Source organism: Natrix helvetica (genome assembly GCF_964273705.1).
Source record: "Natrix helvetica genome assembly, chromosome: 1".
Classification (NCBI taxonomy): Eukaryota; Metazoa; Chordata; class Lepidosauria; order Squamata; family Natricidae; genus Natrix; species Natrix helvetica.
The window spans coordinates 159,999,795-160,143,973 of NC_138548.1; the positions used below are offsets into that span (position 1 = coordinate 159,999,795).

The 144,179-nt window shown below is 39.9% G+C and overlaps 1 protein-coding gene across 2 annotated transcripts; it reads right to left on the bottom strand.

Moving 5' to 3' along the window:
• Positions 1 to 207: 207 nt before the first annotated feature.
• Positions 208 to 96,232, bottom strand: LOC309382981 (sodium channel protein type 2 subunit alpha-like). Of its 2 annotated transcripts, XM_081934987.1 has the most exons (28): positions 95,997 to 96,232; positions 78,981 to 79,115; positions 77,393 to 77,710; positions 74,878 to 74,998; positions 73,773 to 73,860; positions 71,492 to 71,620; positions 70,816 to 70,907; positions 69,019 to 69,291; positions 66,918 to 66,981; positions 65,085 to 65,226; positions 64,611 to 64,817; positions 61,013 to 61,285; positions 55,194 to 55,544; positions 54,152 to 54,284; positions 52,241 to 52,479; positions 43,068 to 43,241; positions 40,407 to 40,763; positions 37,262 to 37,747; positions 22,025 to 22,145; positions 19,713 to 19,867; positions 19,212 to 19,385; positions 16,038 to 16,160; positions 11,106 to 11,387; positions 8,237 to 8,290; positions 7,087 to 7,224; positions 4,721 to 4,825; positions 4,012 to 4,282; positions 208 to 3,182 (listed from the first exon to the last, which is right to left on the bottom strand). In XM_081934987.1, exons 3-28 carry the CDS (start codon positions 77,657 to 77,659, stop codon positions 1,990 to 1,992), a joined length of 6,012 nt encoding a protein of 2,003 aa, XP_081791113.1. In that variant the 5' UTR covers positions 77,660 to 77,710; positions 78,981 to 79,115; positions 95,997 to 96,232; the 3' UTR covers positions 208 to 1,989. The 2 variants fall into 2 exon arrangements, with proteins under 2 accessions (XP_081791113.1, XP_081791114.1); XM_081934988.1 differs by lacking the exons at positions 70,816 to 70,907; positions 71,492 to 71,620; positions 73,773 to 73,860; ... (2 more) ...; positions 78,981 to 79,115; positions 95,997 to 96,232 and adding an exon at positions 71,094 to 71,160.
• Between the last annotated feature and the right edge of the window lie 47,947 nt (positions 96,233 to 144,179).

The window sequence follows — 144,179 nt, forward strand, 5'->3', positions numbered from 1 at the left end:
AGTGGCAGTTAGCTTTACTACCACTTTCAAATCAGTGGTTTTGCTGTCATCCATGCAACACTGACAAGAACGCTGTAATTTATCATCACTGATACAGCAGTGTTATAAATCACTAGCATATAAACTCTCTTAGCTTGAGCACGATTTCTTCACACCGAGGCATCAATGTGAAATGTGTCATTAAACAAAGAAATGAACAAATGGTCATTAATTATTTTATTTTTTTTAGTACTGTGGAGAGCTCAGTTGAAAGATACAATGAAAATAAAACAAAACATGGAAACAAAAAGAGCACCGATGCAGTTTATGTACATCAGTACTGCTTTTTTTTTTTACATTATTTATATATGCTAATAGCACTGTCAACAGGTGAAACAGCTTGCATTATTCCATATATAGCCTTGGTCTACACCATGGAGTAGCCACTTCAAATTTCAAAAAGCTAAAAAGAAAAGAAAAGTGATCAATAACTGCAAACTATATAATTCAGAGATAGGAGGAACCGTTTTCATTCAGCACTTCCTACAGAAAGCAAAGGTAAATGGTAGAAGGATCACAGCACACTGCTAGCAATGGCAGTATTCACAAGCTTCAGCATCATCCATCCAAATTATCTATAATGGCACAGAATACAAGGATTTGTCAATAGTTTGCAAGCTAGGCCTGCTAGGGCACATGTTTGCAGAAATAATGTTGTGTCCAGAACAACTGTAGGCTCAAATATGTACAAACAGGTCTTTGCAACTTATACCTGTAGCAGTATTATTTTTAAAAAGAATGTAGGCATATACTATACAGAGAGCAGCTGATCACGCAGTATTTTAAGACAAAATAGAATCCTAATTTTTTGTCCATTCTTTCAGGGGATTTTCTTTCCCTATTTTTTTTTTCCTTCTGAACCTTTTAACTGTGACCTTCAATCAACAGGCGCCTCTGACACAGGACATTTGTGTATTCCTTGTTCCTAACTGCTGCAATGTATTAGGAATTAACCTGTGACCTAAGTGATTGTTCAGTGCAAAGATAATCCTATCTTAGGCAAAGGGACTGGGTTGAGACAAATCCCTAGGACTAAGATACTCCGTGTGTGTGTGTGTGTGCACGCGCACGGACGCGCGATGCATGCTAGCACACACAGACACAAACCTAAGTAGGTGCATGTGCACCCTTTCTGATTTGGTAACCAGCGTAAAAAATAATGTAACTTGGAATTGGTATAAATAGTAGGGCTAAGAGGTTTCCACGTAACAGAAAGTATAAAATTGCTCCAAGCTGAAACAGCAAAAACAGTGGAAACCAGTACTGGATGATGCCACAAGGGTTCCAACACACAACCTAGGAGCGTGCAGCATCTCTTCGAGCAAATTGCTTCCCCCGTCTGAAGGTTATAGAGAATTAAGAGAGTGGAACACCTCGTCCTACTTCCCCCATCCCTTCCCTCCCACAACAGAAACCCCATTTACAAAAATAGTCACATATATAAACACCCTGCGGATTTTTTGTTTGTTTGTTAAAAAATGATAAATTCACCTACACTGTGTATTTGTGTGTGCGCGTGTGCACAGGCAAAAATATGGCGAATGTGGCTGCTGAAGAACACACAGTGAGAACACTTACTGAATTAAGTGTCTTGTACCTTGCTGAACGCGATAGCTTTGCCCACTTTATACTGAGCAGCAATATCGTTCCTTTTCTCTTTTTCAGCTAGAGCAACAGGAGGCTGCCACTCCATTTCCAGAGTTAAGGTCCGGTGACTGGGGGGGGGGGGGGTGTTCCCTGTCTTGTTATAGGCACTAACCTTGAAAGAGAGCGTACATATCTATATAGAGACATATCTTTGTATGTCTATATCTATACATAGATATACAGGTTTTATATTTATAAATGCTGACAGTTTAGCATAACTCTCCAGTGGAGCTTTGCTGACAAATACATCCCCTTCAAAGGCTGTAAACAGGTTGAAGAACAAATAATACAAATGATCGTTTTTCACTTTTTGCTAATTTTTATATCTTTCCCTTTAAAGTCTCTCTCTGTTTTGCCCTTTTCATATTTCTCTTTGTTTGGCTTAGTAACACTATCATAGGAAGGGGGAGAAGTGGTCGAGGAACTCTCATCGGTTTTCTCTGGACTGGAATTCCCATTAAACCTGTCAGAGGTCACGTCTTTGATGGGTAGGACGTCGCCATCTCTGCATTTTTCTTTATTATACATAGAAGTTACTTTTTTAACTTTCTGTTTTAGGAGGAAACGTCTGAAAGCCCGCTGGACGATGGTGGCGGAAACCTCCTCCTGCTTTCGCTTTAATGTGGTGGTGATTGGTTCGTATGAAACTTTGGATGGATTGGCTGCCATGAAGCGGTCTTCCATTTGCACTCTGAGTAAATCCATTTCTTCGCTTTCTCCCAAGACACGCTTTGTAAAAGCAAACAAGATGTCAAGGCAGTGAATTCTGTCGCCACTCACCATGGGCAGGTCCATTGAAATTAGCTGAACATTGTTTGGTTTGGCAATCAGAAGAGGAGGATCCAATGAAGCAGCAAAATCAGAAAGTTTACTATATTCTATAAATTGGGTTGCATCTGGATCAAACTTTTCCCAGACCTCATAAAACATCTCAAAATCATCCTCGCTCAGAGGTTCAGCACTTTCTTCGGTAGCCACACTGAAGTTCTCCAAAATGACAGCAATGTACATGTTGACTACAACTAAAAATGAGATGATAATGTAGCTGACAAAGAAGAAAATTCCAACCGAAGGATTGCCACAGTCTCCCTTGACTGAGCTACCCGGATGGTCTATCTCAGGGTCACAATCTGGAGGCCCGCTGTTTAGGATGGGCGCTAGCAGGCCATCCCAGCCAGCAGAGGTGGTAATTTGGAAAAGGCAGAGCATGCTGTTGCCAAAAGTTTCAAAATTGAATAAGTCATCAATGCCAACTTCTCTCTTCACGTAGGCAAAGTTGGACATTCCAAATATGGCGTAGATGAACATGACCAGGAAAAGGAGGAGACCGATGTTGAACAAGGCAGGGAGAGACATCATCAAGGCAAAAAGCAGAGTGCGGATCCCCTTTGCCCCTTTGATTAGGCGCAGGATTCGACCTATCCTGGCAAGTCGAATTACTCGGAACAAGGTGGGGGACACAAAATATTTCTCAATGATCTCTGCGAGGAACATTCCTGCAAAAGGAAAAAAATAAATAAAAGTGACATTTCTATCGCACCCATTATTTCTCATCACTTTAAAAAGCAGAACCTGTGTATTAAGCACACATGCAAATTAAAATAGTTTTAAATGATTCCTAAATGTAAACTGCTATATTAGTCCAAAGGAAACATATTGATTAGATGCTGGTATGTTGAAAAAAATTAACAAGCAATAAACTTAATGGTTAAAAAAAATTAAGACTGCTAATCTTCATTATCTTAGGTAAATTCTAAACCAATCAATTTGCAAACAGAAGAAAATGTGTAAAAATTATCTGGTTCTGTCAGGGAATTACACAGCCAGTGTCCAAATGGAGTCAGAGATGCTAACATGAATTTGTAGTTTTATATACAATTTTACATTATATTTACAGTAAACAAGATAGCCAGGCACCCCACTACATCATGAGGTAAATCATGAGGTAAACCACAGTAAAGCATATAAAGCACACAGAAGAAAAAGGCGGAGAAAAGGGAAACTCCTCCAGCAACCAATCATAATGTAGATTGCCTCATGCAGGACCAACCCTCCCCCCGCCGCGTATTTGAAGTCTAGCATTTTTCTATGTGTTTCAATATATCATTTTTGTCATGCTTATATTTAATTCTATTTGCCAATTACTATGAACTATTATTTGAATTATATATATATAAAACAATCCTATTACTGAACTAGGAATCTAAAAAAATGGTACATGACTTTATTGAATCAGATTACAAACCTATTACTGAATTAGAAATCTAATGCAATTTAGTAAATGAGGTTAGCCATTATGTATTTTTGGAAACAAATGGTTCTTACCTACAATGGAGAGAATGACAACGACAAAATCAAAAATATTCCAGCCAATGGTAAAATAATAATGACGAAGTGAAATCAGTTTGAGTACACATTCTCCGGTGAAAAGAATTATGAATACCAAGTTAATCCTGGATAAAATAATTTCCATTTCTTTACTTTGGTCATCTGTTTCAACCATCATGGTGACCATATTAAGGCAAATAAGAATCATGATAGTGATGTCAAAGGCTTGTTTGGTTACAAAGTCAAAGACTAATCCTTGAAATTTATTCTGTAAAAACAAATACAAAAAATATTAATATTGCAAAAAGAGTTTTCTTTAGTATTGGATTATTTTTCTTTCATTGTTTGTTTTACTAATATTCGTGTCCTCTCCTTTTGGGAACTGACAATTATACTAAGTGGTATAAATCAAAAGAAAAAATCAAATCTTGAAACAAAATCCTCTATTTCAGGGGTGTCCAAACTTGGGAACTTTAAGACTTGTGGCATGGCTGGCTGGGGAATTCTGGGAGTTGAAGTCCACAAGTCTTAAAGTTCCCAAGTTCCCAAGTTTGGACACCCCTGCTCTATTTGATAAGCTGCAATTTCAGATATTTTATTGTCACATATCATTACAAGAAATGCAGTCTATATTATTTTAAACAAGATGTTAAGAGTTAGAAAGTGTGATCTGAGAGTAGAAAATATGTAACATAGAAATCCTTACCCCTGGTCTTGGTATTGGCTTTTGTGGTTTTTTGGAACCCAGCTTTTTCATTGCATTGTAATATTTTTTCTGTTCCTCTGTCATAAAAATGTCTTGTCCTCCAAAGTAAAGAAATAAATCAAATCTAGTTACACTACATGTTGATGTATGTAATGATGTAGAAACACATATTAATCCAGTGATAATAATATTACATTATTACAATTTCATATCATTCCAGTATCATATCATATCATATCCACTGGCCTGAGTCTATTTCTAGGCAAAATAAAAAGAATTGCGTTTGAAATTTAAGGCCTGGAAGAGTCTTAAGAATTTATTTCTGTATAATACCATATACAGTGAATAACTTTTTAAATCTGACCTTTCCCTTCAAAATATGGACAGTAGGTTCACAAGGTAAGATTTCTTTTCTGGCTATGAGATCAAAGAATATATAACCATTCTTGTTTGTCTATATTTTGTATTAGCAATAGCACTTAGATTTATATATCGCTTCACAACCCTCTCTAAGTGGTTTACAGAGCCAGCATATTGCTCCCAACAACCTGGGTCCTCATTTTACCAATCTCAGAAGCAGTGGTGGGTTTCCATTTTTAAAAATAGTTTCACTCATGCACGTGCGCACTGCTTCTGCACATGCGCAGAAGCATCCGGGCGGGTGGGGCCCCCACCGGCCACTACTGGTTCGCCCGATCCGGGCCGAACAGGAACAACCCACCTCTGCTTGGAGGGATGTAAGGCTTCCAACCTTGAACCAGTGAGATTCGAGCTGCTGAACTGCTGGCAGTCAGCAGAAGTAGCCTGCAGTACTGCATTCTAACCACTGGGCCACCACCGCTCTTAGTAGAAAGAGGAAGAACAATTAAAGGTTTCTCTTTTCTCTAGTTTTGCTGCTAGATCATTTTAATAGAATGGGTGCAATGCTTTCATTGTTTTTGTTTCTGAAGAATCGTTTTGTTAGCTGTCCAGGGAATATTTATAAATATAGACTATTATAGAATAAATTTAAGAAGTTAAAGCAGGATTGGCTAAACTCTTCCTGAAAGACCAGGCTTATAATCTAGGAAAGTCTTTCTCCACATTTGTCTTTGTGTCCCCCAGTGCCAAAAAGCACAATTGCAGAATTATGCCTGCTGTAGCAAGCAGCAACTTTCTGTAAAGCTTAAATAGAGACACAATTATTGATGTCTTGGTTGTGTTTAGAGTACTGCAATATGCTGTGTGCGAAATAGTCTTTGAACAGTGTCCCAAAGCAATTAATGTAAAATGCAGCTACTTTATTGTTAAACTATGCCAAATTCGAGGAACATATTATGTTTTTGCTAAAAGAACTGCATTAGTTTCGGCTATCCTATGGGCAGAATTCAACACAGAAGAGTTTAATTTTGAATATGTTGGATGGTTTAGGTCCTAATGATCAGTTAGGAACCTTTCTTGTTATGAACTTGTTTGGATGTTGAGATCTGCAGGAGATGCCTTTTATGGATACCCTTATTTAAAACTCTCACCTCCCCTTGGTTCTGTGGGTGGAATAGGGTCTTGCCATGCATCAGTTCCTAGTTATCAAATGCCTACTCTTAGAAGTTGTCTCCAGCCCCTCTTCTCCATCTGCCTTTAGAAAGGGAGTTAGAATTCACTTCCTTTTAGTGTTTTCTGTGATTCAATCATTTATATGTCCGGTTCACTATGCTTTGATTTGTTGATCCCTTTTTTTCTTTTGGTTTTATGCTATTACCCATCCTGGTCATCCTTTTGGAAAAAAATAAATATGCTTATGAAATAACTACATCTACTCTCCTCCTATGAAATTAATATTCCAAATACAACAGGCAATTGTTGCAAAGGTCATCAAGACTAGATCACATGTTGCACTGAATTATAAAGCCCTGATCCCCCCCCCCCCCAATCACTCATAAAACTACAACTTTGAACAAACTATACTTTCTCAACTTAAGTTGTTGGGTTGGAATCATGCTCAGGGGGCTCCAGTGAAAAGCTGTAATATAGTAACATAATTTAGAAGAAATGAGTTGTATCTACTCTTACTTCCTTAATTTTTTTTTTCTGTTTTGTCAACCGGTACATAAAAACATTTAATTTCTTTACCTTCATATTGGTTCCTGCACTGAAAGTGAAGATGTGGTTGGGGAGGAGGATTATAGGTAAAAAAAGAAATAAACTAATAATGGTGACATTACTGTAGCTGGCAAAAAAACCTACTGGAAACTCAAGATGACAAGGTAGTAGTATTTATATAAATATTTAAATGTATATTGTTCTAATATTTTAAGGGGGTTTCTTATGGTTTTTTTTAATTGTAGATTTTACTTCCAGAGCATACAGCAAACACTTTAAGTACTTATCTTCTTCTTTTGCTGATTGAAATTATCTATAATGACACCAATGAAGAGGTTTAAGGTAAAAAATGATCCAAAGATGATGAAGATAACAAAGTAAAGATACATATATAGATTATCCTCATAATAGGGTTGTTCTTCTACCTACAAGGCATAAAACAATACAGTATCTTAGTACAATCACTTAAGGCAGACAGTAATCAAATTCTTTTGTAACACAACAATTCATTGTAAATTAGGAATCTATTCCTGTTTCTATCCATGCTGTGAAAGTAGACTTTGATCAATCAGAAATTCTCCCATATTCAACGAACTCAGATTACAAGGAACCTGCCATGTTTTCGCCTAGTCCTATTTTTCCCGCTACACTCTATAGCCATGATGGTGAACCTATGGCACGTGTGCAACAAGTGGCACGCAGAGCCATTTGTCAGGGCACGCGAGGCGCTGCCCTGTCAGCTGGCCAGCGCGCATGTGCACGCTGGCCAGCAGAGTTCACATTTTTAAAAGCTATTTTTCGCCTTCCCCAGGCTCCAGAGGCTTTATAGGAGCCTGGGGAGGGCGAAAAGAGCCTCCCCTGCCCCCCCCCAGAGGCTTCAGGGACCGTCTGGAGGTTTCCCTGAAGCCTTCGGAACGCTTAAAACCACCCTCCGAGCAAACCGGAAGCGTTACATTATGGGTGCGGCACGCCCGCACACGACCCCCCCGCGCTCCCCCCACTTGTGGCACGCGAGCCAAAAAAGGTTCGCCATCGCTGCTCTATAGCATCCTATTTTTGGCAATTCTGGAGGCCCTCCTAATTCTTCCCAAATTTCCAGAGGTGATGGGGCCAAAGTAGGGAGAAGGGATAATCAGCAGAGATCACTTCTCATCTCATTCCATTGTTGAAATGTTTTATTGAAAACTTCCACAGATGGCAGAAACTTTTTCATCTGCAGGAAGACAAAACTGGAACCCAGCTATGAAATGAAAATGTCTTTCAGTTCATCATTCCTGTGAAACCTTTTCTCAATTACAGGAACTGAGAAATGCTAAGTATTTATATTAAACAAATATAATTTTTAGCAGAGGAAAAACTATGGATTATAAAATACAACATACAGTTATGAACCAGAAACCTTTCTCTGTGTTTAATAGAATATGAAATGCTACTTACATCCCGTGAATCAACAGCTGCATACATAATATCCATCCACCCTTTAAAAGTAGCCTAAACAGAATCAGAATGAGTGAAAGTTCAGTGAAAGAGACACAAATATACAACAGATTTTAAATCCCACTTTTAAAAGTCCTGTTGGAATGTAACTTAGTCATGAGGAAATATTAGGGATGTGCAAAGTGTTTAATACATGATTCAAAATGTGAATGTTTTATTCAGGGCAGACGTGCAAAGGTAGGGGGAACTACCGTAGGTAAAGCCCAGGATACTGGCAGCTATAAGAAGAAAAACACTGCAAAGGTGAATAGACAATGACAATAGAACACTGGCAGAAGTAGCTGCTTGTGGGCACTTCTGTGGAATATACATGCTGGGATGTTGACAGTAGCTGGAGGGAAAATAAGAAGATGCTAGGAAGATCAGGGACTACCAAGATGATGGGATATAATACACTGGATATAATATACTGTGCCCATTGGAGGCAGCTGACAGGACAGAGTGAAGGAGACTGCTGGGAAAATGATGGAAGGGCCAATAAATATGTTGCACTGGAACTGCTGACAGAAGGAGGGCAGAAACATGTGAAGCCTTTGTCCTCTTCATCAACCCCAGATTTCATTTTGAAGCCTGGAACAACCAAAACATTTGGGTTTTATGGATCTGGATGAATTCAGCAGATGAAGTCAATGATTCAACAGATTCATCAGAATGGTATGTTCCAGAAATAAAACATTTTCCCTACTTATGTGCACATCTCACAATGTGCAAGATTGTCGAATGTAAATTGCAACAATCCAGATTGGATTTGAGTGGCAGCAAAAAGTTAGGGGTTTCTGGATTTCTATGCTGCTCTCTAGTGGCCATATGAATTTCTGCAGCCCACCTGGAATTCTGAAGTCTAAATCCAATAAACAAAGCATTAAACGTAGTGACTCTATTTCTGCTGCATAAATGCTGGAAATATTGGTGTAAACATTTAATAGAGGAGCGTCTATGGAGATACTCAGTCATCCAGGTCATGGTTGCCCCAAAGGCACTTTTTTCAGAAGGCAACTGGACTTTCTGGTTTTTCCTTGAAGATGTTTTGCTTCTTATCCAAGAAGCTTCTTCAGCTCTGGCAGGGTAGTGGGGAATGGAAGGATATATACTTATTTAATAGACGAGCTGAGTCAATACAGCCTAGTTTTGCATTTTGATACGTTACAGAAGAAGGTGTGAGCTGATAGAATAATACTGGACTGGAACTAACACAAAGGGAAATTAAAAGATGCCCTCAAAGGTGCATTTACTTCCTGTGCTTGGCCAACAAGAATTGATGCACCTGTACTAGTGGATTTACTATACTCTACTGATGTGTTTATTATATTTTACTGAATATATTTGTTATGTAGTGATGGAATTACTGAATCTGGACAGGGAAACCAAGTCTCTCTCAGCCACAAAGCTCAGAGTGGATAACTTTGAGACAACTATTTTCTTTTTGCCTAACCTCTCTAAAAAGGTATTGTAGTTGTGAGAATAAAATTAATAACACTCTTCACTTCAACCGGAAGAACTATCAGGCTAGCCGTAGTAATATTCTGCATAATGGAATAAGTTTTGGAGAGGAGAAGTGTGTCTGGATCACCAAATAAATGATAATACCAATGAATCTTTATTCTGTGTATCTAATCTCAATCTCTTTTTAGTGATAAATTAATTTTGTGCAAGCAAAACCAAGGATTGGACATTTCCAATCCTATTGTATTAACTCCATTTTTCATTAAGTCTTTGCCTGTAGAGAGAGAATATTGTCGCTACACAGCAGCCCAGGATCACCTTATCAGTGGAGTTTGCTAATAATCGTAGACAAGACATATGGATCCCACCAACATAATTCACTGGAATTTTCTCATTGTTGCATTTCCTGGGGGAGTCACTAAAGATACTTGCAATATTGACATGGAACTGTATCATTTCAAAAAAATGGCTTACCACATATCACTCTACCCTGTTCCCCCGAAAATAAGACCTCCCCAGATAATAAGCCCAATCGGGCTTTTATGCGTATGCGTTAAAATAAGCCCTCCCCTGAAAATAAGCCTTCTCCAAAAATATTGCAACACAGCAGCAGCCATGAGGTGACCACGCAGCTGCACCTCAAAAATAATAAGACTTCCCCAAAAATAAATCCAAGCACTTATTTTGGGGGGGGGGGGTGTCAAAAGAAAATAAGACCGTGCCTTATTTTCAGGAAAATAAGTACTCCTTTTGATTCATCCGCCTCTATAACCTGCCCTTTAACTTCTACGAGCAAACTCCCCAGGAAGGGAATTTCACTAGATTGACAACCCCTATAATACTCCTTTGTTATAATAAGCCTTATATCTAATGGAGTGGCATCTAGAGAACAACATCATCACACAGTGTTATCATGCTTAAATCAGGAATTCTTTTTTACTTATAGAAATTCCAGTGTGAACCTGGAATAACAAAGTAGTAATGCAACAGTTTCACTATGATTTTTATTTATTTTTATTTATTAAATTTACTATCTATAAATCACCCATCTCAAGAACTGTACAGTATATTTTTTACCTCCTCCGTTTACGTTTATGTTTATGTCTATGTCTACATCTACACTTCTGTCTATGTATTTGTATATGGTTTTAACATGACTGTACCCCACCCCGAGTCCTGCCAAGGAAAGGGTGCGGTCTAGAAATAAATTTCAAAAAATTTCACCAAAGGCAACTCTTTTGATCCAGGAGCTTGATTCAAGCAAGTATCACCGGAACCTAAGGAGAGCTTTAGAGTGAAAGTAATGAACTTAGATGGTTTCCATGGTTATTCTTATAGGCAGTTGGGTAGAAAAAAAATTACTTACAACTTGAAGCAGAGCAAGATAACCAGCCCCAACGTTATCAAAGTTAACTTTCACGTTTTTCCATCGGGCTTGCTGATTGTTGTGTATTAGCTCATCGCATTCAGTTTTATTGTTGACATCACTGATGTTGAACATTTCACCCGTTGTGGTATTAACGCAATGGTAGAACTTGCCAGCAAAGAGATTCACACCCATAATACTAAAGATCAGCCAAAATATGAGACAAACCAGAAGCACATTCATAATGGAGGGAATTGCTCCAACAAGGGCATTAACAACCACCTAAGGTACATATTGAAGAGGGGGAAAAAGGGAGTGGGGAGAGGAAGAAGGCCTAGATTATTTTATTTGCAAGTGAAGCTGTTTATATTCAGAAACTGAATGGAAAACAATACACATGTCAAAGTAGGAAAGCTAAAGTTTACCCCCCACCCCAAAGGCAAAACAGAAACTAAACGCTACAGAAAGTAAAAACCAAAACCAAAACCTGGTAAGATGGAATCATAACATTTGCGTGCACTGAGGAAAAAAAAGAAAGAAAGAAAAAGGTTACATACCAAGAACATAACTGGTAAAAAGTATGTACATGTATATGTCTGATAAGTAATGGCTGGAACAAGAACATAAATACCACAAAATATACGTATGAAGCCACAGACTTCAAGAAATCAATAAAGGGACAAGAAAAAATAACAATCAATGTAGCTCAAACTAACAATTTAGGGAGAGATGAATGACCATTTGTTTAAATGCAGCCAATCGTGGAGTCTTCATAGACTCATAGCTTCTGTTCAAAAGCAGGCAGCAACTGTGATCAGGAAGTCGTTGCACAGGTCCATCTGGTGCACAGTTGCATCCTTTCTTGGATCAGAGGGCCCTCAAAACAGTCACTTATGCACTAGTCACCTTATAGCTTGACTAGTACAATGTGCTCTGGTCTCTTAAAAACACTTGGAAGCTTCAAGTGCTCTATTTTGCTTCTGGATCTGGTTGGCCTACAAAGGCATGCATGGCAGAGGGCCTAGTTATTTGAGGGACCACCTGTCTATTATGTGTCTGCCTGGCTGATGTCACATAATGATATTGACTTGGTATGCATGCTTGGGTTCCTTAGATCAAATGGTGTTATCTATGGAGACCAGGAAGTGCACCTTCTCTGTTGAGTACCTGCTCTCTGGAATCAGGTTTCCTGAGATCTGGGTAGCTTCTATCCAAAGGAGTTCAAGAGGAATTTAAAGATTTGGCTGATCTACTGTGTTTCCCCGAAAATACGACCTGTCCTGAAATGAAAGCCTTGCCACATTTTTCGTGTGGGCAAAAATATAAGCCCACCCCCCAAAATAAACCCCTGGACACCCCCCTCAGCCAGGAGAGCACCGCTCATCGACATAGCGGTATCCTGAAGGCGCCAAGCCGCAGGAGCCGGGAAGGGAGAAAGGCGCTCACATTGCTTGACGCCTTCGGGATATCGCTAGATTGGGGAGTGGCAGTCTGCCTGGCCGGAGGGGGGAGTTGCCGGATGGCTGCTCCCTTGCGAACTGGCTCCCGAAGAGTTGGGCACAGCCTCAGGGGCGAAGCAGCCATGAGGTGACCACACTCACGAGCAACCGCCCAGCAAACCCCCTATCCGGCTGGGCAGAGCGCCATTCACTGACCTAGGGGGTATCCCTAAGGCACCAAGCCACATGGCGCTCTGCCCGCTCCCTAGCTCCCGCGGCTTGGCACATTAGGGATACCCCCTAGGTCAGTGCATGGAGCTCTGCCCAGCTGGAGAAGGGGTTTGCGCAAGTGCCTGTTCCGCCCCCAGCAGGCATGCCTCCTAGCCTCAACATGTCCGTGCCTAGCTCTCCCTGCAGCAGCAGCCACAGCCGCCCACTCCGAGTATAACGTCTTCTCCAGTTACAAACTCCAAAACTCGGCTGCCAAGTCTTCCAGCAGCAGCCGCTCTAGGAGTGTGCTCTATGGTTGTGGGCTGGCTGCTGGAAGACTCTCTGTCTGTTACAGAGTTTTGGAGTTTGGAACCGGAGAAGACGTTATGCTCAGAGCGCGGCGACGGCTGCTGCTGCTGCAAGGAGAGCTGGGCCTGGACATGTTGAGGCTAGGAGGCATGCCTGCTGGAGGCGGAACAGGCACTCGTGAACCCCCTTCTCCAGCCAGGCAGAGCTCCATGCACTGACCTAGGGGGTATCCCTAATGTGCCAAGCCGCAGGAGCTGGGGAACAGGGAGAGTGCCACGTGGCTTGGCGCCTTAGGGATACCCCCTACGTCAGGGTATGGTGCTCTGCCCGGCTGGAGAGGGGGTTTGCCGGCCGGTTGCTCGTGAGCTTGGTCACCTCATGGCTGCTTCGTCCCTGAGGCTGTGCCTGGCTCTTCGGAAGCCAGTTTGCAAGGGAGCAGCCGCCTGGCAACCCCAAAACAATAAGCCCTCCCCTATAATAAGCCCAATGCCATATTTTGTAAGTAAAAAGAAAATAAGACCCTGTCGTATTTTCGGGGAAACAGAGTACTAGTCCTTAGGCTAGGGTGGAATCCCTTAACCGATATTTCTTTTAGATTTCAATATTTCTTGGCTTGGATAATCAAAACTTCAAAATTTTAATTTTCTGAGTATACAACATAAATATCTTGAGTTTTAAAAAATACATGTTTGTGATTCAAATATTGTAGCTATCTATACTGATGTTCACCAGTGGTGGGTTTCAGCCGGATCGCACCAGATCGCGCGATCCGGTTGGCCAATGAACCCGGAAGTAAGTTTCCTGCCCCGCCCCTTTCACGGGACGGCGCTTACCTGCGCTCCACCAGCTCGGGCGCGACCGGAGAAGTTTCTCTTCTCAGAAATGTCTTCAGTGGAGCGGTGGCAGCCTGCGTCCCTTTCAGGAGCTCCACTGAGGAAGCTTCTCCGGTCGCACCCAAGCTGGTTCACGCTGCAGAGACAAAATGCCAGCCTTCGGGTTGCAAACCCCACCTGCCTCCCCTTCGCGCCTCTTGCAGCTGCCAGCTGCTCAGGAAAGGCGGGAGGCTTCAGCTGGCCAACTTGTGTAAGACAAGACAGGCAAGCTGGTGGGCGCATGCCCAGGACAATGTAGAAGGTGCAGAATCAGCTCTGTCTGAAGGCGAGAAGGCTCGGAGCTACCACCACCCCTGCTTGGATCCTCATCTTTAGGGGTCAGCGGAGGATCGGCTGTGACAGCCTTGCAGAGCAGCGTGTGGAGCCCGTCTCCCCGGGGCTTTTCCTTCGGCTGGTAGGAGGAGGAGAGAGACGGACTCCGCGCGCTGCTCTGCAAGGCTGTCGCAGCCGATCCGCTGACCCCTAGAGAAGAAGCGGTGGTGGATCCTCTTCTTTAGGGGTCAGCGGAGGATCGGCTGCGACAGCCTTGCAGAGCAGCGCGTGCAGCCCGTCTCCCCGGGGCTTTTCCTTCGGCTGGTAGGAGGAGGAGAGAGACGGACTCCACGCGCTGCTCTGCAAGGCTGTCGCAGCCGATCCTCCGCTGACCCCTAAAGAAGAAGCGGTGGTGGATCCTCTTCTTTAGGGGTCAGCGGAGGATCGGCTGCGACAGCCTTGCAGAGCAGCGCACGGAGTCCGTCTCTCTCCTCCTCCTACCAGCCGAAGGAAAAGCCCCGGGGAGACGGGCTCCACACATTGCTCTGCCAGGCTGCAGCGTGCGGAGCCCGTCTCCCCGGGGCTTTTCCTTCGGCTGCAGGAGGAGGAGAGAGAAGCCACTTCGGCCACTCTCTTCCAGACGCCCAGCTGGGACCGAAAAGGCGCCCTTTTGGCCAAGAAGGGATCAGCTGTGGATGTGGAACTGCGGGGGTCTTTCATGTGCGTAAGCTGAGCAGAAGGAACATCCGTTCCTCAAACCCAGCGCTACTCCCACCTCCCCATTGTCCGAGTTGCAGCAAGTGAAGTGAAACGGGCGGCAGGCAAAACGAGGCTTCTTTGCCAGCCTCCCAGCTGGCAAAACAGAAATTTTCGCCAACTGGAAGGTATGTGTGTGTGTGGGGGGGGGAGAGTGAGAAAGAAAGAGTAAGAGAGAAGGGAAGGAAGGGAGAGAGAGAGAAAGAGAGAGAGAGACAAAGATAGAAAGAGAAAGAGAGAAAGAAAAAGAAGGAAAGAGAAAGAAAGAACGTTGGAGAGAGAGACACAAGAAGGATGGAGGGAAGGAAGGGAGGAGGGAGGAAATAAGTGGGGGAGAGAGACGAAAGAAAGAAAGAAAGAAAGAAAGAAAGAAAGAAAGAAAGAAAGAAAGAAAGAAAGAAGGAAGACAGAGGAAGAGAAAGGAAGGAAAGAAAGAAAGAGGGAAAGAGAGGCACAAGAAGGAATGAAGAAAGAAAGTAAGTGGGGGAGAGAGACACAAGAAAGAAAGAAGAAGGAAGGAAGAAAGGAAGAGGGAGAGAGAGACACAAGAAAGGAAGGAAGGAAGGAAAGAAAGAAAAAGAAAGAAAGAAAAAGGAAGAGAACTTATGATCACAATTGAGACCAAAATTTTGGTTCCTAAGCAAGAGCATTGTTAATTGAGTTTCACCAGATTTACAAGTTGGTCACTCCCACCCAGTCACATGACCGCTAAGCCACGCCCACAAAATAGGCCACACCTACGGAATAGGTTCTAAAAAAATTTGAAACCCACCACTGATGTTCACATACATGCACATATATCCCTAACACCTGAAGAATGTCCTAATACTTGAAACACAACATAATGTTAATCACGGAAGCACTAAAATGGCTTAAACAATTTATGGGGGATATCTCAAAAAAGGTGGTAGAAAGGTTTTTTAAAAAAATATTTTGGAAGTACTTATGACCAAGGCATGAAATAGCAATGAAAAAAGCTCGACATTTCTGCTCTGATACATCACTGCTTATATTGCAGAGACAGATTTGTTTCATGAAAATATTAATTTAAGGTTTGTTTCTTAACGTCTCACCCTCATTCCTTCAAAACGTGACAGAGCTCTTAAAGGCCTCAATGCTCTTAGTGTTCGAAGTGATTTAATGGCTCCTAATTCAGAATAGCCTAGTGCATTGGCTATCAAACTGACCAATGAAACCTGGAACAAAAGAAAAAAAAGTTCAGATATTCATATAACATATTTTAAGTGAGATTCTACAGGCTCCAACTGGGCTTTTGTGTTGCCTGGAATGGATGGGCTAAGGACACAAAACTGAAATGAAATTCCCATAGATTATGTTTCTTCAAGCCAGACTCTTAAGTGTTTTTATTCTGTATATGTGCCTGATAGCTCCCCCTTTCATACACTTAGATGCTTGCCTTCAGAACAGATCTGACATAAAGTGCACTTAAAGTGTACTTTATATATGTATATGTGTGATTCTTTACATGCATTTACACGCACCTTTCACCAATTTTTAATCTAGTCAATCCATTCTTAAAATAAATTCCAAAAGGAGGCATAAAGAACTTTTAAACAGAGAGGCAGGAATGTCCGATTTCCTCATATTTCCTTAAAAACTGTGGGTTTCTTCTTGCATAATTAAAATAAAAAAATATTTATTTCCTTGAGTTCACTTTTCTTTTGCCACAGAATGAGATAGAAAACAAGAAAGTAGCATGGGGGGGGGGGAAGAGATATAAAACTGAGAGGAAATATTAAATTTAAATATTGTTACTACTAATTTAATGTTAGTTAACCAACATGAGGAGAAGAACATTCTCATGCAAAATGGGAAGTAGGGAGGAAAGTAGATGGTATTTATATTCCAAACTACTAAGACTATTTCAGGATGACAACTAAGCTTATCTTTTAAAATTCACGATTTAGACTCTGTTTTGAAGTCATGGCTGTTTTTCAAATCAAGCACATACTTCGGGTAGGTTGAGAAAGAAAAACTGGGACACTCACAGAACTCTCAGGGTGACATTTCTCAGAATGACGAAGGCTTAGCATTATGGCTTAATTCAACAGGCCCAGTTAATTATTTCTTCAGTCAACCTTACAAGCTAAAAGGGATTCTGCAAACTGAGATACCTGCTATTATTATTATTTAATTCTGAAAGCGTTCGTGTTGTTATTCCTTATTCTTTTTTCTTTTTTTTTGTAAGTCTATTTGATGTTTCTGTGTTTTAAAGTTTTCTACGGCTGTCACTGGTTGGAAGCAGTTTGGGCCTCTCTGTGTCTTTCAAAGAGTTAATATAATTGGCATTGCCTGTCAAGTAATTCAGCTATGTATCAACATCCCATCTTGACAGCATGTGTAAACACAACATCAGAGAATGTTATCTCAAACAACATATCACTTTCATTGTGTTAAGGCAGAATCGAGCACAGCTATGATTTCTCACACATTAGCCTTATGGCATTCTGAAAGCACAGGAAGACCTGGTAGCTATATTCTAGGACAAGGTGTAACTAGGATCACCGTTATTGATTTATGCAGAGTGGCTTACTAGATGCTCGACACCTACACTTTTTTATTGCACTCTCTGGCAGGAAATAAAAATAGGGAGTTTTCTCAAGGCAGTAAATATAAACAGTAAATGGTTCAGCTTCATGTTACATATTTTTAAACTGGTGTTTAATGGTTTATGGTGTATTTAATATTATGGGATTTGAATATAAGAAAAAAAGGACTAATAGGAAAAAAGAGCTTTTGGGGAATCATAGAATAAGAGATTATTCTGTTAATTGTATTTATATTTGCTCCAATGGTAATCAGATATCTTTCCTTTCCTTTCCTTCCTATCCTTCCATTCCCTTCCCCCTTTTCTCTTTATTAGTTTGTGTTGGTTTTCATGTGCTTCATACAACTTTTATTAAAAACAATTTCTAGGCTTACTTTTATGGATATAATTTTGGCTCATCCTTTCAAATCTTTTTAAATTGTTGCAGTGATTTTATACACAGGTAATTCTCGACAATTGAGCCCAGAATCTCTGCTGCTAACTGCAACATTTGTTAAGCGAGTTTGCCCCATTTTATGACCTTTCTTGCCATACTTGTTAAGTGAATCCCTGTAGTTGTTAAATTAGTTGTACTGTTGTTAAGTGAATTTGGCTTCTCTATTGATTTTGCTTGTCAGAAGGTTGCAAAAGAGGATCATATGACCTCAGGACACAGAAACCATCAGAAATATGAGTCAGTTGCCAAGTGTCTAATTGTGATAACATTACCATTGAGTCTAAGTGTGAAAACTGATCATAAGTCACTTTTTCCAGTGCCGGAGTAACTTAAATGAACAGTTGTAAGTCGAGGACTACTTGTACACACTAAAATTTATATAATTATTTTTATTTTTTACAATTTTGTGTTTTTGCAAGATTTTATTGTGTCTTAAGAGGGCTGAAAGAAGGAATTGGCATGTTACAAGTTCCTATGACAGATCTGTCATATGAAATTATATGATAAGTGACAAAGAATAGAAGGCTGAATAATGCTTCACATTTAAAGTCCTTGAGCAGTCAATATCAAGAAGAAAAACACAAAAAGAGATGCAGTAGAAAAGCCGAGGGATGTAATTGTTCTCTAATAGTGTTTGGATTCACGTACTGAACTTTTAGCCATACTTTCTTAAATAAGCTATAGTGGTCTTATTCACACTTAATACCAAGCCAGAAATATGACTATAAATCAAAACAAAAATTAAACAACCACATTACAGTACAGTGTTCATGTAGATCCAGATAAAAGGTGGACTTCTGTCGGTTTGGCCCAGATTGGGCGAACTGGTAGTGGCGGCGGTGGGAGGAAAGCACAACCGATAGTTTAAAAAAATGGAAACCCACCACTGATCCAGGTAGATATTTACTGCCCAGATCATTCTCCTTCAATTGTTGAAATTGAATATCATTTAGAAGGGCATCTTGTTGAAGAGGACATCTAGACAAGTTAGAAAGCTATAATATTTTTAAATGCACCAATATAGATGTGCGCATATGAATTAAAAGAGAAAATTATGATCCACTTGTTGCTCCAAAAATTTGCTTTATGCTAATTAGAATGCTAATAGTATTTCCAGAATAACCTTTTATTAATGGAACACCAGTGTTCCATTTCAGTTCTTTTTAGCTTATCAGGGAATTCTTAGCAGAAAGATGCTAGATAATATATCTACAAAGCAAACTATGATTTTTCAATACTTACATCAACAATTAAAAAATCCAGCCAACACCAGGCATTTGTGAAGTAAATCTGGAAGCCATAGGCCACCCATTTCAAAAGCATTTCTAGAATGAAAATGTACGTGAAGACCTTGTCTGAATATTCCAGCATTGTCTTGATAGTCTTACGCTGTTCAATATATATATCTTCAAAAGCCTGAAAAGAAATGTGTTGCTTTCATCATTCACCAACCATATTTTAAAATGGAGGAAAAAGGCAAAAAAAAAAAAATCATTTTCCAATAACACATTAAAAAAATAGCAAGCTGCAAAGTGTTTATTTTTCTAATCTTCTCTTTCACTTTCTTTTTTAACATAAAAATCTCAATTGTCTTTCCATGGTTTTATTAATTAACTAAAGCTTTCAGATATGAAAACACAGTCTATGCAACCTCACCAAATAAAATCTTGTCAGGTTCTTTTCTAATAACATTGATACCATTAACATTTTGAGAATATTTAGTTTTCTTTCTTTTTTTCTTACCAGAGCACCACTGCTGAGGAGAATCATAAATACAATGAATGTTTCAAACCAGTTATGTTCAACAATGCTGTAGCAGGTTTTTCTAAAATTCCACCAGATTTTTCCTTTGCCATCTTCTATACTCACTTGACAACATGGGAACTTTTGGATGCAGCCTGTTATAACAATAGTAAAAATGTTATTGACAGATACTTTAAAAAAACCTGTCTTTTCTCCCAAGAGTATAACTTTTATACATGGTATTTAACCTTGTAATATCCCTCTGAAGTTAGCATAACCTGAATATATCAACATTTCCGGAAGTATTAAGTAAATGATGGAATTCATATAATGTATAAATTTTCTGATCCTGGAGTTATTCCTATGTTAGCCAGGATTTAAAGAAACCATCTCCTTTCAGAAGACTGGAAGACTTTTTCATTCCAGACTTTAAAAGCCAAAATCTCATTTGTTAAACTATTATTTAAGGCTTGTTTTAACATTTTGGTATACAGGTAGTCCTCAACTTATAACCACAACCGAGCTCAAAATTTAGGTTGCTAAGCGAGATGTTAATTAAGTGAGTTTGGCCCCATTTGACCATTTTTTTTGCCATAGTTATTAAGCAGAATGACTGAGGTTGTTAAGTTGGCAACACAGTTGTTGAGGGAACCTGGTTTCCCCATCGACTTTGCTTGTCGGAAGGTTGCACACCACCCAGGTACGCCGCCACTGTCATAAATATGAGTCAGTTGCCAAACGTCTGAATTTTGATCACATGACCCTGGGGATGCTGCAACAGTCTTGAGTGTGAAAAATGAGCATAAGTCACTTTTTTCAGTCTAACTTTGAATGGTCACTAAATGAACTGTTGTAAGTCAACGTAGTAACTAGTGCCAACATTCCTGTCCAATGAACCACTGAATTTAAAAGTTTAAAAAAGAGGAGAGTTAAATTACTGATACAGGACACAATGAGAAAAGCATTTGGAGAAGGGAGGATGCTCAAATTAATATTGCACCCTGGGTCTTTGACGTTCTGGAAACAAAGAGAAAACCATCCCATAGCTGCTGCTTCTGATTCCCCAGTGATGTATTTTTGTTAGAGGACAAACTGTGTGTGTTATGCACCCCTTAATGGCCTCAAGTGTGATGATGATTGGCAATCTTTCTATATATATATAAATGGCTGTGTGTGGTTCCAGCATAACACTGGAACGCCTCGAGAAATTTCAACCAAACGTGGTACACAGATGACTTACCCACAGGAAACAAATACTGTGGGGGTAAGACACCCCTAACACCCCTCGGGGTGTGTGTTCTGTTAAGATACAGCCTGTTGTGCCTTAAAATGGCTTCTACTGTACTGCCGTAAAATGGCTTCCACTGCACAGTGCAGTGGAGTTGCCATGGTAACGGCTTCACAGTACTCCACAAGGGTGCTCCCTCTGGTAAGGGGGAAAATCCAACAATAGAAATTACATTTGCTCTCAACATTTCCCCACTATAAATAAATACTCGGGCAACGCCGAGTTATCAACTAGTACTGAAATAAAACTATTCTGTCTATCCAGTCAGTTTCTTACCATAGAAGATGGATGGGGCATCGTTTTTTTCTTTCTCTCAGTTACTATCTTGGATAGGCTTTGGTTTCTGGATTTCAATTTTTCACAAAGTGGTTCCAAAAATGTTTTTGGAAGCAGAAGATGACATTCCAGGGAGAGATTGTATTTGAGAAAATACATCCAGACATTTTTTTTTTAAAAAAATTGATTATGCCCAGATTTTGGGATATATGAGTCACTAATTTATTTTTGTTTTGTTCTTTCAAGAAAGTGTTTATTCTCCTGAAAAGAGGGCTTGGTGGAATGGAGGAGGAAGCAATGTTTGGGGTTAGGGTAAGTACTTCACTTTTCTTTCATACAATTTCTCTCCTACGTTTCTCTTCTAAGCTACTTTCAGATTCATGGAAAATAGTTCTTTTTTTTCCCTGTGGAGGAAGAAACATCTGAATGGATTTAAAGAGATGAGGCATGAAAAGAATTAGGCAAAAGCTGACTTTTTTGATGCTTGGTAGCTGTTTCAAAGCCATTTTAGGATGCTGCATTGCCCTCAACTTCAAGCAAGATATATATAGATTGGCCTTAAGTTGGCCTATCCTTTTTGAGAAAATCAAGCAACGTATTTGTAAGTTATTGACAAAGGTACCAATGCCACATAATGGGTGAGAATTAAATCTGACTGTTAGAGCTTAGAAACCAGCCCAGCTTGTGCAGGGATCTCATTCACAAAATGGCCGTTCTAGGGAAGCCAGGCTCAGAAATACCCTGTTACCTTCTGTGAAACAGGCTTCAGGCTCAAGAGCTTCTTCGGGTTCAATCTCTGCCTGCTCCCCCTCTCCTGGCAGGGCAACATCCACAGTACTGCCTTCAGATGAGCTGGTGGCATTTATCTTCTGGAAATAAAAACCCCAGAGAAAAGTTTGCATTTTTTCCCTTCCCCCTGTAAGTTTATCATCGCTCAAAGACCATACTGATGGAGGTCTCTACTCAATTTTACGGTGATCGTCCAAAGCAGTAAACAATTTAACATGAATATTGCTCCTGCATTTATGTTTACTCACCAGAAATGGTGCTGACAAACATTATCTGGCAATTCATATTTCATAAATAATATCACCATATTGTAAAGAAAAATATGCAACAATATCAATTTATTTCCCTCCTAATGAAACCAGACACTTCATAGCTACCTTCAGGACTGCTGAATACTACAGAAGAAAATGACAGAATGATAGAAAATGGCATGTTGTCCAACTGTTCCTTGCTAATTTCACAGAAAAACAAACAAACAGCAAATTAGCAAATTAAGTTCCTGATATCATAATATATTAATACCCACATATTATCAAATTATAGGCTGATGAGTTATAGTCTGAAAATCTAGCATAAATATAATCCTTAAACCTTGTTGCCAAGATAGATTAATTCAGCTGGATGGGTGGGGACTCTAACAACAGCATGTCTTTGCCTTTCATTTTTAGCACATGGACTTTGTTTGTGCAACTGCAGGTGTGAAGTGCCCTGTGGAACGCATCACTTTTTGAAATATCTAGGCCACAATCTTTTCCAACTTATGGAAATGCTGAATTACCCGGAGTTCTGGAAAAGACTGAAGCAATACTAAGAGAAATTCTGAAGATACAGATTGGAAGAACAAGACAAATTCTGAGCTGGGAGGCAGCAATTAAAAATTGAAATCGACAATTTTATGCCTGGATCTGTATATGTTGAGTCTTATGTGTCAATCAGGACTGTGGATGAGTCCCATTGGCTGAGAAATGGTGAGTGTTCAGGCGAGAAACAGTTCGTGTTCTGATTGGTTGCCGGTTTGACAGGAGCTGTATGAATAGCTGTTAAACCAGAGAGTTCTGTTCTGTCATTCCAGCTGGTTTCTATTAAATGGTTCTTGTTGCATTGATCTTCGCCTCAATCAGTTATTCCTTCTCACAGAATATACAAAACGATGAGAATGGGATTTTAATTTCCTCAGCCACCATGACTAGCGCCATAAGTCTCCGCCTCAAAAAAATGTTGGCTATACCTAGTTTCGCGCCGTTCAGCGCAGAGAAAGAATCCTGGAAACCATTTCTTGAGCTATTTGAGTGCTTCATAATCACTAATGATCTTATTGAGGTGAATACTGACAGTGTCAGGGGAAGATTTCTTCTTCTTCTTTTTCTTCGACATGGCTAATTAGCCTAGCCGGTTATCTCAAGATAGCTCGAAGGAAAAACAGCCGTAAATTATAACCATCTCTCTGCTTCCATTAATTGTCAGGGGAAGATTTCACCCTGAAGAAAATGAGGTCTAGGATCGCGGCTGATTTCCAACAGCATATACTTTAAGATGCGAAGAAAAAGAAAATAAAGATTTTGTGAAGCATATTCTAATTAATAAACAAACTTTAATACAAAAATAATAAATGGAAATAAATCAGAAACTAATTGTTACATTTTGATAAAAGTGTTCCGTCTGCCAGTTTTCCTGGCAGCCAGACAAAAGATCAGAAGCAGCTCTCTCTGGAATGTGTGAATCATGCGCAATACATCACTGTCAGATAAGAACTTTTATGACCTGCGCAATAACTCTTTCTCAGTTTAACTATTCAGTGTCAGTTCAGTCTAGCAAACATTTTAACGTAGTGACAGACAGGAAGGATTCTTTCTTAGTGCCTGAGGGCCGGATATGTTTGGCACAGCCAGGGCACTGTCGGCTCCTACGCCAGTGGGTACAGTGCCGTGGGAGCTGTTGTTGACTAAATTAAAAAATCAATATGCTCCAACCCCTTCGAAGATTGCGAGGAGACATGCCTTTAGACCAGCGGTTCTCAACCTGTGGGTCGCAACCCCTTTGAGGGTCGAACGACCCTTTCACAGGGGTCGCCTAAAACCATCCACCTCTACTGGAGTTGCCCATGCTCAGGAGTGCATCCTGAAACGGCAGGTGCATGAAGAACGCTGGGTGGTGAAGCAGCCTCCTCCCAGCTCCGGGCGCAACTCAGATACCACCCCACCCGGTCTCCACGCCAGGGAAAGGCCGAGGCGCTGAAGGGGGAGATGGTTCTTCTGGGTGGCGGATCAGCCTCGGCTCCAACGGATATCTGAAGCGAGTGCGGTTGGCGGTGCCACTTCAGCCCAGCCGCCTGCACAGGGGTTGAAGGCAGCCGGAGAGCAGGAGACAGGGCCACCCACTTCAGCCAGTGGGACGGGCTCTCGCCCAGGCAGGTGCATGCCGGGATTCAAGCCGCCTTGGGCCTGGATGCTGCCTTTGCTGCCCCCATCGCCGGTCCTGTCCTGTGGGCTAAACTGAGCTCGGAGGCTTTTTGGCCCCCGGGAAGGGCTGGCAGAAGAGGCCGGAGGGGAGGACACAAAACTGGCCCACCCATTCCTTCCATGTAGCTTAAGCCTCCGTTTAAAATCCCATTTAAAGGGCAACTTCTTAATCTGTGTTAAATCGATTGCTCGCACGAATTAACCACTACACACTTCCACGCCTGGTTGTAACGATTCTTTAAAAAGAAAGAAACAAACAAAAAAAGAAAGAAAAGGGAGGGAGGGAGGGAGGGAGGAATGGAAGGGAAGAAAGAAAGGAAGAAAAGGGAAGGAGGGAGGAATGGAAGGAAAGAAAGAAGCAAAGGTAGGGAGGAATGGAAAGAAAGAAAGAAAGAAAGAAAGAAAGAAAGAAAGAAAGAAAGAAAGAAAGAAAGAAAGAAAGGTGGGTGGGTGGAATGGAATGTAAAAAAAATTAACTTAATAAAGTGAAACTCGTGTAAACCACGAACTGCTGCTGAAGGCAGGCAGGAAGGTCATTTTATCCTGGAAAATCCCAACCTGTCTGATCTTCTCCCAAACCAAGATTGGCAGATTAATCACTATGCTTTAATTATGTTCAATTTGTAATAATGAAAATACATCCTGCATATCAGATATTTACATTACGATTCATAACAGTAGCAAAATTACAGTTATGAAATAGCAACGAAAATAATTTTATGGTCACCACAACATGAGAAACTGTATTAAAGGGTCGTGGCACTGGGAAGGTTGAGAACCACTGCTTTAGACATTGTATCCAAAGAGAGGGAGAATTGATAAGCCAATACGTGGCATCACTACATAAAGAAGCGATCAATTGATCTAAATTAGATGACGCACTAGTGGAGCAATTTTTGTGTGGCATTAGGGACTTGCAACTACAACAGAGGCTATTGGCTAAATCTGAGCTCACCCTCCAAATTGCAGTAGATGAGGCAAGGGCCACTGAAATGGCCGAAAGATCTACAGCCTAGATCCAGCATCACATGGCGGCTGCTACCTCAGGGCCCCAATCAGTTGCGGTCAACCAGCAAGAAAGCCCTGAAGGGGAGTTATTTGATGACTACGATGAGATTGTCCGCCTGAAAACCAGAGCGACGGGAACTGAATGGCAGGCCAAATTTCCTTAGAATGGCTGCCTAAGTTGTGGCGGCAACCACAATAGATCAAATTGATGTTTTAAAACAGCCACCTGCTGCCGCTATGGGAAAAAAGGCCATATGGCGAACGTATGCTAGGCTATCCTGCCTGGGCCCGGCCAAGCAAGCGACGCCTATCCAGGAAGGAAGAATGCTGGGCAACCTGGTACCCTAGAGCATCCTGCGCCGTGGTGGATGACGCCCCCCCCCCAAGAAGCGTGGGATGTGCGTCCCGCAGCAGAGCGCTCTCAGAAATCAAAACAATTTTTCCTCACGGTGCAGATTGAAGGATCTCCATGCAAAATGGAGATCTATACCGGTTCCACTAAAACCATTATCTCCTGGTCCACTCTGAAACAGCTGATGCCAGCCATTGCTAAAGATTCTTTATTTCCTTGCAGCTGCCGTCTCCGCGATTATCAAGGCAACTCAATTCCAGTGCTTGGAAAGGTCTCAGTGTTGGTGGAGCGCAATGAGTTCTGAGGTCACCTGCTGCTAATTGTGGTGGCCAATCCACTGGCTAGCCTTTTGGGCATTGACTGGTTTGAGCCCCTGGGCCTGACTATTGCGGGCATCCACATATCGACTGTTTCTGATGACTTTGACGAACTATTCAAAGAATTTGCAGATGTTTATGAGGGGAACACTTGGTAATTATAAGGGCACCCACTATTACGCTAAATTTAGACCCCTGTTGTGCCAATTCGCTTAAAAGCTCGGAGAGTTCCTTTCGCACTTAGGGCAAAAGTGGAGGCAGAATTAAATAAATTGACCAGCCAGGGGATCCTGGAACACGTTGATCATTCACAGTGGTAGACTATAGTCACCCCTGTGAAGGCCGACGAGTCCATCAGGATCTGTGCTGATTACAAGTCAACTTTGAATAAGGCCTTACAATCTAATCCGTACCCTGTTCCAGTAGTGCAACATTTACTGCATTCATTGGGACAGGGATGGATTTTTGCAAAATTGGACATGGCACAGGCTTATCAGCAGTAACGAGTCTACTGCCAATGCCCAAACCATTGTAACCCACAAGGGAGCCTTCAGATGCCGTAGACTCCAGTTTGGAGTCTGTGTGGCTATTCCAATGTTTAATGGAGTGCCTGCTCCAAGGGCTTGACGGGGTGGTCCCGTATTTTGATGACATACTGCTGGCTGCTAAAGATAAAACAGATCTTGTCATCAAATTACGGGCCATTTTGCTTCACTTCAGAGAAGCAGGGTTGCATCTTAAGAAGAGTAAGTGTCAATTGGGGGTACCCTCGGTGGAATTTCTAGGGTTCTTGATTGATGCTAAGGGAATCCACCCCACGCCTGCTAAGGTACTATACTATTTAAGAACCAGGAATAATAGAATTCAATTCCCTCATGTTTTATTTGGCAGTTAATATGTGTTGCTTCAATCCTCCTTTTACTGAATAAAAACTAGTTCTTATTTATATATCCCTATGACTTAATATTTTCCCCCTCACCCCTCCTCTCCCTTTGGCAAATTGGAAAACCTGTGGACTTGAGTTCTCACACACTGTTAGGGAACAGTTAGTACTTTGTTCTTATATTCATCCCAGAACTGGGAGACCGAGGTGTGCAAAGAAAATGGGGCTACATGAATACTTCCAAACTAAAGTCACACCATATTCTTGGGTTTGGGGAGTTTTAGTGAAAGGATTAATACAGACATGTTATATGAAGAAGGTACAATTTTTGCGAGCTAAGGACTATATTTAGTCTTTGGGTGATATGCCATGGAGATACATTCCAAAGAGTAATGCATGGAATCAGGATAAAAATTAAGTTTGATTCAATATATTACTTATATTTTCCAGACATGTATTTAAGAATTGTTGATGTTGCATTAAGATTGTGATTTGGTCACAACTTTCAGATTGCATTCGTGGACCAGATAAAAGCCTTGGAATCTCAGCTTATTCACCTCTGGTTAACCAGATTTTAAAGCAACGTTGCACCTTTTTTTCTAGCAAATCTGTTTTTCTTCTAACTATGTAAGGTGATGCCAAGCATGCTCACAGACTTTCTGGCTAAAGTATTTTAAAGAATCCTTGGTGCTCTTTGGGCTTGGATGTTTGATTGGAGATGTTTCATTGTCCAATTAGGTACCATCATTAAGGTGAATGAGTTTGGGATTTGTTTTCCATTTATATTATACAGTAGCTTGCCCTGCCAGTTTTGGAAGGGTTGTAGTTTGCTCCCTGGAAGTTTCTTGATAAGGACATTGTTTTCTGCTTTATTGTTTGCCTGGTATTAACTCATGTTTATCTTGGTGTCTGCTGCTAAAGAGGATATAGTCTTTATTTCTTTTTGATTGTCTCTTTTGAATGGTGTGTAAATATACTTTATTTCCATGTGTCTATTGACGGCTAAAGTCAACACCCAGATAAGTAGGACTCTTTTTGATGTTTATATTTTATGTTTTGTAGAAATGAATATATTTTACTACCATAATTTCTGGGAAACTTTAGGATTATTATTTTTTAATGTTACGGGAGAATTTGATCCACCAGTATGTGCAGCTACAGCTATGTGGAAGAGGTGCTCAACTTTTTTCCCCCATGCTCTTTCCCCAACTGCATTGTACTCAACATTTTAATAACAATACAGTATTTTTGTATTTTCTGAACAATAAAACAGATCCTGTTCATTTCTTAATACCCTATATTTCTTTAGTAAGCCACTTTTTAAATGCTAATTCCTTTTTGTTAATAAATTTTTCAGCTGATACTGTTGAGAACTTTTTCAAAAGACCATGAAGAAATACCAGTACAGTAGTAGTACGTATGCCCTAGAGCTGGATATGCCTCCAAATAATAAATGTTATTTATATTATTTAGACATACTATACGCCTGATATTTAAAATCTACAAACACCTCAATTCAGTTTTCCAGTTGAGATGTACCAGAAGAGAAGTGCATTTAATCATTTAAGAAAGTTGCAGTGAGACTCATACTTTTGCACTTTACTCTCTTCACCTTCTACTTTTGCAATCAGGATATCTGTTTTTGTTTTTAAACAAACCACCATTTCCACTGACAACCATATTGATTAAAATTTGCTTTTTAAACTGGTGGTTAGTGAAGATGAGTCAAAATCAAAGTACAGCAATAGACTTATACACCGCTTCATAGTGCTTTTACAGCCCTCTCTAAGCGGTTTACAGAGTCAGCATATTGCCCCCAACAATCTGGGTCCTCATTTTATCCACCTCTGAAGGATGGAAGGCTGAGTCAACCCTGAGCCTGGTGAGATTAGAACTGCTGAACTGCCTGCAGTACTGCACTCTAACCACTGCACCACCTTGGCTCTCTAATCTCTAAGTATGTTTTCTAATTATACCTGATTCCGAAACCCGAGACAAAATAAATCATGTTTCCCTAAATCAGTGTTGTAGAATGTAGTCAGGAGTCAAAGGAGAGAGCAGCTCTTTCCCAGAGGGCACAAAGACCAGAGAACTTGGAATGTCCAATAGGCAAGAAGAGAGCAAAGTTGGATTCTCCCTAGTAATTCAGAGAGTAGATCCATAGTTATTGCAGATAATTGCGTTAGTCTGGCAATATTCTGTTTATAGGCAAACAACAATAAAGGAACAACTCAGAAATAACTCCGTGCATTGTTTTTGGTTCTTTGGGCCTAAGAACTAGGATGGCACAAGGAATTGATCTTGGCTCAAAGTATGGGCTTTTGCTAGTTACCTTTTAAAGTTTAGGAAATCAAGAAAGATAGCTGAAGGGGGTCTTGAGTTGCAGCAACCTATTTATGACATGGGGAGCAATAATTCATAATACATGTGAACTGGACTTTTTCATTTTCTCCAGTGGGAAATAATATCAGCAATATCAGACCTATTGTAATATACCTCATTATTCTCATCTACAATGCAATTTGTAGTATGTCAGAAGTTAAGATCCTGAAAATAGAACAATAACTTTATAAAGCAAAAAGGGAAAACTCTTAACTCACAGGAAATACCTGAATCCAAAGGCCCACATACATAGAGTAATCAAGAAATTAAGGGAGGGAGGGAAGGAAGGAAAGAAGAAAAGAAGGAAAGAAGGGTTCAGGATAAGGTTGTCTCTTATTATAAGATACTCAAATCCTTCTGCATAAAATATTAAAAGTTTAAGAAACGTTATTTCTCTATGACAGACAACTCTGCATATATAAGGAAGAAACATCTTAATTATCTTCAAGAGTACACTGGAAGGCATTTGTTTAATAGGCAGCATTCCCAAGACCTGGATCAGCAAAACAACATGCTGGATTAGAGCAGAAGCCTGTGCAATATTAGTGAAACTGTGCCAAGACAGAGAGAAATCCAACTTCACTTTAAAAAAAAAAGATGCTTTACGAACGTTACATAACAGGTGCAGTCAAAATTGGCATAGATAGCAATGGGACATCCATTTTAAAGATCTCTCTTGGATTTTAGAGAAACTCTTTTTTTTGCCCATATCTGTTTGCCCAGGTAAGGCCAATTCACACAAGCTTTGCCCCACAGCATGTTAAGAGAGCCCATTTCTATTATTAAAGCATTCACTTCGGACCCAGTCTTGCTCTCATTTTATTTTTGCTTTATGTTATCTCAATGGGAGCAGGAGCAGGTTATTTTACAAATGTTAAAGCTTTACAAACCACTTTATGAGTCAAATGACATTCAAATAAACAAAGGGATTCAGCCATTATAAATTATTAGAAATAAGTCATCTTGTACTGTTTGAGTATTCTAAATTGCTTCATGACTTGACAAATCTGCAGGAAACAGTTCTTCGCATTTCAGCCCCGTCCCTTGACTATTTTTAAGTTTTTGAATTGTTTTCTGAGCAAGGCAAAAAGTTTCTCACTTTTTATTAAATATCGCTCCTTATCTCTGAAGCAAGTCAAGCACTTAATTAGTAGCCTGCATATAACATGTATATAACTGCATACTCCAAGTCTAAAAAAAAAGGCAACCCTAGCCACTGTTGAAAATCCATAAGGCTGAGACTAGCACTTTCTGCGAAAATAACAGTTAATAACTTGTTTGCTTGTTCAAATCTAGACATTACAAAAGCAATTTTCTTGCTCTATTCTAGAGTATATAACCATTATCTGTTTTGTCTCTCTTAATGGTACCCAGAGGGAAACTTTCAAATGAAGGACCAGTTGCAAACTGGGGAATATAGCCAGAGGATGAAAAAGCACCACGGACAATCTTGTAGGAGATGAAATTAGTCTGGCTCAAAATGTAAAGAGCAGTTTTTCATATTCAGGGGGAATATGCTAGTATGAGCTGGTTATTACTGAATCACGTAAATATGTTTTAAAGCTTCTGCATCACATAGAATTAAATTCTGAATAATTTAAGTTCTCCTTTTAGACCATTAATCTATTTATCAATAGTTGTGAATGTTGGTACTTATGCAGTAGCTCGTAACTACTGCATTCTTAAAATAACTTTTATTCCTTTAATGTTAAAAGCATGACATTCAGAAAAACAAGTAGGATAGAAACATCTGTTTCCCTAGCAATGGCCACTGCCAAACTGAACTGAACAATTTACTGTAATCTTTTTTTAGCAATAAAAAATATCTTACGCGAAACAGTAAATGTCACTCAGGCGCTACCTGTATTGCTTCTTTAACAAAAGAAAAGAAATATAATTGGAATTTTTAAATTATAAAATACATTTTGTATGTATTTAAATTACTGCTTACTACTTATTGCACTCTACCAACATTGAAATGCATATCAGTGCTAGGCTTAATTCATGAATTCCCATCTTTGTTCTAAGCAGCAGTTTCATAAAACAGTGAAACATTCTTTTTTTAATTTTCTGTGCAGAATGTGCCCCAGTTGATATCACACATGAAAATCCAAAATACTCAGACAAATACTGGGGGGAAAAGATATTAGAAGTAGGAAGGCTTGCGGCATGAAAATACCTTAAGATTAGAAAAGCGAGTAAGCAAACAGAATACAATTAAACTAGTAATTTGAAATTGTTTCTCCAAAGTCCACCTGTGTTAATTGTATAAATAATTACACAACACATTTATAAGGGCTGAATCAAAAAGGGGTTGTTTTCATTGCTTTAAAAACGATGCATGCTCTGTTTCCCCCCCCCCCCTTGACCTTTGAAAGAGTTAACATTCTCATCAATTTAATCTACTTTTCAACACCTCTAAGTCATGCAGTAGCTGTTCAAAAGAGTTGATAATAAAACGTAATCTAGAGAAATCGTTAGCGGGATCGAAATGTATGTAAAGGTTGCCAATCTTGCCTGACCATGCTGTGATGGGTGAGTCATGAGACTCAGCGGAGAGTAGCTGTATGTCTGAACTATCTTGCGATGAATAGGGAAGGAAACACAGCTCAATATAGCATGCAGGCCAGTCAATATCCAGAAATTGATTATGTATAGCTTGCTTAGATAACCTGTTAGGAGGAGTGATAGGTTGAATCTACCTGGTTAAAAAGCAACAGAGCTGCATTCTTGATTGCTCCAGCTTGATTTTACCCCTGTGAGAAGTAAGAAGGGCAGGCAATGAAGTTCATGACACAGTACCTCACAATTTTTGCTCTGGCTTTGAAGCGTCTTCAGAAAAGTTAAACAAAAAAAAAGGAGGAGGAGAACCTAAAGATGTAATCATAAAGCTAAGGAAAAGAGAGATTGAATGCCCGTGGCCCTAATGACATTTTAAATCAGCTTTCTCCAAACTGGTGGCTTACAGACATTTTAGTTTATGAGTTCCATCATCTCCAAAAGGCTTGTCGGGTTTTGCTGTAGCCCAACTGTTCTGTGGCCCAACTGGGTTGGTGAAGGCATCAATATTATTGGAATAAAATAAAGCATGAGGAACCAGTGTTACTTTATCACTGGGGTTATGCCACATAACTGCTTTTATTCGTTTGTTTGTTTGTCTGCTAATGGTGCTCCCAATTCATTAGTAATCCTTGAGCAATGAGGAAAGTTTCCTCAATTTATGCTCCCTCCCTCCTCCTTTCTAAAGTAGAACCGTGGTCTTTGACTTGACCTCTTGTACACTGAAGAAAAAGAATTTGGCTCACCAACAGAACCAGGAGCTGCTGGGGATCATTCATTGGGAGGGACCCATTGTGGCCACAGTCAACAAACCAGACTGACTTCTCCTGCTTGAATCTGGAGGACTTTTTGCTCCTTCTATGTTCTACCATTCTGGTATGGTATCAACAATGGTGGTGCCAGGAAAAGGCTGTGTGACATGGAAATTACTGCAATCTAATCTAAATAATTCTTCAAAGTAGAATCTAAACAGCAAGTGATTATTCGGAACAAAACTGAACTATATCTGTCTCTAGAATTGAATTATTCCATTACCACAAAAAACACACACATTTTCAGAAATGTCTTTTCTTCCCTTCCTTCACATCTCTCTTACCAGTGGATAGTCTAATGGGCTACCACCGAAATTAATTTAAACTTTATAAGAAATTGATCAAAAATTATGTTCATTCCCTCACTTCGGTTTCTATAAGGAAGCTTTGCCTAATCTTTGTTTTACTACTCTTCATAATTAGCAGAACCATCAAATTAATAGATGCACCAAAGAAAAATATAAGAAAAATGTATTTTCTTTGAGGAAGAAGTATAGGACCTTTTAGAAGGGAAATATGTAAAAGCCCTTAAAATTCTGTCATTCCCAGTTTGGAACTTTAACAGAAATGTAAGAAAATGGCTACCTTCAAGATGAAAGCATTTCTTTAACTATAAGCAAATAAAAAGAGGATTGAACATTTTTCTCTTTCCTTGGAAATCTATAAATTATTTCTTTCTTCCAATTCAGTGAGGCAGCTGGCCTTGCACAGTGTTAAGTTATTTACTGTATGTGCTAAATAAGGCTACAATTCTAGTATATTTATCTAGAAGTAAGATTGAACAAATATTGTATTATAGGTTGTCCTCAACTTACGAACACAATTGAGTCCAAAATTTCTGTTGTTAAGTGAGACATTTGCTAAGTGAGTTTTTCCCCATTTTATCGCCTTTCTTGCCATGATTGTTAAGTGAATCGCTGCGGTAGATAAGTTAGTAACCCGGTTGTTAAGCGAGTCTTGCTTCCCTGTTGACTTTGCTTGTCAGAAGATTGCAAAAGGGTATCGATCATGTGACCTTGGAACACAGCAACTGTCATAAATATGAACTACCATGTTTCCCCGAAATTACTACATGTCCTAATAATAAGACCATGCCATATTTTTCCTGTGTGCAAAAATATACGCCCTCCTCCAATAATAAGCCCCCTGGACAACCTTCCCTCCAGCCAAGTAGAGTGCCACTCACCAACCTAGCGATATCCCGAAGTCGCAAAGCCGCAGGAGCCGGGGGAAGGGGGGCAAAGGCGCTCACATTGCTTGACGCCTTTGGGATGCCACTAGGTTGGTGGGTGGCGCTGTGCCCAGCTGGAGCGAGGGGTTGCCGGGCAGCTGCTCTTATGAGCAGCCACCTGGCAATGCCCCTTTCCAGCCGGGCAGTGCGCCACTCACTGACCCAGTAATATCCCAAAGGCCCGGCTGGAAAGAGAGATTGTGCGAGCACTTGTTCTGTCTCCAGCTCGCATGCCTCCCTGCCTCACCATGGCCAACTCTCCCTGCAGGGCTCGGCCATGGTGCCGGCACCGCCGCTGCCGCCCTGCTGCCGCTGCCCTGCTCCAAACATAACCAGCTTCCAAACTCCGGAGATCCGCTGCTGAGTCTTCCGGCAGCGGCTGCTCTGGGACTACGCTCTATGGTTGTGGGCTGGCTGTTGGAAGGCTGTTGGTAGTCCCAGAGCAGCCGCTGCCGGAAGACTCGGCAGCGGATCTCCGGAGTTTGGAAGCTGGTTATGCTTGAAGTATGGTGGTGGCAGCGGGGCCGTGGCGGAGGCGCCCTGGCCCAGCGCTGCAGGGAGAGTTGGGCATGGTGAGGCAGGGAAGCACGCGAGCTGAAGGCAAAACAAGTGCTCGCGCAACCTCTCTTTCCAGCCGGGCAGAGTGCCACGCGGCTTAGCGCCTTTGGGATATTACTGGGTTGGTGAGTGGCGCTCTGTCCGGCTGCAAAGGGGGTTTGCCGGGTGGCTGTTCGTGAGCGTGGTTGCTTTATGGCTGTTGTGTTGCGCTGCTGCGACAGCACAACACAGCCATTCGCCCATGAGGATGTGCCCGGCTCTTTGGGAGTCCACTCACAAGAGAGCAGCTGCCCGGCAACCCCAAAACAATAAGCCCTCCCCGCATAATAAAGCCCAAGCCATATTTTGTAGGTAAAAAGAAAATAAGACCCTGTCGTATTTTCAGGAAAACACGGTAGTTGCCAAATGTCCGAATTTTGGTCACATGATCATGGGGATATTGGAAAGGTCGTAACAGTGAAAAACGGTCACAAGTCACTTTTTTCAGTACCTTTGCAATTTTGAACGGTCACAATGAACTAAATCACAGTGAACTAAAACTAGTCTTGTAAATCGAAGACTACCTGTACTAACTTCTAAGAAAACATCCTTGGAATTTGGCTTATTACCTCTCATGTTCCAAGAAATAAATTATTAATAACCAAATGTTTATACTTTATTGTCGTTTTATTTCTACTGTGTACTCCTTATTTCTTGTGTATTCATCATACTCATGACACTGACAGCATTGTTCTGCAGAGATATTCATTCAATTCTGCCCTGTTCTTCTGGCTTCTACTTTACTCTTAAAATAGTTCATATGATTTAGGAAAAATCACAATAATTCTTACTGGTTGGAAAAATGTAGAAAATTACCCTCCACCACCATCACCGCAAAATTCCAGAAATATTCAAATACAGGTCTGATCCAAACATACTGTATTTACTGTTCTTTCTGCATTGCATTGGCTGGAAAGTGAAACCTGAAATTTTGAGGTATTTAGATCTGAAGCATTTCTTCCAAACTATTTTTGAAACATGCATGGTAGATCATATGGAACCTTTTTCAGTAAATAATGAAAGTAAGTCAACAGTTTCCTCAAATTCCAAATAGCTAACATGTATGTGCTTGTTTTTTTTCCTCAACCATTTTTGCAGGAGGGTAAAATATTCCATACACAAGAAAATGGACAGTAAATTGAACAAATGGTAAAAAATCTGAATTCTTGATATCTTGAATCTTCGTTTTAACTAAAACTAAAAATACTAAGAATGAATGAAAATGACTAAAGTGCTTTTACTCCCCCCCCCCCCCCCCAAATACAGACCTTCTTTTCTAGCATGCCTGAGAGTTCTCCAGAATAACATCCTAGGAAAGAACATTATACTTACTACAACGTAATCCCTACTTAAGGAGACAAGCAGAAGGGTATTGGAAAGCCTAAGATGATGGGGAATGCAGTCTTTAAAATGGATATACAAATCCTGGATCATCGAAGAAAGGAAAGATCAGCTCTGGCTTCATTGCTAAACACCTAAAAATCATAGCAGCCAACTGGAATTTACTATAGAGAGATGGCCTATGAATGAAAGATAAAACGAAGACTAGTTCAAAAAGAATCTAGTAGTTAATCTCTTAGGCCACAATTGTAGCTCATCTCTACTGCTAAATAAAACAAGGGAGAGCTTGTTGTGTTTCTATTGTAAAAAATGCAATAGGCTATGGGGGGGGGTGTCAATAGTTCTCCTTCCAGAACTGTGCTCAGAGTAGCCAGCAATCTATCATGGTTGCTTTGATCTAAGTTACAGTTGTGGATTAATGGGCCTCGATACACTCCACTGACTCTATAATCTCTTCTTATTCGTCTAATGGTTTGTTTTGACTCCTTAAGGCTGCCTAGATAAGTCCATGCAGCTTTCATGCTAACCTTTTCAGAAATGGTTTGTCATTGCTGTCTTCCTAGGTCTGAAAGAGAACCACGGGCTCAGTCGCTCAAAAGGTTGTACTCAAGAAGAGACTAGAATGCACTAGTTCCTGGCCTATAAACACTACACCAATCTGGTTCCATATTACACAGAACAAACCAAACACCAGCATTATAAATTACCGTATTTTTCAGAGTATAAGACATACTCCCCACCCAAAAGTGGGTGAACATTTCTATAATTTCTTATAGACCGAATATGGGTCTGTTTCTGGCCTCCTGAACCCTCTGCATTTTGCATTTTCGCCCTCCCCAGCCCCTACAAGCACTCTGCAGGCCAAAAAGTGGGCATGTTTTGGGCAAAAACAGGATGCCCAGAGGGTTTGGGAGGCCAAAAACGGGCCTGTTTTTGACCTGCAAAGTGCTTTTGAGAGCCGGGGAGGGCAAAAATGGGACACACGGAGGCCAGAAACTGTTTTTTTTTTCTTGTTTTCCTCCTCTAAATCTAGCTGCATTTTATAGTCCAAAAAATACGGCAAATACCAATTTATAACAAAATGAATTCATCATTATTTTTTAAAAAATGATTACTTTTTTATTTAAAAAGACAACTTAACCTTTTAAACTATGTCATAAATAAGAATAATTCAACATAACACATTTAAAACATTTTGGTGTCACTATTTTTCTGCTGAATAGTATATGTATATTATAAATATAAGAAGGCCTACCTCTTTGCTTCCTTCCAGCTCAGATTCACTGCTAAATTCTTCCGTGTTTATATTTTCAAAATCTGACTCTCCCACTGCAATTGGTACAGTTACAGTAAGGCCTGGATTATTTATAAATGACATGTAATCATTTTCATCAATAATATATTTTTCCACACTGCTGCCTGTTCCTAAACCACTGGTCGTTCCATTTCCATCTCTTAGATAATTAACATCCTTAGTTATTTCAACCATGGTGTGGTTGGAAATGTAGACATCTTTCTTGTGATTGAGTTCTTCAAGGACTTTGATATCATCTATAGCTTTCTGCTTTCTAACTGTGCCTTTTTGGACAATTTCTCCCAATTTTTTCTTAATGTAATCTATTCCCTTCTGAATCCTTGCAACAGCAATCTGGAGATTGTTCGTCTCATTATCATCATCAGTAGCAGCAAGGTTGTCTGAACTGAAGGAGCTCAGGAGCAAGGCTAGAAACAGGTTTAATACCTAAAAGACAAAGAAGGAAAGCATCAGATGCAGATGAGGTTTTTTAAAATATAAAAGTAAGATTTACAGCAAGTAAAAATGACAACCATGGAAAAGGAACCTTGCTTATGAAAGAGGTTCAAATATTCTTTCCTAGTCTTCTATACTGTATTCATCAGCCAGAATGAATAATGGTCTGAGAGGTGTTAGTCCATCAGTACAATATATCAGGAAAAACAGAGGTGAGGTACAGAATACTATGAGCTACTTCAGTTCCAGACCTCCATTATTTGCTGTGTTTAAATGTATTCATCAGCAACATCCCAAAGGGTCAGTCTCACCTTCATGGTTAGCAGAAATCAGAAATGGAGTGAACTGTGACATTTATCTTAATTCTTAGAAACACTCCAAAACCTCATCAAATACCACTCACTCATCACGAAATCTCCAGAACTGCAAAGCCTACAAACTTGAAATTCAGGACATATGTTCCTCTTGGCTTTTAGGTGCTCGCTAAGAAAGGATTTTTCAAAATGACCATCAGATCATCAGTATTTCTTATACAGTATTATATTAAAACGCATCAAAGCTAAGGAGTTAGATATTCTACTCCTCCTCCCCACCTGAAAGGAACTCTGTTCCAACTGCCAGTTGCCTTATATGGGCGTGGCCAGCACATGTCTCATACGGCTTGCGGGCTGGGAATTTAGACATTCTACTCCCCCTCCCCACATGAAAAGAAATCTGTTCCAACTGCCAGTTGCCTTATATTAACATACTCTGATACTAAGGAGTTACACATTCTACATTAATTTTCAAGCTTTAAGTGTCAATTTATCAAACCCAATCACATAGTTTTGTAGCGAAGCACGGGTATCCAGCTAGTAAAATAAAAAAAAATGAAACATACACACCAATTTTCGGTGTGTTAAAAAATAGAATACCCAAAGCAAAAGTTCTGGTCTCCTTGCTTTGTGCTATAATATTTTAAATAAAAACATTACATTCATATGCTACCCAATTCCCAGTGAGTTTGGGTGGTTTATAATTAGAACAGAGTTTTGTTGTGTTAGTTTTAAGCTGGGAAACATTAAAAATATGACACCTCTTAATCAGTACATTCCATTCTGAGGACTTCACTATATATACCCCAGTCTGCAGAACAGTAATTAGAATCAATACACTCCACATATTTATTGATGTTCCTATTCTGCATTGATTTGTGTATTCTTTTTTTAATACTATTAACACAGTACTATACATAAAATATCTAGTTGGTCCTTATGCAACAAAGTTTGATCTAATCAAACAAAGCAGTTTCATTCTTATCTATGTTTTATTTTCCCAATTTCTCTAAATAGGTAAAATCTTATATAGGCCAGTCATGTTTTTTTAAACAAAGTTTTAAAGCATCCAGAAAAAGGAACTGCTGTCATATAGTCAAGAGCTCCCTTTTGATCTTTTAACTGTTTCTGGCTTTTAATGAGACAAGTTGTTTTCATACTGTGTGATGGCTTGCTTCTTTTGCTATCGGAATGATTTTTAGGAGATCATTCAAACAAAGCTCCTGTGGTCAGTCAGCCAGCATATTTGAAAGCTAAATCAAGCAAATGTGAAAAAAGCGTTAGCTACAGGTCATCCTCGACTTACAACAGTTCATTTAGTGACAGTTCAAAGTTACGACCGTTGCAACATCTCCGTTTTGATCACATGATCAAAATTCAAATGCTTGGCAACTGACTCATATTTATGACAGTTGCAGTATCCTGATATTATGTGGTCACCTTTTGCAAACTTCTGACAAGCAAAGTCAATGGGGATGTTCGATTCACTTAACAACCTTGTTAATAAATTAACAAATGCAGTTAAGAACCGTGGCAAGAAAGGTCATAAAATGGGGCAAATGTCACTTAACAAATGTCTCAATTAGCAACAGAAATGTTGGGCTCAATTGTGGTTGTAAGTCGAGGACTACCTGTACTTATATGAAGGCCTCACAAAGTTAAATATGCACGTAAAGTCAACTGATTAAATGGAGGATGAAAGCATGTCTATGTTCCTGCCTTATGTTCACCTTTAATTTTAAAATAGTTAACAAATTAATAGACTCTTCACCTAGGCTACTGCTTAAGAATCTTTCATAAGTAATGAATATTGCACTACATTGTAGATAATAGCAGAAATAAACCCAATAAATGCTGTAATCTATAAATATATTGCAGATTTCAGTTGATGCATGCCCTTCCTTCCTTACTTCGTTTAACTCTTCCTGGTTCATGTGTGTGGGTTGACACAATTTCAAGTTTATCATCACAAAATATTTCTTCCAAACTGCTGCCTACTGTTTTGTTCTGAGGCAGGACAACGGTGGATTCAGTAAAGTCAGACTGCATTGGGTCAATACTTTCTTTAATTCGGAAGGACAACTTGAAGAGAGCACTGCAGGGTGAGCACCCAGTTCTGATTCTCTTCCTTCCATGTTTTTTGCATACCATAGAGAAAAGTCCACTTTCTCCCCAGGAGCTAATTTACGCTTTCAATAATCAGTTATGCTAAATGCATTCACAACAAGGGGGTTTGTGTGAAGCCTAAGAAGAAATTAAACCAATCTTTAGTCTAGTGACTTTTCTATTGATAACACACAGTTAGTGTATTGGATATAAAAAAGCAGAGCACTCACCACTAAATTTCCAATCACCATGACCAACATGAAAACAATAAGGCACATGGTTTGGCCTGCAACCTCCATACAGTCCCACATGGTTTCTATCCATTCTCCGCAAAGAACTCGGAACACGATCAAGAAAGAGTGGAAAAAATCATTCATGTGCCAGCGAGGGAGTTCACAATCTTCTGCGATCTTGCACACACATTCCTTGTAGCTTTTACCAAAGAGCTGCATTCCAACCACAGCAAAAATGAAGACAATGATGGCCAGGACCAAAGTCAGATTTCCCAAAGCACCAACAGAGTTGCCAATAATTTTGATCAGCATATTTAACGTTGGCCAGGATTTTGCTAATTTGAAAACACGAAGCTGAAAAGCAGAAGTAAAGAAATACAATTACTAATATTCAAAACTATTTGGGGGTATCTTTTACACCAGCGGCCCCCAACTTTTTGGGCACCAGGGACTGGTTCTGTGGAGAGAGGTTTTTCGGCAGACTGGAGGGATTTTGCATGCTGCCTGCATCCCATGGATGGGGCTTTGCTTGTTTGCGTGGACCGGTTGGCACAGCATGCGTGGACCAGCATGCCATGGATATATGGTGCTAGTCCATGGACCGGGGGTTGGGAACCCATTAAATATCACAATTTAGAAAAAGAAATATTAGAGGAAGAAAGAACTATGCTGCTTTGTAATGTCCTCACTCCCAAAGTGAGTTTACTATTTAAGCCCAATATTTTCCAAGTGTCACTCAAGATTCAAAACAGTATTTAGTTTATTAAACAGTGTTTACTTGAGTAAAACACACAATAAAGAAAAAACAGATGAATGTTTAGAGAAAAAGGATTAAAATATAGAAACAATAACTGGAGTAATTCTTAAATGGAGTAAGAAGATCAGGGAAAGGATTTAGGTAAGATTTAGGAATTGAGCAAGGCCTTGAACTCCTTTAAAATAAAACAAAATGCACTATTTTCTCTCTATTATGTCACCTAGAAATCACCGTACATTCAATTCCTTCCTGCGTCTCAGGAAATGACATTACATAATCCTGGAATTAAGGTGGCTCAGTGGCTAAGACACTGAGCTTGTCGATCAGAAAGGTCGGCAGTTCAGCATTTTGAATCCCTAGTGCCGTGTTACGGAGTGAGCTCCCATTACTTGTCCCAGCTTCTGCCAACCTAGCAGTTCGAAAGCCCGTAAAAATGCAAGTAGAAAAACAGGAACCACCTTTGGTGGGAGGGTAACAGTGTTCAGTACGCCTTTGGTGTTTAGTCATGCCAGCCACATGACCACAGAGACATCTTCGGACAGTGCTGGATTTTCGGCTTTGAACAGAGATGAGCACCGTCCCCTAGAGTTGGGAACGACTAGCACATATGTGCGAGGGGAACCTTTACCTTTAATCCTGGAATTGGCTTAAATTCCTTCTTCATTCCCAAACAGCCATGCTATTCCAGCGAAATCTTCCTTCACTACCGTACAGTACTCAATGGGAGATAATCACATTACTAGTGCTAGAGAAAATCAGTCCATAGGGCAAACATAGGCATGATCCGATGCTCCTACTACTACAAGTGCCCCAGTGGGGGGTTGCAGGCGGAACACCCGGGTACGGGATTACCGGAGCCTGCCCGGAGCACCAGGTACCGTTCCGGTACGGTGCTCCGGAGGGCCTACCCGCCCACCTGCGCTCCTTACTTATCTTTAAAGCCTTTGGCGCTTTTGCACACATGCATGGCATGTACAGCACCTGCACGATGCTCTGCCAAGCAGCTGGAGCATCACAGAGGTTTGCAGAGGCGTCACTAGAAGGTAAGATGCATGCGCATGCTGCACGTGTTCATGTAGAGGACGCCGGGCCCCGTTGCAACTGTACCGGGTTGCAACGGGATCCAGAACCCACCACTGAAGTGCCCACTACTTACTTAAATACATTTGAGGAAATAGAAGCTAAAGATCAGTAAGAGGTGATTTCTTGAAATCTGAGAGCAATATTTAGAAACATATTTTTATTTACACTTAAATAGTGAATATAGTTCTCATGTTATTTCTAATTTTTAAGAGGAGCATTTGCACAATAACATAAACTGTACTTAAACAAGTTTATGGAGCTATTGATCAATTAATCTCAGCCATTGTTTCTAAAGTTCATAAATTGAGATTTTTGTTCAGTTTCTTGTTTTTACCAGATACAGATATTAAAATTCATTTTTCAATAACATTTGTATTCTTCTAGCATTTTTTTGAGCTACTCTGAACGTTACCTATGTTCAAAAACCATAATATTAATAATTGTGAACTATGAAAACTCCTTTTGCTTAAATAATGGCTGTTTCAGATTTTCCTTTTTATTATTAATGGTCGCAGGAGCACTTTTTGATGTTTTTAAGGGAAATTATAGTTTTTTTCAGCCCCCGGAATATGACTACAGTGCATGGTTTCTGGGAGCATACTGTACCTAGCCGAGATTATAAACTGTTCATTTAGCATCCTTAAATTCAGTTGACCATTGAGAGATCATTATAAGCTTTACAAAATAATTTTTGAAACAGTAGTATAAAGAAAAACATTCAAGAGTTTTACAGTTCATTGTGACTATACTGATATTGTTTGTGAATATAATGGCATGGAATTTGGTTTTTTAAAAATTATATTTCTTGATATATTTACCAGTCTGAAGGATCTTAGGACGGACAACCCTTCCACATTTGCAAGACCCAACTCCATCAAACTCAGGCTGACTATGATGCCATCGAAAATATTCCAGCCTTCTTGGAAATAATAATAAGGATCCATGGCAATTATTTTGAGGATCATCTCTGCAGTGAAGATCCCAGTGAAAACCTGTTTGCAAACATCAGTTTAAGTATGATTTATGATGTTTTGAAATTAAAGCAAGTAACGTCATGCAAATATTTCCTACATGGGAGAATCACTTTTTAATATTGAAGCAGAACATTAGTACATCTAGATTGGTATTCAGAGTTGTGGCCTTGTATGGAAATATGCTAAATATCAAATCCAGGTTTTTTGCCACAGAAAGCATCTGTTCTTCCACTGAACTATAATTCCTCCCGATAGAAAATGCAGATACAGCTTGCTATAGAGGTATAGCATCGCAGAGATACTAATACACGGGTTTAAATGCTTTCAAATTATACACATTTGCTTTTAATACTTAATTTCAATAGAGAACTCTTTTCTTAAGCATTGCATATCTATGTACTGTATCTCACATTCCAAGGGCATTATCCTTAACACCCTTGGAATGGAAGACTAGAAAATGGGAGGCCCAACCCAACCTTTCCTAAAGGTTTGTGGTAATCTGCCTAGAACTCTGAAGATATAAACAGGATGGATGGAAGGAGAGAAAGAGAGGAGGGATAAAGAGAGAAGGGGTCTGAGTTCTAGGCCAGTTGGGTGAGTTTAAACCAGTTGGGCTCTTTCATCCCAACCCACCTCACAGGGTTGTTGTTGTGGGGAAAACAGGAGGAGGGAGGAGTATTAGCTGTGCTCTCTGCATTGCATTTTGTATATAGAAAAGTGGGTTAAAATGTACACTCCCTCCCACAGCATATCTTTATCCTTTTTTAAAATTGTAATTTTTGCAGAGATGATGAAATAATTTATTAGATTAAATAAATTTCTTATTTAATTTCTTATTTTAAAAAAGAACTTGGTTTAATATGATTTGCTTTAAGTTTTATAGAAGTTAACCGTCATACTTCACTGCAATGTTCGTTGAATAAAAATACATTTATTATAGTCAGTGACTGTAGTCAATAACTCATTCCAACCAGTGCATTGCCGACCTTTCTCATTTATCAGCTGGGAGACTCAAATTCCTAAAGCCCCCATTGACACTTTCACTGCCCAACAACTTTAACACAGATCCCCAATGGAAAGCCAAATGGGTCGCTGAACACCCAGACATAGCAATATAAATGACCCCATGAAAAAAGTATCAGGCTTTGAACTACTGCACCAACAATGGACAATCTTCTGTATATATAAAAATGACTGTGTTTGTGTGTGTGTGTGTGTGTGTGTGTATTCCAGCATAACTCTGGAATGCCTTGAGCAATTTCAACCAAACCTGGTACAGATTACTCTCTGGAAACAAATACTGTGGTGGTAAGACACCCCTAACACCCTTCAAGGTATGTGTTCTGTTAAGATACAGCCTGTTGTGCCTTAAAATGGCTTCTACCATACTGCCTTAAAATGGCTTCTACTGTCAAGGCTGTGGAGTTGCCATCATAACGGCTTCACAGTACTCCACAAGGGGACTCCCTCTGGTAAGGGGGAAAATCCAACATTAAAAATTGTGGTGACGTTCATGGAAGGAAGGTTGGGATAAATAAATACCCAGGCAGCGCAGGGTTATCAGCTAGTCCTGAATAAGAATATCACCCCACATGGCGTCTGCCGGGACTCTCTATATAAATGGGGCATAGTATCCTCCTCTCAGTGTGACTTCAGAGTCCCACGTCAAACTGAAGATCCCATTGCTACCGGCTATAAGCTGAGGGCATATACCAGTCCAGTATCTGCTTTTTTTTATATATAAGCAATGCTGTGCTTCAATAGTTAAATGGCCTAGACATTCATATTTGAACACAGATGTTTTTAACATTTATATTTTATTGTGTTTTACTAATCTAGGTGAAATGTTAATATATATCGTTAGTCCATGTATAGTATGCCATACGCTAAATAAATAAATATAGTCAATTGCTAAAGCACAAATCTAGGGAATAAAAATAAGTATATTAATTTCAGGCGCAAACAAAAAAAATGAGGTTAACAGATTAAGAGGGTAACATTCTTGAAGCTTTAAATTCCAAGAGCGAGGACCACATCATGCATGCAGTCCATACAACATGAAGCAGGGGTGGGTTGCTCCCAACATTACTGCCGCTTCACTCATGTGCACACCAGACGTGCGGTCTGCACGCATACACATTTGCACAAACATAGGTCTGTGCATGCGCAAAACATTAAAAAAAGAAAAAAAATTAAATTTGTGCAATTACAATTGTTCTGCACATGCACAGAACTGAAAAACAAGATGGCGGCCTCATAGGAGAACTGGTTCATGGGCATGGCAGGCCTGGGTCACTGCCGATTCCAGCGACCCGGGCCATCAAACCACTACCGGTTCGGCCAAACCAGTCCGAACCAATAGGAACCCACCTCTGGCATGAAGGCAGTTTTACATGCTACCCTGAATATGCTTTTGTCATCTCTGCGCACTGCTGAGGTTGTCATATGAACCCCAATGGCCAATATAGTGTAAAAAAATGCTTTTCAAATTTGGCAAGTTTAAGATTCCAACCCCAGAATTCCTCAACAGCATACAGCACACGTGTTAAAACTGCCAGGTTGGAAAAATACTAAACTAGAATAAAATTCCCCTTAAATATATTTCTAATGCCATACTTCACTGTATTCTGCTTTCCCAAAATGATCTAACCGAAGCCCTCACCAAACTTTATGCCCAATTACCATATCAAATTCTAGGCATTTAAGAATACTGTACTATTGATATCTAAGAGACAAAACCAGATCTGTTTCTCAACAAGAATAAACATTTTTCAATGGAGAAAAGTCTGAGGTAAGGAAGAGGACTTTGGAGCAGAGCAGTGATTTGGGGCTGTTTCTAAAAATGAGAGAGGCAGAGCTTAGAGAAGAGTTTTTTCTTTGTCATTCATGGTTCTTATTGCTTTATTTTTTTTCCTGAATGTGATAAGCCTACGCAGGTTTTTCTTCCTTTCTATTTTCTTTTCTGCACTGAAAATAATCAAGCACAAAAACTGTTCGGCAGGAAATCCTATTTGGCTGCTGAATTTCAAGGGCACAGTTTGAAAGAATATGGTTTAGGCCTTGCCTGCAGTCTATTCTATAGCAGAAAGCCTTCATTCTCCCCTAATGCTTCTCCGGTTTATCAAGATGACAGTGGAAATAATCTATACCTTTGATTAAAGGTACACTATACATTTGCAGTCATCATAGATCACAAATATGGATCTATAAATGGCATTAAGCTCTATGTCTTCTACCTGGATTCATCTTCCACATATTGTCATGTAGTTTTGGAATGAATATCAGTGGTGGGATTCAGCCAGTTTGCACAATTCGAGCAAACCAATAATTGTAAGGACCTGCTTACACCCTATCCCACTCCTCCCAGGAGTCTCCATATGGCCCATTTCGGATGCCAAGTAAAGTGCAGGGGCCATGCGGAGGGTCTGGGAGGGCAAAAATTGGGGCTTCTGAAAGTGCAAAAACGGTCCTGTTTCCAGCTTCTGGAGGGCCTCTGGAGCCCAGAGGACGCTGTTTTTCACTCTCCTAGAGGCTCGGGGAAGCCTCTGGAGGGCGCAAAATGGGCCTACTAGAAGCACTAAAAATCTGAAAAGGTCCGTTTCCAGCTTCCGGGGGGCCTCTGGAGCCCAGGGAGGCCATTTTCGCCCTCCTGGAGGCTCGGGGAAGCCTCTGGAGCCTGGGGAGGGTGAAAATACCTCCCCCTGCTGTGCTGCAGGAGGCTGAGTAGGCCACGCCCACCATGGCCATGACTACCCAACAACCAGGCAGGGAATTGGTTGCTAACATTTTAGAATCCCACCACTGATAAATATATGATTTCTGTCTATAGAGGTTAATACCTTGGTGGACATTTTCAAATCTCTGGCTTAAATTAAATAAAATTAAAAGAGTGGCATCTGCTCATAAAAAACATATTGTGAGTTTCAAGAGTGAATAAAGCAAATTAACTTATTAACAATAGCCCAATTGTTATTTCTGACTATTGTTTTCTCTCCAATATTAAAGTAGCAATATTACGTTGAACAATTTTTAAGAGTACTTTCAGAAATAGGAGTCTCTCAAATAAGTTTAAGAAGTTAAGTGGGTCTGAGATTACAATATGGTTCAGAAAGTTTCTAGCATTAGAATTTTACAAGTGAACAAAGATGGGATGACTAAATCAGCTTAGAGAATTGTTCATAGGCTAAACCTTAATATTTCTTAAAAGGATCTCTGTTAAGAAGCTTAGCTACATTTAAGATTGCATAATGTTGTCAAACAACATTACTAATCACACTGAATGTAATAGTGGGCTTCATGTAAAGGGAATCATCTACTTAAGAGCTTTGTGTAGTCATTTCCCACCTGTCTTCCTTACAAAAGAAAACTGCCAATGAATTTCATTACTGACAACTTCAGGACAATTTCAAGCAATAATCTTGCTCTTTCCTGAGTAGGACACTCTTTGGGTTAAGACTGTTCTGTACTGCTTCTTCAGCCTCCACTGCTACTAATGTATTACAGAGACTCCCCTTAAATTAAGACCATAATGGAAGCTGCCCATTATGACTGTGAGCTGTAACAGTCATAAAACACAATTTTATTACTTTTTGTGGCTATCATTTTGCAATGATTCGCTATCGGTGCAGTTTTCAGCAAAACCATTGCAGAATGCAGTCATGTAACCATGGGACGCTGCAGATGACCTTGGATGCAGCTGTGTTGGTCAATCGCTCAGTCATCACATGACCCGGGGGGGAAGAGAGACTGTCAAAACTTTGGATCTGGATTGTAAATCCTCTTTTTCAGATAGGTCGTAATTCCGAACAATCGCTAAGCAATGGATTGTAAATTGAGGACTATCTGTAATGCATATCCTCTGTAATCAATTGGAACAACCTAGGACAAGGGTGTCAAACTCAAGGCCCGGGGACTGGATCCGGCCCATGGAGTGCTTAGATCTGGCCCTTGGGGTTACCCTGGAAATAGTGAAGGACCAGCCTGCATTGCCTCTGCCAATGAAGAGCCAGTGCAGTGCCTCTGCCAGCGTGTAGACCTCCCGAGCTCCGTTTTCACTGGCAGGGAGTTGCAGGAGGCCGTTGCAGCTGAAAACGGAGCTTGGAAGCTCGTTTTCATTGGCAGAGTGCTCAGGCCTCCACATGCACCCCTGACATGAGTGACATCAAGCTAGCCATGCCCACCCTGGCCCCTCAAGGTCAAGCACAACCCTGATGTGGCCCTCAATGAAATTGAGTTTGACACCCTTGACCTATGATAAGCAAAAGTCTGCTCACACACACCCTCCCTCGTAATCCTTGGATAACATCCTGCATTTTTATGAGGTATAGCTTAATGTTGAAATAATGTTTTCAAATTGTGATGAAGAACAATGTAAAAAGATGACCATGGTTTCAGAATTGAAGAAATAAATATTAATAATATGCTGGCAGCACTATTTGGATAGCTGAAGATATGTAAGATTTGTAACATGCAGCATTAAAAGTCAAGGAGCACAGTGACAAAAATTAAATAATAATAAAAAAACCAAACTAATGACAGAATGGAAATAATCAGCCTTAGACCTGACAATGAAGACATCAATTCAAAGGTTGATAGCTTCTGATTTTTAGGATCAACCACTGAAAGAAACAAGCCATTGAGAAATATGCTACAGACCAGCATATGGAAAGAAGCCATGAAGGCCTCTGAGAAAAATATTCAGATTACATTATGGGTCTTGTGGGCCACACAGGATGCACTTTGTAATACTGACAACATGGACTTTGTAGTATTGCTTTACTTGCTGGCTAACATAATTATTTTGTATTTTTGTATTGTATTTGACTTATTTTTCTCTCTTTTTAATGATGTTAGTGGTTTGATTGATAACTTCTCACATTCCTAAACTTCTAGATTAAAAAAAGTTCCTTTGTTCCCCAGGTCAGGATAGGATGGGATCCGGAGTTTGTCTTCTGAGAAGAGAAAATGTATTAGCACTAATTGATACCTGGTTGGATTCACTGTAAACTCCAAACAACTTTATGACTTTTTTTCCTCGTTAACATCTTAAATTTTTACACCTCTGCTTTTATCAAACCTCATTTAAATGGGCATGTGCCTTGTCACGTGTAATATGTTTTAACTCTGTATAACTGATTTTCTATACAAAGGAGAGGTTACTTTTGTCCTGCCTGATCAACTTTTCTCATGTCATTTCTTGTGATATATTAATTCTAAAAGGGATTTGAAAGGTAGGTCTCCAGGTTCCCTTTTTGAATAAGAGGAATCCTTCTTAGTCAGAACATTCTAAATAAATTGTAATAAAATGATCCTCCTGTCTCAGTCTGTTTCATTGGAAATTATGTATGACGAGTCCTGGAAAACCATATTTGGCTAACAGTCTATACCCGTGATGGCGAACCTATGGCACGCGGAGGCATTTGTTAGGGCATGCAAGGCATTGCCCTGTCAGCTCCAGCACTGGCCAGGTGATTTTGGCGCTCTTTTGAAGCCTCCGGAGTATGAAAAACTGGCCCTACGGACAAACCAAATGTTCAAGAACGGACTTCCGGTTTGCTCATAGAGCCGTTTTTTGCCCTCCGGAGTCTTCAGGACGCTTCCCTGAAGGCTCCGGAGGGTGAAAAACAGCCTTACAGACAAACCGGAAGTCACCATTCCCGAACCTCATAGGGCTGTTTTTCACCCTCCAAGAGCCTCTGGTGAAGGCTGGGTGGTGGTGGCTGTTTTCGCCCTCCCCAGGCTCCTAGAAAGCCTCTGGAGCCTGAGGTGGGTGAAAAACATGCCAAAAGTGGGGAGGGGGGGTGTTGCGCGCATATCATTATACACACAACCCCCCCTGTGCTCCCCCCGCTTTTGGCATGGGAGCCAAAAAAGGTTAGCCATCACTGGCCTATACCTACAAAGATCAGTACAGTAGACTTACCAGGCAGACCAGACAAAAAACATGACCAGATAAACTAATTATACTTGATTGTAAAGCTAAGCTGCGGTGGCCCAGTGGTTAGAGTGCAGAATTGCAGGCTACTTCTGCTGATCACCAGCTGCCAGCAGTTTGGCAGATCGAATCTCACCAGGCTCAAGGTTGACTCAGCCTCCCATCCTTCCGAGGTGAGTAAAATGAGGACCCAGATTGTTGGAGCCAATAGGCTGACTCTGTAAACCGCTTAGAGAGGGCTGTAAAAGCACTGTGAAGCAGTATATAAGTCTAAGTGCTATTGCTAATAGAATCTTGCAGGTCCAAAAGTAGAATTCTCCTGCTTCCATCTTTACAGATGAAGAACTTACAGATCAAGAACTTTGTGCCTCTTCCTCCACCTACTATGCAGATGTGGGCTATGCTGTCCTTTATCTGACCATTTGCTAGGCAGCAGCATTTCTTTGACTCATCTTTCCCAGATATCATTATTTTTTATTTAGTGACTGCATTCGCTCTCACAGAGAGGGACTCCTCCGGGTGCCGTCCACTAAGCAATGCCAGAGGGCACCGCCGAGGGGTAGGGCCTTCTCTGTGATGGGCCCAGCCCTCTGGAATGACCTCCCCCCCGACATTAGGACAACTACCGATCTCCGCTCCTTCCGCAAGAAACTCAAGACCCACCTGTTCCAACTAGCCGGCCTGGCTTGAATTATAACTACATTTTCTAATCCCCCTGGACAATTTTAAATTTTAAATTAATTCTGACTTTTTGGGTATTTTAATTGTTTTAATCTTACTGTGTTGTTTTAACTCATGATTATTTATTTATGTATTGTAAAATGTTTTTGTATATACCTCCTCCTCGTCATTTGTTTGTATATTGAATTGTACGCCGCCCCGAGTCCCTTTGTGGAGAGGGAGCGGCCTATAAATTGAATTAATAAAATAAATAAATAAATAAAATTTATATAACTCCCCATCTCTCTAAAAGTGACTCACACAGGTATTCTCTGTGACATTCTATTATGGATCTGAAAGTTGGGAGTTTGAAGGAGGATGGGGAACATATCGATGCTTTTGAACTTTGGTGTTGGAGAAGACTCCTGAGAATGGCAAAGAAATAAATCAATGGATCAAACAAATCAACTCGACAGTTCTCCCTTAGGGTATCAATGATCGGGCTGCAATTAGCTTATTTTGCACACATTATATGGGGAGCCTTGGTGGTGCAGTAGTTAAAGTAGAGTATTTCAGGCAAACTCTGCCCTCTGGAGTTGGATCCTGACAAGACTCAAATCAAAGCCTTCCCCCCTTTCCTGGTTTGTTGGGAGCAAATATGCAAATAATGCCTACATTGTAAACGGCCCAAAGGATGCTGTAAAGCGTTCTGGGGCACTATATAAGCCTAAACGCTAGCGATATTGCTACAAAAGCTAGAGAAAGGTATATTGCTGGGAAATGTGGAAGAAAAGAAAAGAAGAGGAGCAGCAGCAAGATGGATGAACTCAATTATAGTGGAGATGAGTACATTATAGGAAGACCTGAAAGACCATGCTAGGGACAGGTCGTCATGGAGAAAAATCTATCTATGTGGTTGCTAAGAGTCGACATTGACGTGATGGCACATATTCAATTAAATCAATCAAAAAAAAAATGAAGAGCATGTTTTTCAGATCCAATTTAAGAGACAGCCACTGTATCCCCCTCCCCCCCATACAATAGCTTATTTTCCCCATGAATTTTATTCATATAGCAAGACATTTTTTCCTTTTAACAAATGAAACCAGCAGTTATGAAACAGCCAAAACAGTTATGGGGCTATAATATAAATCAATGCTTAGTAGAAAAATTAATAAGCTTAATATCCAATTAATGATCTTTGAATGCCATGAAATTTTTCTGGCTCTTTAAGTTTGTTTAAAATTAAATGGATAACTCAATGTTTTACTGATTTCTTTTTTGCATTGGCTTCAGTTCTTAAGCTTACTAATTTAAAATCCTTGCAAATTGTACTGCACAGTGTCTTAGCAATTCCTACATAAAAATGTTGGACACACACATGAGATACAGATATTTTAAATCCTGCTTGTCAAATACGTACCAGGTTTCCCACTGAAAGTACTTGGTAGAAATCAGAAGTCATTGGATAATGTTCCATGGCCATAAACAGTGTATTCAAAACTATACAGATAGTAATGGCAAGATCGACAAATGGATCCATCACTATCAAATTCACGATGTGCTTTACTTTTAACCAAGGGAGCCAGCAATCCCAGATCAAGAAAACATTTGCAAATCTATACCAGCACGGCGGACACTTCTGTCGAGATTCTTCAAGTTCTGGAGATTGATAAAAGATATGTATTAGCTTTTTCAATTTAGTGTATTCCATGTTCTGCAGTGTTCTGGTAAACTACTTATAAAATTAAGAATGCACGGTAAATATATGTTTATTTCTACTGCTTATTAATTTATTTACACCAGGGGTGTCCAAACTTGGGAACTTTAAGACTTGTGGACTTCAACTTCCAGAATTCCCCAGCCAGCAATGCTGGCTGGGGAATTCTGGGAGTTGAAGTCCACAAGTCTTAAAGTTCCCAAGTTTGGACACCCCTGATTTACACAGATGATAGAAATATCAGGGTTGACCTCTGGAGTCTTTGGTGCTGTCTGAACTTGGTTGTTTGTTTGCAGACATTTCATGCTACACAGTAAGGCAGGGATGTCAAACTGGCGGTCTGCAGGCCAGATGTGTCACGTGCAGGCCAAACCCACCCCAGCTCCGCAAAGGCAAAAAATGTTGCGATACATTGGGATACGTCACCTGATGCGATCGAGTTTGACACCCATGCAGTAAGGTAAGGAAATGCCTGCAAGCAAACAACCAAGCTCAGAGAACAACAAGGATCCACAGAAAGATGTACTCTTATAACTAAACATGCTTTCGAACAGTTTTCAGAATTAATTCTGACACAGGACATTTTAACTGAAACAGATAAAGACTCTTACCAACAGTTACTCCTACCTATTGTCTTAGCTGCAATTAAGTCTTGTTCACCACAATAATTTGCTGCAGTTAAACCAGTAAACATTAGAGGAGAATGTAAGGAAGACTTTAATTTTTCAGTAGAAAGTAGAAAAATCAGCACACTTAGATCACAGACTGTCCTTCACTGCTTTAGCTGACCTACTCATTTCAGTGAATTGATTAAATTTACGCATATCTTGTGCGTATCTACTGGCGGTTCACTTGTGGGTATGTTGCGCATGCGTGCACTTGATGCACGCTGTGTGAGCTTGCACAATACAATTAAAATTGTTCTCCGCATGCGCAGAACTGAAAAACAAGATGGTGGCGCTTATGGCGCCACCCAGAGAACCGGTTCGGGAGCGTGACAGGCCTGAGTCGCTGCCGGTTCCAGCAACCCAGGCCTCCAAACCACTACCGGTTCAGCCGAACCAGTCCGAACTGGTAAGAACCCACCACTGCTTACAATTCTGTATGGCTAAGAACAGTAACAAAATGCAGCAATAAAATTACTGCAACCAAAGAGTTGCAAATATATTACTTTTTAGTTCAGAGTCCTAGAGCATCTTAAATTGTTGCATTAATATGCTATTTTTAAAGTAATCACTTGATTCGAGGTACAGTAGCTGACCTTTAAGTATTCAGGTTGACCTTTGCATGAATTCTAGCTAAAAGTTTTTAAGTGTCTTTCTCTGATAATCTAAAGCATTGGCATTTTGACCCAGTCTTCATTCATTACTGAATGAAGTTTTCCCACCATACTGTGGCACAGAATGTTGGAAGCCAGCAACTTTTATTTCTACATCCCTACATTGCATCTGTTCCTTCCCACTTCGTGGATGGGACACAAAAAGAAAAAAAAGTACTGAAATCCTGGAACTATTAAAATATATGCCTATGTTTTCACCAGTAAAACTGCTTCCATTTGAGAGAACGAAATCAGAGTGGTATCACTTTACACAAAAACAATGACTCCTACCATACCTTCCATAGTATTTGTAAGGATACTGGCTATACTCATGGCCCTCTGCCTTGCTGCAGATTCTTCCATCAGCTCCATAGAAATTTGATAAGAGCTTAATCTTCTTTTTCTTATTTCTGTTTCAGTTGTTGTGCCCTGAAAATAAAATTATGAGTGAGAGATAGATTGAGTGTTGGTCTGTTCTTGGTACCTATGTAACCTTAGAGAAGGGGGGGACTTTGCAGATCTTATCTGAGTGTGCCAGTTACTGCTATTAGACCTATCATTTATTACGTGATGATGGAAGTAAGATGTTTCCTCACAATTGATTTTAATAATTCTTTTCTGTGTTGCACAAAATGGTTTCAGGCTAATTTTTCAGTTTAAAGCTTTAGGGCAGTGGTTCCCCACCTTTTTTTTTGGCCATGCCCCACCTAAGAATCTTTAAAATCCTGATCTCCCCCCCCGGTGAAATATAATTCTTACTTTACTCAAAAGGTGAACTCTACCCATGTGGAGGAAGCCTAAAAGGCCATTAACTTGGTTTAAACAAGGTTCAAATTGCCTCCATTAAAAATCAAATTGCCACCCAATGGGGTGTGGGCCCCATGTTGGGAACCACTGTTTTAGGGTAAATCTCTTCACTATAATCTGATAATAAGTCACAAAAGAATTAAACTTTTATGATAGTATGTTGCAGGTTTTAGTGAAAGAGCATACCAAAGTTACTCTGAGTCTGTCAAATATATATCATCACACCTATCTCTCATGCAAGGATAGGAAACAGAAAAATCAGATGAAGTGACTCCACAAACAGAGCTCCTGCTCACCCAAGATTAATTTCTTGTTAATTCTCCATCCCTCCGTCCCTTTTTCTTTGACATTTCCCAACTCTCAAAGAGGATTTTTTTACAGATTAGGGATCTGATTGACCCCTGTCAATCAGACACACCCTCAGGCAATGTAGACCCAAGTATCTTAAGATGAAAGGATGGACAGTCCAGAAATATCATAGCAAATAAGTATTTCAGAGAAGGTCAAATACAACAAACTTAGTTTAATCACCTCTGGTAAAAATTGTCCAGTAGGTGAAGAGAGTGCAGGAGGCCCGCCCATTAAGGAAACAACACCATTGCAATCCACTGTGCTGTGCATCTTTCCGTTTGCAGGAAGCACCGGCACCATCTTTGATGACAGGCTCATTTGACTGGTAGTACTGTTGCGACGCTCACTTGTTTGTCTGTTTGGAACAAAGAGAGAATCTCTCCTGCTCTCATTGTCTTCCAGAGTACTGTGTTCATCATCAGCAAAGTCATTCTCTGACCCAATATCTTTCGCTCTCCCTCGGAAGCTGAAAATACTCGTTCTGCTGTTGCGCCGCGGGGAGAACAGGGAGCCGCGAAAGCTCAGCAAAGACTGTAAGGGAGGCAAAACAGAACACAGACCAAACCCGTTATTGTTGGGAGTTATTTGTAGATGAGTAGCTTCCCTGATAGTTACCTTTCAGGAAAGCAAAGAGGTTATCAATCGGGGGGTCCCAATTGGGGATGCTCCCACCCCCTGGGAGTGCGGGCGATATTCCAGGTGGTGCGAAAACTTTCAAAATTATAGTGTAGATGTATAATTATATACATATAATTATTTATTTTTTAATGGGGTGGAGAGAATATATCAGAAGCATTCTAGGAGTGTGGGATATAGAAAAAATTGGGAACCCCCTGTTATGAATTAAAGAAATAAATGACACATTCTTTGACATGCATTCTTACAAATTAAGATATCTAGCTCTGATCTGTTCTAGAAGACAACATGAGAAGAATAATGGGTCATATATTCTTCCATTCATCCTCTGTCTTCCTTGAGTGGAACACTTCAAACATAAGAAAAAGTTTTCCAACGACAAAAAAGACACCTCGACCAGCCAGCTGTTACATACAGTTACAGGGGCAACCCAATGGCTAGATCTATTTAACTAAACTACTGCAATTAATCCACCATTTATTAATCATGCTGCTTCATCAATTGATGCTTTCAGCAGCCACAGGAGACTGAAGTGGTGATTTTGACATTGAGAGCAGGAAAAAATCAATTTTTGCTGCTTATCCTTTTATTTAATTGCACTACAAGAAATCCTCAATGGAAACTTTTGCTCCTTCCCTGCATATTTCATTAGTAGCATTCATGAATTAATAAAGTCATCACCAATGTCAGAAAAAAACCACACATACACAAACAATTCATATATTATTGTTCCTATATTTGAACTTCTTTTCAGTAGTTTAGATTCACAATGATCACTGCAATTGCAGTATGCAAACATTTACAAAACACTTAGTTCAATTTATTAATGTGAATTTAAGATGAAAAACTAACCATTTTATTTAGACACCAGTATTCATCAATATTAGTACTCATATCAAATTCTACGTGCTCTTTTAAAGAAAAGATAGATATAATTGTCCAAGTTATAAGAAAAAAGTGACTTTTTCAGGCAATTCTTTAATCAGACAACCATTATTTAGACTTTAGAGACTCCACTGCAATGCCCAAATATAGTTAATACCAAGTATTCATCAATATGAGCTCTATTTATTGTCTCAATGTTTTGTACTATATTTTATTTAATATTCATAAACTGCCTAAATTCCTTTGGGCAAGATGGGAAGCATACAAGTTTGATAAATCCATAATAAATAAAGAAATAGAGAGGAAACAATCTATTGGCCCTCTTTCCATGCAGTGTTTACTTAAATTCTATAAACCAGGCACTTGAAAACCCAAATTCCCATCCTTCTCATCTCACCAGACAAATTACTGCTTTACCTTAGGTAGGCAATACTGCTTTTCTTTCCTTCTTTTGTGGCAGGATATGAAAGCATTACAGCCCTTCACAATGAGGAAGACTTAATATAAATTGCCCAAAAACTAAAGTTAAGATTTTTTAAAAGTTCTTTTTAAAAAAAGGATCAAACACAAATGGCGGCTTGGCAGCCACACCTGTAGAGGAACATAGACACTACACATATTTCATGGCACACAAGGTCACGAGAAGCCCAAATCCCACAAAGGATAAGAATCTGATACTCTTTAAAATTTTGTTTTTAAAATTCAGATGGGAGGCCGGTTTATACTCATGGCTTCTGGGAAGGTTCAAAGAGTAAATTTTGCAAATCTTTTATTTGGTGTGCAGCAGGGGTGAAATGCTACCGGTTCTGACCGGTTCACTAGAACCGGTAGCAAGAAATGCTAAGGTTCGCCCCAACCGGTAGTAAAAAAAAACTTTAAAAAGTGAGAAAAAATGGTTCCAACGATTGGGTGGCTCACAGCTGATCCGCGCGATTGTGGGAACCATTTTTTCCCACTTTTTAAAGCATTTTTTTTCCTGCCGGTTCGGGCGAAAAGGTAGGAAAAAATGCTTTAAAAAGTGAAATAAAGAGGGTCCAACAATTGCGTGGATCAGCTGTGAGCTACACGATCATCAGACCCTCTTTATTTCACTTTTTAAAGCATTTTTTTTCCTATCTATTTGCCCGAACCGGCAAGAAAAAAATGCTTTGAAAAGTGGAAAAAGGTTGGCCATGCCCACCCGGTCATATGACCACCACCACCACCACCAAGCCACGCCCACAGAACTGGTGGCAAAAAAAATTAGATTTCACCACTGATGTGCAGGCCCTTACCTATAAAGATTTCTATATTTTGGAAAAATACAACCGAACTTTCTGAGGGAAAATTTTTGGATTCCAAAATAAAGCCAATTTTATTTCCCTAGAAGCCGTGTTTGGCAAGATAAACTCATATATTTGGCTAAAGCTATACTATTGGCCAGAAAGTTATCCCATCCCAACTTTACATAATCATTTCAGATAAACTCTCTCTTAAAACAAAACTATCCATGTGTCTATGGAGTATCTAAAAGTCAAGGAAATAAAACAGAGTGCTTTGAACACTGATAAACAAAATTATTTTGCCAGACCAACCCAAACTTCATTATTTTCTTTGTTTATTTTCTTTGTAACTTTATTATTACCTTCCGTCTGGCTTCTTTCTTTCCCTTTCTAATGCCTCTCCTGAAGAGGCTGCCATGTATTTTTATACAAGTGCCCCACATTTTGAATGAGTATGCACTTATCTGTTCTGGTCTGGTTGAATCAGTGGCACATGCTTGATCAAATTGTTCCTTTTATAAGGATTAATAATAACACTTCTTTGAACAAACTACGTAGGTAGATCCGGCGCATTGTAATGCACTCTTTTATCTGATTCAAATCTAGCCAGGACTTATAAGATACAAAAACCTGTTTCTTGGAATGGAGTTATTAATAAAACAAATGACATAATCGGTGATAAAAAGGTTGAGCCATGAGCTTAAATCCAAATCCTGTTGCTGTACTTTAGATTTTAGGGCCAGTTTGGTATTGTGGTTAAGGCATCAAGCTAGAAACTGGGACACCATGAGTTCTAGTCTCCCCTTAGACACAAAGCCAAATTGGGTGATTTTGGGCTAATCACATCCTCTCAGCCCTAGAAAGCAGGCAAGGGGAAAAACCTCGGAAAAAAACCTTACCAAGAAAACTGCAGGAACTAGTCCAAAGAAGTCACCTGGGATCAAAAACTGACTTCAAGGAAGTAAATAAATAATTAATGTTTTTACATCTTTACATTCATACTGCATTTTGTTCTTAGGTTTGTAATTATTTTTCTTCTGCTCACCCAAAATCGAATTTAGTCTAAGATTGAAATAAAGTAATTTTCTAATCAAGATTTGCCTACTGAATTTTTACTGGCAATGTACCTCCCCTCCCCTTTCTTTTAAACTATAAAGTGGGACTGTGGTGGCGCAGTGGTTAGAATGCAGTATTGCAGGCTAACTCACTGCTCACTGCCAGCAGTTCGATCCTGACCAGCTCAAGGTTGACTCAGCCTTTCATCCTTTTGAGGACAGTAAAATGAAGACTCAGATTGTTGGGGGCAAGAGGCTCTAAACTACTTAGAGAGGGATATAAAGCACCATGAACCGGTATATAAATCTAACTGCTATTGCTATAAGCAAACAACTTGTATATTGTTGCTAAGATAATAGCATAGATGGGTTCATGTAGTTACTTGATTCAAGGGATACGTCATTGATTGTTAATTAGATTCATTTTTTGTGAGGCTTTTAATCCGGAGTCAGTTCTGTACCCTTACTATAAATAGTGTTAATTTTAACTGTTTTTTTTTCTTTTTACAGTATACTGTGGAGGACAAGGAAGAAGCCTCTCTGAGGAGTGTAGGAATCCCTAAACTCAAGCGTTCCCTAGGCAGCCTGTTTTTCCACAACAGCAACAAAGCAATCCTTGTGATCTCCTGGCTTAAAACACATCACTATGAGAAGGCCTCTGGATTTTGCCATTTGCTAAATAAAGTCAATAAACAGTATGCTGTCTAATTTGATTTTATTGTTTTTAATGATTGTAAGTAGTTTTAGGGTCTTTTTGAGCCAAAGAGAAAAAGATAAAGATTTCCTGTCAATTGTGTCTGATTATAGGGCATGGTGCTCATCTCCGTTTCTTAGCCGAGGGAGCCAGCGTTGTCTAAAGACAATTTCTGTGGTCATGTGGCCAGAATGACTCTATGCCAAAAGCACACGGAATGCTGTTACTTTCCCACCAAAGTGGTACCTGTTTATCTACTCACATTTTCATGCTTTCAAATTACCCACTCACAATTACATGCTTTCAAACTGCTAATGGGTAGAAGCTGGGGCAAGGAACAGGAGCTCACCCCGTTGCATGAAGCTCGGGTCTCGAACCCAGGCTCTCAGCTGACAAGTTCAGCATCTTTAACCGCTGAGTCATCCCACCCCTCTTTCTGAGCCAAAGAATGAGAAAGAAAAAAAAAACCCCAGATGGCATCAATATTTCTGTCTCTATCTCAATATCATCTCCATCTCTATCATCTATCTTGCCCTCTGTCTCTATCACCTCTATCTCTGTTTCTTTACTGAACAAATATATTTTCAATACAAGCTTTCCTCCTTATAGTGGGATACAAGTATATTAATAAAGAACAAGTAAAGAAAACTCTTGTGCTGCTATATTTTACCCTTAAGCAGAGGTGGTATTCAGCCAGTTTGGACCGGTTCGGCCAAACCAGTAGCGAAAATTGCGAGTGGGCCTGTCCACCCGTTCCGGATTTATGCCGTCCTATTTAGGCACGTTTTTGAGGCTGGGCGTATGCGCGGAGGGTGCACATGTGAGCAAAGGGCATGTGCAAAAGGCTGGGCACATGCACGGAAGGGATATGCATGAAGCAAGCAAGTGGGCGCACATGGGACGAACTGGTGGTAATAAAATGTGAAAACCACCATTGCCCACAAGTACAAATGCTTTCAGTTGTAACTGAATTTGCTTCTGTTGTTCAGGATAGCTATTGGTTGATATTATCCCCTATTCATAACCCTATAGTTTCCCTGGAATCTGGAAAGAAAAGAAACACTCTCTATAATAGACCCCTGCTAACAGAATAATTTGTGACTCCATAATATAGTTACCAAATTGGCAAAGTTGACATATATGGGGGAAAAACATATAAGACACACTCAGGGCTATGAATTTTAAAAAGATGAGACCAATTGTGATCCAAAATCAGCAGACTTGTTATCTTACTCTATAAAAGTCAATGGAAACCATAGCAAAGAACTCCAGCATTTATTAGGCACAGCCTGCCCTGGTCCCTGATCTTTACAAAAAAAGCCACTTTATTTTCCTAAAAATGGAAGTTATCAAGTTCTTCTAAAAGGAAATTCCATCGACGTGGGACTGATGTACCCCATTCTGATTTTCGGACCTGAAATATACATGAGAATCTACTGCATAGTTTAGATGAACACTGTAGCATACCTGGTGAGTTGAGGTTCTCTTTTCATAGGACAAGCGACTTCCCCTTCTGATGCTGTCTTCCGATTCGGACTTAGGATACTTCTCTGCCTCTTCCTTATCTTCTGCTTCCAAGAGCTCTTTCTGTTTCTTTTTTTTCCTTTTGTTCCTTCTGTCTTTGGCACTCTTTGAGCTTAATTTAGATGCCTCTGAAGAACTTTCCAAGAGCTCCCCCAATCCACCCACGCCGCTGAAATCTCTTGATGCTACTGATGCTGCTGCCACAGCTGCTGTTGTCTGTTGTGTTACAGGATCAGGTAATGGGTATTACTTGGATTACAACATTCATCATCCTTGTAGAGAATTCCATTATTATTCCAAAGATATAGAGTCACAAAGCAATTACATTAAATACCAACATCAATAATGGATGTCTTCTTTGGAATGAAATAGAAAGGGAATACACAAATGAAGGCAAATATACTGTATCCCAGGATAATATTGCAGGGTCCAATCTGGGTCGGTCACCAGGACCAGAGGTCTAGTCTTCCGAGCTTTCGGACTCGTGCTGGAGTCCATCTTCACAGAACTTCTATCTACCAGGATGTATACATAGACAGTACACTTTCTTTCTATGCGAGAAGTTCCCGGAGGATGGGCTCCAGCACAAGTCTGAAAGCTCGGAAGACTAAATCTCTGGTTCTGGTGACTGACCCAGATTGGATCTTGCAAAGGTAATACAGTTTTCTGCAAAGATGGGAGTATAGCAGTCCCTAATGTTTTTAAAAAGGTTGCTATTAAGGAAGTGGTTTTTTTTTTAAAAAAAATAGGACTGCTTTGCTCGAGGACCTAAGTTTTGATTAAAAATTTGAAAAAATAGGACCAGGGGAGACATGATAGCAGTGTTCCAATATCTCAGGGGCTGCCGCAAAGAAGAGGGAGTCAAGCTATCCTCTAAAGCACATGAGGGCAGGACAAGAAGCAATGGGTGGAAACTAATCAAGGAGAGAAGCAATTTAGAACTAAGGAGAGATTTCCTGACAGTTAGAACAATTAATCAGTGGAACAACTTGCCTTTAGAAGCTGTGGGTGCTTCATCACTGGAGATCTTTAGGAAAAGACTAGATAACCACTTTTCTGAAATGTTATAGGGCTTTCTGCTTGAGCAGGGGGTTGGACTAAAAGACCCCCAAAGTCTCTTCCAACTCTGAACGTTGTTCTATGTGCTACGATTGCAGTTGCCTTTATTTTGGCTGCTGTTTCACCCTGCCCTGTTTCCTTAGCTGTCAATCTAGTCTTCAATCATGGCCGCTATTATATAAATATACAATTTGTCATTTACTTCAGCATTAGCTACTAATTTGTAAATGCTCCAACATTGGAAGTTTTTAAGAAGATGCTGGATAGCCATTTGTCTGAAGTGGTGTAGGATTTCCTGCCAAAGCAGGAGGTTGGACTAGAAAACCTCCAAGGTCCCTTCCAACTCTGTTATTCTATTTCTAAGAAGGCAAAACCTGACTGGCAGAGGAGCTGCTTTGTGTGACGAGTTTGATCCTTTGCCTATCTAAAGAGGCAGAAAAGTCTCCGTGCTCAAAACCCTGGAGAGCTTGCTGTCAATAATGCTGAGCTAGATGGACTAATAGCTCTCTCTGCATAAATTAGCTTGTTCAGGGAGGCTGCTAACCCACAATCACCTCTAGAAACATCTGCATAGGTTTTTTTTTTTTGGTAATACAGCAGACAATCCCACCAGCTGTTCAAGAATCAGTTGCTGTCAAAGTTTGTACCTCTACTGCTTCCACTGTGTTTTGAAAGCTTCACAGATGCCAAGGTAAACTATTTTCACCTACTGCATTATTTTTACATTTTCTTGAATGCCAACACTGCGCTTCTATCAACTGCTTTCCACATCTCTGACACCAGGAGGTGAGAACAACCATTGTATACATAAACATGAACTTCAGTCATGTCGGGGATCTCAATCACATATGAAACTTGTCTCAGTAAAAAGCCCACTGTTACATTCCCTTAGCTATAGAGAGTACACAGAATACAATTCTTCCCCTATTCCCTACAAGAGCCATGTTGAGCTGTGTCATTAAGGACTTCAGACAAGGTAGAAGATGAAACTGTGTGTATTTGTTGTATTAACCTCCTGTCCAGTCCAGGATAGGCTCTCTCCAACCTCCACACATTTAGTTGGCAGGTGAGAAGAAAAGTACTCCAGGGGTGAAATTCAGCAGGTTATGACAGGTTCTGGAGAACCAGTAGCAGAAATTTTGAGTAGTTCGGAAAACCGGCAAATACCACTTTTGACTGGCCCCAGAGTGAGGTGGGAATGGAGATTTTGCAATATCCTTCTCCCAGGAGTGGGGAGGGAATGGAGATTTTGCAGTATCCTTCCCCTGCTACACCCACCAAGCCACGCCCACAGAACCAGTAGTTTAAAAAAAATGAATTTCACCACTGAAGTACTCCCTCCTGCATGAATGCGTTAGATCTCCACTTATGATTTGAAAGTCTGGTGACAGACTACACTGAGATCTGAACTCACAATCAAGCATATATGAATTCAGGATTCCTTTCATGATCTTGCTTGAGTGTGTGAAGCGAGAAAAATCAAGGTTGGGTTAAGTAGAACATGAAAACAGGGGAGAAATCCAAGGAAGTATTCCCACTTTTCACATTGTTCAAAATGATCATGCAAATGCCTAACTAGATGCCACAAAAATAGGACTTTTTATAAAAAAAATAAATGCTTGTGCTCTAACCAAACAATTTAATTGTTAGAATAGACTGCCTTGGGCATTACTTGGATAATCTTACACAAGCAATTCAGTAAGAATGGGAGACACTGTTTCAGTCTCAAGTGGGAAACCATAAAGAGGGTTCCAAATGGATGGAGGTATAGATTCAACAATGGACCAAGATGACCGCCACCCCCCCACCCCCCGCACTTGCATTCCCACACTCTCACTATCAATTTATTTTATTTTTATTTCACTTATTTAGAAATTTTATATTGCCACCTATGGCGACTCAAGGCGGCTTACAGGAATATAAAAACATCATATATAAAAAATAAAACTAATAGAAGAAAATAATCAAATGATCAATTAATAAAATAATATAATAGCCCCCCCACCCCACCCCAGCGACAACACATCACACAAGCCATTTCATGGGCTCCATCTCACTCTGGGTTGATACCTGGTCCCATCTTTCTCCAGCTTCGCGCAAGTATTGTTTAGCATGTTCCTGATAGCACACAACGGCAAAGGCATGAGAATGCAGAGATGAGGTATTATAACACTGGGATGGCCCTTCAGCCCTTTATGGATGGCAACAACACTCCTTATTGCTAATTACAGGATATTCTGATTTAAGCTGCTCAGAAGCTCTGGAATGAAAAGGTCCAGTATAAACAACTCCTATGACAAAGGAAGAGGGAGCATATGAAATCAGTTTGGCTCCATCTCTTCCAGGCTCTGGTAACTAGCAACATAATGTGCATCCTATTTATTATCTATGGGAACACACTTGGATAAAAATCTGCATTTAATACAGATCCCCCCCCACCTTTCAGCAATTTCAAAACAACATTTTCTAAAAGCAAGCTTACCTGAGCCTCTTCTTGCTGTTTTTTCAGCTGTTCCAGCATCTGCTGGAACTCTGCCTCTTTCTGCTCAGCTTCTTCCATGGTGGCTTGATTCTGCTCTTCATAAGCCATGGCAACAACAGCCAGGATCAAGTTGATCAGGTAGAAAGAACCCAAGAAAATCACCAGGACAAAAAAGATCATGTATGTTTTGCCAGCAGCACGTAGAGTCTGGGAAAGTGGGTTGAAGAAAGAAAGACAAACAAACAGAACAAGGACTCATCTACCTGATTTTAAAAATTCAGTTTTAGTTATTAAAAATCACTGGTATTTTACGATTACAATCATAAAACTACAATGGCATACCAAATAGGCGTAATAAGTAGCAATTCTTTGTTGCTAACGTAAAAGTTAGTTACATTAAAATAAATCAGCAGTAAAACTGGTGCTTTTGTTCCAACATCATACATATTAATCTTGCCTCATGATTGTTCTCACCAGTTGGTAAAGATTTTCCCAGAAGTCCTGAGTCATCAGCCGAAAGAGTGACAAGAAGGCCCAGCTGAAGGTGTCAAAGCTTGTGTAGCCGTAATTGGGGTTTCTACCAGCTTTTACACACATGTATCCTTCTGGGCATTGGCTATGAAAAGGAATTGCATTGAGTATTATTGTTATTTGCCCTTTAAAAATATTTTCAAAAATGACATTTTAATTCTAACCTGAACCATTTATTTTCTATTATGTTCCAGATTGTGACTGAATGTACAAAACTGGGTTCGGCTGCACTTTGCATCTCACTGAGATCAATGAACATTTTAGTCCTATATAACTAATACTCCGTTCATGCTGAGATAGCGAGAGAGCTGTTTGCCAGAAGATGCCATGACGCACAGATCCCACAGACTCCTGAGGATGGGCTCCAGCGTGAGTCCGAAAACTCGGAAGACTAAACCTCTGGTCCCAGTGACAGACCCAGATTGGATCGCAACATTATCCTGGGACACGTATATTTGCCTTCCTTTGACACACTTGATCCCTTGATCTGGATTGCTTTAATTTCCCTTCTCTACTCTTCCTTATTAGATCTTGTACGCAACTGCTTGAATTTCAACTTCCAGAGTTTTTAGCTAGTTAACTTTTGATGGAGGATCAACAGCTCATTAATTTCAAAGACACCTGTCCTAATGTATATATTACAAAAAGAGATTTTGCATTATACATGTTTTGTATGCAATGGCATCTGATCTAGTGGTCAATGTCTCTAATATTGGACCAGGGCATTTGCTTGATCTGAAAAATACTTAATCTTAATTTCAAAGCTATCTGAAATTAGTCTTTACCTGGTGATAAAAAGATTATAGCAAAAATAATAATAAGTATTGTTAGCCTTTACAAAACTAGAATTCCTGGTCATTTTTATTTTTCACAAATAACTACATATTTTCTGCTCCTATTTTAAACAACTCTGGCAGACCAACTGCTTGATAAATAATTTGGCAATCTTTCTAGTGAAATTTTGATATGCTCACATTTTTTTAAAAATTTTAAAATACATTTCAAAAATTGATTACCAAAGTGCTTTGCAAACATTTTGGTTTAAATAATTTTGTATTATTTAAACCAAACATTTGGAATATTTAAGCCAAATATTTTTGTTAAATAATAGATAAGAGCGGGCACTTATATTTGAATAAATCCATTACCAGTGCATAACTAGGAGTCTGCTAATTTGTGCTAGCATTATCTTGTTAGGTAATTACATTACATTAGGATGATCATTCTAATATCCACAATCATCTCTTATGCTCATAAGACTTCCTACTTCTCACAGAGTAACTCCTACAGATCCTGGATCATGTGAGGTTAACTGTTTCCTAACTACTGTATTTTTCGGAGTAGGTCGCACCCTTTTCCCTCAAAAAAGAGGCTGAAAATCTGGGTGCGTCTTATACACTGAGTGCAGCATTTTTTTGCCTTCTGAAACCACGCCCCTTCACCAAAATGGTCATGCATAGCTTGTAGGAGGCTTTCAGAGAGCTCCTGGGGGCTGGGGAGGGCAGAAATGAGCAAAAACGGGCCGTTTTTTGCTCGCTTTTGCCCCCCACCACCACTTCGAACACTCTACAAGCCTCCTAAGGGCTATTCGTGCCCCTTTTTTGAAAAAAAAACACGGGGCCATTTTCGCAAAACATGGGCCATTTTTGGGAGGTTTGCAGAGTGCAAAAACTTTTTTTAAAATTTGCCACTTCAAAACCTTGGTGTGTCTTATACTCTGAAAAATGTGGTACATTACAATAGTATGGAATATAGTGGGTTATTAAATATTCTTACCCAGCATCTGAGCCATTACCACAAAGAAGTGCATCTCGCTGTCCTTCCAAAACATAAAAATGACCTGATTGAGAAAAGAAAAAACAATTACGGTACTATAGATCCATAAGCATCAAAAGTATCAACTAAAAATGCTACCATTAATTATAAATGTGTGATGAAGAAAACTCTCTTTTATGGAAGTTATGGATTATTGCTCAAAATGCTATTTTTTTCCTATCATTTTTATTATTGTTTTACTGAATTATTTTGTAAGCCTCTTGGGAGTTTTGTTTGAATTAAGCAGCCAATAAATTAGAACAAACAAAATATATCAGTGCAAAACTTTATTTGATTTTAAAAGTAAACAAGGGTTTCTCTTTCATACGTTTAGATGGTCATTATTAGACACACTCTACTAATTGATTCAAGTATATAAATTTATATCATTGTATGTATAAAGAAATCTTAAATTACAATCCCATGCCCAATTTTTAGGAGTTAGCCTTACTGAATTCAGTAGAGTATATGAGAAAGGTGAATACCAAAGGTGCTTTTTTCCAAAAAGCAACTGAATTTGATTTTTTTGCTTTGAAAACATTTTACTTCTTATCTAAAAGGCTTCTTCAGTTTTAAATGACTGGAGGAAAATGGAAGGATTTATACACTTTGCAGCTCATCTGGTTGTTAGTTCTCTGAGAGTACTGTGATCATTTGGGGTTTATCATTTATCATTTGGAGATTAATCAGAGTGCAAATGGTGGTGGAGCCTTCTTGGGACTGCTGAAAGGACTTCTATGTAAACAGAAGAGAGGTCGGTTGAGAGAGGACTGTTCAATCTTGATGTACATGGCCTCTTTAATCCCTTCTTCAAACCAGTGGTCCTCTCTCTATCCAGAATGTGGGCTTCACTGTCTATAAAAAAGTGACCTTTGTCTTTCAAATACAGATGGACTGTTGAATCTTGTCCTGATGGGTTTGTTCTCCTGTGTTGTGCCGTGCATTTGTGAAGTGGTTGTTTTGTTTCCCCAACGTTCCGGTCTGTACATGTCTCACTGCATTGGACTATATATACTACATTGCTCAGTTTGTGTCTGAGTATTTTGTCCTGGGGATGGACAAGCTTCTGCCTTAATGTATTCCTGGGTTTAAGGTGGGCACATATGTTGTGTTGGTTCAAAATCTTCCCAGGTTTTTAGATATTCCTGCAATGTATGAAATGCTAATGTAGCTCTATTTGTTGTTTTTTTCTTTTGTTATGAACAAGCTCTGCTGGATCTTTTTGAGGAGAATTTTCAACCAAGTGGGTTCAATGACTTTCAGAGAGCTGACAAATAATGCCCAGAGTACTAATGATCAGATGACTGCAAAGAATATAATATAATAATAATAATATAATCCATTCCCTTCCAGACAGTTAGAACTGCAGAAGCTACTTGGATGAAAAGTGAAATATTTTCACAGACAAACAAACACACACACACACACACACACACACACAAGAAAGTCCAGTTGCCTTTTGGAAAAAACATTTCTGGGACAACCATGACCTGAATGATTGAGAATCTCCATAGACAAGAAGGATAAATGCTTCTTCCAATGACAATTGATGCCCTTTAAATGTGTGTATTAAAGTAAACACACACAAAATGAACATTTAGTTTTATTAATAGGAGGGAGTTCAATGAGATATACACCTGGATAAATAATCAGAGTTCTATACCAATTACGATTACATCCCTAATTTATTATTTTAGCTTTTTAGAGATCATTTAATTAAATCCATAAAAGTTAAGCATTTATCTTTTAAATCCATGTTAAACTCCTAGGTGTCTACAAACAGTCAAAGAGGAGACAAATAACATGATACAATTTCACCATTATCACTTCATTGTGATTTTTATTCACAACAGAACATTAAGAGTTTTTAAAATACAAGTTTTATTTGCATGAAATTATGTCAAATGATGTCAGTATGCTAAGGTCAATGGAAAAGAAAGGAGATGGCTTTTAACAATTAGTTAAAAATCAATTAGTAGAAGAATCCCTGCTGGACACAACCAATAATAAACATGGTTATATATTTTTCCTCTATATACCAATTATATTAAAGCATCCTTACTTTCATCCTCAATGTACTCCTCCCAGTTAAAAGTGGTCACTGTCATATTTACAAAGGTATCATTGTCTCCCTCTGTGCTATTGAAGTGGGAAGTGATGTTTCCTTCGAAAGTAGAATTGTCCGGTGGCCAAAGCAGGCATTTATGCCTCAGGTTCCCCATGAAAAGTTGGAGCCCTATTAGTGCAAATACACTCAGACAAAACACGGTCAGGATCATGACATCTGAGAGCTTCTTCACAGATTGAATGAGGGCCCCTACAATTGTCTTCAGGCCTGCAGGGACCAAAAATGCTGATCAGAGTGTGTCAAAAGTTCTTCCATTCTATTTACGATGCCATGCAGCCACAGCCATGTCCCATTTGTGAAACAGTGAAGCTTTATGAACAGCGTTAGCACTTGTGAAAATGTATGAAGAAAAACCTTCTATAATAGGGGTCTCCAACTTTGACAACTTGAAGACTTGTCGACTTCAACTTCCAGAATTCCTCCGCCAGCTTTGCAAAGAGTTGAAGTCGACAAGTCTTAAAGCTGCCAAGCTTGGAGATCCCTGTTCTATAAGGTATACAAGATGAGGTGGACTGCTTCCCTTTTTTGTTTAAATATGGCATATTCATTTAAGGCAATCCATTTTTAAAATTATTCTTCAAAAAAGTGAAAGCAGAGAGGTGAGATCCTAGGTGATGACTATCTTGACATTTAATTAATAGCCTCTTCTTGGTCTTTTGGCTAAGGTCAGGCATAATACACAGGTAAAACTCGAAAAATTAGAATATTGTGCAAAAGTTCATTTATTTCAGTAATACAACTTAAAAGGTGAAACTAATATATGAGCCGTGATTTGTCATAATTGTGTATACAATCCTTATTTTATTGATTCCATGTAATATTCTAATTTTCTGAGATGGTGGATTTGGGGTTTTCATGAACTGTATGCCATAATCATCACAATTATGACAAATCACGGCTTGAACTATCTTGCTTTGCATGTAATGAGTCTTATCTCATATATTAGTTTTACCTTTTAAGTTGCATTACTGAAATAAATGAACTTTTGCACAATATTCTAATTTTTCGAGTTTCACCTGTATTCAATGTCTCTATCATTTCACCTGTATTTCACCTGTCTCTATCATTTATTTTTATTTTTAAAATTATCCCACCCCTTTTTTTTTTTTAAGTTTCTTCAGTTCATTCATATGTCTTGACATATTGGGATAGAAATTCCTGGAATTTCCGGGCCAGCATGCTGGCTAAAAATTCTGGGAACTGAATACCCGATGTATGTCAAAATCTTACTTCAATCTTTAATTTTGAAAGACTTCTGTAACATCTTATGGTCATTCAAATCGGAACATGCAGTAGGATCCTGTCCTTTTATGTTCTCTCAGGAATAAATCTCACCATGTTTTTCGGAAAGTCTTCTAAATGTGTTTAAGATGACACATTTAAACAATATGTAAAAAAATATGGCAATACAAGAGCCATATATTAATAAAGCTTTCTGTTGTGCAAAAAAAAAAAACTCATCTATAAATGCAGCAGCATCAACATAAAGCAAACCCAGAACCAAAATAAAACATGTAAGCTGTGCATTTTGTAGGTGTCACATGCAATTGTTTTTAAAACTCAAAGGCTGACATTGCAAATCAAAATAAATGTTACATTTGAAAAGGCAAAGATCTTCCGATTCCTGCCTTTTAGTAACATTAGCAGCTATCAGCAAGACTTATCTGCAAAAAAAGTGGGTGATTTCCATGAAACTAAGAAGTCAGCCTCTGGTTTTAACCTAGCTCTCACCTGGAATGACTGATATTGTTTTCAATGCCCGGAGAACTCTGAATGTTCTCAACGCTGAGACATTGCCCAGGTCCACAAACTCTGTCACATATCTGTAATAGGGAGTTCACATACAAACACAATGACAACACACAAAAAACAGCTGGAAATACCAGGGGCCTGAACCTTCGTCAAGCCACTCCTTACCTGGAATTACAGAAATAGTTTTCAAAGCTCTCAATACTCTGAAAGTTCGAAGAGCTGAAACATTGCCTAGGTTTACAAATTCTGTTACATACCTGTAGAATTAAACCACAGTTATTCAAAGTTGAGGCAGAGCTTAGGCTAATTACTTGGTGATTTTTCATGAAGGCCATTTAGATAATTTGTCCTTTTGCAGCACCCATCAATAAAATTCCCCTATTTAATTACCTTCAGCCTTTAGTCATGCTGGCTGGAAACTATGGGTGTTGACATCCTAACTCATCCTATTAAATATTTAATTAGCATTTCTAAAATGTAAAGAAACGATTACAATATTAGGTAAGCATTTGCATTTTTACTGAAATGCAAACTTCACTATTGGCAGAATGTTGTTTATTCCAGGGAATATATGCCTCTTGATGAGATACACTCTTGCACCAATTTCAAGTCCATTATAAAGTTTTTTAAAAAATAAGTATAGTACAGTACTTACGCCATCAAAATGACACTGAAGTCAAGCCAATTCCAGGGATCTCGAAGGAAAGTAAATCCTTCTAAACAAAAGCCCCTTGCAAGGATTTTTACAAGTGATTCAAAGGTATAAATTCCAGTGAATGTGTACCTGGAAGCAGGCAGATGAAAATTGAAAAATGTTGAATTCCATACTCTCCTTAATTTTCCCACAGATGTAATACTTAGGAAAAAATACAACTTTAAAATAAATTAATATAATATAATAAATGTAATGTAATGTAATGTAATGTAATGTAATATAATATAATATAATATAATATAATATAATAATTTTCCCCAAATGTTCAATAGTATAACTTCCTAGTGAGATCAGATGAAGATAACATACCCTATTAATATATTTTTGTATTTTATTTTGACCTAGCAACAATAATTTAAGATACATTGGATGGCTGTTTCCATGATCCACTGACATCACAGCTAAAGTTGTGTTGACAAATACATAAGTCAGCCTCTCCGTATATATTATAGTAGAAAGTTGAATATGTAAATACATTATAAGTTTCACTTCTTGTTTCTAAAAAAAAGTTTTTAAAAATCCAGTTTCCCTTTAGGAGTGAACCTGCCTTACATAAGCAAGCAAACATTTTTCATGTATCAGAAAATCAACTGTCTTGCTATTCCTATATAAATAGCTCATTCTCTGAATGTCCATTTTTACGAACAACACCCACATCCAAGAGCTGGTGCCTGGGCAGTGGGGGAACCTCAGATTTGCATAAATAATTTATTTATGAAACATATGTGCTTTCCACCCCAGTCAAAAACAACTGTCAGCGACTCACAATATAAAACAATCCTACATAAAAATTAAAAATACAATACTGCAAAAATAGAAATAGGATACAAGATCCAAGAAGAATCAACTTAGGGGAAGATTATCTGAAAAAAGCTCTCTTTACAAACACAGAGAGAGGAAAATCAACCCAGAGAGAGCCAGACTGACTTTTACATGGGCAGAAAAGCAATGGCTTCAGCCCTGGAACTTTCCAGAAGCATGGGATTTGGTATAGTTTTGCTTTTGTTTCTTTTTCGGGGTGGAAAGAAATAATGAACTTTAAAATAGTGAATGTTTGATTGTGGCACTTTCAGGAGACTACAAAAAGGGGCTGAAATAAAGGACCTTAAAAAAGGGGTATACTGTAGTAAGTTGGCCGAAGTTCTGAAGAAAGTATGAGTCATTTTGGGGACCTTTGCTACAAGATCCATTGTAACTAATTCATTTTTTTTTCCTTTTTCCACTACAACCTCCTTTCCTCTTCTCTCCTTAAGCAGGTTTTTGAATATGCGCAGCAATGCATACATTCTGCTGAATAGGCAGGGATTGTGAGCACAAAAGGAGAAGCGTGATTACTCAGCTTTTAAAAAAGATGGGCCACAATGAGCATTAAGGCATCATTTGAATGGCCCTGAAGTAGTAGTATAAATGAGGTGGGCCGAACAAAAATGAATGGTTAACTACTACAAAGGAGAGGATGGCCAAAGGAAAGGAAAATCGAATACAGTAAAAAAAGAATGCAGTCAAGCTGTAAGGGAAGGAGGTTATCACTGCCATGACCTCAGCAACTTTAATCATAAAAGGGGCAGGTTTGTGGAAACTAATGCTGGTCTGAGGATCTAACTAGGATTGATGTTATTCATGGAATTAACAAGCCACTATATGGCCTCTTAAAAATAATTTGCAGGCCCAAGTTATGGAAATAGTTTTTTTAAAAAAAAGCTGATTTGTTGGATAGCCACTTGGGACAGTAAATCTATTTGCTGTATTTTTTTAACTCCAAAGTAAGAGCAAATGTGTATATGGGAATGCACCGCAACTGTAGCTGGAATGAAAGTGTTGAAGTCATATCAGGCATTCATTCCATGATTCTTGTTCTGCTCTGTAGACCCTTAGTATGGTTTCTAATTGTCTGAAGGTCAGCCTGTCTATGAGTGTCTAGGCTTACCTTCAATCACTAGATGCATGTTTTTTGAGGAAACCAAAGTCTGCCATTTGGAGTTTCAAGGAAGAATATAAATCCAAAGTCACACATTTATCACTTTATTGATAAACTAATCATAATTAAATATAATTATATTGAACTATAAATATAAAATTAGATTTAAAAAGTCAAAGTGCTATTGCTATAACTTCATTTACAAGCCAATTTAGAGTAAAGGAGGCTGCTCATTGAAATCTGCAATTGAAAATACATAAAAACAAAGACAGCTTATATAGATTTTAAAAGAGTTTGACTTACTCTACATTCTTCGTCCATTCTGGAGGATTACTCATGGTCATAAATACACAGTTGGTCAAAATAGTGCACATAATAAGCATGCTGAACAATGTAAAACTCAAGTTAAGGAATGATGGGGCTTTCATTATTATTTGTTTATTATTACTATTTATTATTATAAGCCATCCTTATTTTCTCTGAAACAAAGTGAATCCCGCAAAGACATTGCAACTGCAAAAATAGATGAAAACATGGCATATGCTTTGTATTAAGAGAACTATCATAGGCAGATTGTCACAGACCATGCGGCTACATATCAGCCAATAATAGCAAGGAGTCTCTATATGCCAGCACAATCTGCTGCCCGTAACTGAGTATTTTCCTTATACTAGAGAATTGGATTATATGAACCAGCCATATATTTGTTGCGCTGATATCTCAGTAGCATTTGTGATATTTTATTCAACAAGCCTCTACTACAATCTAAACGATGTCAATTTAGCATCAAATTGCCGAGGCCATAATGTCACTGAGTTATATTTTTTTCTAATTACAACTTCAGCACTTGATTTAACTTTCTGAATAAAAGTTATTCCCATAACTAATTATTCTTTATACAGCCAAGATAATAGATACCCATTAAACAAGAAGAATCCAAATGCTGATTTCCCCCCTTCTCATTCCCCTCAAAACATTCATCCTTCTTCATCCCCCCCACCCCAATTTCCCTTTTGTGACTATGTTATGCTCCTTATGCCACCTGGGGCAGATGATACATTTCATGTCTCCTGAGATACGTAATTATTCCAACAGTATTCTTTCCTTTTAATGACATGAACAAACATAGAATGCATTAGTACAATTAATGGAAAAAATATTATGGTACTACTAAGCATTTAAGCAATGCCAAAGATTTAGATTTGTAATCTAAATATTATGAGAGAGAGAGAAAAATATTTGACCAGGAGCTTTAATCCAGTTTATTCTAAACTACTGTTCAAAACATGCCTTTATCATCAAAAGACATTTATTTCTGACCTTAGGGGTAAAGATAGTAATTATTTTTCAAAATAATATTGGAAAAAACAATTGAACTTTCATTTGTGACATTCAGCTGGAAAAGGATATGAATGTACCAAAATTTTAATAGCAATTTTTCTGAGAGGATTGAAAGGGGTTAAAATGTACAAGGCAGATGTGGCACTGAATCGGAAAATTGCCTTCCCTCTATTCAACACAATGAAGGTCTGTGGAAAAAAACACACACAAAGAATAGCTCAGAATATTCTCATGAAGAATACATAAATGGCGGGCTTCCTAATTCTTGATACCGTTTCGATTTTGAAGAAAATGTAGCACTTTATATTTAGCACCCAGATTCAAATAAGGTAAATTAAAGGTGTTGGGTTTTTGTTGTTCTTATCACAATACCTATGATTATTATCACTGCTAACTTTATGGTCCATTTGAGTGTAGCACATTTTCTTACACTGAAAAACAAATTAATTGTTTAGAGGACAACGTACAAATTTTTAACACATAAATAAAAATGATCAGAATCATATAAAGTCCATATTTTTTTCATCAGCGCAGCAACTTTAATGAATTCAGAAGCATAGGTAAATATTCTCATATTCAGTAAATAATCTCTTTTTTATTATTGTGTATGAGTAAGAAAATCTATGAAGTGGAACAGGCTTGCCCAATGCATCATTGTCCAGATGCTGACTAGAAATTCTGGTCATTGCAGATCTGGAGAGTACCAGATTGGAGAGGTTTGACCCGAAACATGGTGCAACGCACAAGGAAAACTGTGCGGTTTGTAACTCGCAACTACAAACTTGTAAAGTGACACATAATTGTATCTCTGTAAGAAAAATAGGCTAGGGTGGTATAAGAATGTCCATTCAAATGTCATACCCACCAACTTCCAGAGGCTGACTCAGAATGGCTATCGTTGTGGGAGGAGGCTGAGTCACTGGGAACTCTGCACAGTAGTAGACTCTACAGCTGGGAAGTAATGTACTCTCTCAGCTAAGGAATATCTACCAAGAACCATGGGTAATGATATTTCTTAGTATTAACTTTAAAGGGAATTCCATCTTGGACCAAACAGCTAAATATCTACTGTATTATGGTACATTTCATGGCTGGAGGAACAGCAACTCCAATGAACTTGTGAACTTGTGATGGGCAACCTTCACCTGCTGCAGGAACTTATTGAGACTGCACTTACTCTGACTAGTTCCGTCCTTCAAAATAACTTGCTTTCCCCCTGTCTTGCTGTTGAAGCAACTTTATCATAGAACCTTCTTGTCACACTGTTCCACAACTCCCACACTAGTATCAGTTAAGGTATAGAAATGAGTTTAGCTATTACGAACAAAACAGATCTAGTGTATATAAGCAGAGAGCAAACCCACTCCCTTCTAGCACTGATGAAGTGATCTAGTTGGGTAATGAAACAACTTCAAGAAAACAACAAAGCTCAGAGACATCAAAATCTCACAGATCTGGTTTATGTTTGAATTCTCTGTCTCTTCTCTTTCAAGTTTGATTCCCATTCTCTAGCTTTTCTCTTCATTTCTTTCTTTCAGATTCTGTTTCTCTGTAGGATATGAATTCTGGCAATAAGAAGTAGAGATATTCAGTTTTATCAGCGGCAGGTCTGGGACAGGTCTGTTCACTCTATGGGTCCAACTTAAAATCAATGAGTTTTATTACACTGGGAGTCTGTATTCTTAGCTGAGAATAACCCTATAGTTATTGCCATCTCCTTTTGTTTTTTGTTTTTTTAAAGAAAATATTTTATTATTGCAAAAGGAACTGTGTAAAAGTAGATCAAGAACAGATAAGCAAGATGCTATAGTGTAATTAAATATATATGTATTACAGGTAGTCCTCAAATTACAACCCAACATTTATGTTGCTAAGTGAGAAATTTGTTAAGTGAGTTTTGCCCCATCTTACACCTTTTCTTGCCAAATTTGCTAAGTGAATCACTGCAGTTGTTAAATTAGTAACATGGTTAAGTGAATCTGGTTTCCTCACTGACTTTGCTGGACAGGAGGTCGCAAAATGGAATCACATGACCCTGGGACACCGCAACTGTCATAAATGTGAGTCAGCTGACAAGCATCCGAATGTAAATCACATGGCCATGGGGATGCTGCAATGATGATAAGTGTGAAAAATGGTCATAAGTCACTTTTTTTCAGTGCTGTCGTAACTACAAACTGTTGTAAGTCAAGGACTACCTGTATATAAAAAGTGTCCTATGGTATACTACTTTCTTTCATCCTCCCCAACCATTAACTTCTACTTAGATAATTGTACTTTGCTTTAAATTTTTATAGTTGTTGATATTTATTTAATTCATTTTTGTAGTGATTTTTAATCCAGATCTCTCTTTTCTTTTTTTTCCAGCCCTAGGGCCAGTTCTGCATAAATATAAAATGGGAAGCCCACGATAGTGCCCATAGAGCTATGCTGCAAATATTTTTCACATTTTTTTTTCTGAGTGCGAACTGAGAAAGACAAGCTTAAGTTAATACACGCTGAGAACATCCAGTGTTCCCCAAACCTTTGCAAAATCCAGCAAATGTTATTAAAAAATCCAGCCAATCTGAATTAAAACTCACTTTTTTATTGCTATAGTAGGGGTCCAGGTCCTCCAATGGTTCGGACCCCATTCCAGGAGGAATATCGCCATATATAAAGGGAAGTGTTTTTCCTGCTTCCAAGTCACTATTTGGTTTTGGCCCACTCTCGTTATCGTTATCCGTATGTTCTTGTTTGGGCCTTTTCGCTTTCTCTTCTGTGCACCGTTTTTCAATAGCTGCAAGAGATTCTCTAGTAAAAAAGCGGAAACTGTCAGGTCCTGGTGGTACCAGCAGTGTCTGTGCCATTTTTTCATCCTGCACATTGAAATAACTTTTAGCCTATTGCATAAGAATGACCTGCAAAAAACCAAGGTGAAATAAAAAATGATTAGAGAAATAGGCAGTGTTAATATAACGCACATATGTAATATATATATATATATATATATATAAATAATCAAACACAGATACCTGCACACATATACACACAAGCCCTTTGGATTTCTCATCCCAGTAGCACTATTAATCAAACCTGCCTCTGCTTAGCTTCTGAGCCAAGACCAGATCAGCCATATGCTGTTACTTGCTGAGGGACATACATGGATGGATGGATGTGTGTCTTTATCCTATGGAACAAGCTTTATGACTTAAGGTAGTTATTATCCCTAAAATAATGTTGGAAGAGAATAAATTGCCTAAGAGTCTGTAGAGCTTCTCCGTCATACAGGTCATGGTTATCCCAAAGGTGCTTTTTCAGGAGGAAACTGAACTTTCTTTTGTTTTTTCTTTTGAAGACGTTTCGCTTCTCATCCAAGAAGCTTCTTCAGCTCTGACAGGATAGTGGGGAATGGAAGGATTTATATTCCTTGCAGACAGATGGTCATTTGCATCCTTTTAGAGAGTCGCTGAAGCACTTGGGGATTTATGTGTGTCCTCAGGGTCACCTGAATAGTGCTCCTGGTTCCTGTAGTTTGCAATTTGTTCCCTCTGGAAATCCATTCCTAGTCCCACATCATTCATGTCTTGGGACTAGATCAAATTCTATTCTAGAGCCTTCTAGAGTACATATTTTCCAGAGTTACCCGTATCAATGAACAAGTCCCATAGGGTTGACAAAAGACAAGCAGCGTCTTAAATCTCTGCATGTATCTAATGCTAACTGCTATTTAACTTTTTGAAAAGATTGCAAAGCATAAGAAGTCATGACTTCATGAAACAATCCTCTAGCCCTGAACACTTCCTCATTCTAAGTGCTGATGGCTTGAGACTTATTGACTGATGACAGGGCAGAACAGACATTATGATTAGGTATTAGCCCTTGCTCTTTCTTCTTCCGGCCACCCTAATTGAGTAGTTTAGAAAGAGCACGGCTAGAAAGAAATAAAATACCCTGCATCTGTGATGAAGATGTGGGGGGAAAGGGCTGGCAACCATTAACAGTGGGAAGAACCAATTAGCTGAAAGGCAATTTGAGATTTAAACCAGCTCAAGGTATCAGCCATTCTAAGTAGGGAAGGGGAGCAAGAAATCTAACACCAACGGCTTATGTGGATATCAGAATGGGGAAGTTTGGAACAACTGCCAAGACAAAAATGAAACATTTAGACGTAAACATTTTACGTTCTACCTTTTTGATTTCTGAAACTGTGCCACAGAATTTCATGTAAATTCTTAGGGTGGAATATGCAGCAGCTCTGAACTACAAAATCCTTCTTTCTTCCAGAGGGAAAATGAATTCATGGAGTCCCATCTTTAGCAGCGGCTGAAACAGAACACTTTGCCAGTCAGTGGATTCTTTTTTTAAAAAAATAGCTTTTCAATTAATAACAAAAAACAGAAAGAAAAAGAGCAAAACACATAATAATGATGGAGGTACATAAGCTGTCAAAGAGAAGAGGCAAAAAAACACATAAAAAGGTATACTTGTGGGTTGTTTTCCTTTTAGCTTGCTCTTTGTGATGGGGCTATTTTGAGCAGCATTTGATTCAGAGGAAAATTAACCATTATTCATTTTTCTAATCTTTTAAAGAACTACTATCAGTTTATGTTTCACCTATCTTTTTTGGTTGAAGATTTAAAAATTGAAAAATGTAATGCAATAATTTGTTGAAAGCGGGTGTAGGGAAGGGAAGGGATTCCTACTATATATGGAAAGATGGAGAAGAAATCCTCAGCAAATACCAGTTATTTAGACATTTTGATAAGAAACCTCAAACAGCAGTTTTGAAAAATCTGACATAAATAATGATTTGCGGTCAAAATCAGTATGTAAACTTTGAACCCTCCAAACTTTTACTGTTCCTGTTAATGTTCACCTCCTTTCGTGCTTGTTTCATGGTCCAACATTTTTACAGCTTTCATAGTCTGTTTTTCTTTTATTCTTGCCTTACTTTATAGAATTTCCTGTCTGCTTGTTTTTCCCTAAATGCTGGCAATTCAAATAATTTTCTCCCAGCATTAAAAAAAAAAAAAAGTCAGCTAGAAGATTTTACCTCCTTCCGAGAATTTCTGATTTACCGTCACCATTCTGTGAAGTGCCTCATGCTATAAATAGTGTAGTAATTTTATAGCAAATTGGAACAGGCATGTACAATACCTTAAAGAACATCTATTCTCATAATCAATATTCAGAGATGCATTATATTTAAGACGGAGAAAACTTTCAGATAAAGAAAAAAATCACATTTAACAAGTCCCAGTATTCCATTTAAATAACAGTATTCATCTTTGCACTGAAAACTGCAATATTTAATCTAGCGATAGATGTGATTTCACTTCTTTTCAGCCTTTTTTTATTATTTGTCCTGTTCTTGAATGAAAAGCATATATATTTAGACTGTTATACTTTGGGAGGCGAGAATTTTATTTGTACATGAAAAGCATGATAATTAATCTATTGGAACTATAGGCTTCTATTATAACAAGACAATGCAAGCTCTTTCTAGAAAGGGGCTGAGGAAAAATAATCCCTGTAATTCAAGTTCTAGCAAGGAGAGAAGCAACTTAGAACTGAGGAGAAATTTCCTGACAGTTAGAACAATTAATCAGTGGAACAGCTTGCCTCCAGAAGTTGTGAATGCCCCAACACTAGGAGTCTTTAAGAAGATGTTGGATAGCTATTTGTCTGAAACGGTATAGGGTTTCCTGCCTAGGCAGGGGGTTGGACTAGAAGACCTCCAAGGTCCCTTCCAACTCTACTATTGTATTGTATAACTTGAATTTATGTATTTATGTCCTGCCTTTATTGTTTTACAAATAATTCAAGACAGCAAATATATCTCACACACCTCCTATTTTAATAGTAGCCCTGTGATATGAGTTAAGTTGAGAGTGACTGACCAAGGTCACCCAGCGGGCCTTCATAATAACTAAGGTGGGACTAGAACTCTCTAACATTTTATGATACTAAGGAGTCCAGGCGCAAAATAAAAGTTGGCTACTTTGCTTTCTGCATGTTCCTTTCCTTCAAATTCCTTAAAGTTGTTCAGGAATAATTTTCCTTGAAACAATTTCTTCTGAAAGTATTCTCCAGCACTACTGCCTTGGAATTACAGAAGTTGATGCTGAACACAACTTGAAGATACTAAATTTAGAAAAGCTATATTAATGGTATTAACCTATGCTGCCTTCCTTCCAGTGAGTGTGGTTGAGAATCATTCCACAGATTGACTTAAAATGCAGCTGAATCTCCATTTGAACTTGCCATTGTTTACACGGAGAAATAAAGTGGTTTTCATCATTTTTGGATGAAGAAATATCACAAATAGCAAAACTTTAATAAATGCATTCTTTTTTTCTCAAAAAAGCAGGTGGAAAAATAGCTTGATGTTTGTATAAATCTGTAGTTGCAATTCAATCTTAAATTATATATTAATGTTGTTTGAGATAGGGAAAACAGAACCACTGGATTTTTCCCCGTTAGGGTGCACATCCAGCTAAGATTATGAAGTCCATATTTCTTCAAATACTAGCTTGATTTCTAATGCAAGCTATGTGCACTTACTTAAAAAGCAATATGGCCAATTAAAAGAATGGCAAGAATGACATCCATTTAACTCCTTCAATCACCTTAGATAAGCAATGTGCAATTTCTTTTTTCCTGCCTGAACTAAAAAGAAGCTACAGTAATTCGTGCCTGTGAACCAAATCTGCACTGCAGAAGGTGAAATCACTTTATTTATATTTAAAGTCATGTTGAGAATGGCATGAGGAAAAGAATCAGGAACACCAGTGTTAACCTGACCCAGAGAAAATCTATAACAATAAAAGCAACCAGAGAGCTGGTTTGGTGCAGTGGTTAAGTTGGCAAGCTAGAAGCTGGAAGAGAATGAATTTTGTTTCTAAGCTCTAGTCCTACTTTAGGCCCAAAACCATATAAGGGACCTTGTGCCCATCTGCATAACTCTTTCTTAACTATAGGAAGAAGGCAATGGCAAACTATTTGTGAAAATCTTGTCAAGAGAACTGCAGTGAGGGCTGGGTTCTGCCGATTTTACTACTGGTTCGCAATGCACATGCTTGCTTCGCTCATGTGCATGCCAGACACATACAATGCGTGCGTGCGCTGTTCAATGTAAATTGTTCTTCATGCATTCACAGAACAATTTACAGTGAACTGTGCATGCGCAGTCACTAAAAACCAAAATGGCGGCGGTCCAGAGGTGGTGAGGGAACTGGTTCAGGGGCGTGGCAGGCCTGGGTCGCTGCCAGTTCTGCGACCCAGGCCTGAATTCCACCATCAGTTTGGCCGAACCGGGAGCAACCCACCTATGACTGCAGTGACTTGTTGATAATCATCACTGACCTAAAAGGACTAAATAAATAAAGCAAGCAATTATTAAAAAATCCAAGTTGAATATTTTTATTTTCCATTGGACTCATAAGACACTCCATTCTACAGCTAAGGTATCAACCAATGTCATACATCTATGGGCCTGAAGTCTGAGTTGTCCATAATTTTTCAAGCCCCTCTTCTTTTAAAGAATTTGAATAAATCTGAGAAGTACATGAGAAACATTTTAACATTCTCCTCTTATGATCCTCCCTTTCTAGATATCCTTTACTGCTATTATCGACATTAACCCTTTGTTTATTGGCAAACGTTATGGATGCATTTTTAACATTCAGTCGAAATATTAATCTGCACACCCAGATAGGTTAGTTTCTCATACAATGTTTTGACTGTTTATGTATAGGACTTTTATTTGCTCTTCAGACAAATAAATGCTCTCAGCAGGGCTTTGAAAATTATAGCATTATAATGATGAAATAAATTAGTAAGCAGGACCCCTATATAGCTTAACAATGAATAAAAATGAATTTGATGATGATGATGTTGATGATAATGATGATGGAAATCTGTTATTAGATCTTCTAAAGAAAGCCACATAACAGCAACTCGGGATCACTGCTGATCGGAAGGAAGCCCAACTAATTATAATGCCTTCGATGTGTTAACAGTCTCAATAATGAGAGTTTGTTTTGTTGATACAAAAGCACCTCTGGTGTACATGTGTCCACTGAACACCGCTTCTATAGGCTTACTATATAATGGCTGTTCTTTAGCTGTGGGGATGCTATTTTCTATGCTTTTATCTTCATGTTACCTTTTCAAACTTATTACTGTTTTGTAGCTCTGTCAGCTGCCTAGTCAGATATAACTGAAGCAGCAATTAAGTCTAGTAAAACACACACAAACACATACACACACACACTCTCTCTCACACACAATATGAATTAGATAAATGTTACATCGGGTAATAGAAAGGCACACACAGGCTAACGGTAACAATAGCTTTATTAACTCAGTAGCAACTATGTACAATCCAGCGAAGGTTGAGTCTGACAGCAGCCCTTTTATAGGGAGCTGTGAGACCCTTCGACCAATGAGATTAAACCTCTGTTCCCAACGGAACAGAGGACCTTGGTGGAAACCATTATAGCTGAAGCTAGTATCTAACACCCCTCCCCACTTAGATGGAGTAATCCTACTGGTTACGTAGTCACGCAGGTAGGCGGGCTTTTTGGTAGCTCTGCCTGACCTGCGCGGTTCAGTCGGAGGGTGTTCTTTGGACAGGTCTGACAGACCTGTTTGTTCCGCAGCTCCGCTTGGTGGAAGCTCCTGGAACCTTTCACAGGCCACGGCTGGAGCTTCTAGAGCTGGGTCACTCAGAGCTCACTGAGGGCCTGCAACACAACCAGATAAGTTCCCCGGTACCTTCAGGCTTGAGCTGCCTGTGGATGAAGTGAGTTCTTGCTCTGTTTGGGTAGGGCTTTGGCTAACTCGTGCAGGAGTTACCTCTGGTTGTCTTAAGAGTGGAGTTGGAGAGGTGGCCACGGAGTTGGTCAATGTGCCTTCTCCAATTCCGACCGTCCTCGAGCTCTACAAGATAAGAACGAGGCCCGGTGATGCCTATCACTGTGGCAGGAATCCACAGAGTTCCCCCGGTGTAGTTGTGGGAGTAAACTGAATCCCCTATGTTAAAGTTCCGAATTTTGCTTGTTGAGTCAGGGGGCGATGCGGCAGAATAGTTTGGGTATAGCCTGTCTAAGTGGTACCTAAACCGGCGACCCATGAGAAGCTCGGAGGGGCTTCTCCCTGTAGTGGCACTTGGTGTGATGTGCTGAATTAGCAAATAGTGGTCAATCCGTGTTTGCCAATCTCCCGGGCCCATCCTAGATAGGGCCTCTTTTGCAGATCTCACCATTCTCTCCACCTGACCATTAGAGGCCGGATGGAATGGCGCGACCAGGGCATGTCTGATTCCCTGTGCTGCTAAGGTTTTGAATTGCATGGCCAGGAATTGGGGGCCGTTGTCAGAGACCAGGACATCGGGCAGGCCGTGCGTGGAGAAAAGTCTCCGTAGTACCTTGATGACTGCTTCTGCCGTAGTGGAAGTCATCAGAACTACCTCTAGCCATTTCGAGTAGGCATCCACAACTACAAGGAATGTCTGGCCATGAACTGGCCAGCAAAATCAATGTGCACCCTAGACCATGGTGCTTGAGGTCGCTCCCACTCCTTAGCGGGCGCTGGTCTGGACTACTGGTGCGGGCGCTGGTCTGGACTACTGGCACGGTGTGAAGGTAGCCACCCATTCTTCGATCTCCCTGTCCATGTTAGGCCACCACAGGTAACTCCTGGCCAAAGACTTCATCCTGACAATTCCAGGATGCCCTACATGGAAACCCTCTAATACTGCAATGCGTAGTTCAGGTGGAACAACGACCCGGTCCCCCCACAGCAAACAGCCATTAATCACAGACAATTCATCACACTTACAATGGTACCATTTGAATTCAGCAAGAAGTTCTGGTAGCGGGCAGCGGCTCAAGGCATCGGCATACGAGGCAGTAGGAGTAGGCAGCTAAGAAAATGGCCCATCTGGTCATCCGCGGTGATAATGACACAGGAGTAGGTCGGTCCCTAGCCAGCAAACCCAGTAGCAGTTTATGGTCCGCAATTAGTTTGAAATCACGGCCGTATAGGTACTCATGGAACCTTTTTACTCCGGCCACTGCAGCCAAAGCCTCATAGTCCAGCTGGCTGTAGTTCCGCTCGGCAGCGGACAAGGTCCTAGAGTAAAAGGCTATGGAAGCCTCGGTTCCATTGGGCATGCGGTGGCTGAGGACGGCACCGACACCAAACAGGGAAGCGTCGCAGGTGGCAGGGTCTGGCTGTACTGCACCAGGAATGTGTCCGCTGAGAGAAGTCTTTTTACTGAGGCAAATGCGGCAGCCTCGGCTCTGCCACAGGACCATTTCACGTTCTTCGCCAGGAGACAATGTAAGGGCTCAGCAATGGTGGCTTTCTGTTTAAGAAAGACGCTGTAGAAATTAAGGAGCCCGAGGAACACCTGTAGCTCAGTTTGATTGCGAGGTGTAGGGGCGTCCTGAATTGTTTTAATTTTTCTCGTGGTTGGGTGAATCCCAAAGCCGTCGATTAGGTACCCTAAGAATTCAACCCTTGGCATGTTAATTTGGCATTTTTCTTTTTTGAGATGGAGGCCATTGTCTCTAATTCTAGCCAAAACAGTTCGTAAACGTTTGAAAAGTTGCACCTCATTTGCAGCCGATACCAAGATGTCATCGAAATAGGGGACGACTCCTGGAATCCCCTGCAAAAGCCGTTCCATGATGCTTTGGAACAGTCCGGGGCCATACTAACTCCAAATTGCAGGTGGTGACATTTGAATGCACGCCTATGTGTCACAATGGTTTGGGCCTCTGCTGTAGTGCCATCTGCAGGCAATTGTTGGTATGCCTGCGCCATGTCCAATTTAGCGGATACTTTGCCGGGGCCTAGAGAATGTAGTAGGTGCTGTACAATGGGTACAGGGTAAGCGTTTTGTTGTAGCGCTTTATTGATTGTGCATTTGTTGTCCGCGCAGATGCGGACAGACCCATCAGATTTGACAGGTGTCACTATAGGGGTCTCCCAGCATGTGTGATCAACCGGCTCTAGGATTCCCTGGCCTACGAGCTTGTCAATCTCCAGATCAATTTTGGAGTGGAGAGCGAAAGGTACTCTCCTATTTTATAGCCTTATGAGGGCTATGTTGGGGTCCAAATTAAAAGACATTGGAGTCCCCACATACTTATCCAGACCGGTGCCGAAGACATCCTCAAACTCCTTAAAGATCTCTTCAGCGCTCTTGTCTTTCAAGGCGTTGATACCGGATAATCGCGAAGGTGGATGTCAGGGGTGCGTAGATACTGCTTCTTCAGGCTAGGGATAGCCCACTTGAGCGTAAACCACGGCATGATGATCAGTGATTAACCCCATGTCGATCTTCATCTCCCATGGAGAGCCCTCAATGAGGACTGTGACCTTCAGCTTTTTGGGCCGCCTACTGCGGACTTGGCCGATTGAGGTGTGGTAGGTGACTTTGGTGTCGCCCTCTGAGCGCCATGGTGGCTTCTGCCATGCCCCTTGGTTGGGCCTCTGCTGGCGGTTGAATCAGCTTCTTGGCTGCCAGGTCGTCATGGGGTGCTCGGTTCTGCAAACTTTGGCGATGTGCCCCTTTCGTTCTCAGTGCTGGCAGATAGCATCGCAGAAACGGCAAGCCAATCGGGCATGGTTCCTCCGCAGCTAACGCAAAGTGGGAAACGCTGTTTGAATTTGTGTGCCAGCCTGGTGCGGCTACTGCGCATGCGGCAGCTGTCATCTTCTTCGCCTTCTGAGCTCTCAGTCTCTGCAGCCTCGCGATGAACCCGTGTGTTCTTTCGCGTCTTATGGAGTGCTTTGGCGCTGCAGGGTTTCTGTTGACTTGACGGCCGATTCTGATGCCCTGGCTTCATCGAAGGCAATTTGTAGAGTGAGGTTAGATTTGGTGAGTAACCTCCTCTGTAAATTAAGGTCCCACACACCGCATATGATGCGGTCAAGAATAAGCTCGTCAAGGTCTCAGAACCCGCAGTATGCTACAGCCTTTCGTAGTGCCACAACGTACTCGTTGATTGATTCGCCTTCCTTCTGGTTGCGAATATCAAATTCGTGCCGGTGGACGTGCTTAGACAGCTTGAGAGCGTAGTGAGTCCTCAGCGTCTGCTGGAGCGGCATTGGTTCTGACAGGTCTTTGACAGTTTCGAACACTTCCCGTCCACAGTAACCGAGGAACATGTTCTTCTTGCGGCCTTCAGAAAGGCTCATGAGGTTCTTGGCTTCGAGGAAGCAGTCAAACCTCAGCATATACGAGTCCCAGTGCTCAGTGACTGGGTCATATGGAGTCGGTGGGGCGTGCATGGATATTTCGTATTCTGAGGGCGTTTTGAGTTTGCCGCTCAAAAATGGCTGCTCGAAGCTGCACTGAGCTCTGGGCTGGATTCCTTTGCTGGATAGCTATGCTCTTTTTGGTTCGCCTAGTTGCCTTCCAATCCCACCCTCGTCGCCAGTGTTAGATCGGGTAATGGAAAGGCACACACAGGCTAACGGTAACAACAGCTATTTATTAACTCTGTAGCAACTATGTATAATCCAGCAAAGGTTGAGCCTGACAGCAGCCCTTATATAGGGAGCTGTCAGACCATTCGACCAATGAAATTAAACCTCTGTTCCCACTGGAACAGAGGACCTTGGTGGAAACCATTATAGCTGAAGCTAGTATCTAACAATAAATAAAATATAAACATAGATTTCATGGTTTTAGAGAAAAGAGGGGAACTCAATTCATAATCTCTCAATGTGGTCATTTGGTTATTTCTATGTCTCTTAGCATACGTCAATGGTGGGATTCAATTTATTTACTACCAGTTCTGTGGGCATGGCTTGGTGGGCGTGGCAGGGGAAAGATACTGCAAAATCTCCATTCCCTCCCAATCAGCTGGGTTAGCTGATTGGGAGGCAGGGAGGCAGATAATAGATGGGGCGGAGCCAGTCAGAGGTGATATTTACCGGTTCTCTGAACTACTCATAATTTCTGCTACCGGTTCTCCAGAACTGGTCGGAACCTCCTGGATACCACCTCTGGCATACATATTAGTGACTGTAATAAATTAATACCAATAATATTTCTAGTAATAGCTGCAAACAGAGAAAAAAGAAAGCAAGTAATGTGCAAAATCCAGCTATGTTAACCAGACCACAGTGCCTGGGGGGCTACTTCAAGCCACAATCACATTTGACTTGCAGCTATGGGTTGACCCTCTACTAGAATTGTGCTCGAGTTTAAACAACTGCAACTAATAGAGATTTATATTTTTTTATCAAGTAACTACTATAATACATTATGCAGGAATATAACTGCAAAATCCAACTGTTTAACTGGATAAGAATCTTAATATTTTTATTATGCTTTTAATGTTCTAATATATTTTCCAATATTTTTATTTGGCCCTCATGCTTTCAGTAAACAGAATGGCATTCTGGCAAGAGTTACCTTATATTGTTTGCTACCATCTCTCTGTGGAAGTTCTGTGCAGCTTATATAAAATACAGTGCAAGTCAGAAGACATATTAGGACCGTGATGGCGAACCTACAGCACGCATGCCTGAAGTGGCACTGGGAGCCATGTTGCCTGGCATGCACCCGTTCCTCTTCCAGGTTTCTGGCACACATGCACACATGATGACCAGTTTTTACGTGCAGTAGTGCCAGAAACCAGAAGAGCTGGTCTTCTGTTTTCCAGCATGAGTATGTGCAGTGGACAGCTGATCAGCACATGCACATGCACATGCATGGAAGTAACCGGAAAACTTGCTGGTCGGCCTGCATGGCGTACCGGAAACCAGAAGTTCATTTTCTGGAGAGTGCATGCCCCTTGGAAAGCTCTTCTTCCTGGTTGCAGCCCAAATGAGCACAGTGCCATAAGGACACACTCCCTTTTCGGCATTCAGTGCCGAAAAGGTTTGCCATTACTGTATTAGGTCATGTAGATACAGTACTACAGGTTTCAAGTAGTTTGAGAATATGCCTGAATTTATCTCGGCCCATGGAGACTGAAAGGTCTGGGATGTAAAAAGTTTCTTTTATCAATGTTAGTTGTTTTGGGGTAAGAACTTCCTATTTTTCATGTTGATGTATTTTTTTTTACCTTGTTCTTTGGCCAAAGAGTTCCAGTCCAGCTTACACTCCCTTCACAAAATGGCTTCACCCTCAAATGTATAAGAAGCTTGCATGTATCATATAACCTGCTAGGAAGTATTTTCTCAAAGAATATTTTATTCATTGCATGTCAACTAGAAAAATAATCTCCATTACTTCCTATCCCCTCCCTATTTATGTAAAATATACCCTACTACAATATTGCAGCATCTTGTCCAGACCTTGCAATAATTTTGGTGTCAAGTTATCTTTTCCATTTGCCAAACACGTCTCCTTTTTTTCTACCTTCATTAAAGTAACCTAACCGTTGTTACTTGGTAAAATATTAACCACCAAGAAAATAGGGGGAAATGATATATTGTTCACAAAGCATTTTTTTTTAAAAAAAAACACCTCCAGTGATGGAGCCCCCACAACTTCTGAAGGCAAGCAAAGTGAGTGGGGAAAGACAGATTATGTAGCAAAAAAAAAAAAAAGGTAAAAGATTAGGCATGACTCATTTAATGACTGCATTGCTTAGCAATGGAAGTTCTGGCCCCAACTTTATTTATCGAGTTCATTTCATGCTGTGAAATTTGTCCATTGGCAAATATAGTCAAAAGTTTTAATGTAGCACCGGCCACTTTCAGTCACATCAAGAACTCTTCCCTATATGGAGGTTGGTATTATTACCACCTTGCCCCAGAATTCCCATACCATTCTCCTGCTGCAGCAATCTACACAAAACTTCCATTTGGCAGGTTGAAATGCTAAAGTTCTACAGTGCTTTGGGCAGATGGCCAATCCCCATCTTGTGACTACAAATGCAATGCTTCTGGAGCATCATGACATCCTTCCACCGGGAATCAAAGCTTTTCGTGGGCAAACTGGCCTTTGGTAAATGGGGAAGCAAGGATAAGGCAGGGGGCAAAGGCCATTGTACTGGCAAGCTCCCAACTGCAGGGCTTCCCTATTGTCAACTGGAGGAAATGCCAGTCAACGCAAGAGGGGACCCATACACACAATGCCGGGGTCATAAAGTCATTTTAAAAATCCAACCCTATTACAATTGCTCACTTTTGTATCTATTAGTCAGCCCACTGAGCAAACCTGACCAGGAAATCATCTCCACAGGAAAGCCAGAACTACTTTTATTCGTTTTTATTTATGGCTATAAGAGCAGTTATCTTGGAAATCTGATTGTTCAATACCTCCTCTTCCTTCTTAATAGTTCCGTGAATTGGGGAAGTGTCTGCCTAAGCCACTTTCTGGACTTCAGAAAAAAATGTTTCAGTACGGTTTACCTAGATAACAGATCCTGCATATCTCTTTTCCAGATAATGTGCCAGGAAAACCTAAATATAGGCAATCTGGGGGGATAAGGAGAAATCTTCATTATTTGAACTTCTGCAACTCCAAGGATTTTTGGACCCTTTGCTACAATCAAGTACAGATATTTGATTTAACATAAGAAACAGAATTAAATACTGACGTACAGTAAACCCTTAGTTTATTAGACTTTAGATCATAAACTTCAGATATAATAACATTTTCATTCAGACCCACATTTAACCGACATTAAACCCAAATCATTCAATTGAGAGTACAGAATACATTAAATTACAGTTTTACGGCAAATTATTACAGTTAACCAGTTACATAATACCACACAGTGTAAACTGGTCCAAATGATATAAAAGTATATAAATAAACATAAATTATCATTTAAACACATGTAAAAATAACTTAGATGTTATTCTTAGCTTATTAAAAACAGAATGAAATAATATTAAGAAGGAATAAAGTGTCAGCAATAGCATATTGATAAATTATATTTAGTTAGGTTCTATGAACTAAATTAAGGATTCCAAAATATTAGTATATCAACTTTTTAACCTCCCAGATTAAGTAGTAGAGATGTCAGTGAGCTTCCGTTAAAGGAAGAAATTGGGGGATATTAAAATAAATAGATAAAGGCCTCTCATCTATGCAGTTTCAAGCACCTCAGATTGTTGCTGAAATCTCTGTTCATATGCAAAGAGAAGTTGAGATACACTCCAAATAACAAATTGCCTGTCTCTCAGCTTTCTGTATATGGAAGGGAGTCAAAGTTGATTACTTCATTCTTGTATTGGCTTACTGGAACCTAAGTGGGGCTTATTTCCACATGAGGTTTATTCAAATATAACTTTCCATAGGGCCCCCAAAACCATATTCTGCCATTTCTAGTAGCTAATGCTGAAGTAAATGACAAATTGTATATTTATATAATAGCTGATTGAAGACTAGATTGACACCTAAGGAAACAGGGCAGGGTGACACAGCAGCCAAAATAAAGGCAACTGCAATCATAGCACATAGTACGTCATCAGAGTTGGAAGGGTCCTTGGGGGTCTTTTAGTTCAATCCCCTGCCCAATCAGGAAACCCTATAACGTTTCAGAAAAGTGGCTGTCTAGTCCTTTCCTAAAGATCTCCAGTGATGGAGCACCCACAACTTCCGAAGGCAAGCTTTTCCACTGGTTGATTCTTCTCACTATCAGGAAATTTCTCCTTAGTTCTAGGTTGCTTCTATCCTTGATTAGTTTCCATCCATTGGTACTTGTCTTGTATTCTAGTACTTTGGAAAATAAGGTGATCCCCTCTTCTTTTTGGCAGCCCTTCAGATATTGGAACATTGCTATCGTATCACCCCAAGTCCTTCGTTTTACTAGATTAGACATACCTAACTCCTACAACCGTTCTTTAGGTCTTTCAGCCTCTAACCCCCTACTCATCTTTGTTGCTCTTCTCTGCACTCTTTTCAGAGTCTCAACATCTTTTTTATATCGTGGTGACCAAAACTGGATGCAATATTTAAAGTGTGATCTTACCAAGACCTTATAAAGGGGTACAATCCTAGCAGTGGTGGGATTCAAATAATTTAACAACCGGTTCTCTGCCTTAATGACCAGCTGGGTAGCCATGGCTCGGTGGTCATGTAACTGGGTGTGATCAACTCAACGTCACTCATGTCGATGGGCGCTTCGCCTTAACTCTTACAATGTAATAAGGGTTAACCGGAGAGGCAGTTTCTGTAAGCAGGGCAATAAAGATTAGGCTAGAAACAACGCCAGAATGTTTCCTTCCTGCCTTCCTTACAGGATTAGCCCTGTAAAGTTGGAAAAAACAAAATATTTCTTCCAACAACCGGTTCTCCGAACTTCTTAGAAAGTTAACAACCGGTTCTCCTGAATAGGTTCTAACTGGCTGAATCCCACCACTGAATCCTAGGCAAGATTCATGCTTCAAAACTCAATTAAAGGAAATATTTCCACACATGATAAGAGAGTTCTGCTCTGTTTCACTGTCTATCCCATTTTCTGAATCATTTTCCAAGAGTACCCAATCCTACTAGCATCTACCATACTTGGGAATGAGTTCCATTAAACTCAAAAAGTTATTCCTAGAAGAGATGTAGGAAACCTTCACTAGATAAAACACATGGAGGGATTCTTATCATTTTATAGCATATTGTATGGCTGAAAGTTTGCTTCTCCATTGACAGATTTGAGATTACACCAGAATGCACATGTAAGAGAAAACATTGATTTCCCCCAACTTTGAAATAAGTGGTCCTTTGGGCAGTGGGATATTGCAATCCACTATCTGTGCGGTAGGTGGATGAATGAGGCCTATTGCTTTTGAATCTGTCATTTATGGATGAGAAGGGATAGCTTGGAAATGAGTCAAGCCATTTCCTAATTTCTTGGGAAGTGTCACTACTTATGTCAATTCAACACAAGGTATGCATCATGTTTAATCCTCTTGCCAAAGTCTGCTTCCAATTTTGCTTCTTCCCTAATTAAACTTTGCTGATGGGTGTTTTATTTGGAGATACAGTTTTAATATTTTCAATATTTTTTAATTAATGTATTGCTGGACTTTCAAAAGGAATTCTAAAGGAATATTCCTGTCCTAATCAATCTCCCTCTTTTTGTCAATCTCCCTCTTGTTACAGCATACAGTACTTCAGGGCCAGCAACCCTGAGATGCAACCCCAAAAGCATTATTCAACAGCAGTACAACATGCCAAACAACCTTCTGTATGCTATGTCTTATATGTTGACTTTACGTGATTCTCAGCCCATATGAGGCAGCATATGTTAGCTGCATTATGAAGCAGTGTAATATCATTGTTACTTGTCCCCAGGTTAAGGCAATGTTTTCTTTCTCATCTTGGTACATACAGATCCCTGGGCAATGTCCTCCTGGATCATTCTGTCTTGTGCAGTGAGAGAGTCTGGCTCTTTCAAATGGATACTCCTTCCATACTCACCAGGTCTGTGAGCAAATCTGGTTTGGGGGTGTGGTGTTGAAAGAGAGGCCAACTAAGACAGACAGGGACTATGCAGGACATTAGAAGCAGAACTCACAGCTCAGTCCCACCAACTTATCTTCTGCTAGGGAAGATATTTGGAAACATGGACTTCACACTCTTACAGAAGAATACTGAACTTATGCTTAAAAGCTGGGGGGATTATGTAAAACAGGGAGGTATAGTTCCACAAAATTCTCTCTCCTTTTATTTTATAAAATTCATCTTATTACAAAATCGCCGATGCCTGTCAGATAATGCATTAGTGGCCCAAACCAATGAATGACTCCATTCCAGTACAGTGAACAACTTCTCTTTGCCCTGTATCATCTACTAAGCACATAGCAGGCAGATTGCATTAGGTTTTTGTGGTTAGCCAGGACAAAAGGAGTTAAAATCCAGAATGTCCATGTTGACTGATATCACACAATACTGTATTTGAACTATGGCTTAGAGAAAAATGCTATGGCCATGCCTTGAATTGAGAATTTGGATATCTACTATATATATAACTTCTACTAATGTAAATAATTTCATTAATTATCCGAGAATAAGAATCCTCACTCAGATTTAAAATAGGATAGACAGTAGGCACAGTTTAATTAATCCCTGTCACTGATCCCTATTACTTTTGGCATTGACTTATTCTTGCCCACAGCTAAAAAAAGGAATAGAAGAGATTTTTGCAAGCGTAGACATTATAAAGATACATAGACAACAATCTTCAACCCTGTACTTCAGAGTAGAAGCATCAAAATTGACTTCAATTTGAAGTAAGAAGGATTCAGACATTCATTTCCTGGGCTTACTTCCCCGCCAATGACTAATAACATCTCTGTAGCATTACCCAGCCATTGTTGAAGCAATAAAATCTTGTTTTCTTTTAGAGCTTTTTTGTAAGTTAAGTTTGGTTGACTTCAGGAAACACTAATATCATTAATAGGAGAAATAACCTGAAAATATGTTCCAATGTCCCTTTGATTCTAATAACGTTTAATCCTGGGACCACCAGACATGGGACACAAAACTTTGAATGACTCAGTGGCAGAAAAGTGCTGAGGTTGCCTCTATCTCTTTGCTACCATCTAGTGGTGATTTCAGTTTTTGCTTTTAGTGCAATAGATATTTAATTTCGGGAAGAGGTGTATAGCTTTAAGCATGGCTTTCAAAAGGGAAAGGTGAAGTAACATTGACCACTTGGTAATATAACTTGATGGAAATATTTATAAGATGACTGGAAGGCAGCAAAAAGCTAGAGTTTCTTATATCTCTTTGGTTTTATCTACTGCTTATCCAGATTTTCAGGCCAATCTAGTTGCCTTAATAGACAAGCTAGAAAAAAATTAATTAAGAGAAAATTCAGGCTGCTGTTTCTCATGATCCATTGATATCTCTACCAAACAAAATGTACTGAAATATTAGCCAAAGAAAGATACATACTTTATATTTTTATATGCCATAGCAGTTTATTAAGAATCATATTTTTTGTGATTGAACACAATTAAGAAAACATTTATCCTTGAGATCTAACCCAGTCTTAACATATATTCATTCTTCATAGCGCTATCCTTTTTGGTAGTACCTACAAACTAAATTATTATTCCAAAAACTTCTGTTTCCCACACAGGAAAGCAATAACAATATAGAATTCATTCCAAAGAAAAATCATTATTTCTGTACTGCAATCTTATTGAGAGATCTAAACATGATCTAAGAAATGAGGCAAACCACAAATGTAAATATATCCATAGGTTAATTTAATCTGAATTATAAGATGTACAGACCAGTACAATAATTCTAGAATAAAGCTGTGCTGCTTAATTAGCATGCACACAGGCACAGATACAAGCAGGAACCACTATTGTCAAAGGAAATACATTAGTGGGAATTAACATATAGCATAATTAATTCCTTGTGATGGCTTTTGTTCCTAACAGGCCTCACTCTCACCTCAGAAACTTATTAAAGGTTGAAAGTAGGATTCCTTTCATCATCACTACTCCAAGTATCACATTCCTCCCCCCACAAAATCTACTTCATGTTGAAAAACTAATATTTATAGATGTGGTGCACACTACTGCAAGGATCAAAAATCCAAGGAAAAGGGAGTCTGCTTCTGAAAGCAGTCTTGTGAAAATAAAATAGACTATTATATGCATTTCTTCCCTAGGGCACTTAGATTTGAGGGCTTTATAACTATACTAAAGCCTTTTTTTAAAAAAAAATATGTCAGGCACATTTTCTTTCTTTCCCTTCAGAAGCAACGTGACCTCCTTTGGAAATATAAAACACTCCTGGTCTCGCTTTAGAATAGATAAAGTCATATTTTACCAATGGATCCAATCCATAGGGGGAGGAGGAGAAAGAAATTGCAATATTTACAGTGTTAAGTCATTATTGCAGCTTAATCTTGTGCATATCTACTCAGAGGTAAGTCCCAAAGCTTTCAGTTGGGCTCAGGTCACTGTGTAAAAAGATTACAGCCTAAAACAGATAGGAAGGGTGGATAATGATGATAATAATAATAATAATAATAATAATAATAATAATAATAATAATAATAATAATAATAATGCACAAAACCACCCACCAGCACAGCTGGATAATCCAACATGGCTTTTATTTTCCCTGATCCTCTTTGGATGCATCTGTACATCCCAGCCGGAGACTAAAACTGGATGTTTCTCTTTTTTTCCATAAAGATTTCAGGTTGCTAACATCCCCCCCCCCCCACTTTAGCCCGAGGAAATGGCTTGCCAACTTACCTGATGAAAAGGGAAGGACGAAGCACAGCTCTAACATCCATCTAAGCAGGAACATATAACACGCTTGCTTCCTATTGTAATGATCCAGGTCTCTGGCCACAAGGTTTTCTCTCCCTCTTTCTAGCTGGGTGTCTATATATTCACTTAATTTCTGCCTTCTTGGAGGAAAAGAAAAACACAGAGACCTTTCCAGAATCCTTGTGGCTCCTGCCTCCGCTTCCTGTTCTCAGGCTCACTCTATGGTACCCAACATATATCAGAAAACAGTTCATTAGGAGGGGGAGAGGAGGGGGGGAAAGGGGGAGAGGAGAGAGAAAAAAGATGGGGAGGGGGGAAGGCAGCACCTTACATGGCAGCTCCATCTACTGGTCAAGGGAAGGCATTAATGAGAAGCCCAGGTTTTTTTACAGGCTCTTCTTGAATCAACAGCTTGGTAGCTGTGTTCCCCCAGGCAAGGAAAGGAGAGGCCACAGACATCGCACACACACACACACACTTGTGGTTGTGCTTGACTCAGAAGATGGCCACTTCTTTCAAAGTTGCCTCACAGGTGTGATAACACGACCATGTCCTCTAGAGCCTCTCAGAATTTGTTCCACTAGTTCTGTGTGGGTGTGTTGCTTTTTTCCCCTCATGCCACTTGGCTGCTTTCCAAACAGGGTTTCGTATAGGACATTCATTTTGGGCCACGTGATGATAACTGATAACTGTCCCATCTTCTCCTGTCACTTCTGTTTGAGTTTTGTTTTTGGTTTTCCTTAAAAGAAAAATTCTGCAGGTGGAGGAAAAGTTTCAGCCTGGCACCCAAGGGGTCAGTATTACCAAGGGGGATCCATGAGCTCCAGAGGGCAGGTAATCATATCAATGACCACAGCTAGCAATACTTCTAAATGGGCTGTGAGTTCAAAATGCAACATCGGGGGTAAATATGAATATTAATACCTGTCTACTACTTGAATAAAGGAATCCACAAGATGAACTGAAAATGGCTCGCGATAGGAAGTTGTAATATAGAGGGTTAAAAAATTTCCAATCGTTAATAAAATCAGTTACATAATAACAGAAGGCACGATGGAATAGCATTAGGCTAAATCTAGGAAAAATTTATTTATTTATGTATTTATTCAATTTCTATAGCTGTCTATCTTAATCCAATTGACTCTGGGCGGCAGAATGATAAATTTCTGCTGAAGCATGGCCTAAAAGGTTAGAATGAATTAGAAAGAAAGCCTTGTGAGAATATTTCACGTTGCTGATGAAAAAAGCTTCCCTCCAAGGCCAGCCTACAACCTAGCTAAGATGAGGTGGGATCAGGAGAGCAACATTGATGAAGTGACCCTGGATGGAAGTCAGAAAGTAGTTAGCAGCAGCTAACTACTTATTTATTTATTTTTATCCTGCCTCTTATTATTTTTTTTATAAATGACTCAAGGTGGTAAACATACTCCTTGCTCCTCCTATTTTCCCCACAACAACCTTTGTGAAGTGGGCTGGGCTAAGAGAGAGTGACTGACTCAAGGTGACCCAGCCAGCTTTCATACCTGAGATGGGACTAGAACTCACAATCTCCCGTTCCTAGCCTGGTGCACTAGCTCTCCAATCATAATGATGAAACATGCAGTGATTTACACACACACACACACACACACACACACACACACTGTACACACTGCCCTTATGCACTTGTATACAATTTAGTATTTGTACTGCTATATCCTGACATTTGATGCAAGGACATAAATTCTGAGGTTTTCATCATGATGCCCATTTTATCACCTTCCCCCTTCCATGTGGATCTCTGAGAATCAGCAAAGAGCCATTTCTGCAGCAAAATTAAGTGGGACTCTGAGACTCTGGTTGAGATTAGGGAGAATGACAACTCTGTGGCAATCTGCCAATACAAAATGGAACTCTTGATTTATTTCTCTTACAAAGGAGAAGAAGTAATGAAGACACATATCAGCTAATATTTCACATTTGCTTCTTTCTGTTCGAGCTCATAACAGTAAATTATTGCTCTAAATCAGAGGTGGGGAAGTATCGACCCTTAGGGACTTGTGGACTTCAACTCCCAGAATTCCTGAGCCAGCATGACTGGCCCAGGAATTCTGGGAGTTAAAGTTCCCAAGTCATAATGGGGCCATACTTCTCAACTCCTGTTCTCAATTATACTGAAATTTGGGATAAGTAAAATAATCCTTCATATAGAATTAGATAAATAATATAAGACATTCTGTGAATTCTGCATAATGTTAAAGCATTCCACAATCATTAGGGAGTGGTGGATTTTTATCTTGAAGGGTCAAAACTTGTATTTGTATTGGCCAATTAAGCAAAGCTTGCTTAAAATTAATTTTTCTGATTAATTATTGCATAATACCTTGGGTGCACAGACATGCAAAGAGCTAATCTGCTGAGTTGCCCTTATTTTAATTAATGTCAAGAATGGAAGCAAGAGGATTCAAAGAGGAAGAACCCTCTCACAGGCTTTGGCAGATGCGGTATATCAATTGCAATTTTATCTCTTTATTCCAATGTCTCTGAGAAGAAGATAACTCACTAGGTGTCTATGAAGATTCTCAATCATACAGGTCATGGTTGTCTCAAAGATGCTCCCCCCCCAAAGGCAACCTGAACTATGCTTTTTCCTTGAAGAATAAGACATTTCTCTTCTCATCCAAGAAGTTTCATCAGTTATGATGGTGAGGGGATGGAAGGATAGGTATCAACAGTTGGGATTGGATAGTGAGGGGATGGAAGGATTGTATTTCTTTGCAGTATTCTGGTTGTTAGCTCTCTCTCTCTCTATGAGCCATTGAGGGTACTTGTGGGGCGGGTTTCTCTGCGCTCTCAAATGAGCATGAAATCTTGGAAGTGCTGAAAGGAGTGTTGAGGACTGTTGGTTTGAAAGAGGAGTAAAAGAAGCCATTTATGTTAAAATTGAACAGCCCCCTCTCTCAACAGAGAGGAAAGACAAAGACTGCTCTTTTATAGATAGCAAAGTCCACATATTGGATTGAGAGGATCACTGGCTTGAAAGATGGATCAAAGAGGCCATGTACATTGAGATTGAACAGCTCTCTCTCAACAGAGGTGGAGGAGTATGTGACACCACCTATCTCCTGTCAACAACACAGCCCTTTCACAAGGACTTCCGGTTCCGGCGGCTGATGGTGACGGGCAAGCTTTGCTCGCCTCGCGCTTTCCCGGTGGGCTTCCCACTCCTTGGGGGGTACAGGACGTCCCGTAGAGGCTCCTGCCGAAGGGGCGGCACCGCGGGGGATCCCCTGGATCGGCGGAGGCCGGGGGGCCCCCGCATCGCCCTAGGCATCGGGGAGCATGATGGGGAGACGCTCCGGCGTCTTCGCTGCGAGGCTGCTGGAAGAATGAACGAGCAGAAGGACACGGCTGCGGTGCGGTGAGGAGGAAACTTCCTTCCATTCCCTTTGCTAGTTTGGAGAAATTGCCAGCTATTCAAAACTTTTTTTCGGCTCGGCTTTGAGAGGTGCAGCTGGAGGGAGGGGGATTTTCCCCCCCCTCGGACAGGCGGCTGGAAACAATTTTGCTCTCAGCCCTAGGGGAGGAGGAGGGAGAGAGCCATCTAATGATGTCACGCTCTTACTAAAGGTGAATTTTGGATTTAACCTTATAATGCAATGAGGATCTGGAAACTTTGGAAACTTTGAAACCTTTGTTATGCCTCTAAACCCGAAGCTGGCAGGGCAAGATGGCACACTTCTGTTGTCTTTATGAACTGTGAAAACTGACTCCACCTTTAAAACTTCAGGCTTCCGGTCTTTGTCCCCGTGCTACTCAGATAAATCTCTTGCTGATTGTTACTGTCTGGACTCCCTGGTGTGAAAAACTTTACCATATTGCCAGTGTAATTAGAAAAAATCACCTTCTGCTTGGACCTTTAATCTCCTGGACTCTCTTGGCTGTTCTACCTCTCTGACTGATCACCCTCTGTATTGACTGAGCTCTTTATTGTATAAACAATGTCACGTAAAAAACCACCTCCTGGGAAGACTGGCTTTGCTGCCTCTGCCCCGACATCTACAACATCCAGTCCCAGTACACAATCAACGATAACAGCCCTGATGCAACCCAGAACTACAGAGACTGAATTTCAACAAATGTTTCAACAAATCCTACAGGGACAAGAGGAGATTAAAAGACAATTAAAAGAGATGAAAGAAGAAATTAAAGAGAACCAGGACCAGATCAGTAAAAACTCACAGAGACTGGATCTTTTGGAGGGTGGGACGGCTGAGATGAGGGAGGGGATGGAAGGGGTGCAGAAGGGGAACAAAGAACTTGACACCCAACAGATGAAAATAGAATTTGAGAGAATGTCCTTTTACCTTAGATTTCAAAATGTGGTAGAGACAGATGATGAAGACATAAGGGACATTATGACAAGTATTTTGGCTGAATACATTCAGAAAGAGAAACAACAGATGGGGTGGGAACTAGACTTGGTTTATAGAGTGAATTCAGCATATGCTAGAACACACAATGTACCCAGGGAGGTACACATTAAATTTCTTAGAAAAACCACAAGAGATGAAATTCTGAGTGCACAAAGGGGGCAAGCTTTGAAATACCAAGATAGGGAGATAACCATTCTGAAACAGATCCCCAAGAAAGTGAGGGAAAAAAGAAAAAACTATTCGCAATTAGCGAAGAAACTTTACCAGAAAGGGGTGTGGTTCAGATGGTTGATGCCTGAAGGTATGTTAATATTCTGGGAGGACACAAGAGTCAGAATTAATACACCCATAGAGGCGCAGGCCTTTATGGAAAAAAATAAAACACTCCTAGACAAACCAGATGACCCTACAACAGACATGCAGGACACGGGAGGGGCCGGAGCTCTGCTGGTGGGGGGAGAAGGGGCAATACCAAGAAAACTCAGATCACAAAAATGAGTAAGAAAATCCACTTGATATAAATTGATCGAAATTAATAACTGAATTTATATGCTGACTATATATTGTTATTTAGTACTGACTTTTCTGTAATTGTATACTATGAGTATGGAGGGAGGGGACACCTGCCGCACACTGCAACTGCCAAAATTTGTAACCTTTCCTTTACCCTTTCCCTTTCTTATTTCTCAAAAAAACCAATAAAACTTTTGTTGTTTTTTTTAAAAAAGAAAGCAAAAAAAAAACAAAACACAGCCCTTTCACCAGTTCCAAGAAGGTTCTGCACCCCTTTGCACTCTGATTCAGGTGAACCTGAGGGCACAGATAAACCCCCAAGGGGTCTCAAGAGCTCTCAGAGAGAGTACTAATGACCAGATGACTGCAAAGAAGTATGATCCTTACACACACACACACTTACCATCCTGTCAGAACTAATCCTTCCATCCCTCCTACCATCCAGTCAGAACCGTTGAAGCTTCTTGGAGGGGAAGCAAAACATCTTTTTCCTGAAGGAAAAAATTAGTCCAGTTGCTTTTTTAAAAAAAGAAAAAAAGCACCTTTGAGACAAACTCACCAGGAAATTAGAAATCTAACTCTAAATGTGAGGGCAGATCTATGGGCTACAAAATAGCACTTCTGAAAAAATTCTGAATATTCATGAGGCAACACTGCAGTGGAAAAACTCTAGGCCATGAGTGCCCAACTTTTGGCTTGTCTGGGCTGCACTGAGTAAAGAGAAATCATCTTGGGCCACATATAAAATATATAATATAGTCAATGTATATAAATAACAAATTTCCTTAAAAAATTTTTTTTGACCTTGTAGTGCCATATTACTAGTTATCCAGGGCCATATGCAGCCCACAAGGCATGGGTTGGACACACCTACTCTAGAATGAAACTTTACTGGTGTGTAAACATCATCCTTCATAAACAAAAGAAAAACAATTATCTATCTTCCTTCCATCTAGGTTGTCCAGAACAGCAGCATATGGCAGCATGGTGTTAGGTGGCCATTTTGAGTGGCAGCAGGGCACCAGGGTTGAACTAGAAACCTGGGTCTCTACTTCAGCCTTGGCGCTCCCGCCAAATGCTGTTGTTTAAGAAGGCCTAGATGGGGGTTGAGAGAGAGATAGAAAATTGTTTCTCTTTTATTCAGAGGTATGTGTTCAACAAACCACAGATTCAAGTTATCCATTTTCTGAAGTTTTCACACACTGAGCCCAAAAGGTTTGCCAATACATTGGCAAGCAGTTGCTGAACAGTTGCTGAAATAACTAGCAACTGTTAGCAAAACAGGAAATCACGAGGAAGGAAGGCAGGCAAGATTTCCTTGCTCTGATCTTTTTTGGTATAAGAGGGAGGGAAAGACAAACTCTGTCAAGCTTTCAATATTCAGTTACAGGTAATCCTAGACTTACAACAGTTCGTTTAGTGGCCATTTGAACTTACAACAGCACTGAAAAAAGTGGCATGTTCATTTTTCAGCATCCCTATGGTCACATGATGAAAATTCAGACACTTGGCCATTTACTCATATTTATGACAGTTGCAGTGTCTTGCAGTCTGTCTCAAATTTCCAAACTGCTAACACAATCATAAACTAGTTGGAAGAAGAGAGTTTCTCTGTAAAAGGAGAAAAACTGAGAGGTCAGAAAGAAAACAGAGCTAGCAGCTGAAGAAAATTACCATGCGACATTTTTTTCCTATTTGAACTCAGAATCTTTTGGTCAACTGGAAAGTTAGAACAGCACTGAAAAAAGTGTCTTACAACTAGTCCTCATACTCCACAGTATATCCACAGTCATGTGATCAAAATGTAAGGTCTTGGCAACTGACATGTATTTATGGCAAATTGAAGCATCCTGGGATCATGTGATTGCAATTTGCTACTTTTCCAGCAGGCTTCTGACAAACAAAGTCAATGAGGAAAGGCAGACTTGCTTAATGACCACATGATTTGCATAATAACTGGAGTGATTTCCTTAACATCTGGGGCAAAAAGAAAAAAAGGTTGTAAAATTGGGCATGACTTACTTAACAACCACCTTTATCTAGCCACAGAAATTCTAGTTCCAATTGTTATTGTAAGTCAAGGACTACTGTACAGTATCCTAAAAAGTCCAGATTGCACAAGGTGTTTTATACAGTGACCTTCAATAAGACGAAGCAAGTGGAGCTGAAACAGTCTTGCCACCTTTTTCTCACCTTCCTACCTATCTCTGGAACTACCGCTTTCATCTATGCCAAGTGGTAAATAAGTGACATCTCTGGCTGGAGTTATATGCTAGGGCCTAGATTGGAATGGAGCCTAGAACAGAATAAAGTACTGTACAATTTGTGCCTGCCTCTTTGCCTGCCTAGATTCTTATTTTCAGATTGGGTTGATTCATCTTCAGCCTGAGATTGGGAGGTATGTTAATTGAAGGCAATGTTAAAGAGATTAACTCTTTCTCCATTAATTTACTGCCTGAGTACCCTAGAGAATGCTTTCTTGATAACAAATTTTTAATCTAAAGAAGTTCATTTTTTTGTAAGTCGAGTACCACTGTACATGTTCACTTTTTGAGAGCACAGCTGTGTCCCTTCATTTCCTATGGGGATATGAAATGGGGAGTCCTTCAGAGATAAGCCAATGATTCATTAGTTTCTCTCCAGTTTCCTTACCCTTCTTGAGCCCAGCTTGAGTTCCTGTCATTTAAACTTTCAAATATGTTTCAGTAATTTTAATATTCATTTCAATACTCCTTATAAGATTCTCCATGAAGGTTTTTAAATTTTGTTTGATAAATTTGATTTTCACCTTCATTTTTGAAGGAAACCTTATGTAGCTTAAGTATTAAATATCTCAGAATATACAAAACTATAATGGCATTGCTGAGTTGTTGCAAACCTGTTTTGTGATGAGATAGCAGAGGGTTTTGAGGCTCCGATAATTCAAAAATATAAAATACAGTTAAATCTACATGCTGGTTTCCAGTTTCTTTTATTCAAAAATTTCAGCTGTGTTTTTCTGTTCTCTGAAATTGAAAATTGGCCTCAGCATTGTTGTAGGGAAAGCATTTGCATGTATGTATGTATGTATGTATGTATGTATGTATGCATGCATGCATGCATGCATGCATGTATGTATGTATATATGAAGCAGATTTTATTACTGTAACAGAAAGGATATTTATTTATGAAAAATCATGAGAAGGATATGCAAAGCTTAGCTCCTAGCTGACCACATACCACCAAGAAGAAAGTGAGAGGAGAAGTATTTATAGAGGAGAATAGAGATGGTCTTGAGGAAAATATGTGGGAAAACACAAACAGCCCAGCAAAACAGGAAAGCATAAGAAAGAAACTCAAGTTTGCCCTGCCTTGATTCTGTTTTGTATAAGGGAGAGAGAAGGGGAATCTATTGGGCTTTTAAGATCTGTTATTATAATCTATTTCAGTAAAGTAGAGTTCCTTTATTTGTTGTGATGTATACTTTCTGACCTGGTTTGCCATGAAGCAGTGGCAATGTTCCAGAAAGGAACATTCCAGAAAGAAACTGTTGTGTCCAAAGCCAGCAAACATAAGGTGTCAATCAACACTCACCAACCGTCTGGATTGGTCAATACCAGTAGGCGTCACCAGAGGGAGCTAACCTTCATCTGATTGGTTGCCGGTTTGACAGCGGCTATATAAATAGCTGTCAAACCGGAGTTCACTGTTCTTGTTATGCTGTTACTTAGTTGTGTCTCAAATAAATAGTAGTTCTTTACGAATCGCCTCATGCATCTTAATTCTAATTAAGAATTTAATACTGGCAACGAGGAGTTGGCAAACGTCCACGCAGTATTTTACTAACTAGACCACGATTTTTTTTTTTCTTCAGAATGTCAGCCATTCCGAGTTTCGCCCCTTTCTCCGCTCAAAAGGAGTCATGGGAAGATTTTTTAGAAAGGTTCGAGTGTTTCTTGATGGCTCATGACTTTACATATGTTTCTGAGGATAGAAAGAAAGGTTTTTTCCTCAGCGCGTGTGGACCTGAAATGTTTAGAATGGCCAGGGCTCTATCTGCTCCGATGTCGCTAAGTGCTGTTTCATGGGATGAACTTATAACTTCTTTAAAACATCACTATTCCCCCGCTCCATCAAAGATAGCGAGAAGATATGCTTTTAGACAGTGCCTACAGACTGAGAACGAGTCAATTTGCCAGTATGTAGCCAAACTTAGACATGAGGTGATTCCTTGTCTCTAATGAATTGGACGATGCTCTAGTTGAGCAATTTGTTTGTGGAGTTAGAGATACTAAACTCCAGCGTCGTCTTCTGGCCAAGCCTGAACTGACTTTACAAGCTGCTATTGATGAAGCTAGAGCCACTGAGTTAGCTGACAAATCTGCTGTCATTATTCAAAATAGATTCAGCACTCTGACTCCTTCTAATTTATTTTCCTCTGTTAACCATCAATTAGAACAAAGCAGTGAATTTTCTGATGACCTAGAGCAGATTGACCAAATGCAGTATAAAAATTACCTCAGAGGCGAGTCCACCAAAAAACATAATGATGGCTGCCTGAGTTGCGGAGGCAAGCACCTCCGATCCACCTGCCGTTTTAAACAGGCTGTTTGTAGGCGTTGTGGCCATCCTGGCCACATCGCTGTAGTTTGCCAAGCTGCTTTACCTACTCAGGTTCCTCAAAACAACAGGAACCTTGATAAACGTATCCACAAGCCTACCCAGGTTCACAACAATGATTGCTCTATTGTGGATTCTGATGTTTTAAATGATGAATGGATCGTTCAATCTGCTTCTGAACCAACTTCAAAAACAAAGAAAATCTTTATTACTGTCCGAATTGAAGGCAGACCTTGCCACATGGAAATTGATTCCGGCTCCACCAAATCAATTATTTCCTGGCCATCCCTCCAACAATTAATTCCTTCCATTACCAGAGATCATCTCCGTGATTCAACTTGCCGCCTGCGCGACTATCAAGGGAATGTGATTCCTGTCTTGGGAGTAGCCTTTGTCCAGGCTGAACACAAATCTTTTAAAGCTAAACTACCCCTCGTCGTTGTGGCCAAGCCGCTCTCTACCTTGCTAGGTCTTGAATGGTTCCAGCCCCTTGGACTTTCCATTGACGGCGTGAACAACATTCCCTGCTCTAATGACTTTGAGACTCTGATTACTGAGTTTTCTGATGTTTTTGATGACAAATTGGGTAATTACAAGGGCAAACCCATCTCCTTCAATTTAAATCCTAATGTTTCCCCTATTAGGTTAAAACCCAGGAGGCTTCCATTTGCCCTTAAAGCTAAGGTAGAGGCTGAGCTCAACAAATTAGTGGCTCAGGGGATTCTTGAGCCAGTTGAATATGGGACGTGGGAAACCCCTATTGTTGTTCCCATTAAGCCTGATGGGTCTATACTCATATGTGGGGACTATAAATCAATAGTTAATAGGGCGCTGGATTCGAACCCATACCCTGTTCCTGTCGTTCAACATTTGTTGCACTCTCTGGGGAGGGGTGCATTTTTGCTAAGTTAGATATGGCCCAGGCGTATCAGCAGTTGCCTGTGGACCAGGCATCTGCTGATGCCCAGACTATTGTGACTCATAAGGGGGCTTTCCGCTGCAACAGACTTCAGTTTGGTATTTCAGTCGCACCTGGCATATTTCAACGCCTTATTGAGCGGCTGCTCCAAGGGTTGGAAGGGGTGGTTCCGTATTTTGACGATGTCTTAATTGCTGCCACCAGCAAACATGACCTCATCGTCAAGGTGCGGAACGTCTTATCTCATTTTAGATCTGCTGGCCTTAAGCTCAAGCGCTCTAAATGTCATATGGGAGTTTCTTCCGTCGAGTTCTTAGGGTTTTTGATTGATGGCAAGGATATCCATCCCACTCCCAGTAAAGTTGAAGCCATACATCGGGCTCCTACCCCTACTTCAAAACTTGAGTTGCAAGCCTTTTGGGGGCTCTTAAATTTTTATGCAATGTTCCTGCCTCACAAGGCTTCTGTCGCAGAACCATTGCATAGACTATTAGATAATTCTACAGTTTGGCACTGGGGCCCCAGGGAGGCCAAAGCTTTTGAAGGGGTAAAAAAACTTCTTACCTCTTCAGCTGTTCTCATACAATATAATTCCAAACTGCCATTAACCCTAACTTGCGATGCTTCCCCTTATGGGATTGGGGCTGTCCTTGCTCACCTGTTGCCTTCAGGTCAAGAAGCACCTATTGCATTTTTTTCTCGTACCCTATCATCTACTGAGCGCAATTACAGTCAATTAGATAAAGAGGCTTTGGCGGCAGTAGCAGGTGTTAAACGCTTTCATGATTATCTGTACGGCCACCATTTTCTCCTGGTGACTGATCACAAACCCTTACTAGGGATATTAGCTGGTGATCGTCCCACTCCCCATATCTTGTCTCCAAGGATGCTGAGATGGTCCGAATTTTTGGCCGCTTATTCCTACAGGTTGGAGCATCGCCCAGGAAAACAGGTAGGACACGCGGACACGTTTAGCCGTTGTCCACTGCCGTTAAAGGCTTTGGAACCGGCTCCCATTTGCCCTGTTCTGGCTATTGAGGAGCTCCAGCTACCCATTACTTCCACTGATATTGCAGCACATTCTCGCCAGGATCCTATTCTTTCTAAGGTTTTAGAATGGATTCGCAGGGGTTGGCCGGATAAAGGGTTGACTGGCGATTTATTGCCTTATGGTAGGAGGCATTTGGAATTCTCTGTGGTGCAGGGCTGTTTACTTTGGGGTCATCGAGTAGTAGTCCCTAAGTCCCTGCAAACCAAAATATTGCAAAGGCTGCATGAGGGCCATCCGGGGATCGTGTATATGAAAACCCTTGGCCAAAGTTATGTATGGTGGCCTGGCCTTGATGAAGCTATTACAGCTTGGGTAAACAGCTGTCCTGATTGCCAAGCTGCACGACCAGCCCCAGCAACAGCGGAGCCTAGAGAATGGGAAACACCAAAGGGCCCATGGTCTAGGTTGCACTTAGATTTTGCTGGCCCAATACAGGGTTTCCACCTGATGATTATTGTTGACGCCTATTCCAAGTGGGTGGAGGTAATTCCCATGTCCACTATAACAGCTGACGTCTCTATTAAGGTCCTTAAACGGATGACCTGCCAGATATTATTGTGTCGGATAATGGCCCCCAGTGGACTTCGGCCTCTTTCCAAGCGTTCTTAGCTATGTTAGGAATCCGGCAGGTACTGATGGCTCCGTTCCACCCGGCCAGCAATGGCCGAGCGGAACGCGCGGTCCGATCAGTTAAGGAAGCCCTCGCCAGGATGACACAGGGCACGTTATATGAAAGAATTCAGCAATATTTACTTAATCAACACTCCACTCCCTGCCCATTAACCAATCTGAGTCCAGTGGAACTCCTAATGGGTAGGAAACTTAGAACCACTCTTGATCAGCTGCATCCGGAATATAATGAAATTCCACCCGTTCCTAGAACTTACCAAACTAGGTCTTTCAGTTGTGGGGACTGGGTTTTTGCCCAAAACTTCGGGGGCCATACCAAGTGGGTTCCTGCAACCATAATTGAGGTAACAGGGCCCTGTTCTTACAGGGTCCTCCTGAATGACGGAAGGCAATGGTGGCGTCACATCGACCAGCTGCGCCGCCGTGAAGCCCCGATCGACCAGCGTTATGAGTCTTTGCCGATTGAGGACAGTTCCTTGGCCGCCTGCCGGCCCAAACCGTTCATGCCCCCACCTGTCATTCCATGCACGTCTCCCTCTGTCACCACGCCTACCAATCCACATCCAGCGCCGCACCGCCTACCTGTGGAGAACCGATGTCAACACAGGACGGAACCTCCACAACCTGCCGAGGAACTCACACTGCCTGAAAAGACCGATTTACCAGCTGTGCCACCCCCATCGACACCAGAGGGCTTGCGTCATTCCGGAAGAGTCTGTAGGCGTCCAGCTTACCTGTCTGACTACGCCTGCGCGAACTTGGGGGAAAGCGGTGTTGTGTCCAAAGCCAGCAAACATAAGGTGTCAATCAACACCCACCAACCGTCTGGATTGGTCAATACCAGTAGGCGTCACCAGAGGGAGCTAACCTTCATCTGATTGGTTGCCGGTTTGACAGCGGCTATATAAATAGCTGTCAAACCAGAGTTCACTGTTCTTGTTACACTGTTACTTAGTTGTGTCTCAAATAAATAGTAGTTCTTTACGAATCGCCTCATGCATCTTAATTCTAATTAAGAATTTAATAGAAACCATCTAAGATTCACAAAATAAAGAGCAGGTAGATGACAGATAAAGAGGAATCACAGGGTATATCCCTAATTATGTATAGCCCAGTATACTAGAGTCAGTGCCATTGAAGTCACATTTCCACAAGCAGGCTGTTCATAGATATATTTATAAATTGGACAAGATATTTCCAATCTAGCAGGAGACAACATCCTGCCACTATTTCCATATACAATGATAAATTCTCCTGGCCAAAAGTGATGCATTTTCTCCCCTTGTATGAAATCTGAGTTTATTAAATGTACCTGCTCACTCATAATATTTCTTATGTATTGAATGTATATAGTTGTGCTAAAGTGAAACTAACCTTTAGATGACCCTAACTGTTAACTGTGCTAAAGTGAAACTAACCCTTAGATGACCCCAACTGATTTGGAGGGAAATTTAGACCATTTATATTTGGGCAGGCTTTTTCTAGTTCTGTGATTGGTTAAGACCCTGCAGTTCCTCAGTTCTATTTTTGAGTCAAGAAATGCTGTTGCAGCTATGCTGGACTGGTTCCTGACTACTGAAGCCCACTACACAATAATATTAACCTGGCTTAGCATGTTTTTAAAATGTGATGGTAAAAAATGTTGTTCACATATTTAATTTTACCTGGTCTGAATTGTAAAAAAAAATTTTTTTTAATTGCTGTAAGCAAGTTGTTATGAGCCTGAAATAATTTTTGTCCATATAATAATGCCGTTTTTAAAAAGCTGCCAGAAAAGCCTAATAAGATAGCCTTACAATTATACGGCCTAACTTGGCAATGATGAAATGGAAGTGTGTTTAAGAAATCTTTTTATTTAGGTCTCCTGGGAATTACCCTGTTTCAAAAGCTTTTAGCTACATAGCTATTATTATTTGCAACCCGCCCTACCACAAGCCAGCAAATTTAATCTGTCATAAGACAGCAAATAATTTGTTGGTTATTTCAGTTTTTAATAAATGGAAGGTCCTTGTGAAATGTTCTTTCCCAACAAACTAATCCAGCCGTATAGTCCTTAAAATTATAAATAAATGGATTATTTATTCAATATTATCTTGGTGATATAGCTAATACGAGTGGAAAATATAATATATTGAAAAAATACAACAGCTATATAATGCTGTAACTACAACTTTCTTTAAAGTTGTGTTTAACTTTATGTATGTTTAAAGAAACATAATAGTGTATAGAGTATATTTATATCATTTTTTAAAATATTTTTCTTGTGACAGTCATGACCAATGTTGGTAAAATTGAAAGATACAGCAAAGGTATAGGTAGGTATAGGTAGGTACCTTTGTATGTGTACATATATATTTAATTATAGATTTATAGTACTGTAACACCTGCCATTAAAACAGCTATTACTTTTATAGTGTAACAAATAAGAAATATCAAGGAAAATACTTAATGCCACTTAAGAGAATGATTTAAAATAAAATAAAAGTAAAATACATGGATCATAAAATAGCACAAAGATGGAGAGAATACCTGAACAAGTGAACACCTGCAGAGTTTATATAAACGAGCTAGATTTTTTATTCCTTCCTAGCATTTTTCCTGCAAATGCAGGGTCCACTTCTTTAAGGTCAACTGAGTGATGATCCATTGGTTGTGACAGGAATTGACTGACCAACTTGTCGCCTGAGTCTGATTTCTGGGCTGAGAGAAAGTGACTGGCCCAAAGTCACTCAGCCGGCTTTCATGCCTGAGGCAGAACTAAAACTTGACGGTTTCCTGGTTTCTAGCTGGTGCTTTCAACCACTAGGCAAATCTGGTCCCCATATACACCATCTAAAATGTTTATTGTTACCGTATACTGAATTTCATCTTATAGCATGGATTACAAATTAATCCTTTATACTACTGTGAGGGTTTATTAAGAACACTGACATTTCTTTTGCTTCATTGCAATGACTGCATGTAGTCAGAAGATGCTTCTACAACTAAAGATTAGAAATTGTTGGAAGATGGAAGTCATTCTCTAAATTTCGAAACCGGAACTGAGTGGGCAACATTTGAGTTGTTTTTTTATTTTATTTTTCAGACTAACATTTTACTTTTCCTACAGCTGTGAATTATATGTCTGTATCGCACAAACGAGGAAAGCGGGGGAGAGGGGAAGGAGACGTGGATCGCGGGAGATTAAAACTGGTTCACAAGTAGAGTTGTTTGATTTTCTCCACAGACTTTTTCCACCAATGGGCCCAGTGTTGGGTTTTCATGAGGTGAGCTGAGTTTTCCTTCTTAATCCTGGAAAATTCCACCTTGAGCGTTTCCTTGAATTTTGTGTAAACTGCGTCTCTCTCTTCTAGTGCAGCGATGTGGCCCAGCATGGTTTTTTTAAAAGCATCAAGTAAAAGAGTAAAAATACAAAGAGACAATATCCATTTACTTTGTTCAGCTTAGCCAACTTTTCATCAAATACTACCCATACATTTGGTACAGATAGCTTTGTAGGTTTCTGTGAAGCCCGAGAGAAACACTCTGAAGCTTCCATCAAGGCTTCAACAAAGTCTGCTTTCAACAAGCTTTTGAAAAGTAAAATAGCATGTTATCAACAACCACCATATGGGTTGAATCAGCCATTCTTCTGATTGTTGCCAATTTTCTGTGTGATGATGGTGCACAGGTAGAAAAGGTATTTCCCCCAAAGTGAAGTAGGAAGTGAAGAGAGCTGTCTCACCTGAATGTCTTTGGTTAGAGGTATCAACATGAAGTGCCTTGCATTTCTTCCAGTGCAGGGGTGTCAAACTCACATCATCACGGAATGTATCGGGACTTTCCCCCCCTTCGCTAAACCAGGTGTGGGTGTGGCCAGTGCGTGACACATCCAGCCTGCGGGCCAGGAGTTTGACAGCCCTGCAGTAGTGGATCCTAAAAGCGTCATTTTGAATGGCTTTAATTTTTAGCACTTAAATGGTTATAAATATTTTTGGTAGTGCATGCCAGATATAATTCCCCTGTAAGATATATAATTCCTTGCAGTGGCTCTGAAATGATCTATAATTGGGAGGAGCCTAGCCCTTCTCTGGATCAAAATTAAGCCTTATAGAAAGAATATAGAAAATCAACTTTTCTGAAAGAAAGGAATAATGATAAAAGGAAGTGCAGCAGTAAAACGGAATGTTACGTTGAGAAAAATAATGTACCCAAACAATAATGCATCAATTATTATATCTATGCATATTGTTGTTTTCAAACAACAATTATATCTGTATTCAAGTTCAGAATGTGTGATTTTTAGACTAGATTTTAGGTAAGATATGTTGGGTAATGGCATATGCACATATATGCTTACATAACTGTCACAGTATTTGCTTTTAGGGGAAAACCATTATGCAAAGTGCAGAAAGAAAAAATAAAGCAAATAAATTAAATGTGAAATAAAGAAAAGGAAAGGAAACCTAGTGAAAACTACATAAATAGTTTGACATAGTGTGGAGTTCTTGGTGCTCTCTGAGCTTGGTTGTTTCTTGCAGATGTTTCATTACCAAACTAGGTAACATCATCAATGTGAGTAAGGTTTGTTTTCATGTTATATATTAGCAGTTTTCTCAGTTCAAAGTGGGCTTGGTCGTTCCTTAATTAGGCTGTTGTTTATGGTTATCTTGTTTGTTGGAGCTGGTAGCTCCTTCACTGGAACATTGTTTGCTTTTTTATTGTTGGTTTACATAAAACATTGTAGCTAGTTTTACATACTGTGTTTCTCCGAAAATAAGACAGGGTCTTATTTTCTTTTTACACACAAAATAGGGCTTGGCCTTATTATCAGGGGAGGGCTTATTGTTTTGGGGTTGCCAGGCGGCTTCTCTCTTGCAATTCCATCTTTTCAAACCATTTTTGCTTTGACCACATCCACAGCTGCTTCATACAATTTCTTTTTGTCATACACGTCTCTTAAGTACACCAAGTATACTAACTGCCTTCAATTTTCTATAGTATTTCTTCTGGCTTAGTCAACTCTCACTTCCATCTAAGAAAAAGGGCAAAAGCTTATTATACCCAGGCATTTTTTTTCTTTTTGGAGCAAACATTCATTGTACAGAACTAACTACCCATTTATTTTCTACTAGGTTCTACATCTTGAAGCTTTTCCATTCATTTCCCATCTTACTTCCAAGCTCAATAATTCTATCAAACCTCTCTCTCTCTCTCTCTCATTCTCTCTCACTCTCTCCCTCCCTCCCCTCCCCCTCCAATTGTTCACTCTGTTTTTCTTGCCAAATACATGGTGTATGATAATTTCTATTCAGATCCGTGTATGCATTCTTGCATAATAGAGTCTAACGTTCATTGAAAATCAACTAACAACATTGCACCCTCTGCATACAAAAATACACATACATTTTAATGTGTAGACCCATCTAATCTCATCACAAGCCCTCCTTATACACTTAAGCATAAATACCTCAAATAATCAAGCTGACAGAATACATCCTTGCTATATTCCTTGCTTAATACTGGAGCATTGGCTGAATAGGGGAAGTATTTTCACTCTTCCCCCATCAGATACTATACATATTACATTTAGTAACCAACGTTCAGCTCCATGTTTGCACAAAACTTTCTATAATTCAAAGTTATTCCCTTTCAGTAAAACAAGAAACATTTTTTAAGTCATCTTTCTCATATTCATACAAAGAGAGGGAAGGAGGTAAGAGGAGGAAGGGAGGAATAGAGAGGAAGGGAAGGAAAAAAGGGAGGAATAGAGGAAGGAACAGGGAAGAAGAAACTCCTATCTACCTATGTTGGTACCATGTGGGCTGGGTAGTGTGCCTGGAAATGCTTGGAAATGCATAAGAGGTGCCATGCACATCAGGGGCAGTGTGCATGGGTCATGAAGCATATTGGGAGATGTGTCAGAGGTGCTGCATGGATCAGCTTCCCACTGACTTTTTCCCTGCCAGCTTCCCACAAGCAAAGTAAGTGGGGAAGCTGGCAAAAAGTTGAGGGAGAGAGTGAAGAAAAGAAAGAAAGAATGAAAGAAAGAAAGAAAGAAAGAAAGAAAGAAAGAAAGAAAGAAAGAAAGAAAGAAAAAAGAAGAAGGAAGGAAGGAGAAGGAAGGAAGGAAGGAAGGAGAAGGAAGTAAGGAGGGGAAAAGGGTTGAAGGGAGGGAAGATGATTTGCAATGTTCCCTGCCAGGTTCCCACAAGGACATTCAATACGGAAGTTGGTAGGAAGTCGGAAATTGCTCCCTACAACTTTGCCCGCTTTTGGTCATTCCTTCTCTTTGTTTAGGTAAGGAAATATCTCTAATAAGATGACGCAATGTGACACACATTGCCTGGTTAAACTAATAACACAAATACAATAATCTAATACATACATACAGTTTAAACAGTGCAGAGGAAAAACAAAAAGGGGGGAAAATACAAAATGGTTTATTATCTGTATATCTTTTTAAATTTTTAAATCATCCTCTAATTGCATTTGTAAATTCAATATTCCCATCTCTTTCTTGTTGTAATTTTAAATCCATCTTAAAGTCCATTTCATTTTTCCCCTTGGTGTTTGTTTCTCTTTAATAACATCTTTTAATTCCATTATCAAACTAGCTCGAACTAGCTCGAAAGCATCTTAGACCTGAACATCAAACATTTCCTTTAAATTAGCCATCTGATGCCCCCAATCTTCAAAGTCTACTTATCAGTGCAAAGTATAAATAAAAAAACTTTCCCTGTGAGAGTATCCTTCTAATTAAGTCTTTCTTTAATTCAAATTAATCTGAATCTTTAATTCAGTTTAAAACTTCCTGAAATCAATGTTACAATTATCTTTTGCTACATATTGCAAAGAAAAAGAAGCTTACAAATTTTGAACATATAACTTTATTTCTTTCTAAATGGATTGAAGATGAACTCACCCAGTGAATATGACATTTGTTTTTCTGAAGGTTTTTCAATCTCTAAAATAAAAACTTTATTTTAAAAAAACCAAATAAAAAACACAAAACAAGACATTTAAAAAGTACATTAAAATTAATATATATACACATATTATTCCACCCCAGTTGAATAATGACTAATATATTACAGCAATATTATTTTCTCAACTTTCCCAACAAGCCCCAAAATTTTTAAACTACTAAATTTATTTTCAGGTAATTCACCTATTATCTATACACTATATTAATGACCAAGCAGTTAACAGGAAGCACAATAGTAATTTTAAAAATTTAAGATAAAAGTTTCAAAACCTTCTGCTGGCACACCATTATTGTAATCAACTCTTAGAAATTTTATTATAACATCTTATTTATCCCAAATTGTCCCAAAAGATAGCAGTGATTTGTCCTGGATCAAATATCCATGTTTATTTCTTAATAACATCTCTTATCAATTATTTTCTGGTTAAATGTGATATGTCTAATCTCCAAAGTTGATCTATCTTCCCAAAAAAGTCCACATGAAATTGTTTTGCACTTAGATGTGGTAAGATGATTTCTCAATTTCCTTCTATCGTCTTAGATGATTCCTCAATTTCCTTCTATCGTCTTCCACTTAATCAGGTTTCTGCTCCTGTAGAAGAATGTAGGTTTGAATTTCAGGGAAAGATATGGAATCAACTCAGTTGTAATTTTAAATTCTAAGTCTATAGAGTTCATATTTCTTTCCAGCAAATCTACAACTTTCAGATTACATTCTTCTGTGAGTCCAATTTAACTGCAATTAAATGCATCTGAATATTTTTCACACATATTACCATTTCATCAAACTTTTGAAAAAAGCTTTCACATAGGAATTACATATTACGAATAGTCTTTTTCGATGTCAGCCACATTTGTTTGTCAGTAATCTGATACATTATTGTTCTGTGCATCTTGGCAATGACAGATAAAAGAACACACAAAAAAGCAGGAAAGATATTTTCTGGATATTTCAATCCAAAATTAAAATAATTTTAAAAATCCAAACTTTTTGCAAATTAGTAAAATACAAAAATTCTGTAATGAGTGTCATCCTCATCCTCATCACCCTCATCCTCATTTTAGCCATTGTGTTATCCACTCCAGGATGAAGGCTTCTTCTGCATGTCCCAGATATCTCAGAGCATGGGTTTTCCTTACGAAAAAGCAAAAGTTGTTCAGAAGAACAGCATAAATCAAAGGGATTTTTTTAAAAAAAAGAACAGATAGGGTCCATGGGGGGGGGGGAGGGTTAAGATAAATCAGCATGCACAGTCACTCAAACTCTAGACATAAAAAGCAAAATGAAACAAAAGCTTGAAAAAGTGAAGTTAAAACCCAGGCATGCTTAAGAAAATGAAATGCCAAGAGGAAAGACCAATGATCATGACTTTCTAAAGGGAGGTGGAATGTTCAAACTCCCCTTCCCAGGAAGGTCCACAGCTGTCTGAATGCCATCTTGGCTTATTCCTAAGTGCTCACATTCAAATTCAGGGAGCAGCACTACCAAAGAATCAGTTTTGGCAGCAAAATCAGCAGACTATCAGTAAGAGAGAGAAAAAAAAAACCCTCACCATTCAGTAGCCATCTTAGGGAGCCACCAAGTATCATTTTTAGATTAATAATGATAATAATAGTAACAATAAAAATACAAAGTAAAATAAAATCAACTGTGAATAAAAGTAGAATGTCTGTGGCAAAAAAAACCAAGGTAGTACCAATAGTAACAGGAGTTTTGGATGAAATTCCAAAACATCTGCAACATCATTGGAACAACATCAGCATTAACAAAATCATTCTCAGTCAATGGCAAAAGGGTTACATCCTCTGATGATACTTTTAATATTATTAAACCAATGACATCAGTGGTGGGATACAACCGGTACGCCCCGGTACACCCCAGTATGGGCGTACCGGTGCCTGCTGGGAGCACCAGTTACCATTCCGGTACGGTGCTGCAGAGAGCCCACCCACCTACCCGCCCTCCTTACTTGCATTTGAGCCGATTGGGGCTTCCGTGCACGCGCACGGAGCGTATGGCGCCTTTGCGATGCTCCGCTGAGCAGCTGGAGCATCGTGGGCGGTAAGTACGCATGCGCGTGATGTGCGTGTGATGCAGTGACGTGCTGTGAGGTTTATGACTGGTGAGGCACTGACACACTGCTGGGTTTCAAATATTTTTAGACTTGTGGACTTCAACTCCCAGAATTCCACAGCCAGGCATGCTCAGTTCCAATTTAAAGCGACAGCATTTGTTTTTCTCCTTTGCTCCTTCTTTCTTTTCTTTTTCTTCTCCTTCCCCTCCTTCCTCCCTCTCTCCCTTCCTCCCCCTCTCTCAAACACACACACACACACACACACACACACACACAGAAGTTGGATTGGACTATCTCTCCTACCCCTTCCCTCTCTCACTCACTCTCAAACAAACCCCCCCCACACACAAAAGTTGGATTGGATATCTTTTCCAGTGGCTTGAAAGCAGCTCCTCTGCCACCCCCCCCATTCCCCTGCTGTCTTTCCCAAACACCTCCACCATTGCAAATGCAGCCTGCTGTCTGGGTGGGAAATGCCTGGAACACAATAAAGCCCACCCACCACCTCCTGCTGGCAGGCTGGGGTGAGAGGAGAGGCAGAGAAGCCGGAGGGGAGCCGAGCCGAGCCTTCCAAAAGAAAGAGGCTGGGGGGAAGTGTGTGTACTACAGCATGGCTCTTTGCCTGGCTTCCTGCCTCCTCCTGTGGTCTCCTCAGTGCTCGCTTGTGTTCTCCCTCCCCAAGTGTAGTTTGATTGCAGGTGGAGCCACGTTGCCTTTTCAAACTTGTAATCAGTGAAGCTGGGCTAGATTTTTATATAGTTTTATCCAGCTGTGTGTGTGTGAGAGAGCGAAATGAATGGGGGCCTGGGGAGGAAGTCACTACACTTGGGGAGGGAGAGCACCAGTGAGGTTAAGCAGAGTCATCCACGGTGAGGCAGCAACTAGCTCAGCTTTTTCCTTTTACTTTTTTTTTTTATGATGAGAGTGGTGAGGCTGTGCCTCACTTGCCTCACCTGACTGCACGTCACTGGTGTGATGTATGCATGCATGCATGTGGTGTATGCCTGGCACCATTGCACCGTACCAGTTGCACTGGGATCCGGAACCCACCACTGGATAACATATGCCTATACCAGGTCCTTATGAAGGATGTGAAAGTAGACAAAGATGCCATATTCAGTCTAAACATCTGGCTGAGAAAACCTTAGTGCATTAAACTTGCATGCTGCTGAACTCTCAATGACTCTGAGAGTCTCACAACAATGAAACCCAGTACAATAAAATCAGTAAAACATGAATAATAAATAATGGCAAGTATGATGAAGGAAAGGATCTCTGTTTTCTTCACTGAAGGCCTGTGTGAAGAACCAGGTCTTCACAATTCATCTAAACAGTAGCAGAGTAGGTAAACACTTCAGTGACATTCTGTAATGAAATTGTTTCCACTTTGTTCTAAGCTGATTCTATTTTCTCTCCTTACATTTTATTCTTTCTGTTGAATGTAGAAAAGTCAAAGGACCACCACATTTTAAATCTGGAAAGCTGAATCGCAGCTAGAAAACAGCCTGTAGTCATATTACCTGAATGGTATCCAAATATCAGGAAGCATTTTATAGGGCAGGTTTTAATGCAGTTCCATCTGTTTTGTGTCAGCCACCAAAGCTCAGTGGATGACTGGCAGAATTATCCTCATTCAGCCCATCTCACTTTCATCTTATTCTATCGCACTTCATTTCACTTCATTTCACACTTTACTTCTCCGTTTTTGTGAAGCAAAATGTTTATGCCCCTTAATGCTCCTGAAGGAAAAAAAGATGAGATCTAAATGAAACAAAGATTTAACAACATGCCTCTTTGCCTTTGTGCTTCTGAGTTCATGAAGAGATTACTGCTAGTCCTCCATTTTCAACCACAATTAAGTCCAAAATTTATGTTGCTAAGCAAGACATGGAGTTAAGGGAGTTTTGACCCATTTTACTACCTTTCTTGCCACAGTTCTTAAGTGAATCACTACAGTTGTTAAGTTAGTAACATAATTGTTAAGTAAATCTGGCTTTCCCATTGGTGTTGCTTTTCAGACATCACAAAACATGATCCCATGACTCCAGGACACTGCCACCATTATAAATACATGCCAGTTGCCAAGCATCCAAATTTTAACCACGTAATAATGGCAATGCTGCAACTGTCATAAGTGCAAGAAACAGTCACAACTCGCTTTTTTCAGTAATGTTGTAACTTTGAACAATCACTAAACAAATAGTTGTAAGTTAAGGACCACCTATATTGAAGATTCACTCATTAGTAAAATGGCTTTATATTTGATAGATATACTGCAAACATTTTTTCTGTTCTGTGGCTAACCTAGGAGAGTGATATACTGCTTGCCTTTATGTAAAAACACCAAACAATTTTGTAGTCATTTTTATTCTAAACATGGAACTTTCATATGCCAGGCATACTTATAAATTTCACATGGTATTATATAGGAATGATGTACCGTACATTACAAATCAGTCCGTTGCTCTATAAATGATGTTGCTAAATTTTGCCAAGCATTCTATTTCCACTCTTAATGAAAATGTATTAATTTTCACACCTAAGGCTATTTTTGGAACACAAAAACATTGAGGCAAAATGGTTTACACGGATTAACTGCAGTTTGTCAAAACGATGCAGGCCGGGAAAAGCACATTAAAAGTATGTGGGTTGAAAACTATACATGCAAAAAATCCAAGCTGCACTGCTGTCCTTTGAGCTGATTTCCAGGCTTAAGGAAATATAGCTGTTGTTAAGAGGGTTTTGCCCCATTTTATGACCTTTCTTGCCACAGTTGTTAAGTGAATCACTGCACTAAAGTTAGTAATACAGTTGTTTAATGAATCTGTCTTCCCTATTGACTTTGCTGGTCAGAAAGTAACGAAAGATATGACCATGGGACCCTGCAACCGTCATAAGTATGAGCCAGTTGCCAAGTGTCTCAATTTTGATCATGTGACCATGGGGATGCTGCAGTGGTCGTAAATTTGGAAAAATGGTCGTAAGTCAGTTTTTTTCATTGGTGTTATAACTTCAGTCACTAAAAGAACTGCTATAAATTGAGGACTAGCTGTACAATTCAGTAATAGCAAATATAATTGATTATTACTCGTTAATGATACTATAATTCTTCAAATTAGAAATGATCCGTAAATAGTCTTGCTACTAAGAGTTGTCCAGAATAAATGTCTATGAATGCCTTCTCCATTCCCAGTTAAGCAGAACTCAGATTTATCTATTTTTCTTTTAAGGTTAATTCCAAGCTAAGTGAAGTTTCCTTGAATTGTAGTGTTTATACAGTGCTAAAGCTTAAAAGAAACTTAAAAGAGATTTCATTGCTTAGAATGATAATGTCAAAAATGGCTAATACACAATACTATATTCTTTTCTCCACATTAATGAATCAGAACTATCATCGTTTTTTGGGTCTGAGGGAGAGAAGGGAATAAGATAGAGAGGCCTCTGTGGGGCAAGCCTGAGAAGGGGATAGGAGAGGATCAATGGGGACAGCCTTAGGGAGAGAAGGGGATAAGATAGGAGAGACCTCTGTGGGGCAAGCCTGAGAAGGGAATAGGAGAGGATCAATGGGGCCAGCCTTAGGGAGAGAAGGGGATAAGATAGGAGAGGCCTCTGTGGGGCAAGCCTGAGAAGGGGATAGGAGAGGATCAATGGGGCCAGCCTTAGGGAGAGAAGGGGATAAGATAGGAGAGGCCTCTGTGGGGCAAGCCTGAGAAGGGGATAGGAGAGGATCAATGGGGCCAGCCTTACGGAGAGAAGGGGATAAGATAGGAGAGACCTCTGTGGGGCAAGCCTGAGAAGGGGATAGGAGAGGATCAATGGGGCCAGCCTTAGGGAGAGAAGGGGATAACATAGGAGAGGTCTCTGTGGGGCAAGCCTGAGAAGGGGATAGGAGAGGATCAATGGGGCCAGCCTTAGGGAGAAAAGGGGATAAGATAGGAGAGGCCTCTGTGTGGCAAGCCTGAGGGGAGAAGGGAGAGGAAAGGTTGATCATAACTAGTCATTAGTTTTCAAGCTGTAAGTGTTGATTTATCAAGCCCGATCACATAGTTTCGTAGCGGAGCAGAGTTATTCAGCTAGTATTAAATATTTACTATTAAATATAGTAAATATTTCAATTATATCAACATTTATCATTACTGTAAGCATGAATGTTAAAGGGGACAATTTTAATTTAAAAATTAATTTTAAAAAGTAGTTCATAATTGTTCAGTGAACCATAGGTCTCAAGCAATTGATGAAACATAATGAAGAAGAACCACTTGAAGAATCACTTGTTGAGATGTGTGGTTGTACAAATCAAATCTAATCTAATCAATCAATCAGCACCAATTTGGTCTAGTACACGTCTGTCAAAATGGCGGCCCTTGGGCCAGCTGCATCATGTGCAGGCCATGCCTGCCCCGGCCCCGCAAAGGCAAAAAACATCGCGATGCGTCACGATACATCATGTGATGCAACTGAGTTTGACACCAGTGGTCTAGTAGTTAAGGCACCAGACTAGAAAGCAGGAGACCAATATTTCAAATCCTCCTTTAGCCATGAAAAATCAATTTGGGGACATAGGACTAGTGACTCTCTCTCTCTCTCAACCCAACATATTTCACAGGGTTGTTGTTCTGAGGAAAATAGGAGAAGCCAGATGTGTTTGCTGCTTTGAAGTTTTTCTAAAAATAATGAAGGTAGGAAATAAACAACAAAACAAATCAGCAATTCATCTCCTTAATTTAAGTAATATACATGACAGGGTGTGTTAGATATTTGTTCTAACTACAGTGGTTTCCACCAAGGTCCTCTGTTCTGGCGGGAACAGAGGTTTAATCCTATTGGTCAAAGGGTCTGACAGCTCCCTATAAAAGGGCTGCTGTCAGACTCAACCTTCGCTGGATTGTTCTCACTTGTTGTACTTAATAAAGAGCTGTTGTAACTAAGGTGACCAACCGTCCTCCTTTAGGGAGGACAGTCCTTCTTTTGTAAGTTCTGTCCTCCCTCAAAAAGTGTCCTCCTACATGTCCTCCTTTTCGATATTTGAAGACTAATCTGTTGCGCATTATGTGACGTATTTGTATTTGACATGACAATTCGTCAATACTTGGTATAGTGCGGTATAAGACGCAATTATGAGACGCATGCGCTCCGTACGGGAGACCTTGAGAGAGAGCGCCGCATGCAAGTGGCTTTGTTTACTTCTTACCGAAACACAACACGGCACATACGCATGCAGTAGACTCACGGCATGTCGGCAATTGAATGACTCACGGTAATTATTTCTTTCTCAGTGAATATTCAATTATACAGAGGTAAGTACAATTCACGTTTTATTAAACAGTTTGTAATGGTGTTTTTTTTACTTCATCGCAAGTATATTGAACAGATATTGAATCTTGTGTTGAATTTTTATCTAAAGAAATGCTAGACATTAAAATAGACGACAATTGTCTCTTTGAAGAAATTAGAAGACTGAATGTATATTTAAATTCTGAAAAATTAATACAATGGGAAAATCAACATGTTGAAATTGATAAAAGATGGGTGGATATTTACAGCCATTTCAAAAATGAACATATTCCATGTGAACATTTATTTATACTTGTTCAATTTACATTGTGCTGCCCTGGAACTAATGCAGCAGTTGAAAGAGTTTTTTTTAATTGCCAATGATTTTTCGACAAGTGAGAAATCAAGATTGAATGTTGATACTCTAGCTGCAGCACTTGCCGTAAAATTCAATATGAAGGATATTTCTTGTTCAGATATTTCCAATATATTGTTAGAAGATGATACATTGACAAAAAATATTAATTCAATGGAAAAGTACTCATTTAAATAATAATTAACAGGCATGTAAGCATAATTACAATACAAAATGTTGCAAATGTTTTTATTATGCATATATCATATTTTAGTGTATTACCACCCTGGCACCTTGGTTTACCGAGGAGCTAAGGGTGATGAAACGCCACAAGAGACGCCTAGAGAGTCGTTGGAGATCCTCCCGTTCCGAATTTGACCGAGCACAGGCACGAGCCTATTTGAAGACGTACCTCGTGGCATTAAGAGCGGCCAAACGTCAACATTGCGCCGCTCTTATTGCGTCTGCAGATAACCGCCCTGCCGCCCTGTTTCGGGTGACCCGTTCCCTCTTGTTTGAGAGACCACGGGAAGCCCCACTACAGGGCAGAGCAGAGGAGTTTGGGAATTATCTACAGGACAAAGTCGCTCAAATTCGGATGGGATGGACCCCTTTCAGTGGTTCAGTAGAGACGCCCGTTGCGAGTCTTGAGGGACCGCTTTGGGAGGAGTTTGACTCGGTTGCCATCGAGGATTTGGACAGGTTGCGTGGATGTCTGCGACCCACCACATGTTTATTGGACCCGTGTCCCTCCTGGCTTGTACTGGCATCCTGGGAGGTTACGCGCGACTGGCTCCTGGGCCTGGTGAACGCCTCGTTGGGTGAGGGGTCTCTACCGGCCGCCTTGAAAGAGGCGGTGGTGAGGCCCCTGCTCAAGAAGCCTTCCCTGGACCCAACGGACCTAGTCAATTATCGTCCAGTCTCCAACCTTCCTTTTTTAGCGAAGGTTGTAGAGAGTGTGGTAGCACAGCAGTTCCCACGTCACCTGGAGGAAAATGATTATCTAGACCCGCGCCAGTCCGGCTTCCGACCCGGGCACAGCACGGAGACGGCCTTGGTCGCATTGGTTGATGATCTCTGGAGGGCCAGAGATAGGGGTTGTTCCTCTATCCTGGTCCTATTAGATCTCTCGGCGGCGTTCGATACCATCGACCATGGTATCCTGTTGCACCGGCTAGAGGGGCTGGGAGTCAGGGGCACCGTTTTACGGTGGTTTGGCTCCTACCTCTCTGATCGGACGCAACGTGTGTTGACAGGGGAGCAGAGTTCGACCCGGAGGCCACTCACATGTGGAGTGCCACAGGGATCGGTGCTCTCGCCTCTCCTGTTCAACACATATATGAAACCGCTGGGCGAGATCATCCGTGGTTTTGGGGTGGGATATCATCTGTATGCTGATGATACTCAGCTATACATTTCCACTCCGAACCACCCCAATGAGGCCGTCGAAATGATGTCCCGGTGTCTGGAGGCCGTACGGGTCTGGATGGATGGCAACCGACTAAAACTCAACCCTTCCAAGACGGAGTGGCTGTGGCTTCCGGCCTCCCGGTTCAACCAGGTGCTTCCATCTCTGGCCATCGGGGGCGTCCAACTAGCCCCCATGGAACAGGTGCGCAATTTGGGCGTCCTCCTGGATGCCCGGCTGTCCATGGATAACCATGTAACAGCCGTGGCAAGGGGGGCGTTCCATCAGGTCCGCCTGATGCGCCAATTGCGCCCCTTATTGGACCGGGATGCCCTACGCACAGTCACCCATGCGCTAGTGACGTCTCGCCTGGATTACTGCAATGCTCTCTACATGGGGCTTCCCTTGAGATGCACTCGGAGACTACAGTTGGTCCAGAACGCGGCCGCGCGGGTGATTATGGGGAGGACTAGATTCTCCCCTGTAACACCTCTCCTGCGCGAGCTGCACTGGCTTCCTGTGGTCTACCGAGTGCGTTTCAAGGTTTTGATTATGATCTTTAAAGCGCTTCATGGCACAGGGCCTAGTTATATGCAGGATCGCATCCTGCCCCACACATCCCTACGACCAATTCGCTCACACAGAGAGGGACTTCTCCGGGTGCCGTCCGCCAAACAGTGCCGGGGGGCGACACCCAGGAGCAGAGCCTTCTCTGTGATGGGCCCAGCCCTGTGGAATGACCTCCCCCGTGACATCAGGATTACTTCCGATCTCCGCTCCTTCCGTGTACAGCTGAAGACCCACCTCTTTCAATTATCTGGCCTGGCTCAATCGCAATCGTAATTTTCTCATTCCTCCTAACTGTTTTTTAAATTGTCCTTAAATATTAATTCTTAACTGCATATTGGGTTTTTACAATTGGGGTATTTTAAAGCTGATTTTTAACTGTCTAATGATGTAATTTGTTTCCTCCTCCGTGTATGTATGTATGTGTGTTGTGTATGTATGTACGTTTTTGTGCTGTTATATATCTTTTATGTTTTATGCTCCATTGTACGCCGCCCCGAGTCCTACTCGGAAAGGGAGCGGCTAATAAATCCAAATTTATTATTATTATTATTATTGTTGCAATGAATAAAATATTTCCTTTATTTACGATATATTTTTTCCAATTTATTTGTCCTCCTTTTCATTGTAAAAAAGTTGGTCACCTTATTGTAACCATTAAGCCTGTGTGTGCCTATCCATTACCCAATCTAACAGATGAATAATAGTACATAGTATAACTTAATTTGCCTTTTCTATATGCTAGTCCTTCAAATACTAAATACCTTTCTAAGTGGCATAAAATATTTCAGCAATTTATCCTTTGGTTCAAGGGTTTTTATTTTTTTATTTTTAGGGCAAATTGTGAAAAGTGCAAACGGTGAAAATATTGATCCAAAGTCAGTGTCATGGATAGTACAAATGTCAAAGGGCTTTTTTGAAGAAGTGATGAAAGGGCCTTACTTATAGGGGCCATTTGATAAACAGCACTGATAAATAGGAGTGAGCCCATAGACTGTAAATATATATATATAGGTTTGCATTGAAGAATTGTCTTCAGTGATCTGCAGTGCACAATTTCGAATTTATCTTCTGAGATTCAATCAACAGTCATACCACTACTTTTTTTCCCCTTCTCTTTTCTTTTCTTTACAACAGAGATATATATTTGGCAATATTGGTCTTCCCCTGTTTTGTGGATGATGATTGTCATTCCAAAGTTGTGCAAAATCTTCTAATTTAAAGTTGCACCTTGCAAAGCCGCCTACGACAGATATTGCAAGTGCTTTTTTTGGCAGATGGGCTGAGAAAACCCTTTCATTCCTATCGTTTCAATGTGATTGATCTACAGAAGGGTAGGGGGAGCCTCAAGATAAATAATGGCATGCAAGGCCGGATGCATGAGGGAAGATTTTCTAAAATGGGGTTACATTATTGTCACCCTCTCCCCTTATTTGGTGCAGTCAAATAAAACGTCTGTCGTTTCCTTGTTTAAAGTTGGTGTATTTTTAGTCCTTAAAACGAGAATATGTGACTAACGATGCAGCTTTTGTCACAGAGGTGCAAAAACAAGACACCGGCAAAAATAACATTCGTTCCTTTTGCCAGTAGATGGCGCTATCCCTTAATTTGCAGACTTGGTTTTCATTTCATTATTTAAATACAGAGCAGTCTCTTTTCTTCCTTCCCTCTTTTTTTTTTTTAATTCCCCCACAAGCACCCCCTCCCTTACGGATGTTGGGGAACACAGAATGATCCTTAGAGAAAGACGCCAGGGCAGGAGGTTCCTGTAAAGGTTTCTTTTCCATTTTTTTTGGGGGGGTGGATCATTTTTGTCCCTGAGACGGTGTAAAAATGCGAGACTTTGGAAGCTCCTGTCTTGAAGAACCTGGGCAGCTGCAGTAAGGCAACCACGGCATATGCAGATCTATGGATAATGGTTCTCCTGCTGATGCTATAATTTATCATTCTTCTTCTCAGGTAAGATAAAGGGGTTTAAGGGAATATTTCACTGGCGGATTTATGTAGTCCCTATCAGGCCCTGTTAACTGATTGTCCCTGTCTCCTGCTGATGCATCTGCTGGACCATTTATTTTGGATGCAACAAGGAGATTACAGAGAGGTGGATTTGGGTTGGGGGTGTACTGAGTTTTGCGTTCCTCCATTATAGGAGGAACAGTTTCATCTCTTACAGGTTGCTTATAATGTGCTGTTAATTCGGTGTTAACATTTTTCAGAAGGTATGGCCGAGATACCCTTCCCTTCCCTTGCTCAAGTCAAAATGCATTGTTGCTTGAGCTGGGTGCTCAGCCACAAGTGATACATTTTTCCAGGTTGCCTTATTTTGTGTGTTAACAAAAATGGTCGAGGAATATTGAAGCAGACTGAGAAAACGGGGGTGGTGGGCTGAAGAGGATCCTTCAAATCGCACCACCACAGAAATATACTGTATCAGTTAGGATTTTTAGCTGACAATACAGTCTTTTGTAATATTATTCACCCTGTTGTTTATCAAGGTATAGTTCATTTACTAGTAGCACATCCTCCCCATAGAACAGCCTTTTCAGTGGATGAGACAGTATGAAAATCACAGATTGGGTCAATTCACCCACCAGAAGGTGGCAAAAAGCACAGCAAGATTAACCTCCTTTTCTTTTCTTTTTCCTTTTCTAAAATGTACCATTGCATGTTCGGTTCCAACATATTCCTTGCCTTTGCTTTCGACTCCCACATGCCCCCCCCTTGCATTATGTGTCTCGTTCATATGATTCAGACGATGAGAAACAACAGGCTTTCCCAGCAGGCAGCAAAGCAGTGCGGCTCCTGATCTTAATTCCACTCTACGCCCCCACCCCAATTTTCCCCTCTTAAAAAATAACAATAAACGGGATGGCGATTATTGGGAGAGCTGATTCCCTAAAGTCGGTGATTCACAAGCACTGCCCCTCTCTCTGGGTGAGAAACCTTCTCTGGTCTCCTTGAGGATAAGCAAGAAGATCAATATTGCGGCTGTCAAGGCAACATAGATTGTCAGGTTGATTGCAGCAGAAGGCATGGCCTCAGCTTCCCAGAGCCATCGAACAGAACTGTTGGCTTTTAAGAAGCTGGCTTTGCTGGTTCAGGTGCTTGGATTCTTTCCACAGCTGAGCTCTGAATCAGTGGACAACGTGTTATGCCTAGAAGGGGGGGGGGGGGACATTCATGGTAAAGGAGCCTCCCTTTTTTTTTAGGCAGGAAGTAGGGAGGAGACATCCTTGCTGTTCCTGGCTACTGGGCCATGGATGAGCTTTGCATGTGAGAAGGGTTGAATGTGAAGCTGTGGATGATGCATTTCCTCTCCGTCTCCCCCAGCCTTGGCCTTTTGTGCTTTCTACAAGGCATTCATTATTAAGCAGAAATATACATCTCCGCACAAAGGCTTCCACTTCCAGTCCACACAGCCATTTGTCTTACTAAAATCAGCTTCTCGAGAGCACTCGGAATGGAGATTTTGAAGTTAAATGGGCACTGAAGGTGTACTTTCTATCATTTAAGAGGGCAGTGGAAGAAAACCTGAGAAGGCACATCAGAGGAGCAATATTTTGATGGGAGAAGATGAACCTCCGACGTTCATTTTCGAGAAACAGACATGATTAGCTAACTGACAGGTAGCCATCTTATGGTCTGTTGCAACTGAAGGTTGCATGCTCCCTTAGAGATAAACAGATGAATTGGAGCATCTGAATGAATTTTGTGGAGTAATGCTCACTTCTAGATGTGGGACAAACACCTGTGACTTTGTTTCTGTGGTTGTTTGGAATGGAAGGCTACCTTTACGGGTGGTGGTGGTTATTTTTTGTTTGGCAATGACAATATTTCTAGACTTTCTGTTCGCACAACTTCGCTAACTGGGTTGAGGAAAGTGTTATGCAAACACCAGAACTAGGAGAACCAATGCAGAAGGGATGTGTTTCACTTGAACCTAGAGCTTTCTGCCTCTTCCCATTTCTGAACAGGCCCTAGAAAAGTCACCATGAAAGCAGGGGGAACTTTGTCCCCCATTTCGTTTTCAGTGCAAACCCAACCCTTCAGTGAAAAAAAGTTCCAATGGTGGAAAAAACGGGAAGTGATATCTTTCTAGCAGATGAGGAAATGGCTGCTCCCCTCTTCACTAGGTCATCGTTGGTCATAAACTATCTGCAGGTAGAGACGGTCCACTAACCAAGAGAATGCCTAATTGGGTTATTCCGTCAAATGAACCTAACTTTTGTGTACCATGCATACATTTCAGACCTGTTGGTCCTTTCTGAGAAAAAATGAATACTTTATCCCCAAGAGGCTTCAGCTTTGAGAATCTGTATCACTGTTCTTAGCAAGCATCCATACCAGGGGTGGGTTGCCAATTTTTTTACTACCGGTTCGGGCGTGCTCCCGCGCTCGCATGCGCAGAAGCATCCAGGCGGGTGGGCGGAGCCTCCAGTCGCTGCTACTACTGGTTTGCCCGATCCAGGCCGAGCCGGAAGCAACCCACCTCTGATCCATACCATACTTGAATTACTGGTAATCCTTGACTTATGGTTTAACATTTTGAAGTTACGATGACCTTGGAAAATGTGACTTACGATCCATTCTCAAAGTTATGATCCTTGTGATTGCAATTTGGCCACTTGGCAATCAGTTCACGTTGATGATGGATGCAGCGTCTTGTGGTTACATGTTTGTGATTTGCGGTCTTCCCAGCTGGCTTCCAACAAGTACAGTCAGTTGGGGAAGTCAGATTCGCTTAATATTCATGTGACTCAATGTCTGTGGTGTTTCACTTTACAACCATAGTAAAAATGGTTGTAAAATGAAGTCCGGTCGTATGACGATTTGCTTAATGATCACTTAGTGACTGAATTTTGAGTCACAATAGTGGTCATAAGCCAAAGACTACTTGCATAAGTAAAAGGCTATAGAGTTGAGACAGTTCACATCACTTATAGTTTAGCAAAGACTTTATGTACCGTAGTTTTCCCAGAAATAATAAGGAAACTGTTCACTATTTTCTTCTGGATCCTTATTTGGAAATTTGTTCAGGCTGCCCAATTTAGTCCAATTTCCTGGTGATCTTTCATCCAAATACAGTTAGTCCTTGACTTACGAACACAATTGAGCCCAAAATTCCTGTGAGATATTTGTTCAGTGAGTTTTGCCCCATTTTACGACCTTTCTTGCCACAGTTGTTAAGTGGATCACTTCAGTTGTTAAGTTAGTAACCCGATTGTCAAGTGAATCTGGCTTCTCCATTGACTTTGCTTATCAGAAGGTTGAAAAAGGTGATCCCATGACCCTGGGACACTGCAACCGTCATACATATGAACCAGTTGCCAGGTACCTGAATTTTGATCACATGATCATGGGGATGCTGCAAAGGTCATAACTGTGAAAAATGGTCATAAGTCACATTTTTCAGTGCCGTTGTAACTTTGAATGGTCACTAAACAAACTGTTGTAAGTTGAGGACTTCCTGTATTTGCTGCATTTGACCCTTGTAAGCTTTTTGATGTCAGCCAACATTAGCTAGATGCTACTACCTGCTGTGTCATTGACCTTGAACTTTTATTTTTTCTTCATTCCTCACAACAATACCACAGATGCACTATTTCCCTCCCAGCCTTACATTAAAGCTAGGAGGAGAGAGAGAAACAAATATTTTACTTTGGATTTTATGAGGAATCATGACAAAACAGAAATCATGAGACATTAGTAGTACCTTTTTCTCTAGTACCTACCTAACATCTGAAACCAGTCAGATTTCTCACAAAGTTTCTTTCCCAGTTTATCAATCCTTGAGAGGTCTCTTATAGATTTCCTTAACAGTCAAACATGCAAAGCAGCAAAACAATCTGAAAGTCCCCACACAGAGGCCAACAATATACACCAATCCTCTCAATCCTGTTTCTTGTCCTCTGAAAACTTTACCAACAACTTTAATCATCAATACCTAGCATAGAATCCAGTTCTTTTACTTTGTCAATCTGCTCAAACACTTGGATCTATTTCTAAGGTCCATCTCAAACAGGTAGGGTGCAGCCAAAGAAAGAACAATCCCAGTGGTGACATCTGCCATCCTCCAGTGGTCCTCCAGATCCTTTAAAATAACTTCTCTGCAGACCCCTTTCTATAATTTCTTCAATAGGTATAGACTTTGTAATGTTTGAAGGGTCCCGGTGGCTCAGTGGCTAAGATGCTGAGCTTGTCGATCAGAAAGGTTGGCAGTTTCGGGGGTTCGAATCCCTAGTGCCACATAATGGAGTGAGCGCCCATTACTTGTCCCAGTTTCTGCCAACCTAGCAGTTCGAAAGCACATAAAAAATACAAGTAGAAAAATAGGGACCACCTTTGGTGGGAAGGTAACAGCCTTCAATGCACCTTTGGCGTTTAGTCATGCCGGCCACATGACCACGGAGACGTCTTCGGATAACACTGGCTCTTCGACTTTGAAACGGAGATGAGCACTGCCTCCTAGAATTGGGAAGGACTAGCACATATGTTCGAGGGGAACCTTTACCTTGTAATGTTTCCATTCTTTAAAAAAACTTAAGTTTTTACAGTTTGCCTTTAAAGCAAGGTGTTTAATAACGTGAGGCCATGACCATTTTAGAAATGGTTCTCTTTCTGAACCTCCAATCAGCTCTTTTTTTCCCCCCTATATCTGATTCAGCATACTTAGTTTTAAACATTAAAGCACTACCCTATAGTAAATTATATCTTTTCTGAATTTTTTCCATGTTTTTCAGTAGGGTCGCCCCCTAAGTAAGCAGGTGAAGGAGTACAAAATCAGTCTATTCATTTATATTTGCAAGTAGTAATAAAGGAAGTCACGAATGAACTGATGTGATTATTATGTGATGATTAACTGTTATATATTTAACTAATCTTGTAAATAAGGGAGGATAAACCTCAAAAGTGAATGGAAGCATAAGCAGTAACAAATAATAGTACTAACATGGCAGATTGCAAGAAGTTTAAGTGCATGGTTACCAGCTATGTGTATAAATAGAGCTAGAGTTGGTGTAGCAGTTAAGGCAGTCTATGGAGATTCTCAGTCATCCAGGTCATGGTTGTCCCCAAGGTGCTTTTTCAAGAGGCAACAGGGCTTTCCGGTTTTTCTTTGAAGATGCTTCACTTCTCATCCAAGGAGCTTCTTTAGCCTTGTTGGTTTATATGTTAGGACTGTACCGGTAACACAGTGAGGCTCTCTTTCATTTCTTGTACTTACTCAGACTACAGTAATACAGCTGTCTAATCTGGTAGGGCTAGCTACCCATATGGTTCATGCAAGGCAGGAATAAAATGAAATTTTGATCTGATAATGCCCCCAACTTCACCCATGAAAAGTCTTGCTTGATTCAGTTATGGTTGCACTTGCTCTTTTAAAAAAAAAACAACAACAACAATTTTTCTCTGCTTCTTGGCTACTTTCATATTGGGAAACGCTCCAATTGTAAAATAAGTTAATTCTGAGCTTCATTGTGATGTGCTTACTAAAGACAAAGGTTGTTTTCATACATCCAAACTCAGCTTTAGATTAGCCCAACATGGTGCTGTTCCCAGGCCAGCTTCATGCTGTGTTGTTTTCCAAAAAAACATGTAACAAACGGAAGCATTTGACAGCATTGTGGCAAATGGATGACACTTACTGCATCCAAGTTCTGTTTTCCTCACTCATAACACTTTATTACTGTCTTTCTGAATGATTGCTTCATGTATACTTTGACAGTGCTGTTTGATAGAATTAAAATATCAATAATATTAGTTGATATTACTGTTCTGTCATACAACATTATGCATGTTTTACCCTAGATATTAAACCTACTTTTTTCAAAAGCTTAGTTCCCCAAATATCTCCCTGCAGCCACAATTGTCTTAAGCTTGATAGCTTGGAAGCACGTCCTAGTAATTTTAAAAATATGTGTTCAAAATACATCTTTTAATTTCAAAATAAAGTAAATATTTATTTGGAACAGCTCTGGGCAAGGCTAAGCCCAAGAAACTCTTCTGAACACCGGGACTTCAGTCCTTGGGTCTAATAAATAGCTGAACAGGGTCAATTATGTATAAAGCACATAACCCTCTTTGGGCTATTACCACAATTTTAGCCTCTGCACAATTGTGATTGAGGATGGTGCTTCCTATTCAGGACCTTGAATCTTCTAGCTGTTGCATCTGTACAAAATTAAGGCTGGCACTAAACATCATATAGATATAATATTTGTATTCACTTGAAAACCAGCCAATTCATCCCTATTTAGCCAGTCTCAAAAGTGACATACATATGATTGATAAAAAGTGCTTTATTGCAAGATTAACTGTTACAGCTACACAATTTTTATATAAATAACAACTAATGTATATTAAGATTTTGATTGTTCTCAGTCCACTTTCTTAATTGGAACTCAACTCCCCCCCTATCATTCTCCTTTTCCTGTGTTATTACTCAAGCTGTCTCCCCCCACTCACTGTGTTCCAATGCAAACTTGCTATTTTTTTCTTAACTCTTAAGAAACTCTTATAGGAAAGGAATGGAAAAGATGAGGAGAACTGGACACCTACTTAATTTTTTTTAAAAAAAGTGCTGTATTTATAAATCTGTTAGCATCCCAGAGCACATTTGTGTTTGTGTGTGTGTGTGTGTGTGTGTGTTTGTGTACATATATACTGTGTATGTGTGTGTGTACACATGCACTAATCTGGTTGGACTTTGTCCTAATAGGACAGGCCATTTAATAAATAATTATCAATCAAGTAACTTATCCAGCATTTAGTATAATGAAAGGTTTTTTAATGCCCCTTCAAAATATTGCAAATGCTCCTGTGATCCAATGAAGATTTCCACCCACAGAAATTGTAGATGATCATGCTAAGTATCTCTTCCCCCTAAACTCCCTTCCCCAGAAGATCTCTCCATATTGCAAATGCTCCTGTGATCCAATGAAGATTTCCACCATGGATGGGTTCTTGCCAGTTCTAACCTCTTCTATAGAAGAGGTTCCACAAATCTACTGTGCCGTTTAGAACTGGTTCCAGCTCCCTCCCCCCGCACCATGCTTGCCCTGCCCGCCGCTCAATGATTGGCTGTCTCACCAATTGCCCAGCCCACCTCTAAGAGGCCTATCTAAGCCTTAAAGTCTTAAAGCTGTCAAGTTTGAACACCCCTGGGGGTTTTTTTCTAAAGAGTTAGGGGTGCAAGGGTCTTGTAACTTGACAGCTTTAAGACTTGCGTGCTTCAAATGCCAGAGTTTCTGAGCCAACATTTTAGCTGCTAAGCAAGAGCGTTGTTAAGTGAGTTTCACCATATTTTACAAGTTGGCCACGTCCACCCAGTCACATGGCTGGCAAGCCACTCCCACCCAGTCACATGGCTGGCAAGCCACTCCCACAAAGCAGGCCATACCTACAGAAGAGGTTCTAAAAAAATTTGAAACCCACTACTGATTTCCACCCACAGAAATTGTAGGTGATCATGCTAAGTCTCTCTTCCCCCTAAACTCTCTTCCCCCGAAGATCTCTCCAGATTTTCAGGGGCATGTAGCTTATCCCCTTCCCATCTACTGCCAGGTGTTGTGTTCTGCTTGTGAAGGCTATGACAATATTTTATCATGCTTTTCAGGTAAAAATTGCTTCCCTCAAGAATTCTCGGTTATCATAATTTGCAATACCATTGATACATGCAATGTTTAAATAAATAAAACACCCCAACAAGAAGCAGAACCACTTCAGGCTTACAAACTAATAGGCATGCTCTAGAGCGGGAAAGAAAGCAAGGGAGATGAGGGAGATAAATTTAACACTACTGGAATGGAGCAAAGTTTATATCTGGATGGCTGGCCAGATTGAACTTTCCTTGCTGCTGAAGTGCTGATTAGCATGATGCTTCCCTGCTTAGTCATACAAAGAGAAATGGATAACCTAAACAGAGGGCTTTTGCTGAAAGGTATTGTTTTCTTTTTCCAAAGCTTCATCTGCTGATCTCATTGCTGTGCTGGGGATAGAAGGAAAGAATTAAGTTAGTGTAACAAAAGGAATCGAACGGCATAGGGATTATTCTCCTCAGACACTAAGCCAGAAAGGTGCATTGAGCGGAGTATTACAATACCAACCTACCATTGGAACAGGAAAACTATGAGCCTAATAGATAAATCTAATAACAGGTTGCCCTCGGCTTATGATCATAAGTGAGCCCAAAATTTCTGTTGCTAAGTGAGACATTTGTTGTGGGATTTGCCCCATTTTACGACCTTTCTTGCCACAGGTGTTGAGTGAATCACTCCAGTTGTCAAGTTAGTAACATGGTTGTTAAGTGAATCTAGGTTCCCCATTGACTTTGCTGGTCACAAAAGGGGATCGCATGACCCCGGGGCCCTGCAACCATCATAAATAGGAGTCCTTAGCCAAGCGTCTGGATTTTGATCACCTGATCATGGGGATGCTGCAATAGTCGTAAGTGTGAAACAGTCATAAGTCCCTGTTTTAAAGTGCTGTTGTAACTTCGAACGGTCATTGAATGAACAGTTATAAGTCGAGGACTACCTGTACTTCCATTTTCAAAGTTGCTCTTTCCTGTTCACAGTGAAGAGTGGGGTGATTTTTTCCCCCTAGGTTGTCATTGGATGATTTGAAGGATTCCAGCAAGCACAGGAGATAAATGGATATCTGCCCATAGTGCACTCTAGGACAGAAGTTGGCATTCAGAGGAAGGACATGCTTCTGTGACCCCTATCCTTCAAGGAATATTTCATAGCAGAAGGCTGTACAAGGCAAATTTAAATAAAAAGGAGATATGCTGACTGTGCAATGCTCAGGCGGCAGCAACGCATTTCTCTTTCATGCAGTCCCAATGTTTCTAAAGTATTGAAGGAAATTGTGCTAACTCATCATGTTATCTCAGTAACGATATCTGCAAACATGCCAGAAATGAAAGGGTATATATTAACTAGAGTTATGCTTGTACATTATCTACCGTAATACAGGGTAAATCCATCCAGGCACTTATCCTGTTCAGTTTAAATATAAGGGGGAAATACTGATCATTTCCAAGAAATTGTAAAATTCATTGATTAAACAGTAATGTAGAGCAAAAAATTGGGGTACGTTTTTTACAATTAAAAGGCAAATATCTAACGAGATGACCACATCCAAGCAGACCACTGAAAGTACGAAGACTTCAGTGATTTATAGCAGGGGTATCAAACTCGATTTCATCGAGGACTGCATCGGGGTTGTGTTTGACCCCCGTGTGTGTGTGTGGGGGGGCAGCTTGACGTTGCTTGTGTCAGAGGCACCTTTGGTGGCCCGAAATGCTCTGCCAGCAAAAACAGGCTCACAAGCTTCATTTTCGGCTGCGACGGCCTCCTGGAACCCTCTGCCAGTGAAAACAGAGCCCAGGAGGGCCATATGCAACCCTCATGAGCTCCGTTTCTGGTTGCAATGGCCTCCTGCAACCCTCTGCCAGAGAAAACGGAGCCCGGAAGGGTCACACACAGTCCTTGCAAGCTTCGTTTTCAGCTATGGTGGCTTCCTGCAATCCTCTGCAAGGCAAAAGGGAACACGGCAGGGCCACATGCAGCTTTCCTGAGCTCCATTTTCACTGGCAGAGGCACCGTGGGCCGGTCCTTTGCTGTTCCAGGGTGGCCCTGTGGGCCAGATCCCCAGCCCTTGAGTTTGACACCCCTGATTTATCGTAAGTGAAGAAAAGAAGGAGGGGGAATGCACAATATTGTCTTGCTTTGCATTAAGACTATATAAAAGGATTTAAGACCCTACAATTGAAGGTGATGCTTAGCACTACTGAAAAGCTCTGCAAACAAATCAAGAAGCTGCTTAAATAAAATATCTCTTTTTTTGTATAGGTTAATTTAGCAGGCTAATATCGGCACTCCAAAATGTCCACAGAAAATGTTTGATATGAAAGACTGGGAAAAATTTATTATTTAATTGTATTGTAGCTGCTCAGGGTCCATTGGAGTTGGACACCTATAATAAACTTATTTTTTTTAAAAAATAGTTCCATAGCAGAGAAAAAAAAATCCTCATACCTGCTCCTGGCTTTATTCAGCCAAGGACAACCTATTATTTGCCCAATAAAGTTTGTCCCAAAATGAACAGGTTTACCAGAATGGACAAAAACACAGCAAGTATAACTTTAGAAATGTAAGATTTCTTTAGCCTTTAAAATTATCTTTTCATCTTAGTAGCCTGCTGTTCTCATAAGATGCAGGGTAACAGAGATGAAAGAAGAATTCTTTTTTTTTTTTAAGGATAATTTTTGAAGGATATATCCTAGAAGATAATTTGCAAAGTAAACTTAGGAAGATTTTTCCCAAGATGTAAAGAGAAAGATAAAAAGGAGGGTGAATCAAAACAATAGCTCAGCTGCAGCATTTGGGAGAGGAGAAAGGAGAAGGACTGAATAGATAGATACCATAAATCTGGCAAAGGAACAAAGTAGTAAGCGGTAGAGAGAAAGCAAATAATAACTTCCCTTCCATATAAGGTATACAAAGATATGTTCAAAGAGAGTGAGCAAGTGTCCCCAGTGTCATGATAAATCCATCGTTATGGGAAGAAGAACAAATAGTGTTAGTCATGAAGAAACTTTACCAGTCAAAGAACATCAAATGAGGGGTCTGTACAGGCTTGTAAAGATGGCCACAGGAGTCATTCAGATAGAATCCATGATGTCTTATCAGTTAACATATCTAAAAATGGAGATCAAATAAATTATAGGAAGGGGAGTAAAGGAATAAATTTATCTTCCTCCGAAGTTTGTTCAAGGGACAAAAGCAATGCAGATAACGAAACAATTTGTAAAATTAGCAGTGGCAATCAAATATTCTTTTGTATCCTCCATCATCATCACATGTGTCATATGGCTTTTCTTTCCTCCCTCCCTCTCTCCCTTCCCTTCCCTTCCCTCCCTCCCTTCCCCTAGTTTCACATGCTCTTCTAAAAGTCATGAAAAATAGTTTTAAATACACATGCAAGACTGCATTGCATTGCCATCTTGCATTTGGAGGTTGAACCTCTCAATTACAAAGAGTAATTTACAAAGGGTTACATAGCAGTGGTCCCCTTTGTGGCACTGTAGACCGGTGGCAGCAGGGAGGAAGAGGGGATGGTTTTGTGCACATGTGTACACTGCTTGCACAGCACAGTCCCAAAAGGCCGCAGCCCGGTACCAAGCTGTGAATCGGGTTTGGTACTTACCCAGATTTTTAGAGCGCAGATTGGGTAGCTGTAGTGGTCTTAGACTGTATTAAATTTTCTCCAAAGCTCTCTTTAGGAGAATAAACAAGTGACATATTATTATTATTATTATTATTATTATTATTATTATTATTATTATTATTATTATTATTATTATTATTATTATTATTGCATCAACAGAATTGTATCACAGCGGCCAGTTGTTTCGCCGGATTTGGCATTAATTACTAGTCGAGCCCCACCCAGGGGCCTAGGACGTCATAACGTATTTTCGTAATATGTGTGCGGATCCAAGCAGTGCGGCCTTTTGCATTTGACTGATGGTGATTTTGTCAATTTTTAACTGTTTTAAATGCAATTCCAATGCTTTTGGAATAGCACCCAGTGTGCCGATTACCACTGGAACTACCACTGCTGGTTTGTGCCATAATCGTTGGATTTCGATTTTTAAGTCCTGGTATTTCGCGATTTTTTCATATTCCTTCTCGGCGACCCTGCTATCACCTGGTATTGCGATGTCTATGATTGTAACCTTATTTTTCTCAACCAGTGTGATGTCTGGCGTATTATGCGCCAGTATTTTATCCGTTTGTATGCGAAAATCCCACAAGATCTTGACCATCTGACCCTCGACGACTTTTTCAGGCTTATGTTCCCACCAGTTTGTTGCTGTTTTAATATTATAATTTTTGCACAAATTCCAGTGGATCATTTGTGCCACTGAATTGTGCCGCATTTTATAGTCAGTCTGCGCGATTTTTTTACAGCAGCTGAGTATGTGGTCAACAGTTTCATCAGCCTCTTTGCAAAGTCTACATTTGGCATCATCAAAGGATTTTTCGATTTTGGCCTTAATGGCATTTGTGCGGATAGCTTGTTCTTGCGCAGCCAGGATTAGTGACTCTGTTTCTTTCTTTAATGTACCTGTTGTTAACCATAACCAAGTTTTTTCACTGTCCACTTTATCTTTTATGTTTTCCAGAAATTGGCCATGCAATGCTTTGTTCTGCCAACTCTCCATTCTTAATTTTATTACATCTTTTCTGTATTCTTGTTTCGTCTGTTGGGCCTTCAATAGATTTTTGTTCTTTACTTCGATTAATAGATGTTCTTGACTTTCTTTTAAATAATCAGCCAGCGCATGTTTTTCTTCTTCAACTATTTGCTTCACTTGTAATAATCCTCTGCCACCTGATTTTCGGGGTAGGTATAGTCGATCAGTGTCACCGCGTGGATGTAAACTGTAGTGCATTGTCATTAGTTTCCTGGTTTTTCGGTCCAAAATGTCCAAATCAGCTTGTGTCCAATTAACTATACCAGCTGTGTATCTTATAACTGGTATTGCCCAGGTGTTTATGGCCTTGATTGTATTTCCATCATTCAATATTATTATAATTATTTATTATATTTATAATAGTTATAATATTATTATTATTATTATTATTATTATTATTATTATTATTATTATTATTATTATTATTATTATTATTATTATTATTATTATTATTATCCCATTTATCAACTTAAATCCCAATGAAAATCAAAGCTGTTTCAATTGTTTTTCCTTTAAAAGATTTTACAATTCTTAATGAACTCTTCCTCCCCCAAGAGTATCTTCTAGTTTTGGTACAAAAGGACTCCAAGGACATCACAATTTTATAACTTGGAATATCTGCCAAGTGTGTCTCTTATGTGAATTAGCCTGTCCCTGATGATCTGTAGAAATGCCTTGGCTCTGTAAACAAGTCTAGGCCATGCCAATAATGTTAATCATGTACAAGAAAATATACATTTCCAGATCAATCAATTCTAGAAGAATATCCATAAATTTGCAGATATGCTCAATGATATGTAAATTGTAAACTTTAATCTTATGGCAAGGAATTGGATAAGAAATACCTTTTCACTTGATAGGCCAAAATTCCTTAGCAATAATTTATTCTAAACTGCTATGTGTTTAATGATGAAGTAAATTACCACAAATTTGTGTCTGTTTCTAATGTTAGTCTTAATGGAAAGCCAAATAAACAAACAAACAAGAAAACAAATAGTGATAACCGTAGATTTACATACATTCAGATTTCTCAAGATATATCTTCATTTTTTGCCTAGTCATGTTCCATCAGTCCAGAATCAAAAATTACTCTAAAATGTCTGGGATTGGAGCCATAATGGATTTTATGAACCATTGGTCATTTCACTGTAAATACATACACAATGCATATCATATATCTTAACTCCTTATCCAGACCCTCTCCTTTTTAAAAAAGTTGAAACATGATAACTAGTCCTTCAGGTATCAATATATATATTTTAAAAAAAATCCTGGGATACAGAATCATTTGAGAATGCTGAAAAATATTTACAGTCACATCCTACAGCAATTTACACTTTTGGAATTACCACAGCTGCAGCTAAATTTAAATCTAGTTCATTTTGTTGATCACACACTCTTGTGTTTGTCTTCAGGCCCAGTAAAAGAATCCAGATAATAACACATTGTTAGAAACAGTTGTGTTGGTTTATAGCACTAAAATTATATTTAATAAGTACAAATTTAACTTTTAGGCAGAATGACTGGCGTTTTATAAAATTATTTTTTACTGTGGCCGAGTAAGCCACAGTAAATATAAGACCTGCTTTATAACTGAATTATTTCCTTTGCCTAGTTTTATAGAAACCAAGGCAACTGGAAAGGCTTTTGAATGTGAGGCAGCTCATCCAGAGTGGAATGAGTGAGCTGAATTCAGGTTGATGAGTAAGAATATATGTTGTGCTTTAAGTCTTCATGAGCCAAGAAATCCAGTTTAGGAAGAGCTAAAAGCATAAACAAGGACTGATTTACTCCTTTTAACCCTTTAATAATGTATATACATCCACAGGAAGATATTATCTTGCTGAAAAGCCCAATCCTGGAGTTTATTTCTGAGAGAAAAAAATCTGCTTTGGAATAGGCTTTAAAATATATTAATAGAGGGTTATCTAACATGATCTCCTTGAGGGCGTTGTGAGCAATTTACAGGGGTCACTAAATGTTTTAACATGTATCATGTTTCCACAGGTAAAAATGACTGCTGTCAAATTCACCTCAAGCATTTATCCCTGTTTTGCCCATTTCAAGTTGGACAGAGTTGCATTCAAGCTGCAATGCCAACATTTTGAAAGCCCTTGTGATAAAGTTTAATTACTACAATTAGGAGTTAAAGTATATGTATTCTAACTCTAGTGAATCAATTTTATTCCAGGAGGTTCATTTATCATGTTAGAGAATCACAGTACCACAAAGTTTGAAGTTTGTACCATATTATAACTTTGCTCATGTATATTTAAATCTAAGGATATGCTCAGATAAATTTATTTGGCTTATTTTACTACTACTTGGATTCTAAACACATGTTTCCATTTTAAAAGGTTTCAGTGAGTAGGTGCATGACAGCATTTCATCCTACAAGTGATAATTCTGGTACAAGAAATTGGTCTTTTTCCCAGCTCATTTTAATTAACAAAAACTGCCCTTTCTTCTCTTTTTTCCCTCCCAAAGGGTACTTTATAAGAATTCACCTAATTAATCCATTTGTCTTATGAAATTAAAGTTCCAAGTAATAGGTATGGCATGAAGAAAATAAAGCCTAGCCAACATTTTCAAATGTTTTAAACGCAGGTTTTTTTATTGAATTGCAAGCCAATTAGCCAGTCAATTTTCCTTCAGATAAAATATGACAAACTCAATAAAGACCAGCTTAATGTTTCCTAATACTGTTTTGTACTGCCTGAGCTTTCCATTAGCTAGGATAATAAATATATCACAAAAGGGTTTTAAAACTGAAGTTAAAAAATGTCTCTGTGGAAAAGCAACAGATTCTGATGCATCCACAGGTTTTAGAAATTTGGGTGTGATGCAACCATGAGAAGAGCGATAAAATAGACAAGTCCTCCAGTTATTATTTGCTTGTTTGCTTGCTTTTTTTTTGCCTACAGTAACCGAGAAAGTCTTAGCAGTTTATAAGGGAAGAGCTTTAGTGATCCTTAACAGTAAATCTCAAAGATAAGTTTGAGAGTGAGGGAGCAAAAGGCCCCTGTCCTTGTTAAGATGGCTTTCAATATCTTATCTCTTTTGGTTCCTAGATGTACTGTTCCCATCTGGGCCTGAGTGACAATAAGAGTCAGAGTTTTTGAATTCTTGGACGAACTTCTCTTTCCACAGAATGTCAAACTTCAAATGGAGTTAAGAAAGAGTAGCAACCTCTATTGTATCGTAGGAATCTACAACAAACGGAGATATCAAAAAGCATGACATATGCAGATATGATATCATGATTTAATTGCCCTTCAGTGCTATGTCCTGATATCACTGGCTCACCCAACTCCCTTTACATGCCTATAACACATACAATGTTTCCGCCATACTGCTGAATGGCTAGCAGTTGTTGGGTTTTTATTGAAATGGGGTGAAAATGGGAATGGAAGAGAATCCACCATTTGACACATATGGGAGGTAGGCTTTGCTTCTGTGATCTATCTATTTAAACTTCTTGGCTTAATTTGGTAGCTCCCAATCATCAAAAGTTTGCCAAATTGTATTCATTTTGGGTGGAAGCACAAAACTTCTTCCCTGTTTCTAAATGGCTCTTAGAATATGCCTAAGAAATAAGGAAAAAAAATTAGTGATCTATAAAAGTGTGATGTTTGACATTTAAGTCTTTATTGCAAGCAGCGTTCCAGCATAGAACAGAACGACATGAAAATATCTTAGACGCTAAGTATTTTGTTGGCATTCAAAGTCACCTGGAAATTCAGGTTCTGCTGTTATATGGGATTCTATTTATCGCTAATAGGTACTCCATATCATCTGTCCTTTGAAGGAGCACATCCCTGGGCCTTTTATTTATTAGATCTTTATCCTGCCTTTATAAGTAACTCAGGATGATGAACGTACTAAATACCCCTTCCTTTTCCTTTTTTTCTATGAGATGGAATGTTATAGGTGTGTGTGTGTGTGTGGAATGGATTTAGTCCTACATACTGCATGCCACTTCAAACTCCTGAAGACAAGGTGGGATGTAATAAATAAGGAATCAGACTGAAAGAAATACAACAGTTATTTATTCTGGCTTGCTGATTGCTCAACATAACCTCTACTTTTGGGTGGCTGTTATACGAAACCAGTCGGTTACATTGGGTTTGGTTTTATGATATACTCCAATATGAACTGTCTCTGATCCTTCACTCTATAGATACATGCTCTGGCTGCCCTGGATCATCACGTATTTCATCCTCATCTTCATGCCATTTATAGATCAGCACAAAGGCAATTGTGATTGTTGTTAATGTGACGTAGTATCCGTAAGTGAAGCTGTCACATTTTCTGAACAAGCTGAAACTTTTGTTAGGTGCTCCTTTATATGAATTGATAATTCTCATTCTGAATCTACTGGAACATGGCATCTCCATGGAACATGGAGAATTTTAGGAAATATATAATTGCAGACCAAGCTTCACAGCTGTGGTTTTATTGTTGTTGTTAAAATATTGATTAATCTAGCCGCGCCAGAATGACTGCAAAGAGCGGGAAGAACATGGATTAATCTTTGGGTAGCAAGCAGCCATTTTAGTTACACCAAAGAAACAATGCTAAACGAGCTTGCATATGGTATCTCACCTGCCACACTGCAGGAAAAAATGGAGAAGTGGCTTCTGCAAAATACCTACTTATTTTTATTAAGCTGTTGTCAACCGTGTCTAGAGCAATTCAAATACAATTTCTTGTGGGCAGGAGTCACTAATTTTCAAGGTGATGTACTAATGAATCATTTCTGCAGAACTACTTGCCAGCATGTTGCCAGATGCCAGCACCAGTCACACTTATTCCTTTCTTGCTCCTTCACTTCTTGTTCTCCTCTTTTGTACCCTACTTCGACTATGTTCCTTGGTTTCTGCTTCGAACAATAACCCTAAATGTACCTCAAGAGTCAGGGCATAATTTTGCACAGGTCAATGGAATTAATGCGATGGGTAGCTTTCTAGATGGAAATCAAGACTGGGAAAAGAAAATATTCTCAATCAGGTTGGGAGACAAGATAGTGTAAAGGGGCTTGCAATGCAGAGTCATTGGTTGTATGACAGAGAGATCCTGTCTCATAATTTGATAATGTAATCTGACAGCACTACAATTTAATCTGATAG

Bases quoted from the DNA above. Each gene is read 5' to 3' on its own strand.
- LOC309382981 (XM_081934987.1), bottom strand. From the start codon at position 77,659: ATGGCACAGACACTGCTGGTACCACCAGGACCTGACAGTTTCCGCTTT. The intron at 52,480-54,151 runs GTATGGTAGGAG...ATCAATCTCCAG, and splicing joins CCTTACAAATACTATGGAAG to AACTTGAAGAATCTCGACAG. The intron at 19,868-22,024 runs GTAACAGGGTAT...TTGTTATAACAG, and splicing joins TGAAGCCTGTTTCACAGAAG to GCTGCATCCAAAAGTTCCCA.